Source organism: Cheilinus undulatus, linkage group 7, assembly GCF_018320785.1.
Source record: "Cheilinus undulatus linkage group 7, ASM1832078v1, whole genome shotgun sequence".
Taxonomy (NCBI): Eukaryota; Metazoa; Chordata; class Actinopteri; order Labriformes; family Labridae; genus Cheilinus; species Cheilinus undulatus.
Window position 1 is genome coordinate 32,384,098 of NC_054871.1, and position 144,179 is coordinate 32,528,276.

The following is a 144,179-nucleotide window of genomic DNA, read 5'->3' on the forward strand; positions in this document are numbered from 1 at the left end:
TAAAGCTTCTTTGAGCAGTTTAGTGCATGTTACAAAATGGACTTAAACTCAAACGGATGCCTTTAAATGACCTAAAATAGCAACAAGACTACCAACAATGGGACTGACTTCTCTTATATGTAAATGTATAATGCTTGTAACCACTGCTGCAGGTTAGGTTCATGAAAAGTGAGTGATGATACACTTCCACAGCACATGTTCACTATGAATGATACATTTGATGGCTGAAAAAGCAAAGGGTGAGATTTTGGATAGCTCAGTGGTTTACATCACTGACTTTGTGACGGAAGATTGGGGGTTCAAATCTTGTTCAGGGTACAACTAATATCCAGAGTGAGCGCTTGGGCAAGGTCCGTCCTCAATGCCATCAACACTTGTCCCAAATGAATGATTAAAGTCTCTGATAAATTAAACATCAACCAAGAGATATGCTGTAATGATTTGCCAACAGGAGGCGCAAAAGGAACACAAGCTAAAAGTTCCACACAGGAGCTTTAAGGTCTGGAAAGTCACTTCTATCCAATATTGGGGAATTTTTTTTGCCCCTTTTCACCCATTTTTGACAGATTATTACCAGTCAAAGCCCATTTTTGGATGATTTTGCAGAGTTTTTGCCACTCAACCCATTTTTGCTTCTTTTCATCCATTTTTGTCACTGTTTACAAGTATTTTGTTCCTTTCCATCAAAGTTGCCTCAGTTTCTTTCACTTTATTTATTGGCATCCTGACATTTGTTTACACCATGGCCTAGCTATAAAGCAGGGTGGAAAGTAACTACATTTACTGAAGTTACTGTAATTGAGCAGCTTTTTTGTGTACTTGTACTTTTTTGAGCACTTTTCAAAATCACCACTTTTACTTTTACCTAAGTACATTTTGAGGAAAGTATTGTACTTTACCACATTTTAAAAAGCATCAAGTAATGAGTGACAAAATCAACAACAAAAGTCAAAGCAAAGAGGTTTTAGATTTCTGCAAACAAGGAAATGGCCAGAAGTTTGACTTTCTCAGCACATGACTGTCAATAGCAGGATAATGATGCCACATTTGATCCTAAAAGAAGTGATGCATCTGACTTGAGTTAAGTCACACCTTATAAAAAACAACCTGGTTATAGATTCATGTTCTCTTGTAGTTATTTTAACATAAAAAAGATCATACTTTACTGTATAACCCCCTCCGGTATCAAAAGTAACTTCTCAGTACTTTGAGTAAATTTTTAATGACCTACTTTTTACTTTTACTTGAGTAGATTTATTGATTAGTACTTTTACTTCTATTTCAGTAAATTTCATCCAAAGTAACTTTACTTTCACTCAAGTACAATAGTTGTGTACTTTTTCCTGCTATAAAGTCTTTCATTACTTTCCTAATTTGTTTAGTATACCAAACCACACTGTGAACAAAACAAAAAGAAAAAAAAATCCTGTTTTAAGATAAGTATACTATGTTATACAACAGCATAAATAAATACAATTCATTTTTTAAAGAGTTTTTTTTTTTTTGAGTAATAAGCCTGATTATTCAGGTTGAAGAAAAATATGGTTATCACAGCTTTATTTTATGATAGACCATTAGTTAGCAGTCTGGTTTGGGCCCAGAAAGTTCTCCCCTTTATCCCCCCTTTTGAGAGGCCCTGCTGATGTTGAGGAATTTAATGAAAGATTACGCTGGTCTGTAAATTAATTAGCCTATTAAGCTTTACAGCTGTCGTGTTGTTATCTTAAGAATAACACTGGTATCTAATTTGAATTTATTTGATGTTTAAAATAAACTTATTAATTGACAGTATTCAACTCTAAATGCTTCCCCAATATTTCCGTCCTGAGACGTAAAAACCCTGTCATGTTCTCCACGCTCTCTGTCCATGGAACGGGGTTCACGCGTGATTGCTGGCCCACGCGCTGAGCTCACGGTCCCGTCGGTGACGTCTGTGTCCCTCTGCTACCAGTGGCCCCCTGCCATATATATTCATGCCGGGCAAGATGGCGGCGTTACGGACGAGGTGTTATTGCCAGTGGACATGAACAGGCTTTTATTCAAAAAAGAAAACCGAGACATATACATTACCACACCTGACTGTTTTGTGGGTGTATTCACCACGCAACGAGCGTCGACGTCTTTTTTATTTTGAGCGTTTTTTCCTTCAAAATGTTCACGTTGTAGCTCGATCGCTAACCGACCAGCTGGCTAACAGAGAGCAGTTACTAGCTAGCTAGCTATCTATCACAGCCAAGCCGCCGTGAAGAGTAGAATGGGAGAAAAGCTGGAGCTCAAGCTCAAATCGCCGGTTGGAGCAGAACCTGCTGGCTATCCGTGGCCTTTACCAGTATATGTAAGTGTTAAACTTTTAAACTTCGCGCTTTCATGTTTATATCCTGTGTCTGTCTTTGTTAGCTAGTTCTCTGCTAACACTGGCTAATATAGGGAGCCATGGCACGCTCGTCCGGTGAATCAGGTCATACTGGTCGTAATGGTGACAGACACTGGGTATCAGCCAGCTACGATGACTGAACAGCTTGTAGTTTGTATTATCAGCTGTTAAACATTAATGTGTCGTCAGAAAGTGACAACTGAAACATTAAGGTGATGTTGAGTAGAGTTACGTTAGTGAACAGCAAAGGCAGATGTTGACAGGGATACCTAACAGTTCAATTTTGAAAGTGTAGCTACTCAAACAGACCGTCCCTCCTATTCACCATCATGTCATTGTCAACATTATTTCGACTTGTGACCATTTATTTTCTCACTGAAACACATCAGCAGACCAAGGACAGGGGGTTCTCCGTTTCTCGAATAGCTGATGTCTGTAAACACTCATAGCGTTATGAGGATCAGCTACACTCTGCTGTGTGCATGTTTAGGTACTGAGTTTCTCAGTGCAACATGCACGTTAAAAATGAATTGCATTCCTTGAATACTTTCTGTGTTTTGTTATCTTATAACATCTGGATGTGAAAAAACAGCTGTCTTTGTTTGGTATATTGCACTGTGTGAAAGCATCAGATTCTGGGTTCATAAACATAGACTAGATAGATCTCTGCTCTGTCAGTCCTCTCATCGATTGCCATGCTTGCTTTTAGTTGTATTTCCATGTCGTATGCTGTCAGTGCGTCACCGGCTCATTTCAGGTTAACTCTAAGAAAAGGAACGGAAAAGGAAGCGGTGACAGGTTTTGTGGTCTTTTTTAAGGTCTATAGACTTGTCTGAAACTTTATTTCGCTTTTATAGTAATTTCGGTGAGACAGTGCTGACTGTAAAAAGTTTCAGTTTCTCAGAATGACTGAAAGGGTATTCCTCTAAAAATTAACCCCCACCCACACTGTATGTAAACAACCAGTATTATCATTTCATCTATTGGTTCCTTTATGTCATCCTTGCAATATGAACCGAAAATGGGTCTTAGTCATAGTTATTTCTTGATGTAATGAGCCACTCCTCTCAGCTTTGGCAGATATGATTGACCCTCCCTTTACACTAGGCCACACTCTGATAACACTCACAGTTCCCCCTGGTCCTGCCTTCATTGCTTCACCCACTTCCTTATGCTATGGTCCGTGAAGATAAACACAAGAGCAGGCATGTCAGGAATTTATACTGCTGAATATACTGTTGACCTGCCTGATAGCTATTTATACTGCTTTTAGCTGTCACATACTGAATTAGAAACAGCTGATGGTCCTGCATGCGGAGTTCTGCAATATGGAGTCTATTCATGCAGCGATGTCCTCCTGTTTTCAAAGGGAAAACACTTCCTCTCTTTTCTCCCCTCCTCTCATGTCCATATGGTCAACTCTACAGGGAGGAGGGCAGAAGAGACTGCTTCTTTTCAGCAATGCTATATTAATAGATTTCAAAAGCACATGCCGGTATCTGTGCTCAAGCTTTTTTTCCCAGTCACATTTTATTGTCAGAGGGTTTTTTTTACCCTTGTTGAAGTGCGTTCAGCTTGCAATGTGTCCCGCCCAGTGAAGATTTATTCTTGACTCCCACAGAGCAATAAGATTGCTTATCTCACCCACAAAGCATGAACACAGTGCTGTTTGTGTGCCGATGCACACAGCATAGCTGTTGTACTGGCTGTTAAATACGAGGGGTGCTGTTTCTGTAATGTGGCACCCAGAATGAAACCCATAAAATGCTCTTTCTCTTTGCTCCGTTTCTCCCTTTCTCTCCCTCCGTCTCTCACCAAATCCACACATCTGTGCATCTCTAAATGCTTCCATATGAATAGCACCTCTGGTGTGGTCCAGCTTTTGGTCCATCTGGTTCTGGGTGTGGACACTAAGCAGGCCCACACAGCATTTGAAAGACGCCGCAGATGAATGTCTCTAGGTTGGTGCTCACCTTTGTGCTTAATCTGCCACTAAGACCACTGCAGATACGCTGTAAAGCTACCTGTCTCTTGGGTTCTTTGAATTCAATATTAGTTGCAGCAAGAGAAGAAAGAAGGCAACTATAATACCTAGTGTCCTGGTACAGTGATATGGAGTACTCAGTGTCTCAGTGTTGTAATCAGTCAGCCAAACTCACATGTAGTCATATGATGACGTCATACATATGTGCTGTAGGTTTGCAAATTATTGGAATCATTTCACTGACGGCAATAATCAGTGAAAACCAGGAGGGAAAACAGACCATATTTCACTTAAATCAACCTTGCAAGCATTCAAGGAGCTCTTTGCATATAGTACGAATTTGTTACGTTACAGGATACCATAGGAAAGCACTAAACCCTGAAGTTTTGGTTAGAGATTCAGGCACCGTTAAGGCACCGGCACCATAAAAAAATCTATAATCATTGCAGCGGTATCAGAAAAACTTAAGCGATACCCAACTCTAGTTTTGTCTTTATGGTGTTTTGGTATTAGGGCTTGGATATATGGGCTGAAAAATCAAATTTCAGATTATTATTATTATTTTATTTTTTTGCTGAATGGTGTCACAAAATATAGATTTTTTTTTTCTGTAAAGTAATAGCAAAAAAGTCAGCTTTATGTCAATTCCACATGGGCAAAATCATTCACAGGCATTTTAACAGCCAGCCACACACTGTCAACATGAAAAATAAAATTTAAATGAACAACCCATCAGTGGACAAAAAGCTCATTAAATAAACAAAATTATTTTTATTTAAACTAATATTTCAAGTACATGATATTGTGGTCAACTCAGCATGTTGATACCCATTGTTCTTACTGTAAACAGTCTTTTACTGTCCATTAGGTCTTGCTTCTTATTTATTTTTTTCAAATCAACATAAACTACACTGACATAGGTGTCTTACCATATGTCTTGTCTGAATGAGTATCATGTTATGTTAAAAAGTGATTGCCCAGCCCTTACTATTTAATAGTGTAATTATGGACAGTAATTTTATCCCAGGAGTTAGTTTAGTGCTTATATTAGCTTTTTTGCTCCAGGTGTCTTTATCCTACGTTTTATCAAATACATTGTTTGACCATTATATGTGGCTCAGTTTTTTTTAAGAATTTCTCTATCTTGTCTTTCAGTTGCACATTTTTTGCGATTTTGTAAAATGATGAAGATTAGTCAGAGTCCTTTACTTGATACTTTTTGCAGACCTTGAAAACAGGAGTACATCACAACAACATTCAAGCTTCCCTTTTGTGAGTTGATGAGTACAAGTTGATTTAATTTCAGATTGTCTGTGTCATCAGCACCTGATCTTCTTACCTAATCTGTAGAGATAAAATAAATGACTCCATCAAGGCATTTGTCTTCGTCATTACCTATGATCATTTCCCTAAATAACAAATACAGCCCTGTCGTCATATTTGATAAACTCATGTCCTTTTGGGGACTGCACAGTCTTGTAGTGGTTAGCTCTGATACCCCACAGAAGCTCCCTGTGTTCATTCCTTCCTGTGCTTTTTTTGGTTTTCATGTTCTCTGCGTGAATTTTCCCCGGGCACTCTGGTTTCCTCCCACACATCCAACAGCACACGATTTGTCATGATTTTCGAAGAAGTAAGAGAAGTTAAAGTGTGTTACTAACATCTCTGTCTTAGTCATTTGTTCTTGTAGGCTGCTTAGGTAAATGTAGCGGAGCCCAATGATGTGTAAAACCCCTGCACCCACTATGTGTAGCACTGATGTTTGGGGAGATTGACTGAAGAGGTGGTGTAAAGAGGAGGAGTCGTAAATGCGTCAGTATACCCACAGTGGGGAGAGAGGAGGGTCTCCAGTTCTTTTTGTCTGACTCTAGCTAGCAGACGGTGTTTATTTTTAGCACCAGCGCTGTGCTGGTGTTGCTGTGTGCAGTCTTTGTGTGAGCAGGTGACCTCCCCCCACAGCATCTCATTCCCTCGCTCACAGGCTCTTTCATACACTTGCATGTCTCACTTAGCTTTCCTTTTTGATGTGTGAAGTGTTTTGTGTTCATGTATGTTGAAAATGACTTTTAAGTTCGTTCTGATAACAGAAACACAGCTAGCAGTTAGCTTGATAAAACATTTGTAACCGAAACTGTCTTCAGCTAAAAAAGAGGACCTTCCTGTATTACTGTGCATATTTGAGTTTGTGCGCATGCATGCCTTAGCGTTGGCGGAAGTTTGCGTAGTAGTGGCGGGCAGTATTGAGCGGGAAAGCGGGGAGCTCCAAGCAGTAAGCTGTTAGCTACTTCTGCTGTGCCAGGCCTCAAACAGCTGACGAGTACCAGGCTACCCCTCCCCTCTCTGGCTCCCTCACTCTCCCCACTCTCTGCCCCTTCTCGCTTTCACTTTCTTTCCTTTCACACTCTGCTTTCCCCTCCTCTCTTATTTTCCGTCTTTTCTTTTCTTCCACCAGAGGCTCTCTTTGACAGTGCGCTGGAGCAGGAGACAGAAAGTGGGTCAGTGGGTCAGCTCAGGCAACAGGCTTGGGCTGGCTGCGCTCTGGGTGTAACTTGACTCCTATTACTCCCAGAGCTGCTCAGCACACTCCAGTAAGGATTTCTAACTTTAGATTGCCTACATGGGATCTTACAATTTTAATTATGTTTTTGAAGCATTTTTTTAATTCTTAGGCAGTTTACCTAGATTTACTTAAACTTCTAAAACATAGAGTGGACTGATTGAGCAACATTATAAGCTAATAGCTAGAGTTCATCTTGTGAAAACAATCTTTAAACCTAGAAGGAAGCATGTAGGACAAAACATCAATGGCTTAAGCTCTGATTTTTGACAGATGCCCTGTGGAGCGCTGGTTTAGCTCAGAGCAAAGGCTACAGTTCTTGTCAAATTTCAAGGCTCTGTTTTTGTTTCCCCTAAAATTCTCATGTTATAGACTTTTGTTTATTTGTATACTCTTGCACAGTAGTTAGTCAGAGTCATTGATATAGGGAAATTCTTCTTTATTTACTTACTATTAAAAATAAGTGAAATATTACTGTTTGAAAGCACCGTGAAACACAATATTCCTAGTCCCTCCTAGAGCTGGGCAATTAATCGCAAATTAGATTAAACCACAATATGGCCTGCTGCAATATACAAATCGCAAAAGTTGCAAGATTTCTTTAACTTGAAATGTGTCAAAATACCAGTGTAATACTTTTTTGCAGGAGATATTTTATACACATCATGCCAACATTCAATTTTTTTTGAATAAAAATCACGGTTGTCCCGATCACGATTGTATGTATTGGATCAAAACCGATATAAGCCTTTTTAATATATCGGAAATCAGCAATTTGATCCAATCAGCCCAGCCGATCATTTACATCAGCTGTTGTAGACAGAGCACAATTCACAACAGGCCGTAAACGCACCTGTGTTTAAAATGTCAGCAGTGTGGAAAACTTCAAATGTGAGAGTGAAAACAGTCCAGTGGCCTCTTGCAGCATTTGTAACAAGACCGTTTCACGAGGTGGTAGCAGCAGTGCTGCATTTGACTACAAATGTGATCTGCCGTCTCCAAACTAAACATACAGCGGAATACGGGGATTTCACTATAGCAACAGGCAGCTTCACCAAAGCAACAAACTCTGGACTTTAAGAGGAAAGATAAGTACCCTCGAGGGCGTGATAAGGCAAAAAAAATGATGACAGAAAAAGTGGTTGAATTCATCGCTCCATGGTGGAGACTTTGAGTTTTTGTCGTCTTCTTGAGCTTTTGGACCCACACTATGCCCTGCTGTCTCTACATTACATTACTGACACCGCCTTACCGGAGCTGTACAACAAAGTATGTGACAGCATAATAGAGAATCTTAAAAGCACCTTCACTGCCATTAGCTTCACTACAGACATTTGGAGCTGTGGTGTTTGCTCCATGTCACTGGACTTCAAGAAACATGGATTCTGTGCCTCTCCACTCATCCACTAGACTCTGAGACCTTGAAGAGTGGAGAGGCACAGAATCCACATGGCTTGAAGTCCAGTGTGAAGTTTCCACAGTCAGTGATGATTTGGGCTGCCATGGCATCTGCTGGTGTTGGTCCACTGTGTTTTCTGAAGTCCACAGTCAACGCAGCTTCTACCAGGACATTTTATAGCACTTCATGATTCCTTCTGCTGACAAGCTTTATGGAGACTCTGATTTCATTTTCCAGCAGGACTTGGCACCTGCCCACACTGCCAAAGGTACCAAAATCTGGTTCAGTGACCATGGTGTTACTGTGCTTGATTGGCCAGCAAACTGGCCTGACCTGAACCCCATAGAGAATCTATGAGGTTTTGTCAAGAGGAAGATGAGAGACACCAGACCCAACAATGCAGACGACCTGAAGTCCGCTATCAAAGCAAACAGGGCTTCCATTACACCTGAGCAGTGCCACAGGCTGATTGCCTCCATGCCACGCTGCATTGATGCAGTAATTCATGCAAAAGGAGGCCCAACTGAGTATTGAAGGCATAGAAATGAACACACTTTTCAGAAGCCTGACATTTCTGTTTAAAATATCCCTTTTTAATTGATCTTATGTAATATTCTGATTTTTTGAGACACCGAATTTTGGGTTTTCTTATCTGTAAGTCATAATCATCAACATTTCAAGAAATAAAGGCTTGAAATATTTCACTCTATGTGTAATGAGTCTGTATAATATATGGGTTTCACTTTCAGAAAAGACTGACCAAAAAAAAAAAACTTTTTCATGATATTCTAATTTTTTAAGATGTACCTGTAGTTGTTATTCAGTTTACTTCAGTTATTTTTGCAAACAAAAACAACTGAAACTCTAATCCAGGTAATTATGAGTACTGGATTGGGACTCTGTATCGGCAAATATTCAATATTAAATAATTGGGATCGGGGGCCAAAAATGCTGGTCGGAACGACCCTAATTCAAATTCCTGTTTAACTTATTTTAAAATGAGATGACATTAAAAGTATCATCCCTTCAATATGGCAATTGATATCAAATTTGCAAAAGAAGCCAAAAAATCCTAATTATCTATTTGTCTGAAATAGTCTTACCCTAGTATATTCTATATAATAATGTGAAGGTTATAATATAGAAATTTATTGCTTGCAGTTATTGAAAAATATCTAAAATGAGGAACTTAAAAATAATTGCATATTAAATCCCAATCTCAATATTGGGGAAAAAATATCAAGTAGATTATTTTCACAAATTGTTGAGCTCTAGTCCCTCCATGTCCTTCCTCTTTCTCTCTCTCGAGACTGTTTTAACCAGTGAAAAGTGCATTTTTCTCCCTAAAGCTCTGCATCCTCGTTGTGTTGTGTTATTGTTTACTGAAGAAATTTTCATTAAAAATCACATCTCTTTCCTTTGGCAGGGCATCCTCTTGTATTCTTTCAGAACGGTACCCATTCGCAATATATTGAAAAATTATGTTCTTCTTTCTTTTCAGACCAATAAGTGACTGATTTGGTTTTTTTTTCTGGGCTTATAGCTCCCTTCATATGCCTTTACAAACAATAGCTAATGACACCCCCCCCACACACACACACACACTTCACATTGCTGCCATCAGGCCACAGATACAGCACTCTGAAATGGAGAAGAGGCCAGCTTCAGTAAGAGCTTTGTCCTTTAGCAGCAGTTAACCTCCAATTCTAACCGTTTACTATAGATCTGGCCCTTATTTATTCATGTTTTGAAAATTTAGGTGCTAATGTGTTCATGTGGTGTGACGTAAAATGGTGTCTGGACACACTGTAAAACACATTTTCCCTTTGGACTAGGATTGGGCAGTGATACAGTAATATCATGTCCCAGGATATTTAAAAATAGCAACAGAACTGCTTTAGTTAGTTTCATGACAAAAAGTTTCAAGCAGCAGCACCTCTGCCTGTGTTAACACACCGCGTTCCAAATTATTATGCAAATTAGATTTTAGTGTCATAAGCATTCAATTTTTTGTTTTTCAATTAAACTCATGGATGTTTTTATGTCTCAGGGCTCTTTGGATCACTTGAATCAATCTCAGACAACTGTGAAAATCAGTTCGCCAGCTGAGCCCAATTGAAGGAAAACTATTTGAGAAGGACATTCCATATTATTAAGCAGGCCACAGGTTTCAAGAAGTATGGGAAAGAAACAGGATCTCTAAGGATGCACTATATTATCGGCCTGTTATTGGTATTGACAGATATTAGCTGAAAAAAGCAAATATCAGTATGGGCAGATATTAAAATTTCTGCTAGTATTCACATTCGATATTTTGGGCATAGATATCAGCATATATTGACTTAGAATTTGGCCACAAAAAAACTAATAAATTAGTGGAGTTTTAGGCTGGACCAACTGACCTGTGTGAGTTGAGATCTTTTCCTTTATTCATCCTCATTCTTTAAACTTCAAAGTGTGTTTTAAGAAAAAAGTTTGTTTCTTTTTTCATCCTCAAACCTTAAATTGTATTCAAAGGACTGAATTTTTAGTGATATTAAACATATTTAAATATTGATATGGGTATCGGCTGAAATTAATCTGTAAATATTGGCATGTCAGATATCGCCAAAAATCCAATATCATGCATCCCTAAAAATCTATCTGCTGCTGAAAAAGCGTGAAATAGTGTAATGCGTTTGACAAGGTATGAAAACATTCGATATTTCAAGGAAATTAAGCGTGATCATCGTACTGTGAAGAAATTTGTGGCTGATTCAAAGCACAAACCAGTTTGTGCAGATAAAGGAATAATGAGGAAGGTTTCTGTCAGACAAATTCATCAGATTCAGAGAGCAGCTGCTCCGTGGGCCCAGAAATACATGAAGACTCATTTTCAAACAGTCTTGTTTACTGATGAGTGCCGTGCAACCCTGGATGGTCCAGATGGATGGAGTAGTGGATGGTTGGTGGATGACCACCATGTCCCGACAAGGCTGCGACATCTGCAAGTAGATGGCGGAGTCATGTTTTGGGCTGGAATCATGGGGAGAGAGCTGGTAGACCCCTTTAGGGTCCCTGAAGGTGTGAAAATGACCTCAGAAAAGTGAAGAGTCTCTGACTGACCACTTTCTTCCATGGTACAAAAAGAGGAGCCGTGCCTTCCGTAGTAAAATTATCTTCATGCATGACAATGCACCATCTCATGCTGCAAAGGATACCTCTGTGTCATTGGCTGCTATGGGCATAAAAAGAGAGAAACTCATGGTGTAGCCTCCACCCTCCCCTAACCTCAACCCTACTGATAACCGTTGGTGCATCCTCAAGCACAAGACCTATGAGGATGAAAGACGGTTCACATCAAAATGGCAGCTTTGGGAGGCTATTCTGACATCTTGCAAAGAAATTCAAGCAGAAACGCTCCAAAAACTCACAAGTTCAATGGATGCAAGAATTGTGAAGGTGATATCAAAGAAGGTCACCTATGTTAACATTTAACTTGGCCTGTTGAGATGTTTTTGATTGAAATAGCTTTTGATTTCAGTAAATATGAACTCTCCAATGCTGCAAATCCAACAAATTATCATTTTCAGTTCTTTACAACCAAAAATGTTTTGAAACTGTGTTGTGCATAAAAATTTGGAACCGTGCACTTTGAGTTTTTTATTTTTGAAAAAAAGTTATCATTGGGAGGTTTGTTCGATAAAATATGAATTATGCTCTAATTGTTGATGACTTGAAAATTATACTGACTGTCGTTTGCATCGACTATTCAGGAAAATCAGAAAATTTCATTGCACAATAATTTGGAACACGGTGTAGAAGCTGTGACTCTACCTGCTGTGGCTCAGTAGGTAGAGGTGGTAAGCTTAGGTCTTGAGTTCGACCTTCAACTCCTGCAGTCACTTGTTGATATGGGCATATGAATGGGATTAGCAATTCTCCATAACAACATCTGCAATCAGTGTATGAACTTGAAGTGAACAAGTGTGAATGGATAGGTGTGACCTGTGCCTTCTCTCTCCTCTGCTCTCTTTCAGTCTGTAACAGACACTAACACTAACACTAACGTGCATTTAAACCTTATGATATAGGGACTTAAAACAAAGTATTTGCCAGCCAGTGAATACATAGACAGCAAGAGTTGATCAAAACAGTGAGACTTGTAGTGCCACATCAATACAAACACCCTGGATCTTTGTGTCGAGTTTAAGATGAGTTTTTTCAAAGTTTTTATAACTGCTGTAAAACAATCAGAGAATTACTGTTTGTCTCTTTCTCTCCCTGGATTGCCAAGCACTGCTTGCTCCTCTCCCTCTGCTCCCTGTATTCCCCCTCAACCAGCATGATTTTGGTCAGATGAGAGCTCATCGACCAACCATGTGACTGGAGGGTGTCAGCCTGACATTTGTCTAATAAAGAGCCTGTCAACAAAAGATGACTCCTTCTCTCTCGTCACTGATGCAATGATCAGCATCACACTATGGATTTGCCTGAAGTCTTAACAGTTCTGCTGATTTTAATATGGTCTACAGTATTGTGCAACTTGAAAATTCTTCTTTTAGGGGTTAATCAGTGATGCCAACTGAAAAGCTTGAAGTTCATCCAACAGCAGGATGGAGGTGCCATCATTGCACACTTATATATTAGATCTTTTTCAAAATACAGGAAGACAACTAATGCCAATTATGAACCATTATCTTCAAAAATCAGAGCAGACATTCATAGATGGAATCTCATCCCCTTCCTCAACCTAAGCTCAAGAATAAACACAATTAAAATGAATATTCTCCCCCACTTAGTATATATCTTCAGAACAGTTTTAAAGAATGGGACAAATGGATTTCCTGATTTGTTTGGCATGGGGAAAGGCCGTGAATTAGATATAATATTTTGCAACTGGGGAAAGAAAGAGGAGGTATGGCACTCCCATGCTTAAGGAAATGCTTTTTAGCCCCACAACTAATACCTCTACTATACTGGTGTAATTCAAATTACAAGGCCGAATGGAAAGAATACAAATTTAATCAAAATGTCAATTTTCCTCTGCAGGCTGCAATAGTTGACAGGTCCTTCAGAACAATCAGAAGAGTTAAAAAAAATCCATGGATAAATCTAAAATTAAATATATGGCAGAAAGTAGTTAAATATAGTGAAATTCATAATATGCTAAAACTTTACAGATGGTGCGCATATGACTCAGACTTCCCCCCAAATAGAAAAGACAAAAAATTTGAATCTAGGACAAGAAAAGGACTCACAATATATCTATTACTCACTGAGAAAAACACACTACACAGTTTTCAACACCTACAAAAAAAAAAAAACATGGCTTGGAGGAAAATGATTTTTTCAGATATCTACAAATGAGGAATTATTTTAGCTAGAAGTGTAAACTCACAGATTTAACAGCAGCAGAATCTGAGTTCCACAAAATTCTGAAGGCAGCTGGTGAGTCAATACTACGTAAACCCATATCTAAATTATACAATGCTCTCTTTTATGCAAAGAATGAAAATACTCTATCAAGGAAAAATGGGAAAAGGAGGCAGATTTAAATTTAGCAGAGGACATGTGGGGAGAAATTCAGAGCGTCCAATGGTCCTCAACCAATTCAATGATATGGAGGGAACACCGCTGGAAACACATTGTTAGATATTTTAAGACTCCGCTCCAAGAAAAGTATAAAAATATTAGCGTGTCCTGCTGGAGACAAAGTGGTTCGAGGGAGGCAAATCACTTTCATGTATTTTGGGGATGCCCCACATTGACATCATACTGGAGGGAAATACATAAAACATTGAATACTGTGTTTAAAACCATCTACCTATGAACTTTGAGACTCTGCTTTTTAGTCGAACTCAACTAATGAATCGTAGGAAGGATGTAAAGCTATTACAGGCTCTTCTAGCAGCTAGTAAAAAGTCAATCAGCAGAAAGTGGTTGAATCCATCACCTCCTACATGGGAGGAGTGGTTTGGAATAATTCTTGAGATATATAAAATGGAAAAACTAACCTACTGCCTGAACTTTGGCAAATTTAAAGCACTTTGAAAATTAGTTTCTATCGTCAGATCCTGTCTGATAATGGCTACTGGTTTTGTTTTTATAACATGAGCGAGAGAGGATATGAGAGTGCATGTGTGCCATTGTGCTCCCTGGGTGTGCACCCTGCCAGCAACACGTGCTTGGCTTGGGCTGCCTCTTGTATAATTGGATTTTTAATCATGTGTCGGTAATGCCTTATGTCATGGGAACAATTCGGAAAGGTTTAATAGTATTAAAATTTGGATACCGCCCAGTCCTACTTGGGACAAGAGAGTCCTGTCTGTCTGTCCATCTATCTGTCTGTCTAATCCATCAAATAGGGAAACACAATATTGGATTTTGCCGATATCAGAAAAGCCAATATTTCCAAACTCGTGCCTGATACCGATACCAATATACAAACCCTTTTTTTAATTGTAAAGAACACTGAGTGTCTCCAGTGCAAAGCCAGACTGAGGCAGGGGGAGTTGCAAGAGAAGCGGGGAAGTAGACATTTTGGTTGTTTTTTAATATTTGGGGCTTCATTCAAAATATTCAGGGCTCACAGTGGTCCCCCTTGAATGTATTGCACCCTTGAGCCAATATGATGTATACTAATGACATGTATGGTCAGTATATTGGTTGTAAACATCAGCAGACATTTTAATGTCTGCTGATATGATATCATGCCAATGATATTGTGCATCCATACTATCTTATCCGTCCAATCCAATGCATGCACTAAGTTTTCTCATGGAATTAAAAAAAACAAAAAACACTAAACCCTAAATTTAACGAGACACATGTAGTAGTGTCTCAGAAGCACTGTGGTCTGTAAACTCATGTCACTGTTTCGCTGGTGGTTCTCTCTGGAGACATTTCATACTCACACTGCTAAAAGAATACGTCCACATCAGCTCCCCTCTGAATGTGGTGGGAGTGGTCTATATGTCCTCAGTACTTGTTCTGACGCCTTTATAGCTCTACTTAATGCAGCCTACTTGGCATCGGCCACTCAGGATGTTTTTAAATCTAGGTGTATACAAGTTGTTCCAGTTTTTAAGGTTCACTGATAGACTCGTGAATGTGTAATCTCTATAGTAATCCCCTCCTCTGTGTCTCCTTTCGGTGGCTGTTAGATCTGCGATGTTGCTCAAGCAAAAGTAATTTCACTTTAACTTAAGAAACCACTAGAAATATTTTTTGCTTCTTTTATGTTATCCTGTGTTATATATTTTATTTTTGATTGTCTCTTTGCTATCATTGGTGATAAGGATTTTAAAATGCTGCCACTAACGTTTCTTTTATAGTACTAAGTCAGAGGTAATTTCAGTGGTTTAAGTTCTGTATTTTGCTCCCCGGCTGGTTCTGATTTAATTTTGTTTTGCTCTTTTCTCCCTCAGTTAACAACTTATGAGTTGCTTTAAGTGTAGTGTGATTTAATAAAACACCTCTGCAATAAAGCCAGACGTCATAAAGCTGAAAGGTTCAGTTCATGTAGAGGTGATGATTTAACTCTAGTCATTTCAGATGCTGGATTTTCAGAGTTATTGGAGAGATGATGATTTAACTTTGTAGTAATTTCAGGCACTGTTTATCAGATATGCTTCTGACGTTAATGAGTCATACTGAGAGGTGTTTAATATGTGTATCTGTTCACAGGATAAACACCATGATGCAGCTCATGAAATTATTGAGACTATTCGGTAAGTGACCTTTCCCACATGCACACTCCTTAGTGACACAGACTGTAAGTGACTTTGTCGGGTGTATGATGTGGTGGGGGTTTTATGTGTGTTTCTCTAGGTGGGTGTGTGAGGAGATTCCAGACCTCAAACTGGCAATGGAAAACTATGTACTCATTGACTACGACACCAAGAGGTGAGCTCACACTTACAGTTAAATCAGTTTGTGTTTATGGTAGTAAATCAAACAACCAGGAAAACATCCTATGAGTATGGTTAAGATATTAGCTATTAAAAAAAATGAAAACTTCCTACAGTGTGATTTCCTGTTATTTATTTTATCTATACTGCATTCCTTATCACCCTGTTTGATATAACATCTTAGAATAAATTAGGCATGTCTTTTTTAGCCAAAAACAAAATTGAAACCTTAAGTACCAGTTATGATGATATTTTTCAAGTCCAAACTACTGTTTGCTTCAATCAACAAAGGATTGTATTTGACTTACATTGAGCTGCAAGACTCCCAAAAAATGTATCTTTGTAGAAATACTAATTAATAAAAACCTTGAAAACTGTCATTGTTGCACAGTAATAAACAGATGCAAAACTGGTTGACTGGATTTCTTTTTATACAGAGGAATTATATTAACTTTGTGTCTGTAATTCTCACAGCTTTGAGAGTATGCAGAGGCTTTGTGACAAGTACAACAGGGCCATTGACAGCATTCACCAGCTGGTAAGTTTGCATGTGGGAGTTTTTTTTTTTTTTCTGCTGTATAAGTAAAACGAATGTGGAAAAAAAATCACTCAAGCCTGCCACACAAAGAGATTTTAAAATCTTAACTGTTTTTTTTCCAGTGTAAGAGATCCACATTTGGTGGCAAATAATCTTTAATAATTTTAATAATGGTGATGATAATGTTACTGTTCTGTAAAACGAGATGATCAACATGGCACACCACACACTAACAGATTCTGTTCATGGACTACCAGAGTCTGCCTGTTCTCGACTCTTAAAACTCCTCATATTGCGCGGTCAAATGTAACTTCAGAGTAGTCAAGCTAATGTTGCCAGCTGTTAAATGCTACACCCATTGTGGTAGCAAATTTGGTCCCTCCTTTGTCAGTTTGTTTGTGGTATATTCTACAGTACACATGGCCAAACACACTCCATGTCTGGTGTTCATCTCATCTTTACGCTTCATGTTTACCATCTTTGCCATGGCTGTGTTTCATTTTGCTTCATCCTTTGGTCAGCTTACTTTCTGATCGGCTATTGCTCCATTCCACATAACAATTCTGCTTTTTGGTCGTCCTCGGTGCTTGCCACCCATATTGAAATTTCAGATTTCAAATACTAAAAAGTGAAGTAATGCACATGCACATCAATAAATCGGTGTTGGATCCAAAAAGACTGAAAAAAGGAAGGTCTGCATAATGAGAAGCTCCCATTCCAAGTATTTACTACAAGAAACGTTTTAAGCCAACATGCTCTTCCTCACACTTATGAATATGTCTGTAAGTCGCCATCTTAAATAATCATGGGTATGCACATGACAAAACACAGCTGAAGTCCGTCATTGTCTAATCAGGTACCAAGATATATAACAAACTTAAACATCGAAAGTATCTAAGCATATAAAAACATTGTTACCTGTACCTGCCACAATTTGAATCAATATCACTGTTGCAAATTTCTGAAAGAAAGAACATATACACATAAACAGACAAATATATGCGAATATACATTAATGTTTTTTATATGAAATCTGCAGTTTAATTCCAACAGCAGTGGTTTTTTTTGCCCCTCTCTTAAAAAGGCAAGTACCACTTGTTAAATCTGTCTTTGTTTTCTGGTGACTAAATGTTTTAATATTGCAGTGGAAAGGGACGACTCAGCCGATGAAGCTGAACAAGCGTCCCTCCAACGGGCTGCTGAGACACATCCTGCAGCAGGTGTACAACCACTCAGTGACTGACCCAGAGAAGCTGAACAACTATGAGCCCTTCTCCCCTGAGGTGTATGGAGAGACCTCTTTCGACCTAGTGTCTCAGATCATTGATGAGATAGAAATGATGGAAGACGACACATTTGTCGACCTTGGCAGTGGTAAGTCTGCTGTTATTTTGGGATGTCCTGGCTGTAGAAAGAATCGATCCAGAATAGATTTTTCTATCTCACCACTAAAGCTACTGAGTGGAGAAAATAGGAAAGAAAAAACAAGGAAGTTTGACAGCCAATATTTCAAGTTTATTTGGTGTAAGAAATAAACCCCGGAGCACCAGTTCAGCTCAGTGGGTGGAGAAGGCGCCCACTAACAGAGGCTGTAGTCCTCAACGCACTGCATGTCTTTCCCCCACTCACTCTCCCCATATCTCCTGTCTCTCTTCAGCTATCCTATCTAAATAAATGCTAAAAATGTCAAAAGAAATCTTAGAAAAAGAGAGAAAAAAAATTAATCCATTGTGTCTTTTTGCAGGAGTGGGACAGGTAGTGCTGCAGGTTGCTGCAGCGACCAATTGTAAACACTACTACGGTGTAGAGAAAGCAGACATTCCATCTACCTATGCAGAGGTAACTAAGGAAAAATATCAGTTGACTCTTACTCAATATAATACAACTAGATCGCACACACAACAGTAAACAGAGAACTAAAGAAGGTTTCCAAATGGAGTTGTAGATATCTCTTTGTATGCTTTATGGTTATTTAGATATTTTACTGACATTTAAATGTTTAAATGTAGCTTCAGCATATCTGTACACCATAATGCACATCATGCATAAAGAGTTGAGAACATCTGCAAAAGTACTGCAGAACTCAGAATGGGTTTGCTAACTTTGTGTTATACTGGATTCAGAAAAGTGCCAGCCTATGAACCTAGAACATACTGTTCAGACTTTGGCTTACATGTGTGGGCTAGCTAACTCTCTGTTATGTGGCAGCCTCTGGAACAACAGAAAAACTTTTTGATTATATAACAATATTCATATTTTTTTTCTTGCAGACCATGGATAAAGAGTTTAAAAAGTGGATGAAATGGTATGGGAAGAAACATGGAGAGTACACAGTAAGTTTTCTCATAGTGTGGCATTCACTGGTAAAGCAAGCTTTGCACAGAACTTCATAGGCTTCGTAGATTTTGATAAGTAATTAATCTGCTCCGTTTCGTTCAGCTGGAGAAAGGTGACTTTCTGTCTGAGGAATGGAAGGAAAGGATTGCCAACACAAGGTGATTTCAATAAACATGTTTCAATGACTTTCTGAACAGTGCAGTTTTCAATTATTTTCAAAAGGAATTCAATTTACATTCGTTTGTAAGTTCAGGTGGTCATTGAGATAGGAAACTTGCAACATTCAGAGCATTTACTTTGCATATCATCACATCTTTGTTTAAACTCAAGTATTTCTCTCTGTCAAAATGCACACATGAATAATAATAGATGATTTTGTCACAAAAAACTGTGCGACTCAAATGTGTCTTTCTCTGTCTTCCAGTATTATTTTTGTGAATAACTTTGCCTTTGGTCCAGAGGTTGATCACCAGCTGAAGGAGCGCTTTGCTAATATGAAGGAAGGTTAGTATTGTTCATCGAGCATTTTTGATATCATTAAATGGGAAATATTACCGTCAAGTGTTTCAAAAATAAGCTGTTGAACTGTGTGCCACTTTGGCTCAGTGGGTAGTGTGGGTGCCCATATACTGTTGTGTGTAGTCTTCGACACACTGGTCGTGGAATTTTTTCCCAGTCTTAGTGCTGTTTTGTGCATGTCTTCCCTCTACTCTCTGCCCCCATGTTTCCTGTCTCTCTTCAGCTGTCTTATCTGAATGAAGGCAAATACAACCCAAAAACAATCTTAATAAAGAAAATTAAATAAAAGGAAGCCACCAGTGTAACTTTTTCCTAAAGCTCCTGTGAGTTTTCTAGCTGGTTATGAAAAAGACTAACCTCAATATTGGTGCCTCTTTAGATAAAAAGTAAACAAGACCATTAGCATTGAGATTGATGATTGTAGTGCCTTTAAATGCTGCAGGGTGGATGTCAGATGAGGACATTTACAGCACTCTGCCAAAGGAGCCTTTAATTAGATTTTCCACTGCAAAGATTGACTATGAATGATGCATTTGACTGTTGAAAGATAGCACTTTGATTATACTTATTTATTTCTTTGTTTAAAACACAATTTTTAAGGACTAAATCAGAAAAGTACAAAAGAGGTACTATTGTATTCACAGGGGGCATAAAAAGCAACGCTATCAAGAAATGCTCACTTATTAAAAAGAATCACGATCTGTATTATCAAATCAAATCGTGCATTTGTTTCAATGTCTTGGATGACTTTTCAGTGTTTTCATTTTTAACATTTATCAGCGATCTAGTTTTAAGTGATCTTCCACCTTCCATTATACATCAAAACTGCTAAACACTGTCCAAGTTATGTGTTCTGTAATGCAACATGAAATGTCTATATTTCTATTTCAGCTCCATCATAAAATCTTCAAACTAAAATGTTGATGTGTTTTTGACAATGCTGCTGTTAACCACAAAAGCAGCCAATACAAACTGGGTGGACTTAAATCTATTAATAACACAAAGTATTTATTTTTAGAGTTAACCTGAAAAGGTGCTGCTCACAGAGGCAACCGTGTCAAATACTTCAACAGCACTATCAGATATGATACTGATGTGAGTCTCATGTTCCAGGTCCTTCTGATCTCCCGAGGTTGTTGTTCCGCTGATTTGTAACTGCTAATGAGTTACAACAGACTGCGACATTAAATGCAGCTTTTAGATCGTTTCTGTTAACTCAGTGAGTGCCAGCCCTTTTATGAAATGGAAATTGGCTTGTGCCAGCGTTTTGGCCATTTTGAATCATCTTTCAAGACCCACAGAATATTTTGTACTATGACTCTGAAAACACCAAATAGCTCAAATGAAAGAAGAATCTCTCTATTTCATCATGGAAAAAATGTTTTGTTGGCACCTTGTTCCATTCATGATTTATCTTAAGTTGAATAGAGGCTAGTTTCACCATAAAGACCACTTTTTTCTAGAAAGCAGAGGAAAATGCATTTTTGTGAAAGAGAGGCTGTCAAGCAAAACAGTGATTTGAATGTTATAATTTTGCCTTCAATGACATAAAATGTTATTTTATTGTAAAATAAATAACAATGCTTCCAGTCACTGTCATGCCATTCACACTCTGGAACTGGATGGCCTCCATGTGACCCCCCTATATGCCCACATCCTCTCCTGCTTGCGAGTGCCCTGGCGCTGCCTGTAAATTATAGAAGTAATATAATATATATATATATATATATATATATAAATAATACATCATCTATAATATAGATTTTTTTTGTTCTTACCTATTTTTCTGCCAACAGACAGTGTTGTAGAACTGCATGGGGCTTGCTCTTTCTCTCAAGTCTGCTTCTGAAATCACAGAGCAGGAACGCATGAGTGATGGTTTCATTTGATAAATTTGGCTGAATAATCAGTGGGTTCCTAATGTTAACTTACCTCCATCGCTCTGGGACAGAGAACAAGGTGCGCTCTGCTCACTCGGTAGCCATTCCTCAGTCTGGGTCGGAAAGTCCGTCTCTGAAGTGTCGTAACTGTATGCATCCAGCCGGTGAGCAGCATTCTTTAGCCTCTTGGCCATCCGAGGCAGATCAATGACCGTGCTGATCCCTTGGTTTGCTGTCGCTCAGTTCAGTGTCGGTTTCAGTGAGTAAGCGATTTCTCAGGCAAAAGTTTTTAGTTTCTTCAAGCATCTATTTTAGAACTTTTAGCTTAGATTACCTCCGTAACGATCGCTCTGCTCTTTGACCCCAGGGTCTCCACCTCTGATCTCTGTGGCTTTGATCTACCGTCTCTGCCGTGTTCTGACTACATATCCCAGAAGCCCCAAAATTACTCACAGGGAGCATGAGAGCGCCCCCTTGGCCCTGAGGCCAAGGCGCCCCCGCCAAAAAAAAAACACTTTGACGTATATATACATCAGTGGAACTCAAGTGTTGGCTTTTAAATGATGTATATATACATCAATGGCACTCAATGAGTTAACAACCTTTGATTCAGCCAACAATGCTGTTAGCTTATGTAGAAAACACCTGCGCCTCCTGTTGGTGGCTTAAAGAATAACAGCCGGACTCATTGGGATAGATATTTACTCAGCTGTTTTTATCAGTGATTAAAACAACAGTGGGCAATAGTTTATTGTGTAACCACATCATCAAAACTTGTTTCTTTTCAGCTTTAGTTCTTTATTTGAGAAATTGAGAGTTTCTTAATGTATTTCTATAGAGATCCGTGAATGTTGCCACTATTTTGTGCATACCCCATCTTGAATTGTGATCAAATGTTATGTTTGTTTTATTCCAGGTGGGAAAATTGTGTCCTCCAAGCCTTTTGCACCTTTAAATTTTAGAATAAACAGTCGAAACTTGAGTGGTAAGTTCTACCATCAGTTTAACCAGGTTTTCATTTTGTAATGCTTGCACTGATTTGTGTCTGACATAGAGGGTAATGTTTTTTCTCTCTGTGCTGCAGATATTGGCACAATAATGCGTGTGGTGGAGCTCTCTCCACTCAGGGGCTCTGTGTCCTGGACTGGAAAGCCAGTTTCCTACTACCTGCATACCATAGACCGCACCATAGTAAGGACTATCACACTAGCCAGAACACTCTTGTAAATGAGATTTGTAATATCAGTGAGGCTTTCCTGTTTAAATAAATCTAAATAAATAAACTAGTGCAGAGACTAGAATTTGTTTTCTAAGGAGAGCTTTACAGACCAACAAAATACTAACTGCCAGAGTAGTGGAGGCAAATTATACTTAAGAGATAAAGAGTAACCAAAACCCAAGAGAGATGCTGCCAGTGTCACAGCTGGTATTGTTGTTGCATGTAGTCTATCACATGAGTAAACAAACTCAAGAGAGAGCACTGGGAATTGTGCCAGTTATACAGTTTAACATTGGATAATGTTGATATGTTTGTTTTTTTTAGTGTTTGGTTAAAGTTATAATTTGCTATAAGTTGTCATTGCAATCCAAGTAAAAGTTAGAGTTTTGCTAATTACAGCATTTTTTCTGTCACCACATCAAATAGATGTGGCCGGTGCACGTACAGTTAATGATACAAATGTCTGAGTGTTGATTTTGTTTGATTGATTTTCAAGATTAGGTAAAGGCAAGAAATAATACAAAAAATAGGGTAGTGGCAACATTGGGCAGTTGATCAAAGGTTGTGCCTTCTTTGGGACATTTTTATTACTTGTATGAACTAGTCTAGATGACCCCATACATCTGGGTTTTGTACCCACATAGCTACAAATGACTGGCCAGTAACTTAAAGACAAGTAAATTGAACCATGCCACATTTTAAATTGAGCCTTTTCATGCTACAGTGTTTTTATAGAGGTAGTTTCTTTTCATATCCCAACCTTTTATTAGCATCACTGATAAGCTTTCAATGATCTTGTGTGGTAGAAACAACCCGATGAATAAATATATTGATTGCATCCCAGAAAACAGATCAATGGGTGTTATTATTGACTCTAGTGTCTTGGTTTTTAAAGGAACTAGACTAACTACATTTCTAGCAGAGAAATAAAGAAAGTAGAAGTCAGATTTTAAACTTTCAAATAACATTATAATATTTAAACTTAATTGTATTGTAAACACTTAATGAAATTAAACATATTTCTCATTTCCATACTTTTCTCGTCTTGTCTTTCAGCTTGAAAACTATTTTGCTAGTCTCAAAAATCCTAAACTCAGGGTAAGTTGTGCCACTTTCATTCTTTATAACATATTTTATGTTGAAATATTTAATCTACTGTTAATATTTCTGAATCAGTCAATTAATCTGGTTCATCTTCTCACAGGAAGAGCAAGAGGCAGCTAGGCGTCGTCAACAGAAGGATACAAAGGACAGTAAAAGCAACAGCACCACGCCCACCAAACCTAAAGAACAAAATAAGGTAGGGTAAGCACACATTTAAAATATGATGTGGGAAGCCTTTTCCCAATATCTGCATGCCATTTTGTGACAGTTTCTTTCTTTGCTTGAATACAGTGCACCAGCTTTCTGTGTGTTTGTTGAATGTGTCGTGTGTTTGTCTCTTCACAGCAGGACTCCTGTGGTGAGGAGGAGCGTCCAAGCCTGGTGACAGTTGTCAAGCCCCCACCCAAACCCCGGCGAACCCGTCTCATGTCCAAAGGTCGCAAAATGAACAACAAGAAGCGCGGTCGACCCAAGAAAGCTGCCCCGGCCACTGAGAAGAAAAATAAGAAGAATCAGAGCGCTCTGGATTTGCTGCATGCCAAGACCCTTTCAGCAGCACCCCCTCAGGGTCAGACAACAAACGAAACATACACAAAAGTTTTCTGTGTGTTACCTGTATAGTTATAAATTTTGACTTTGTTTGAATGGGAACATCCAGTCATTCATGGAATATGTTTTTAAATGCTTTATCTGCCTAATGATACAGAAAATATATATTTTTTATACAATCTAAGGTTTATCCCATTTTAAATGTGCATCTTGTCTGTACAGATGCATACCGGCCACCTCAGAGTCCCTTCTACCAGCTACCTCCCAAGGTCCAGCACTATCCCTCAAGTCAACTGCTGCTGAGCCCGACTCCTCCTGGCCTGCAACAACTGCTAGGTGAGTGAATGATGCCTCAGTTTGTTGCTAATCTGTTTTAGAAAGTTGCGGATACTTCAACAGAGTTTGTACTAGTCTGTTCACAAAAATGACTTTAATTTGATTGAAACTTCCTTTTACTCCATAAATATACAGTTGGTACTTTGTAGGGCTGTAGTCAACCAAAGAAAAACTTGGTCGACCAAAATCGAACCCAGACACCAATTAATCGATTAATTGTTCAGGTGAAAAAAATTTAAATAAATAAATTTTTAATTCATTCATAAAAAAATAAATCACCTTGTTGGGGACTTATTCAATCCATCCAGGTTCCTCACTGCACCCGCTTGGTACTCTAAATGATCCTAAAATGAACATAACTAGCCTTTGGAAGCATTAATACGATTTTTAGGCTTGTCACGTCACACTAAAAAAATAATTAATTGAGAGATGATCAGCATTCACCTGCCTTTGTTCTCCGTGGTCCCAGCGCAGTAACTCTTTAAACTCATACAGTCTACAAAATATCCTCAAATCAACGTTTTTCATTCATTTATAACAGTAACTAATAACAGGATCACGTGATCTAGCCTGTGCCGTGTCATTTACGAGCATAAAGCAGACAGCATGCAGCGTTTATTCACGGAGGTGAGAGGGAAAAGGTTTACTCGTCAGGACTTAATGACCAGCAGACATCGCCTTTTATCACCTCTCCTTTCTGTGTGTCGGTAAGAGAAGCTAATGCTAACATGAACACTTTAAGGAGATTATAAAAGGAGATGATACCACGCAGCGTATTTGCCGACAGGTGAATTAAACTGATAGCGGGAGTTAAAGCAGTGAGTGAGGGCAGAGCAGAGACACTCAGGGGCGCCACTTCCATACAAACAGCCTGCAACTTTGTGATGAGTTGATGTGTTGTTTCTGAACGTTGGTGCTGTAAAATATCAGAAAATATCCCACTCTGCGTAGCTTCTACCTGTTATTCCTAGAGCTGCATTGCTCCTGTCCACAGCAGCACGTCTCTCTCTATCAGTCAGCTGCACACTTCGCTTCTTCCCCCGACCAGTGTCTTGAGGGAGTGAGGGATCTTGGTCGAACAAATGCTTTTCGATCAATTAATCGACCAATCGAATTGAAGCTGTCAGCCCTAGTCCTTTGTAAACTAACTGATTAGTTCAGTCAATGAAGAGGTGCCTCATGAAAGCGGGCAAAATCCTCATTGTATGAGCTGCAGGCTGAACTTGTGCCCTTGGCCTTGTGATACACATATTCCTTTTTGCTCTGCTCAATGCATTGCCGGTCTCTTAAGCCGTGTCTCCATCAGGAGGTCCAGTTTGATTCAGTACAGTCTGGTGTGGTTTGGTACACTAAACCCCCAAATAATTTGCATTTTACACCAAACTGGAACCAACATTTGCCGACCAAAATCTTTTCTCTGGTTAAGTTGTATATTTAACATCAGGTGTTACTTAAACAGTAAGAATGAAGTCTTCTGGAAATATTACAAAAGAATACATTTTTAATTAGGGGTGTAAAGGTATATGTATTCGTACCGAACCAATTCAGTACGGGCCTCTCGGTACGGTACAGACGCATACCGAACGAATACATGTGGAACCAAGCTCATACACAGGAGGAAAACCAGAAAACAGCTCAATGTCACACTGTCCTGACAACCACACAACCACAGCAAACGACAGCAACAGCCTGAATATTCCCAGATAAAAGTGTCCTGTTTAGGAACACTTTGTTTACCAGTAAAGTACAACGGTGGACAAAGACAACAACAGTAGCACTGACATTATTCTACAGCCGTGTCACTAAAAGCATGTCGTCCAACAGACCAATCAAAGCATTTGAAAAAGCTCCACTCAAACAAGAATGTCACTTTAAAGAGGCGGAACAGCAAAGTCTTACCAGCCGGTTATAAATTTCTTATTCTTTAAGATCGTTTTAATTATATCAATGGTGCTCTGGCTTTGTGAATCAAATTAATTTTACCTTCATATGTCAGCCTCGAAGGAGGGAGAGACGGACTCTGCAGCTGCGTCCTAGGTAGAGATATCCTCAGATTTCACACGGCTCTAACCTCTGGGCTGTGAAAAGTTCTCCCAAACTTTGTAGTAGGTCCCATTGATTAAAAAAAGTAATCCAGTGCCGAAGTCCGTCTTGAAATCGGGCAGGAAAGACGCTAATTAGCATACTTAACAAGCTAACGTGCGGTAGTATGATGATGCATTCAAGTTGGCTGGGAAATTTTGGTGTTTAAAGCATGGGCATAAATGTCAATATATCAATGAAAATAACCTGGCAACTCAAAAATGCATTTATTTAGTAATATTTTTAATCATTGAAGAGCTTTTGGAAGGAGGTTACAGCATTACTAATAATATTAATATAATTTATTCAGCCTATTTATTTTAATACAATTTAATTTAAAAATTCAAATTACATTTTATTTATTTGCTTCAATTACCATACCGAAAACATACCAAACCGTAACTTCAAAAACGATGTACATACCGAACTGAAATTTTTCTGTACCGTTACACCCCTGTTTTTAATACATTTGAGCTACCATATCTAATTCATCTGACAAATTGTGGATGCAGACAGTCCTAACCTACACCAATAATCTTGTTCAAGTATGGCAAAGTTGACAGATTTCAGTTTAGAAAGACAGACACAGTAACAATAGTAACAATAGGACTGCATAACAGCAAAGTCAATAGTCTGTCTTTTATGGTCACTTTTGTACCCTTTTTCACCGCAAACTTGCTTCTTTATTCAGATAACATCAAAGTCCAATACCTTCAGTTTATGGCCTACATGAAGACTCCTCAGTACCGCTCCAACCTGCAGCAGCTTTTAGATCAGGAGAAGGTAATTTGCATCATCAGCATACACATGACTAGGGTTCTGCTGAAGTAGTTTTCTTGAACATTTCTTGAACTACCTCATAATTTCAAGCATTTATGTTGCATGTAACTAAGTACTTATCTGCCTGAAGAATTAAACTTGAAAAAGCGTTATCATGAAAGGGAAAATGTTTTGGAATATTTTGCTTACATACTTGTTTTGCTTTCTGTCCCCAGCAAAAACACAGGGACCTGTCAGGACAGGTAGAACAGCTCCACTCAGCCTGTCAGTCTCACAAGGACAAGATCAAAGGTCTCTTTCAGACCAAACTAGACGAGGTAGGAACTTGTATTATTTTCTCCTTCTGTGATTATTAGACCTATAAGCATAAAAAAAAGGTTCAAAGTTTTTTGTAAGTATCATTTGTACACTTCTACAATGCTGCAACACACTGAGAACCACAATGATCAGAACTGTTTTTGCTGATTTTTATTAACTGTTTCAAGTATGACATTTTTAGCTAATCAATGATAGTAAGTGTATGTGTGTGCCTCTTCTGTCTCTGTGTTATGATCAGCTGGGAGTGAAAGCCTTGACTGTGGAGGACCTGCTGCAGGCTCAGAAGGAGATCTCAGCCCACAATCTTCAGCTGAAAGAGCAGACAAAGCAGCTCGAAAGAGACATGGCATTGTTGAGAGACCACAGCCTGCTGCTGGTAAGACCACTATTTTGTGCACTGATTCATTACATGTGATTCACAGCTGTAACCTTTCTATCTTTTTTACATTTATGTGATGATAGTTGAAGTTGTTATTGGAGCCAGTGTTTGATCATGTTTTGCTATGCCAGACCATTATCCAGGCAAGCAGACAATAACAACTGCACATGTTTGTTGTTTTGCAGCTGAAGTCCCGATGTGAGGAGCTAAAGCTGGATTGGGGCTCTTTGTGTCTGGAAAGTTTGTTAAAAGAGAAGCAGGCACTGCGCAGACAAATCTCTGAGAAACAGAGACACTGCTTAGAGCTGCAGGTAAGAACTGTCCACCTCTTTATTTGATTCACCTCTGAATGTTGCATATTTCCTCTCCTCCCCCTGTATATTAAAGGCATTTGACTTGTAGATTAAACTATGACCTGAGTGTAGCTTCTAGAAAGAGTTAAACTGCTCTCACAAACATTTCCCCTGATAGTGAAGCATTCTAGGAAATGCTGGTTTTCTGATGTAATGGCTCCCTCTGGTGTTTGTTTTAAGATAAGCATTGTGGAGCTGGAGAAGAGTCAAAGGCAGCAGGAGCTGATGCAGCTCAAATCATCCTACAGCCCCTGTGAGGGCTCCCCGTACAGAAAGAACCTGGAATCCCGCTCTTCCACGGACATGGACTCTGCGAAGCTCGGCCTGTCTTCAGCTCCAGCTCTCAACGGAGTCAGCCCTGAGCTGTCCATCAATGGCACCAGTTCACCCTGCTTCGACCGGGTCAGCACCAAAGGGGAGCTACTTTCTCGCTACTTACCCATCTCACCAGACCACGAGATTGTTCCGGCCTCCAATGATGCCCGCCAGAGGCAGCAAAGTTCCTCCCACGCTCTTCCTGATTACACACGATTCTCCCCCGCCAAGATTGCCTTGCGGAGGCACCTGAACCAGGACCCCACTGCCTCTGTTCACTTGAGAGCTCCAGGGCTCACCACACACAGGTCTTTTGGCAATCACAGTTTCCTGTTTCATTCTAAAACTATCAGGTCTTCAAGCTACTCTTTATGGTGACAAAAACCTAGAGTAGTTTTAAACTAAATTTTTCTCTTCTTCTTTAAGGGAAATGGGTGGTATTAATTCTCTGCATGGAATGAAACAGAATTGTTCCTCTCCCTGTGCGTCTGATACCCAGAATGCTTCTAAAGGTTCAGAGAGGGTAAATGTTCATCTTTGTTTCCTTTTGTGTCTTTTCTACATTCTTTGTGTAGTGTTTGTTTCATCGTTAACACATTCCTCTTTGTGTACAGGGTAAGGAGAGGAGCCCGTCTGCGCAGGGTGATAGCATCACAAGCCTTCCTATAAGCATCCCTCTAAGCACTGTCCACCCGAGTAAGCTCCCAGTCAGCATCCCACTGGCCAGCGTGGTGCTGCCCAGTCGTGCTGAAAGACTGGTTCGTATAAATGATGACAACAACACCAACATTAGTGCTACACTGATCTATTTCTACATTAGTGTCTTGTTCTGTTCACTGTTTAATTACAGTTTTTTTTGTCTAAATGTTGCTATTTTTTCATTGATATTTTCAGAGAAGTACCCCAAGTCCTGTGTCTCAGTCAGGCCAGACCAATGGTAAGGTTTACCCTTCAGCAAATTGCTTTTTTTTCATATTTGATATTAAGCGTTGTTGTTGTTGTTGTTGTTTTTAACCATAAACTGTTACTGTGAAATCTGGAATATAAGACGCCTTGGTATATAAGCCAGAGTCTGTTTTTGAAGTCTCCCAAGGAGAAAAAGGTTTAAACTATCCTCTTGTTGGCAAAGTCTACAACATGTAGTTTCTTTGCATCTTTGTCACTCTTTTAGCACCATCTGTTTTCAATGTATATAGTTTGTTTATCTACTAGCTAATATATGGTAGTTGATCACTTATCCTGCAGTGATTGATGTGAGACAGAATCAAAGCCTATCAAACCCACTCTGCCCTCCTCTGCTCATCATTTCTTTTCCTTATTGAGGAGCTTTCTCAGCCAAACCAGCTTCCATAAGGTTTATTTGCTTAGCTGTATTCTCCCAGTGTTGTTAAATACACAGATCTAGCCTTAAGAGAGGGAAAGCAGTTTTAAAAGTGGTTCCAATCCCTGCCGCTGTGGTCAGTGTCGTTACTTACTTCGGCACAATCCGAAGCAGCTGCTCATATTACACAGTGAATGCGGGTGAATTTTCAATCATATTAGGTCTTGTGTGGTGTGTAATGCTGGCTGCTACATGCACACGTGTTAAAGATGTCATATGTCTTAGCACTTTATACTGGTAAACAAGCCCCAGCCAACTTTTCAGATGAAACATAGGTTATCAGAGTGCCTTGTACACCAGATTTTACAACACTTTGTTATTGAGAATAAACATTTGTTGGGCAGTGTATTTGAGTCTACATGGATAAGAAATTATTTTATGACTGCCTTTGCAATCCGTTGCATCAGCACTATCATGACTTTTTCTTTATCAAAGTTCTGTGTTTTCATTTTTTATTGACATGGTCAGAAAGCCAAGAATTCAACATTTTTGTCTAAATGAAGTCATAGTTTTGGTGACGGTGTATCAGAATGTATCATATTGAAAGATGACGCTAATACTTCGCTAACTCCTGAGTGAAGCTAAATATTAAGAAACACTAAACTTATCCCAAAATGGTAAATATATTAGAATAAACAGAAACTTAAAATGTCGGAAATTTTTAAAAGAACAACCACAGTCCTAGAAAGTTCGTGTACTGTTTAAAATGTAAATGAAACAGAATGCAATGTTATGCAAATCTCATAAATCAATATTTTATTTAAAAACAACATAATAAACATTTATATCAGATGTTGAAATGGAGTCTTTTTACTGTTTCATATAAATGATATGCTCAAAAGAAGGAACAGGGCAACAAAAGACTGGAAAAATAAGTAGTACTCATGAATAAAGCTAAAAGAGTATTTTACCACTAATAATCTCAATTGGCAACTGGGTATTTTAAAAAAAGTATTTTAAAAGGGTATTTTAGTTTGGCTGAGCCTCTCAGATGTAAAGAGGTGCTGAGATCCACCAATCTGTGAAAAACAACATCTAAAATTGCAAAAAACACCATCTAAAATTGTGGATCAATTTCAGAAAATGTACAGCATAAAATTGCAGAGACTTTTAATATCCCATCATCTACAGTATCATCAAAAGATTCAGAGAATCTTGAGAAGTCTCTGTAGAAAGTAATTGGAAAATGGAAAACTGATCTGTGGTCAGATGAATCAAAACTTGTAATTCTTTTTGGAAACTCAGGAAACTCAGTCCTGCAGACTAAAGAGGAGAGAGGCTATCCAGCTTGTTATCAGTACACAGTTGAAAAGCCGGTATTTCTGATGGTATGGGGTTGCATTAGAGCCTAGGGTACGGGCAGCTATACATCTGGAAAGACACTATCAACGCTGAAAAGTATATAGAGGTTTTAGAGCAACATAAACTCCTATCCAGACATCTCTTTCAGGGAAGGCGTTGCATATTTCAGCAAGACAGTAATTATCTATCCCAACAGCATGGCTTCAGAGTGAAAGAGTCCAGGTACTGAGCTGGCCTGCCTCTAGTCCAGCCCTTTCACCAATAAAAAAACATTTGGAGCACGCTTCGATGTAGTTCAGTGGCTGAAGTAGGCGCTCATATACAGAGGCTAGAGTCCTCAATGCACTGGTTCTCGGTCTTGGCACTGTCTGGTGCATATCTTCCCCATATTTCCTGTCTCTCTTCAGCTCTCTTGTCTAAATAAGGCTAAAAAAGTTTGAGATTTGTCGATTCTTGCAGTCTGTTTTTATCTACGATTGACACAGCGCCACAACATTTTTTTGAATTGGGTTTGTAGATTTTATGGTAGATCTGTTGTATTAGGATGCTTGAGGTAGATCATATTGTAGTGGCTGATAAGTGTATTTTTGCAGTTCAAGATTATACATGTAAATCCTCAACACCCTTGTGTGTAAACTGTGAGACCATTTTGTCTCTGTGTAGGATATTCATCCAGCTCAGGGCTGATGAATGGAGGCTCCCATCCTGAGGACCACAACAGTGCTTCTTCATCACCTCCTCCACACGCTAATACTCTTCTGACAGGACCAGCGGGCCGAGGAGGTCACATCCAGAGCCCTCCTCTCAGTACTGGAGGGGTGCTCCAGTATGCTGATGGCCCCCCGAGGATCCTTCCAGAAGACGTTCAGGATCACCAGGGAGCCGAATCAGACATGGAGCCCCAGGACAGTGAAATGCGGAGGAGGATCTTCTTCTCTTCTTCCTCCTCTTCATCCTCGTCTTCCTCTTCGTCAGGCAGCGGAGGCAGCACTGGTGGAGGATCACGCCTCCACCATCACGCCGGCAACTCAGCCAAGCAGGGATACCATGGTAACCATGGAAACCACCACCACCACCAGTCTCCTGGCACGCAGCACACTCATCAACCCACACACATGTCGTCATCACATTCCTCTCACAGCCTCGGCCCTCAGGAAGGACGGAAGAGGGGACGGAGGAAGAGAAACTCAGCAGTGTCCGTCACAGCAAGTGGATCCCCAAAGAGGAGGTCATTCCCTGGGCTCGGCTCCAACAACCACTCCTCAGGATCGCCACTCAACATTAACTCTATGGTGAGTCACCTAAAAGCATAACAAGAAAAGTCCTGTATGATTAGCTAAAATCGTTAAAAATGTGACCATACCAAACCATATTATAGACAAGTGCACTTCTGCTTTTACCTCCTCAGCCCTTTATCTGTTTGTTAGAGAAATTAATGCAACATTACCATCTTTTGAGATGCCAAAACACTTGGAAAAATAGTCATTATTTGCCAGTCTGTGAATCTAAACTATCACTGCTCCCACAGTTGCTAACTTTGCAGCTTTGTATTGAAATATGACTAAAATATCAAGTTTTTAAAAACGTAAGCACTTTTTGATGCATGGTTAAACAAGTGGTTTAAAAAGTATTGTCATGGGGCGCAGATGGCCTGGCGATTAGGTCATTCCCCATATATACAGGCGGTGTGGGTTCAAGTGTGGCCTGTGGTTCTTTTCTTACATGTCTCACCCCCAGTCTCTCATCCCTGTTTCTGACTCTATCCACTGTTTCTCCTCTAAATAAAGGCATAAAACGCTCAAAAATATATCTTTCAAAAAAATCATTATTTGAACACCTTACATCAGTCCTCAAGGTATTTTACTTAGGTCTGATGAACTCAGTCTATAAAATAGTAAAGTTGGTGTTTCAGTGGCTTAAATTGATCGCTCTTTTTGCAGTGACATCACAGTCATGTTAATTAAAACTTGTTATTATGTCCAGGTGTCCCCCTCATGGTCTTTTTCCCAACAGGTGAATAACATCAATCAGCCTCTGGAGATCTCTGCCATCTCCTCCCCTGAGCAGTCGAGCCGCAGCCCCAGTGGGCCTGACCTGGACCAGCCTCCCATCTTAAAGAGAGAGCGCCCCCTGGAGCTCAATGGCACTTGTCGTTACTCCTCAGCCCCAAGCTCTGATGATGAGGACTCAGGATACCCTGCAGACAGCTCTAGTTCACGGTACTATTTATTTATATTGTTATTTTATTATATCAAAAAGAATGACAATGTTGTGTGAACTCAAGTGTCCTTTGATAAAAGATTTTGATAAAAGATTGCCTCTATTACAATTTCCCTGTTTTTTATCCTGAGGGCTTTGGTCATCTATTACATCTCCTTGCTGTCTATAAAGTATAAACGTGTTTTGATTGCCTCTTATCTATACAGGGTTAAATCGAGCTGACACATCCGGTTAAAACTTGGTTTGTTTTGATGTTGATCTTTCTTTTCATAGGATTGAAAGAAAAATTGCCACTATTTCCTTGGAGAGCAGAGATGGACCTGGTAGACTTGGAGAGAGTGAAAGAGGTATGAAAAAAGAAGTGCTTCATTAATATCAAACCTAATTTTTTCACTTTAACTCATGAGTTTGAGCTCTCTCTATTTTTCCTCCACCAGGCAGGAAATCTGGTAGCAGCAGTGGTAACAGCACAGGCAGTGAGGCGTCCTCCTCCTCCATGTCCTCGACCAGCAAGTGGAAATCCACCTTTTCACCCATTTCTGACCCTAAGCAGCCAAACTCAGACCTGAGACAAGGGGGCTCTCCGTTCGGCATAGGGGGGTCTAGCCGGGGCACAGACTCAGATACTGACCACAAACAGCATCAGCAGGCGAGGAGGGGAAGCGATGGAGAGTCGTCCAGCTACATGACCCCTAACCCCTTCCTCAGTCAAGAAATAGGGACCCGGGGTTGTGGCAGCAGTGGTGGTGCACAGGGAGGTAGTGCTTCAGACCAGCGCCAGGCCCTTCAGAAACAGAAAGCCCCTCGAGACTGGGATCCAAAGACGAGCGTTAGTCAGAACCTCTTCATCTCTGCGGCCGCCAGCAGTGGAGGAGGAATTCTGAGTGGGAAGGTGGGGGGAAGTCCAGTAGCAGTTTCCTCCACCACAGGGTCGTCTGTGGGACAGTACCTGGCATCTCAGTTTCCCCTTGGAGGGACCTCAGTCTTACAGTCCCTGTTCGGGGCCCAGACAGGCGGATCAACGGTGAGTGGGAGCACACGACACGTCAACGGACACGCGGCCCTGGGAAGCTTCTCCAGTGCAGGTCTGGCAGGGGGAGCAGCTGGAGGTGAGTTTCACTAACAGAAAACTGATCATGTAGAGTTTTACTCTGAGTCATTTGAGATCATAGTCTTAGCCTGGGGATTCAGGCCTCAGGATACTCAACAGTGAGAGTCTGAGGGGAAGGAGCTGCCAAGAGAGAGAGGTAAGTGGAGGTCCAATGCTGCTTTCTTTGTGTCTGCCTTGCTGACGGTTGCCTGACTCTCCCAATCCCAGTCTTCACCCTAAGACCTAAAAACTAAACCCTCACAGACTAAAATGATATCCAGAGCTCAGTGCCCTTCTTCCTTAGATGGTATAAAAATCAAGAATGGGACATGCAAGACCCACAAGATGCGCCTTTCAAATATTCAGAAATAAAGCCTTTCCTCAGTATGCCTGTTTTATATTACTGTAAATGAACAATTTAGCAAACTTTTAATGTCAGAAAATAAAATAATGTTAACCCTTTGTGAACTTCTGACTGAAAATAATAACAATAATAATAATAATAATACATTATTTATAAAGCACTTTCAATCAAAGTGCTGTACATAGAGATAAAAATATTAAAGAATCAACAGACATATAGAAACATACTGAAATAATGAAAAGGAAATCAGTAAAACTGACAATCAAAATTACAAAAAAATTCTACAAACGTGCATTAAATTACCAACAAAGGTATCAACTACCTGCTCGAGTTCTCACAGTCGCAGAACTATAAATTTCAATGGGATGTCTTCTGGACACTCATTTTATTTTACAAGATTTTCCCAACATGGCATTGAAATGTTGTTATCCCAAGAAATTAAGAGAAATACATTTCAATCTGGTCAAGATTAATTACATTTATTTATTATCACTGGAAATATAAGTAGGGGAAAAAGTATGGATGCCTGCTGCTCAGGGCTTCTGCTCATCATGGCTTTCCCCTCCTTTTTTCAGGCACACATTAGAGACCCACTGAAAATAGCTCTGTTTTGGGTCCCTGCCCACCATTTGAGAACCACTGCTCTAAATCACTGCTCTGTTTTACCAACAGTCTCATTTGATCACTCATCACTGTGTAGTGTCTCTGCTTAAGGCTTCTTTTGGCTGGAATACAAATGTGTATTTATGTTTAAACTTCAATTCTTACAGTACTATAGAATGCAAAAATAGCAGACCTTTTATGATTTAAAGTTCATGGTGCTGAAAAAGTATCAAAGAATCAAAAATTTTGCCAACCCCCCTGCCCATATAAGCAGGTTTTCCATCACATCCATGGTTGTTTTGTGCACATTATGATTTTTTTCAAACTTTGTAGAATACTACTTAAAAGACACGTTTGCAAATGTATAGTTTGTGGCTGGGTAATCTCAACTTTCACAATATCAAGCTTGCTTCGAACTCTTGGAAAGTGTGTAATTTTGCCTCGGAAAGTTCTCAATAGAGCACTTGTTGGTTTTAAAAGAGGGACACTTTGCAGGACCATGCCTCAAAGTCCCTGAGTCTGCAGGTGTGGAGACTGGGACTGGGCTACTGGCTCTGTACTGCCTCGCTTGGACATGTACTGGCTGCTTCAGTGCTGCTTTTGGAAACACCCCCAGAAAATGTTGCATTTTAGCAGAAGTAATACAACAAACAGTTTGGGAAAAAAAAGCTTGAATTCTGTTGTTAACCTTGATGAATTAATATTTATGTAATAACCTCATTACCAGTTCATTATTTTCTGTGGGTGTTTCTGTTTAAAGTGTATGTCAGAGTCATTTCACCAGTGTGAAAAAAAGAGTTAAATCAGTTGACTTGATTAAGAATTGTCCAAACTGGTTTGGTTTTGTTTAACCCACAGTGGACTGACTCTGCTTGCTTTCTGTGTGCTTGTCAAAGACTTGCTTGGCGCTCTGCACAACCTGGCTCAGTCCTTGCTTCTCTCTTTGTCCCCCTCCCCTCTCTGTCGCTCTCTTTGCCACTTCTATCTGCTCTCTCCTCCCTCTGTCTCCACTCTCTGGTTCCTCCCTCCATTTCTGCTATATGATTTGCAGGTATATTTCACCACGTGGTCCCCACAGTGTCCTCCCATCAGTTTGGGGCCACCCTGCCCACCTCTGGAGGCCTCAGCTCTCTGCTCAGTCTCTCCTCCTCCTCCTCCTCCTCCACCTCCTCCCAAACCCAGCAGCATACAACCTCCCAAGCTGCCTCCACGCGCTCAGCCCCCGCCTCCTCACCTCTCCCTCTCTCACAACACAGCCGCATCCAGTCTGTCCTGCACAGCCCTTCTCCTCCCACGCTCTCCCTGCCCCCTCCTCCACCCCTGCACAGTGCCCCCACCTCTTCCTCCACCTCCTCGACAACCACTCACTCTGATGCCCCCCCATCCTCTCGTTCAGACTCCCATCACTCCTCCCGTGTGTCCTCCCTCCACCACCAGAGAGCACAGTCATCCCTCTCCTTCTCCAGCTCCTCTTCTTTGTCCTCTTCCTCTGCTTCTGTCTCTGTTGCTGCTGCCGCTACTTCTTCCCACTCTTCCTCTCTCTCCACCTCCTCCTCTTCGTCTCATCCATTCGCAGTGCATTACTCCCCTCGACTGCCCCAACCACCACCGGCCAGCAGCTCAGGTGGTGGCGGGAGCATGTGGAGGACTCAGAACATGCATGGTACCCACACCCCCTCCCAGCTCCCAAGCTCCCGGCCTAGATAAGGTTTGGGAGTGAGCGGAAGGTGGATGTAGGATGGAGAAGGGGAAGGGTGAAGGGCAATCAGAGAGAGGGAGAGGGAGAGAATGAGAGAGACTGGTAGAATGAGAGACAGGATACCTGTTTTATTTTCCTGTGCTCCCACGAGCTGTTGTTCTGATTGAACAAGGTGAGTCTCCTCCTAAGTCTAAAGTCTGTGCTGTGTATGACAAGTGTTTAAATTCTGTCTTAGCCCCTTTTTAGTCTTAGATACACTAATAAGGCTGAGCAATTAATCAGAATTTAGATTAAATTACAATATATCCTGCCATTTTTAAATCCCAGAAGGTGCAGTATTTGTTTAACCTGAATTGTGTGTCAAAATACCAGTTTAATACTTTTGTGCAGCAGGGATGTAATGCTCTACACATCATGTAATCATTCAAGTTATTTTTTAGAATACTGTAAATAACCCACCTTGATTTTGTGCAGTGCCTATAAAATGTGACCCCCCCCCCCCCCCCCCCCCCGGATGTTTTACCCTTTGATTTATTTGATACATAAATTTTGGTCAAAATAATTTGGCCTTTCTCGCAAAAAAAATGCTCTTTAATGTCAAAGTGAAAACATATCTACAATGTAATATCAATTAAATTAGAATATGTAACCTAAAACAAGTGACTGCATAAATATTCACCCCCTTTAAAGACACTGACTTTATTCAACAGAGGTCTAGCCAACTGGTGTTTGTACTCTCTCAGTTAGTGAAATGGGGATCACCTAAGTGAAGGGAATGTGTCTCAAGTGACTGTGGTGTAAAGACACCTGTGTGTGGAAGGTCCAGTCAGTGGTTAATCAGTATCCCTGGCTGCCATTACACCATGAAGACAAAAGAACACTCAAAGCAACTCAGAGAAAAGGTTAGCAAAAAGTGTAAGTCAGGGGTTAGATACAAAAAAATTCCAAAGCAATGAAGTCCCCTGGGGTTCAGTTAAATCCATCATTAAGAAATGGAAGGAATATTGCACATATGTAAATCTGCCTAGATCAGGCTGTCCTCACAAACCGAGTGACCGTGCAAGAGGGAGACTAGTGAGGCAGGACACCACAACACCTATGACACTTATGAAGTAGCTTTAGCAGCTGAGATGGGAGAAAACTGTATATGAGTTTGTACATTTGTTGCCCAGGTTCTGGAAGAGTGGCAACGAGAAAGCCACTTGTTAAATCTCAACTAAAATTCCCCAAAAGTCATGTGGGAGACTCCATGGTCAAGTGGAATAAAGTTCTTTGGTCCGATGAGATCTAAATGATGCTTTTTGGCCATCAGACAAGACGCTTTGTGTGGCAGAACCAAACAGTGCATATCACCACAAACACACCAGCCGCACTGTCAAGATCAGTGGTGGCAGCATCATGCTGTGGGGATGCTTCTCAGCAACCGGCCCTGGAAGGCTTGTAAAGGGTAGAGGGTAAAATGTATGCAGCCACATAGGAAAGTCCTGGAGGACAATTTTATTCAGTCTGCAAGAGAATTGCTGCCTGGGAGAAGATTTATTTTCCAGCATGACAAAGACCTGAGGCATACAGCAAAAGCGAGACAGAAATGGTTCAAAGACAACAAGGAGAATATTCTGGGGTGTCTGAGCCAAAGCCCAGACCTCAATGCAATAGAGAATTTGTGGCTGGACTTGAAAAAGGTGCATCTAATAAATACTGACTTGAAGGGGGAGAATATTTATGCAGTCACTTGTTTTACATTACATATTTTTATTCAGTTGTCATGACTTTGTAGCAATCTGTTTTCCCTGTGACATTAAATGGGCTTTTGTATTTTTTTTTTTTTTTGTCAAAAAGGGGAAATTAAATTGCCCATCATTGATTTATAAAACATTAAAAAAAGAATAAAACATCTCTTTGCAGAGTCGCTGTGTGTTGTTTTCAATCAAACTGAGAAGGACATTGAAATGGTTGTACTCTTAAGTACAATAATTCATATAAAATTTACAACATCAGTCAAAATAATAGCCATTACATATTTTCTCATAATGGTTCAGCCCTTGTTTAATCTAATATTGTGTTGGTTTTAATATAGAATGTGTTATTCCCTGTGTTTGTTGAAAAATACACAAGATGAAGAACATTTTAAAAAATGCAAAATTGAATAAAGTTTCATTCAGCCCTAATGAATTGTTTTCTCTCTTTGATGTTTCAGGTAATTGATGAAAACTACCTCAACATTAAATAAACTATGCAAATGTCCAGGTGTGGACCAGGGCACTCTCCTCGCTCACTGGTGCTTCAAAATGTCTCTGCTGCCCAACTGCCTCCAAGACCGGCCTCTGTACTGGGAACTCTGACACACACACATTAACACACACAAAAATGCCACCACTATCCTCACGTTGAGCAGAGTTCACTTTGTTTTGGTCATGCTTCTGTGTGACGTGGTGAAAAATCAGACCCCACTGCACTTAATAATCAAGATGTCTTGTTTAACATAAAGGTGCTCGACGCTGCAATAGCTGACTAGTTTTAACATAGTCTCTATCATAGCAGCAGATGTTTAACACAACAAATGTTAACATTTCACATTAGATTGAAGCACAAGTCCCATGTTTTGAGCTTCATCTCATCATGTCAGCCTCAAACTCACACAGACAACCATTTCACTGAACTCTGCTCAGATGTCATGCAGTTTGATGCCTCTGCATGTGCGCCCTCTCTCTCTTCCTTCTGTTATATCCAATATGTGATTTGTTGTGATGATGAAATATGAATCAAGATGAGGATAGTTTGGTTTCTTGTCACACTGGAAAGTAGGTCACAGTTAATCATGAAGCAGAAGATGTACAAGTCCCAGCTGGTTAATTGACACCCCTTTGAAAGCTTTACTTTTTTTAGGATTTTAATCCATGACTCCCTTTTCAATCCTGTTACTTCAAAACAAAGTAATAATAATAATTATTATTAATAATTTAAAATTTAGCTGTTGCAGCTTCCCTGTTCGGCAAAAACAAAGTCCAGTTTCCTTTCTTTGCAACTGATGTGAAACCAGTTAAGCCTGCGTTTTGAGTGATAGTGTGAACAATTATGATTTCCTGGTGTGCTTCAGTGTTTCTTATCTAATATCACATATTTAAAATATTAGTGAAAGTTTCCATTTCTGCTTCAAAAAGGAGCAACCACTCATACTTTTCTGAATGAATCATAGATTAAATAATTACTGTCTTTAAATCAGCACACAATATTTTTTACATTTTGAACAAGCAACATTCAGAGGGCGCTAACAAAACAAAGCAAAGACGAGTACATCTTCTTGTATTAAAACCCATGAAATCCATGAAATGAAACGGTGCTTTGTGTAGACATCATCAGCCGCTCTTTAGTGGAGACAAAGTGTTTCTTCTAACACTTTTGGTATCTTTGTTTCGTGCTTTAGTGAAGCTGAATCCAGGTAAAAACAATTTCAGTAAAACGACAGAAAAATCCTTCTCCTTTTTCTATTTATTAATCAACACTACCATGTGGGAGACTCTTACAGCAGGAATTTTTAACCCTTCTTAAGCTAAACTTGTCTTTGTATTTATCTCTGCTGTGGGAAGTGCAGGTTTAATAAGACTCGAATATTGACACACGTGTGAAATGATACTGCATTCAGCTCAGACACACTCATGCATTCAGCTCCTCACACTGAGAAACAACCACCCATGACCACATGAAACTACTGGACTCTTCACACCTTTTTTTGTTTGCTTTTTTAATGTCTTATTTGTTTTTGTAAACAATGTTTGTACTGTGAATGTGATCCATTCTCTGTATAGTTGTGTATATTTTTAGATTATTATATTTATGCTGTCAGTCTCTTCATTTGCCTTGTCGTTTGTTTTTCTCTTTATTTTTGTTATAAATCCTGAAATGTGTCGACATTGTAGAATGCAATAGTGTGTGTACTTGACTCACAGTCTGAAAACAATGGTGCTACATTTGGACTGTTCCTGATCTTATTTATTCTGCCGTGAAAACATCCGATACAAATTGAATACTTGGTGCTGTACACAGGGACGTTTTTAAAGCTGTTTTTTGGCATTTCTGTTCCTCATATTTAAACTGTCTGGTTCTCTGAATGCCTACTGTACACCTGTAGACTCCACCTTTAGCTGAAACTACTCTGCAACAGCTGGCGCCGTGTGAGCGAACAGCTTGGGCATGTTTCTCACATGGTGTAAACTTCTGTTAGTGAACAAGACACACTGTTTCTGTACATAATGTTTTGTTTTCCCCTTTTATGTCTCTCCATCATAAACAGAAAGGTATATTAATGTATCTATATACAGTCTATATATATGAGTATATCTATTAGTGAAATGAGATGTTTGGTGCTGGCATTGTGACCTTAAACTCAGCCTGTTAAACAGGAGGCTCGAAGCCAAGGAGCAACAGATGGTGCCTGCAACAACACGGTGACACAGCTTCACCTGAGCCCTTGTGGCACCCACAGGAGGCTCGACTAAAACCATCATCGCTTATATTGGATGTTTCTTTTGTTTTTTATATCAACCCAGATTCTTCAGGAAAAATGGTGCTTCTGTTTCCAAACAATCGCAATTCCAATTTCTCAAACTGGTGCATACACAACTAAGTGTGAGCCTCTCACACACAGTTTGTCTTTAAATGTCTTAATGACTAGCCCCTCTACCTTTTAATGTGTGGATTTGTTTATTTGCAAAAAGTTAAAACACTCTTAATAGAGTGTATGCGAGCAGCCAAGCTTCCTTTTTTTCCCCTCCCTCATAGTGGGAACACACTTCAGCTCAAAGTGTACACACTTTGTTTCTCCACTAGTGGGGTTATATCTGAGAGAAGGGAAGATTAGACTATTAATGAAAGCTTTATTGTCCTGTCCTGTGCACTCACTCTGCAGACAGACAGGTGGTTTTCACCTGCGAGTGTCAAGGTGAAAGCGGTCCTTTTAGATCAGAATTAGAGACTGTTTGTTACCAGCACTGAGAGCTCTTTTTTTGTAATTATTGTTAATGCTGTTATGATTTTCTTACTCTTGGTGTTTGATATGACTGCAGTTCCATGTTGAGCTTTTAAATGTCTTCGGATTCCTGTCAGTTTTTAATACTACTCGTCAGACAGACAGCACGGTGCTCTCCTACACTTAAAACAAGGAAATTGCAGCTATTGATGAATACTACTCTTCTACTGTTGTGCTGCAGGGTTTCATGGGTTAATAACCTTCAACACAAGCTCACCTGGCAGCTTTCTTACGATCTGGTCAAATCTGCATAAGTTTCTCTAATTTGGATTGGCGGCGTTGTGTATGTGCATGTGGGAATAGTTTTTGGGAGGTTTCGTTCATCACAGATTTCAACCAGTTTTTTTTAGCTTCTCGTACAATCAGTCCGGGGGGTGAGGTGCTGTTATTAACGTCCTTGGCGTACAAACATGATTTGAATGAAAGCTTCAATGCAGATCTCCAGTGCGTTCAGTTCTGAGGCATTGTTGTAAATCTGTGAGAGCTGTTTACTCGAATTCCTGCCAAAGGTCTTAACTCAGGAACTTCCCTTGAAATGATGTAAACAACTTTATTTAAACTACTGCTTGTCACAAATGTTTTCACCATTTTGTGGCATTATGAAGTCCCTTTTTTAACCCAACTCAGGACCCCTACATCCCCTCAGAGAGCGAGCGAGTGAGTGAAGGCAAAAAAAAACTTGGCAGCCTTTCATATCTCCCAAGACTATTTCTCACTATCACATACACGCAGCCTGACCAGTGAAATCCAGATTTCTAAAGCTTTATGAGTCAGATTGATCTCGAGAAGCTGTGAAATGGCTCAGACTTTCAGCATCTTCCTCATCTCACAAATGCCTCTGTCTTTATCTGTGTCTAAGAAGGCGGTTCACTGTCCTTTGTGATGATTGCTCCCGCTATCTAAGGAGTAAACTGACACTGGACACGTGTGACCTACCGTTGGTGTATAGCGATCTCTAATGGATGAAGCCAGGGCAGGTTTGAGGTGCAATAACAGCAAACCTACTTTCCAAAAGGCCCTGGGATTTCATGATAAAATTGTTACTGTTTGGTGTTGGTGCTTTTATCCTAAGATGTTATAATGAAACAAATGGAGTTAATGTTTTTTTTTTCTGCGTTTTATGATTATTAATAAAATGTTTCTTATAATATTTGAACTATGCTTGTCTGTACTTTTATTTCTCTTATGATAAAGTTATGGTTATTGTCACTGACATGGATGCCACATTATGTTTACAACTTATTTTTTAGGAATTTAATCGAAGCTCCTGTGAGGAACTTTTTTGGCCCCCATGTGGATAAAGCAGCATTATGAATCTCCACCGACAATTTCCTATAGTGTAACTTGTGTTTTCTGACCGAAAAATAGTTATTTTAAATCGCATTCAACTTTTAAGAGTGGCTTTTTATAGGAGTCTATTTAGCAGTGCTCTTAATAAACCCTGACAGCTACACCACTGCAAAGGGTGCATGCATAGAAAATGGCCATACAAAAAATCATTCCTCTTTCTAATGGTCTTGTTTACTACTTGTGCCAAACAGATGTATCAGTATTAACTCCAGTTTGTTTGTTTGTTATTATTAGCTAAAAAACTAACAAAACAGTGCATTCAGAAAGTATTCAGACCCCTTCCCCTCATTCAGTATTATTTTTTTGTGGCCTTTATGCTATAGTTGAAAAATCATTTATATTTTCATAGATCAACACTTAGTACCCCATCATGAAAAAAGTGAAAACAGAATTTTAGAAATGCTATCCAAATTTATAAGAAATATAAAACATCCCACCTAGACCATTCTCCTAGTTCCTGCTGCTGAAAAAACTCCCCTACTGCATGTTGTTGCCACCATGCTTCACTGTTAGGATGGTCATGGGTAGCTGATGAGTTGTACTTGGTTGGGTGTTTCAGCAGCAGGGACTGGGAGACTGGTCAGGGTAGATGGAAAACTAAACGGAGCAAAACGGTTATCCTCACTGAAAACAGATTCCGCAACTCCCAGAACTTCAGCCTGGGCCATTCACCTTCCAACATAACAATGCCCCTAAACACACAGCCAAGACAACGCAGGATTGGCTTAGAGACAACTCAGTGTCCTAGAGTGACCCAGCCAGAACCCTGATTGAACCCTTTAACCAATTTTAATATCTCACAAAGACAACCCAAGTAAGTACAAAAGACAGTTTCTAAACGATTTTATTTATTAAGGGGGAAAAAATCCAAAACTATCTGGCCCTATGTGAAAAAGTTGCCCCCTGAACCTAATAACTGGTTGTGTCACCCTTGGCAGCAATAACCGAAATCAAGCGTTTGTGATAACTGGTGATGAGTCTTTCACATCACTGTGGAGGAATTTTGGCCCACTCTTCTTCACAGAATTGTTTTAACTCAGCCATATTGGAGGGTCTTGGAGCATGAACTGCCCATTTAAGGACTTACTTGGCCAATTCAAAACCATTTAGTGCCTTTTAAGCCATTCAGAGGTGGAGTTGCTGGTATGTTTCGCGTCTGATGGCTGACAGCTGGATAACTGATGGCCGGACGTTCGCCTTCAGGACTTTCTGGTAGACAGTAGAATTCATTGGTCCGTCAATCACAGCAAGTTGTCGAGGTCCTGAAGCAGCAAAGCAGCCCTGGACCATCACACTGCCACCACCATGTTTATCTGTTGGCATGGTGTCCTTTTAATCAAATGCTTTTATTTTTACACTGGATGTAACGGGCAGCACACCTTCCAAAAAGTTCAGCTCTTGTCTCATCAGTCCACAGAATACTTCTCCAAAAGTCTTTAGGATCATCAGGATGTCTCTTGGCAAATGTGAGACGAGCCTTTGTGTTCTTTTTTTTGTCAGCAGTGGTTTTGGCCTTGGAACTCTCTCATGGATGCCATTTTTGCCCAGTGTCTTTCTTATGGTTGAGTCATGAACTCATGAACTCTGACCTTAACTGAGGCCAGTGAGGCCTGCATGTCTTTGGATGTTGTTCTGGGTTCTTTTGTGACCTCCTGGATGAGTCGTCGTTGCACTCTTGGAGTAATTTTGTTTTGCCACTTTCCTAGTTTTCTCCATTTGTGGATAATGGCTCTGACTGGGTCACTGGAGTCCCAAAGCTTTGGAAATGGCTTTTTAACCTTTTCCAAATGGATAGATTTCAATCACTTTGTTTCTCATTTGTTCTTGAATTTCTTTGGATCCTGGCATGATGTGTTTCTTCTTGAGATCTCATAGCCTACTTCACTTTGACAGTTTCTATTTAAGGGATTTCTTGTTCATCAAATCTGGTGGTAATCAGGCCTGGGTTTGGCCAGTGAAATTGAACTCAGCTTTCCAAGAACTGTGATCAGTTAACTCGTGATTTAACAAGGGGGGTCAATTACTTTTTCACATAGGGCCAGATAGTTTGGGAATTTTTTCCCTTAATAAATAAAATCATTGTTTAGAAACAGCATTTTGTATTTACTTGGGCTGTCTTTGTGAGATATTAAAATTGGTTTGATGATCTGAAAAATGTAAGTGTGATAAATATGCAAAAAAATCATGAATCAGAAAGGGGGCAAATACTTTTTCATGGCACTGTATATATATTCTGAATACTTCTGTCAATGTGACATTTCAGTTTTAATTTTTCATGAATTTGCAAAAGAAATTAAATTCTGTTTCACTGAGAGAAAAAAATAATTAACGCTTGTAGTATCAGGCTGTAACATAAAAAAAGTTGAAAAATGTGGTGTTTGAATACTTCTTAATGCACTGTATATGCAAACATCCGGATAAACTTCAGAGTTACACTAATTTTAAAGGTTTTAGTTTTAATTTGAAGTGGAAGCCCTGATTCCCACGGTAGACAGAAATGACCTCAGCTCATTGTCAGCAAGGAATGGGATGATGTGGTACCTGCCAAAAAAATGTCCTAGAAAACACTTTGTTGAAAACATGTAGCAGAAGTTGGACAATAATGAATAGTGCTTGTCATTCTTTGCTTTATCTCTTGGGATTCATGGCTACCAAACAGCTCGGAGACCTTGACTGTCTGAAAAAACAAGGCAGCAGCTGTGAGAGTAGTAGAGAGAGAGACAGAGTTACATCTTGTGGTTTTCTTTTTCTCTATTTTTTTTTTAGACTGTTTACACTGTTTAGTATGAATGAGAGCAGATACATTGAAAACATTCATTAGTATAACAGCTCTCAGTAGTACTTCACATCATCCAGTGTTCTCATATTTTTCTTTTGAAGGTCATCACATTAAGCCCAGTTTTTGACCTTGTCTGAGAGTCAGTATGAATGATTTCATCATTTTAGAAGGATGCACAGTTTGATAGTAAAATAAAACAGTGAGCTTGCACAAATGAACCCACCTGAAGTGTCACCCTCAGAGAGAACAAAGTCTTATTAGTCACTGTATCTGGACAGGAAATTCTAGTCTGTATCTCTAATGGTGTGTTTCCACCAGTCCAGTTTAGTTTTTTGCCGTCGAGTACACATTTACATTTCCACCATCAAAAGTTAGGAAAGTACCGTCCCACTTTTAGGTACCTTTCTGCCAGCATGCCTAGTGTACCTCTGCAACCCCAGTCCACAGATTGGTCAAAAGACTTATCACTTCCCACTGTGGCAATCCCACACAAAAATAATGGACACACAACATACACCATTTACAGTTTAGAGTTATAGTTACAGTTTGTTTTTTTTTTCCAAATAAAGTCAGTGATTTGCATTTCCCCATGAAAGATTTAGCATTCTTCAATGGATTTCAGGCAGGCTACACAGTCACATTGCTATAATGCCTCATTATTACAGAGCTGATGCTGCTTTCACCAACAGGCTAACGCCCCTACCTCCCAGGTTAATTGTCGATATGTATTGAAACTACACTTTTGAAAATGTTAAATATTTTACAATATGACAGAGCTGCAGTAACTCTAGAAAATCCCTGGTAAGTCTCCTCTGACAAGAACACAGCAGAGAGTCAACCTCATAGCAATGCAGTGATGAAGAATATGTTCTGTGTATCCTTTAGAAACACCTGAAGTCACAAGTGGTAACTCTAAGTCAGTGGATAATTTCACACATGGTGCAAATGCGTTTCAAATTTAAAACAACAAAAAGTCTTGCAGATGAGCTAAGGAATCCCAGCAGGGATCACTGTAAGACAGACAACACATCTATAACACATCTAAACACTATGTCCAAAGGCATTATTAGTCCAAATATCCAAATGTGGCAGTGGTCAGAGCTTAGAGAAGTTGACTCTTTACAAAGTTGAACCAACACTGGTGGATCTACACTGTCAGCTCCAACACTGAACAACATTTCACTCAGAAAAGAGTTAAATTACACTTTGGGAGTTTAACTCAACTCTGAAATGTTTAACTCTGAGATATCAGCACTCCAGTTTTTACTGTTTATGGATGTGGTGTGGAATCATTCTTTCTCTATGTGCTACTGTGTATCTAACCAAAGTGGAAAAGTACAAGAGAATTGTACTCATGTAAAACGTGCTTAGGTTGAAGTAAAAATACTGATTTTAAAAAGAGAATGCTGAGTGTGTTTTCAACCCGGCAAACCACCTTTTCACCCCACTGAGGAATGCACCTTTCTGTACCGGAAACACCTCAAACAGAGTCCACTGTCTGAACCATCAAGGACACATGATCTTCCTTTTCTGGCCCCTTTTACTGAGGAGGGAAGGCGGGAGGATAAAACTCCCATCTTCGTGAGTTTGACCACATAGAAACAATCAGACAGAGAAATATGTTGGTTGTGGATTTGTTCTTCTGTGGAGCCGTGATGCTTTGCTGGACCAGGCTCTGCGTGTCCCTGATCCCACCCTACAACCCCACAACAACAGGTTAGAGAGCACAAAACACCCAAATTCCCATATGCATCATTATTCATATGATTTTAAGCATATGTTTTATAGCTGTGTTTTGTGCATGAGTTGGATTGTTTGCATGCTGCTCCAGCCTCTGGCTCTGTTTCTCAGCTTGCAGAGTAATTTGTTCATTTTCTGATTCATTGACAGGAGATCATCCCACAACAACTGCAGAGTCAGGAGACAATCTGAAAATAAAGCATGCAGCTCACACCTCAATGGCCTCCACAGTTTCTTATCACTCCCCTCACCTTCCACCCTGCTTTGTGGATGATATATTTGCAGCGTTGCGTGAAGGTGTCGGGGAAAGCGAGCTCACAAACCGCACCCTGACCCTGTTTGGAATCTGCCGAGAATCTGACAACACGTCAGCTTTAGTGTTGTTGGAGCTCATGAAAAGAAACCAGGGAAATGGACTGGAAGTTTTGCAACTGTCTGAAGGTAACATAGCTCCTTGTTACATTAATTTCGGTTTGATTCTTTTTAATTTTACAGCATGTTTTGTTTTCTCTATCAGGACTTTTGTCAGAGGGAGATGAGAGTCAAGCATTCGAGTTGACATTTGACCTCCCACACTCTCAGATGCTGAAGCGGAACCCTGTATTGCTCTTAGCTTTCAAAAGACCCTTCACAGAAGAAAACCTGGACATTACTTTCACAAGCCGTGCACTGCATCCTCACACACAGGTAAATAAAGACTAATTTTGAGTATTTTATCATTTATAACTGCCCTGAAGTTCCTTAACTGAGCTATTTTTGTTCTGTTGCTTTTTCTAGCCTGTGTGCATTTCAGGAGAAACACAATACATAATGCTGGCAGGAAAAGAATCCAAGGGCAAAGTCCACCACAAATGGAGGGTTTCTGCCGTGCCAAATGCCCCTGATATGAGTAAGATTTAATATGAGTAACATGGAGAGTTATTTCTTGTAAATGTGCCCTACTTACATGTTTCCTCTTTTTGCAGAGCAACAAATGAAAGATTTTCTCAACGGACTAAAATCAGGAAGTAACATCAGCATGACTCCGCTTCTGCTTTTCTCAGGAGAAAGAGGAACTGATACAAGGTTGGCTTTTTTGTTCTTTATAGTTGACACTTTACGATGATTAACATCAGAGTAGTGGTTAGTAAGACATTTCTTTTCTTTTTTAGATATTCACACTTTTCAGGTACATCCACAACATCCCTCTTCCTCTGTGAGATGCGGCGGTTTCTGAGTGACATCCTACCCCAGAGCCATCCCTCCCATCCACTCCAGCTGGACTCCCTACAGTCCCTGCCCCCCCTGACACTCGGCCTGTCCTCCAGTGAGACCCTGCTGGCAGCGCTGATTAACTCCTCTGCCCTTACTGTTTTCTCTTACTCCAGCTGGAGCTCCAGGTTTCAGGTGCGTCCCAAAGAGCTGTCCATGTCTCCTGCCCTTCTGGAGGAGGTCAGGCAGAGGTTGGAGCAGACGGTGGAGCAGATATCAGCAGTGATAAGGGAGGAGGATGTGGGTCAGAGAGCTGCAGAGAGGCTGGAAAGACTCAAAGAACTCAGTGTGTTTCCAAAGAAGGAACCAGCAGCAGGTGATGAGTGGCCAAAAAAACATTGTCTCATAAAGCAGTTTCCTTTTTTTTGTTTTTTCTCTGACTCACACCAAAAGCACTGTTAACTCTTATCCCCTTAAATGACAGTCCTAATGTTTCAGAGGTGAATGTTATTTCACTATTACCTTTATAAAGTCAATAATACTACAAATTTAAGACAATCAGTCTTACCAACTGAAGTGGAAGAAGGTGTATGCTCTTGGCTACCACTTACTTAAGGCTAATATGGCCCTGCGCAGACTGTTACTGTTGAACGCCATCTCTGTCAGAACAGAAGTGCAGCAGTTTGCCTGTAGATTGTGTTTCTAGTTATAGATTTTTTTAAAAATTCAGCTTTATTCATAAATATGGTCCAATAGTTACATGAATGAAATAACTGCATTGAAAACATACTGGACTGGGAAGCATTTCATTAATAAACTATGTACCAACCAGTTTTAGTAGTGGATATGAGGGGTGACTTGCTTTAGCTAGAGCTGACATAGCTATGCTAGTTAGTTAATGTTCCTACATTGTAGTACACTACGATGTAGCTACAAAAGCTCAGGTAATGCAAGCTTTAGCAAATGCAGCAAAAGCTATGAAAGCTGATGACAACTACCTAGCTTATGTAATGAACGTTAGCTTTGTGTGCTTTGGCTTTAGCTATGTAGCTTTGTCATCTACATAGCTAATGCAGCTAAAGGATGTTGTTTTAATGAGGTTTAATAGGTCCGTTTTATAACTTTTGACTTTTGGTGTCCTAACTCTTACCTCAACCCTTAACAGAACCTAACTGAAAATTTAATCTGATTTTATTTTGAAAGTTTTAATGCGTATTTCCATTCTGACAGACGAAGTAACTCACAGTAACAGTCTGTGAGAAGGGGCGTATGAGATCTACGGTTTCTTTGAGCTAATGGTTTTATTATTTTATCAAATAGGAGGCTTTTACTATGTTTACTACTTTTCCACAAGCTACCGTTACAATTTCATTTGTCAACTTCTAGCTATTATAGCCAAAGTCCTACCTATCATAACCATTTGCTATTAAGGCACTCTATCCCTTAGCTAACCACATAGTTTTTCCTAGTATTTCAACTGTTTACTGTTTGATTTAAGCAAACCTTTTCATTTTCAATAAATTTAGCTCATTTAACCATTTGTTATATCTGTAAATTGCACTTGTTTAGCCTATCAGTTAGCTTAGTGTATTATTTCAGTTGGCCTGCCTGTTTATTTTTGGGGGTAATGGTTTCAACATTTTATCAAACAAAGGGCAAAATGTCTCTGGTTAATGACCCCAATGATATATTTAACTGTTTATTTTTCCTCTCTGCTCAGGAGAAAGCCAGTACTGTGCATTTCTTTTGCTGAAGGCCTTACAGACGGTGGCTCGTGCACTTGAAGTGGAGAAAAGGCTGCGAGCTGCCAGGGCTGGTAACTCGATGGGTGGCTCCGTCTGTGCGCTGAGGAGCCTCACTGTGTCCCTTGAAAGGACTCTTGTTGGTCCAAACACTGCAAACATCAACAACTGCCATGGCTCCTGTGCTTTTCCCCTCGTCAACACCAACAACCACGCCGTCCTGCTAAACTTTCACATTGAGAGTGGGAATGTGGAGGAGCGGGCACCATGCTGTGTGCCTGTGGCTTATGAACATCTGGAGGTGGTAGACCTGAACCAACATGGGACTTACCTGTCCATCAAGCCAGATGTGGTAGCAAAAGAGTGTGGCTGTCGCTAAAGCAGCTTCCATTTCTGTCTTAAAAAGTCAATGATCAGTGTCTGTTTGGTGGAGGAAACTTTCATTTCATTCTTGCTCTGATATCATTTATTTATTCACACAGTTCGCATGCTATTAAATGCACATGTTTATTCACAGAGGTTGCTTTAAGCTCCATATTTTACACAGAAAGACAATGTATTATTTGCAGTATACACACAAGGCGCAGTGTTCTACACACTAAGAAATTATCATTTAATAAAACCAAGATAATTCTACCATTAGATATGTTGACAATTTGTTTTATCATTTTATTCTGTTTACAAAAAAAAATGTCTTTTCTTTATCCAATAATTATTGTGATTTTAAAAACTGATTATAAGTAATATTCTGCACCCATATATTATTAAATACAAAGTGTATTGGAGACTGTATTCCTTATTCACAAACCAGTTGCTGTTGTCATCTGTTATTGTCCTTCATACAGCTGCATCACTCTTTAATTTTGGGTTTCAGGACAACTTTACTGCTCATTGGCTTTTTTCTTCTCCGTATCGCTCCAACTTCTTCAGATCCCCACCACCACATGAAACTGTCCCATAAGGAAATCTAGAGGTGGAAAGCAAGATTCATGCCAGTTCAGCAGATATATTGCTCAGGTAAATTTACTATACTATTACTCTGAATAAGAAAAGATATGAATAATGTCATAACTTTGCATGTTTATTGGACATTTGTACACTTTTATATGGAAACTTGTGGACTAGAATTTACAGCATGGTCTTTTTATAAATATAAGCAATATTGAGGAACTAATTTGATCATTTTCATTAGTACTACAGTAAATCTGTAAGTCTGACATTGTAGTGACTATGTCTTTTTAAAGTAAAACACATCTGCAGCTAAACTATCACCAAAAATACATGCATGGCTTAAGGATTTTATAAGCTTTTATAAAAACTGGTTGAATGCTCAATGATAATTGTGACCCTGGTCTTGTAAAATATGACAGACTACATTAGCATGACAGCACAATGAAGGAGTATTGCTATATTTGTCTATAGCACAATACATGCAATAAGCAGGCCTATGCTCAACTGATTAACACTGATTAAGGCTTTGAGAACTGCTCATCAACAGCTGTGATCCCTGATATATTCAACCCTTCATCCAGCTCACCATCTCCACCCAAGTTTGTGTGTTAAATGACAAGATTTGTGCATGAGTGAGACATTTTCCTGGCTGAAGTTTTGCACTAAAAGCCTAACAATCTTAATGGTAAAAATAAAAGATAATTAAAATTGATGTTGTAAAAAAAAAGTATCCCTGTGGTGCCAGTAACACTGAGATAAAGCCCAGTAATAAAGGTAGATGGTATTACCAGGAATCCTCTTTATAGAGAAGATTTATAATCTCACAAATCAACCTATATTCCATTAAACTCTGATAGTTTGATGGACTTTATTAAGCAAAAGGGCTCCTAACTAGTAAAAGTAATTAAACTGCAAAAAAAACTGAGGTTAGAGTTAAGGAACTACCAGCCAAATAGATGGATACTTCAAGGTCTTTTTGTCCAGACTTTCTCCTAATCTCCTTGAGCCTGATGATGAAGGCAGCGTTCCTACACTCTTTGAAGATCTAATTTAAAACTTTTAAAGACCTTTTTAAGACCTGGACTGAGTAAAAATAATACCACCTTTTGCATGGAAAAAAATTAAAGGGATTTCTTCTGAATTTTCAGAATTAATGCAGTGTTTATGAAAAGTCAAATGGTAGAGGAAAAAGATGCTTTCTGGTCATAAATCCCCAAATTTGATGATTTATGGCACATTCAATGCCTCTATTGTATCAATATATCATATAGCGATATTTCTAACAGATTTTAAAAGGTATGCTGAGCTGAATCCAAACAGTTTAACTGTTGAAAAGAAGAATAACATCTTTGTCAGGGAGGACCTATCAAAATAAGGCGTAGCTGCACAAAGATTTAGGTGAGCAGCTAGGTAACACAGAGGTTAGAGAACTGGACTAGTTGTTTCACGGGAGTACAGGGCAGATATAATCAAAGTGAGTAATATAAAATCAGAGAGGGGTATGTGGCCTCCACAGGAAATTTTGAGCATCCAATACTTTATTCCCTGCATTTGTATGAATATTTATGAAACTGTCTGTGCTGGACATCCAGTTAAAAAAATCTGAGAACACAAAAAATGATAATTAAATTCAGGTTAATTTAGCAAAAAAAGTTTAAAAAAAATTGGATAAAGACAGGTATTTAAGACTTTTTAAAGATTTCCAGGAATCTTGGAATAGGTTTGGCACCTTGATGCACATCGATTTATTGCCAGGCACATGAAAAATGCGTCCCTTGTTTTGAGTCACCAGATAAGTTTGAATACAAGAGAGCTTCACAAAATTAAAGGCAAATTTTACTGACTCAATATAGAAACTTAAAAAGAGTCCTGCAAGTATTACTGAGACAGATGGTACCTGAGTTATTGATCCATCCTGCACACTTCCAATGAAAGACCTTATACCCGTCTCTTCAACAAAAGCATCCATAGCATCTAGTAAACAGAAGAAATAATGACCATGAACATCTTTTGACTTGTGAGGTATTGAAAATGAGAAAATGTTAAAGGCAGAAGTACGGCACTGTATCTGTGTTCTTCATGTCCTTAACATAAACATTTTATTAATTATTTTCACAAAAGAGATTCATGTCAGTACTCACCATGCAGCTCATTAACCCCCGAGCTCACAAGCAGTACCACCAGTGCCAGAACTATACAGCGGTTCATAGTGAATCCCTTCCATGGATTTGGGACGTCACTCAGATTTTCAATGGACAGAATTCGTTCATAAGACACTGTAAGTGGAAACAGACGAGTCAGATGCATGCCTTTAAACTCACTTACATGTTTCTTTATGATAATGTCTTACTTTTCTTCTTCTTTAAGACATTTATTCTTTGGCTTCAAAAGTGCTGTAGGTAATGGTTGGATCTGAAATAAAGCCGTAAATTAGGATTAATATCTTTATTCTATGCATGAAAAACAACTGAAAATCATTTCAAAGCAAATGCCCTGCCATGTAGCCTTTCAGACTGTAGGCTTCTGTAAGTCAGAATAGACTTGCTAAATGCTGCAGCTTAAAATAGTCACCTGCAGCTGGTTGAAAAAGGCAGCTATGGTTTAACGTATTTAAAGGAACAATGCACAGACAAACTTACCTGATCTGTCTTGTCACTTGTATCCCTCCACTATCATAAAGGTTAATGTGGTGAGTCGACTGAGGTTTCTGCTCTGCAGTGGTCACAGTCGGTGTTATAAACACCATGCACCATGCTCCTTCTCTTTGACTGACAGGCACAGATGGACGATGTAAAAAAAAGTGTCATAATGTATCTGCTTCCCAGTAAGCAATCAGATAAGCTAAAGATGCAAGTATTTATGAGTTTCTTTTGAATAGAATAATAAAACCTTGACAATTAATTAAGCTACACTGCTTGGAAGAAAAAAATAAATAATATTGAGTACAAGTGTGTATAAAGTAACATTCTGAAATCTAATAGAAAGTAAAAAAGGAAATATAATTTAGTTTACTGTATACAGAGACAAAAGTTAATCATAACGTACAATTGGTGAATGCCATAGTCTGTGTTTATGCCACATTTATTTATTATTTAGCCCATGTTATCAGTAAAGACATGAGAATTCAGATGAAAATGTCTTTTTAATTCTCAAAGGATTTTTCACATTCAGCTATTTTTTTCTTTTACTTTGGGTTCATTTCATTAACAAATGACATTTTCATTTTCATTTTGGTTAATTTATCTGTACATTTTACATTAAGGTTATGTAGCCAATGTTCATAATTTAGCTGATGGCTGATACTATAACTCAGACATCAATTTACACCCCAAAACTTTCAAAATTCAAAACTTGTCAAACAAACAAAATAAAAAAACAGAATATATGAGAGTGTTTAAGAAATGTAAGATAAAACATTGACATAAAAGATAGAGTCATAGAAAAAATGTAAAATAAATGATAATATCAAAATGAGTATGACGATTCTTTTATCAAGGTAGCCTAAGAAAATCTTTGATGCACCTCCTAGAGGTGCCTGGACCCCAGATTGGGAACAACTGGTCCAGGTTATATGAATACATTGCACTTTATTTATCTATTACAAATGTAGCACAGAAAGTAGGGAAATGTGTGTTTGGTAGATTAATTTGTTGTTGTAACAATGCTTCTTGGCAATAAATCTTACACTACATTTTTAAGGAACATTCATTTGTGGGATGAGCAGCAGAGCTAAGTATGTGGGTTGAAAAAAAGATGAAAAATTAGTCAAATCTTCTCTGCCAAAGCCGAATTGCTTATGCTGCTGTGACTTTTGATTTGAGCTTCTGGCACACACAGGTGCCTGATTGCACCTGCATGGGCCCTGCTACAGAGGTCAGTAGGAGTCTGCTCCAAGAATCAGCATGCCTTGTTGGACTGATCTGGATAGGGCCTGTGTGAAAGGGCAACTTCAACCTGGTGTTCTACAGAACCAAGCTGTGGTATTATTTGGAGGGAGCCCTAGTACCATCTCCAGACTGAAGGCCAACTTCCCCATAACAGGAGATGTCAGAGACAAGCAGCAAAGTGGGTGTCTCAAGAAGACGACACATCAAGAAGATCATTTCCTCACCCTGTCAGCACTTAGGAACTGTAGACTGTCTTCTACAGACTTGCAGTCAAGGTTTGTAGGACAATATAGCAGATGGCTCTCTACCCAGACAATTAGGGACAGACTGCAAACAGCCAATCTCCAGTCTCATAAGGCTGCCAGGAGGCCTGCCATGACTGCCCTTTTCCATCAAGCCAGTTTGCACTGGTGTTGGCAACACATGCACTGGAACCTGAACATGTGGAGGAATGTTATGTTGAGCAATGACTTCAGATTCTGCCAATGGCCGGTCAATCATAGGGTCAAAGTGTGGAGAAGACGTGGAGAACACTATGCAGATTGCTGCACTAACAGAATATTACCTTCAATTGAGGCAGTGTGATGGTGTGGGGTGGCATTTCCTTTACCAGAAAAACAAGGCTTGTCATCATTGGAAGCAATCTCAATGAAGAGAGACATCAAGCTGAGATATGCAATCCCATAACTCCACAGACTGGGACAGAACTCTGTCCTTCAAGATAGAAACGCTCACCCCCACAGTGCCATGTTTATCAGAGACTACATCCAGAATTTGGGAGTGGAGAGGATGGAGTGGCCTGCCAGAAGTCCCGAGCACAAGCAGGAGTCCTAAGCACAAGGCTTATTAATGACAAAATGTCCTAAAAAATAAATTCATTCATTTAAAAAATGTTTTAAAAGGAACTCTGTAATTGAAACACTAGTTGTCATAATAACAGGTTACATTTTTAGGGGCGGAAGTGTGAAATACCATCAGAAGTACAAAAGCAGGAATTCTAAATCAGACTCACTCATTACTATGTCACTTGTTATGTTTTAATGTTAAATGTTTACTAAAATAAGTGCGTCATGTTTTCCCACTAACACGTCATGAGGGATAAGACACGCCCCTGACAGACTCTGCATCCTGCCAGCTCTCAGCCTGAGCTCAACATTGAGGAGAAGGAGGACAGAGCGAGCAGCTGGTGTGGACGCTGGCCGGATGGTTAAATCTAACCTACAGACGATTTTGAATAGTCATTGTTTTGTTAGAGAAAAAGAGAGAAACTTAACCGAGATGCCTGTTATTGAGCAATCCAGTAATAAACCTGAAAGTGAAAGGTATGTCGCTAAAGTCTCCGTGAATTGTCCTAAGCTAACTACCACTAGCAGCTAAGCTACGTTGTAACACTGCGGCCTAGCTAACAGATAACAGCGTATTTACAGGAGTGGCTAACACTGTCCCCTACGGTTCCTGTTTACATAACAGCTTTATTTATTTCAGTTGACATTTCCGAAATATATTCAATCGCTCAATTAATCAAATATGTCTCATGTTTTATCTTTTGATAAATACAGTTATTAAAAATTACAAAATTCTAAATTCACACCGTAAATAAGTAATCATCATTAACTTCAGTTTACAGCTCATAAAGAAATCACTGAGACGATGCTGTTAATATTGAAGCTTGCCAAGCTAAGCTAACACAAGCTAATACGTAAAACGCCACAGACGTTTGTTAGCTTAAGGCTAGTCAGCTATCGGTAAAAGGATTGGCTTGGCTATTGAATTAATTTCACTAAGGTGGTTTCGTGTAGCTCCGAGAATATCTAGACTAACTCGACTGTGTAGATGTATATTTCCTGACCAATTTAACATTTTTCTTAGTTGAATCAACAATGTCAGTTTATACAAATTATTAGGTGCGTTAGCTTGCAGGCTAACGTAATCACCCTGATTTCGCAACACCTTAGATAATTCTTCAAAAACAAAAGCTAATTTCTTTGATCATGTTTCAATTTTAAGGGTACTTGGGCTCCAAGAACACTTACATAAGTTACCTTTACGCTAACCCACGTAGTTAAAATGATGGCCGAGTTGATCGTTTGTAGCTTCATGTGTTTAACGTCGGACTCTGTTTACATGCTGTATATTGAAGGATTTAAGGCTCTTTAGATGCCAACAGTTTTGAATAAATGTGGTGCAACATTTATTCTCACCTATTTTCTGTGCATTAATCTAAAGAAAGATTATACTATTCATTGTCTTTTATCCTATCTAGAAGGCTTGTTTGCTGTTGCTCTTGTGATTAAATGGGAGGATTGACTGGAAATGAGAGCAGAGGGGTTTGATCCCTAGCCAAATGGGACATATTTTCAAACAGGTTTTGAGTGGTTTTTGTGGGGTGTTTTGTAACGTCAGTCTTGTGCTGACAAGATTTGGTCGAGGCTGTTTGCCACACTGTTGTGAAGGACTCGTAGGAAATTTCCACTGCATGGCGAAGGGGGGTGGTATGAGGAACAGCGAGTCCAATAATGACATATTGTACACGGAACATGTCTGTTGTTTAATAAAGCTACACCAATGCAGCAGCAATGAGCAATGAGGATTTTAAAATGTGCACCTAAAGCAGATATTTTGTGAAGCTCAAACAATAGGCACTAATCAGCCAGGTTTGTAGACATACGCCTTTCAAATTTATTCACTCCCAGTTTTAAATCTGATCTTCCACCTGAGGTGTAACATGGAAAAACAGCAGCAGGTTGTCAATTTGAAATACCCCCACTTCCTGAATAACATTAACTATATGACATTCACCTAAAGATGAGTGTTTGTTCAAGGTTTCCATACATGGAAGATTTGCTTACACAAGCAGAAGCTGAAGACTCATGTGACCACGGTGGGTTTTGTGTTGCTCCCTGGTGTGGGAGTCTGATTTTTTTTTTTAAATGACGCAGATGGAATGCAGAAGTGGATTCAGCTGTGTTAATTTGAAGGAAAAATTGGCATTGAAGTTCTGATGGGACGATGCTAATTGGCTGTTTTACATAATCTGATAATGAGATTTAGGTGACCTGTGTTGGTTGGAAATCTCCTTTGCCTTGCACAATCAGGCAGTAGATGTTGTTTCATATTAACTCAGTCAGTCTGAGTTATTATGGGGGTGACAATAGTCTTCATTTGGTTTTCACAAATCTGCTCCACATATAGCAGAGCTGTGACATTTGCGTAAGAGAGCATCTGCGGGAGTGTTTGTGTGAGTCTGTGGAAGTGCTGCTGCTGCTAATAGCTTGTGCTCCAGATACGAGCTCTGAGAATAGGCTTACTCTCAACAACACTGTAAATATATGCAGCCACACACACAGACCTCCGCGCAAGCAAGCCTCAGCTAATTCTACAGAGCACTTTGGCTGGCCTCTGAATTAAAATGGCTGATCTGGCTCACTTAAATGGTGTTTGTTCCTGTTGTAAACTGGAGCAACACAGGAGGGCTAAAGTAGGCTAATGGTTAAACAAACTGAGGCTGTTCCTCTGGCAGACCTCAACTGTGAATCATGTGACAAGTCTGAATTTGTCTGACAGAAACCAAGGCACACAGAGACCTGTTTGAGGAAGTTAGACACCAGTCAACATCAACAATTTTTAACAAGAGCTAGTGTTTGTGAGATGAAGAAGCTGGTTGAAGCAGTTGTAAATATATGATTGACAGCTGACTCAGTAAACTAGGACATATTTTCTGTGTCAAGTCATCAATGATGTGATATGGTGATGCATAAACTCCTCTCTATCTGTAAATGAAAAACAAGCATGTCAAACACTATGCAAGAACATGTTCTCTTTATCATATTACCTAGCAACTGTTTAACTGTTTCAGTGATAATTCACTAAACTGTGTAATGTTTGTTTAACCTGCTGTTCATATTCATAGCGTTGGTGTTTGTTTCTTTCAGAATCTCAGTGAATACGCAACCTATAATGCCTCCTTCTATATGTGTGTTTGTTTCGTCTTCCAGTATCTCCAGTCCCAGGAGATGCTCCTGCTGTTGCAGTAACCCGTGTCCGGGGCCTCTGTGGTGCTCCTGATGCCCCTCTCCCACCCCTGAAGATCCCAGGTGGGCGAGGGAATGACCAGCGGGATCGCAATCTTTCAGCTAAGCTATTCTACTCTGTAAGTCAAACTAAAGTTAGTAAAATTTTTGGTATTTTAAGATGCTTTTCAATACAGATTTTTGAAACAACATTGTGCTATTTTAATGACAAATGTGACAATTTGCATAGCATGCATTTTTGATAACTTAAAACTCAATATTGGTTGCTAAGGAATTGTGCTGCTGTGGTATCAAACAGTTGGCAGTTTTGTTTAATTTTTACTTGAATGGTATTAGAGTTAAAAAACAAAAAACTAGTATTGTGACAACACCAAGTTACACCAACATTTTTGCTGTTTTAATCCGTTTGACAGCTTCTCTCCTGTCAGAAGGTTTGGGGTTTGGCTGCCCTCGGCTTAACAGCACAGAAAGAAAATTATATTTATTGATTGACTGAAAGATAAACATGGCTTTTTGCCTTTCAGCAGTTTGAATCCTGTCACAGCTTTACTCACTTAAGCTTGTGATATTACTGTTTTGCTCAGCTGCTTTTCTACTTCAGTCATTGCTTTTTGTAAGTAATCAAACATGTTTGATAAAGATCAGAAGGCCCTGGAGTCACATGCTCTTTTCTAAAGCCTGTGCTCTTTGTTTAATACACAAGAATGTATCTGTTTTCAGAAAGTAATTTACTTTGCTTTTAATTCCCTGAATCACATGATCAGGCATTTGACTTAAGAGGAGTTGTTGGTTGCTTTGGGATCTGTATTAAAACTGAATCAATTTAACACGCAACTTTGACATTTCTACTTTCCTTTCTTATAATCATACAGGGCTGTATGTTAACATTTTTTGCCCATAGCACTGGTGCAACAGAGGTTGACAATCTTGTAGCACAGAACAAAAACCTGTAGCACAGTATATAAAATGTTTGTTACATCTCTAAAACCAACATGTAACCAAAATATATGCTTAGTAAGTGAATGTACTTGGAAAAAAAACCCCAAAACAACCTAAATTACAGCTCTCATTAATGTCTACCAAAGCAAACAGCCAATCACAGAGAAGAGAGTCGCCGATGGTTCATCCCCACATTCAGACACAAAACAAGAGCAAACTGCTGGAAGCTGACTAACTTTACAGAAGCTTTGGTGCTTGAAGATGATTAGAGCAATATGATATGGAAATCAGACTTGGAGATCAGTCAGAGGAGCAAACGAGCTTAGTTTGTGCTGCTATTTGCTGCTGTAATCCTTTTGTTTGTATTCATCAGTTTTTTACTTTTGGCAGGACTGACAGACAGCTGAGATCTTTTTCTGTGTTCATCCTTATAACTTAAACTTTAGTGTGTTCTAGAGACTGAAGTACATTTCTTTGTTCATCATTAAACTGTGTTTCAAGGACTGAAGTGTTAGGTCGAAACTACATTTATATATTGGTATTGATATCAGCTAAATTTAATTTGTAAATATCCCCATATTGTATAAACCCCAAATATTGTGCATTCCTAGTCAAAATAAGAAATATAGTAAAGTTTTATGCCATTATGTGGGTCTTTTTAATGGATTTCTTGCAGGCCAATTCAAAAGGACCAAGGGCCACAGTTGGCCCACAGCCCATAGTTTGGACACCCCTCATATATTTACTGATAGTCAGAGTAATAGGAAAATATTCCTAACATTAGTAGAAATTAATTTAACACTGTACTATCACACTGGGGTCTGATGTTTATAGAGCTAATGTAAATGAACAGACGCTCTTTTCTCCCTAACAGTGTAATCATAACATCAGAACTATTGGAGTTCTCCTCCATGCTTCTCTCTCTCTCTCTCTCTCTCGCTCTCTCTCACTCACTCACTCACTCACCCTCGTACACTGCTGTCTGTCTGTGTCATATCGGACCTGTATGCTATATTTACACGCGTATTGTCTTGTTAACCAAACAGCAGCAGCTACGATATCAGTGGAGAAAAAATGCATCGTTTTATACATTAATCTTTTATCAGAAGTTAGCGCAGACTCAGAGCTCTGTCCTCTCACTGACAGCCAACTCCCTGCAACCATCAGTGCGTAATTGGAGAGGACGAGGCTAACAGAGAAGTAAGCTAGTAGATAAACGTTTTTAACATTGTCTAGCCTACGTGCCTTAAAATAAAACTTGGGATTATAGCAGCGCTTCTCTTCAGCATAATGACACCTGTACTGCGTTTGCCCTGAGCCTGCCCCATCTGTATGAGCTGCAGCAGGTCAGTCTCTTGCCATCTGCTCGTGCTCCAGATGCACAGGATTGCGCACAACGAGAGCAAAAAACATTCCGCTTGATTCTAAAATGTACCAGAAATAAATAAATGGACTGGGTATGAAATTCAAATCTCAAATCAAAGTGGAGTGAAGTTTCTGGAGCAACAAGTAAAATCTAAAGTGTTCTGCACGTCTGGCGTGCACACACCTCTCTCACTTTGTCATAGCACCTGTGCGATGAGGAGTGAAAACCTCTTAGCACAGACCAATTTTCTTGTAGCATTTGCGACATATATGTCGCACTGTGCAGCCCTGTCATATTATTTTTTCACTACACTTCCTGCATTCTGCAGTTGTAACTTGTTTGATTTTACTAATTAATTGCTCTTTAAATTCTTCCATGTCCTGCAGGATACTCAGTTGCTGGTTCTTGAGGAGCCTCCCCCTGCAAACAGCAGAGTGCGCTTCTTGCTTTTTGAGCCCCGTCGCTCTGAAGGCAAGCACTGTGTCTGGAGGGCAGCGCTGAAAGGAGGGAACCTTTATGTTGAGATCCCTCCTGGAGCTTTGCCCGAGGGCAGCAAAGACAGGTCTGTGGCCATACTTTTTCTTTTTTTTAGCTGAGTTTAAAAGAAATGTGTTTTGTTCTAACATTTAAAGTGTTATTATTATTTTATGTTTGAAATGAAAGCAGAAATAATTTGATTTGCAACAAAGGAAACTAGAAAACATAAAAAGATCTTGTTATGTACTAAAGCTAATACAGATGTTTAAAGTAGATGAGGTGTTGGATCAAAATTGAAGTATGGTATCGAACCATTGTTAAAGCATAAATGTTAATACATGAGCCTGAATACCCTAGCAATGATGACAACCAGGCTGTAAGGCCCAGACTGTTGTGTAAATCTCGTTATTTCAATTTCTGTTATTTATTAATGTCCTTCCAGTGGAACATTAACACATATTGTTTTCTTTGTTTTTTTACAGTTTCGCCCTTCTACTGGAGTTTGCAGAAGAGCAACTGCAGGTTGATCACGTGTTTATCTGTTTCCACAAGAACCGTGACGATAGAGGTGAGACATTTACGTGCTTGTTTGTTAAACAGTTACTTCTTAAAACCACTTGTGGCAAAAAATGTTGCCATTTTTCATTATGAAGATATTTTAACACATTTCAAACCAGTGGCTTTAGACTAATTGCGCATTAGGACCCACCTCCTTCATGAGAAATCCACTCTTAAATTTGTTAAATGATAAAGTTTCATTTTGGACCTTAGATGAAATAAAACACATGATTGAACAAAGAGATTTAAAAAGCGAGGACATGCATACATACAGTTTATTTTACTCCTAGTTTTCTAGAATAATGTGTTAACTTTGGTTGTTTTCTCAAGATTTGGATAAGTCTAGGGAATATCTGCTCTGTCGTCCCAAGATAAGTTAAGATCTTGAGTAAAAAATACTGGGGCACAGATGGCCTAGTGGTTAGGTTGAGCACCATGTGCATGGGTGGCCCAGGGTTAGGGTTAGGGTGTCTGCCTTGGGCTTCTGTACATCATAGCTTTTTTTTGCTGAAACTTTTTCTTCCAGGCACACATTTGCAACCCACCATTGGCTCCTGATTCAGCAGTTGAGAAATGTTGGTTTTAAGTGTTATTCTTTGGGTTTGTACAGTTACAGGCTTTGACAAGGTGGGGTTAAAGAAGATCATGCCTGAATCTTGACATAACTTTGGTGGCTAATGTGGACAGATTGATAAAGACACGATAATACTAAAACACACTGATAAAGCAGACAGAAAACATATTAGATCATGATAAAGGAAAAAAACTGAAGAATAATTCATTGAAACTTCTGATTTACACAGAATACAATTACCTCTTTTAATGTAAAAGCGATAGAACTGACTCAAAAATCACATTCCCTCTGCCCATGTCAGTGCTTATCTAGCAGATGGAATAATTACTGCTGTGGTATGTTTAAATACTGGAGTGGAAAAACAGGCAGACACTGGAGGTCACAACATGTTTTGGAAATTAAAAAGTAAAAAAGATGAATAAATAACCATGTTTAAGAAATGGGAACATTATTTAAAGAAAAAAAAAACCCCAGATAATTAAAAGTCCCCAGAGTCCCTCAGATTGTATGTTTAAACGGGATAAATCTTATTTTTAAAGCTTACCTGATCCTCTGACAGTTAAAGCAGACTTAGGACAGAATTCTGTATTTTCTTTTAGCATGCAAGGTCCAAACGTAAGAGCTTACCATTGACAAATTTGACTTGTCTGCTTTTGATGAGCTGTTGAGTCAGTCATTCAAAACAAAATATTTTTGTGATCTACGGCTGGTGTCCAGTAACCACCTTCAGTTTTTGTTGCCAGTGCCCATGACCAAAGTTTCCGAGCTATTCTTACTGGTGCTAACTGCTACTGGGTTAGAAAGACTGTCTAACTGCACTTCTGAATCCCTTTTTAGTGACTTTAAAGTTTGTTTTAATTACTCTTTATGCCTCATATTTTTTCTTACTAAAGGAAATGTCACATAGAAAACATAAAACAATGGAAAAGAGGCACATGTTGGAGGAAGCAGCAGCTTAAGTGTCCCTTAATAAAATGAATCAGATAATTTTCACCTCCACTGTTGTTGGGAAAGTCACTGAGTCCTGCCACTTCTTGATTTTGTTTGGTTGGAGAATGAAGAATGACATTTTTCATGCACAGTAGTGTTCCAAAAATTGAACTAGTGAGTGCAGTGGCCAAAAAAAAAAAAGAAAAAAAAAATACAGAAATGCATGGATTAAAAAAAATTGCTGCCAGTGCAAAACAAAGATACAAACTCGAGTGGTCACAGATGCTTCCTTTTTTCTAGCAGGCTGTAGTTTCACTATCAAGTCCTTTAGATTTAAACCTAACTCGTCTCTTTCCTCTTCAGCTCCCCTGCTCCGTACGTTCAGTTTCCTGGGCTTTGAGATTGTGAGACCGGGTCATCCCCTCATCCCCTCCCGCCCTGACGCTTTCTTCATGGCTTACAGTATCGAGCGAGACTCCTGCGACGATGATTAAAAGACGCTGAGCAGTTACAAATGTTTCTTCTTATTTCAGTCCATACCCACACATCTTCATCGTTTGTTTGATAAAGGAATATATTATCCACGGTTGAGGTTTTCTCGTCAGAGATTTCTTTGTGTTGTTTTACCTTTACCTATCATGTGCTGTGTTTCAATGATATTTGCACTAGGGTAAGATGTTAACATACCAGGAATGTAGAGCAAACGCCCATGTAATATCTGGGCAGTGTGTCCTCACCACTGTGTTACTCCCCCTGATGTGTAGTGATGTCCTCTGATACAACCACCCTCATGATCATCTCCACAGTGTGATATTTATGATAAATCAAAATTCATCTTACTCATGTAAGTAGGTATGTTTTTTTCATAGTAATTATCATTTGATTCTCCTGTTTTTTTGTTAATTTTTTAATGTGTGCATGATTTTCATTTGTTGCTTTGATTGATTGATAGAAATCTGCATGTTGTAACTGTACTAAATAAAAGAGCTCACCTCACAAAATGTTATCTGGTTTTTGAAGAGACAAGCTGCAATTTATGGAGAAGACTAAAAAGGAAGGTGCTGGTTTTCCACATCAAGATAAAGTCAGCTTTTGGTTAAAAAAAAAAAAAAAAAAAAAAGAAGTGTACAGAAGCTTCAGTCCTTGGCCCTTTGATACATGTCTAACCTGCTCTCCCCTCACATTTCCTGTCTCTCTTCAGCAGCCTATCAGTGCAGCTAAAAAGGCCAACAAAATATGTTATAAAAGAAAAGGTGAAGTCAGGGCTTGTAGTTTGGCTATTACGTAACCTCCCTTTGGCTGCAGTTCACTGTTTTTTTCTTTATGCTGTAAATTTGCACTCTTCTTAAAAACTGGCCATTTGATGAACAGGATGCACACTTTTTTCTAGGTTTTGTGTGGTTTTACAACCAATTGTTAAAAACACGGATGTGAAAGGGCATGCCTTTATATTCACCTCTGCAAACTTATAAGAAGAATAAATTTAGCTGTTTTTTGTCACTAGACCAACAAGAACTTCAGTGGTTTATTATTGCAGTCATGCTTGAATTGAACTAAGAGTAACAGGCTAGGTTATGATGGCACAGTTGTATAGGCTGATATCTAAAAGGGCATGAAAACCTCATCTGAAGGGGTTCTTTAAACTCTGAAATTGTTAAAAACCATCAAATTGTTAAAATCTTCAGTACCTTCAAGAGATAGTGTTTTGAATGATTCTTGCCATTAAACTTTATTATTTATTTATTTATTTATAACCATATCTAACAGGTACTTTTCCAGGAAAAAATGAACACAGCAAAAGTGATCCCAATTAAAAAAAAAAAAAAAAAAAAAGCAAATTGTGTGAGATTATAGACAAATTTCTGTACTGCCTCAATTTTCTATAACTCTTAAAAAGTTTATAAATAGATTTGATGCTTTTTGTCTCTTTAAATAAGTGTAATATATGAAAAATAATTATACTGATTTGCATCTGAAGAGAGTAACCTGTGGAGTTCCTCAAAGTTCAGTATTAGGACCTAAGTTATTTGTAATTCCTTTGAATGTTATTTGTACAGTAACTGATACATTCATATTTACAGTGTTTGCAGATGACACAATTTTATATTGTTCTGAGGGGAACAAACAAGCATACTCTCAGGCCAGCCACTAACATGGTCGGCAATCAATCTCATGTTTAACATCCAGAGTATGAAGTACTGGCCTCTGGTATAAGGTTCAGGGTTCCCCACTTAGACTTAACAGGTTTAAAAATTAGTGTATTCCTGTGTCTGAAAAGCTCTTAAATGGCAGCAATAAGGCAGGAATGGCATTGGACTAGGCTATGATTTATCTTTCACTTTTGCTATGAGAATTTGATGGTATTTATTTTTCAGATTTTTGGGGAAATTATTCACTGATACTCCGTGTCTTGTGTTAAAGTGTGTTTCATGTGTGATGTGTATGTTGTTGAATGTTGTCTCTGGCTGCAGCATGGGTGAAGAGCCCAGGACAAATTTCACACCCTGTGGGACAATAAAGTCTGATCTAGCTTACATCAAGGAATTGTTGAAAAACAGCAGAAATAGAATTAACTAAGTTAAATAAATAGTTTGCTTTAAATAAACTATCTCTAAATGAAAGTGAAACAAAATGATTGTTGTTTGGTGGTTTAAGTGCTGTCTTTGACATAAACAGAATTTTAATAATGTTGAAATTGAAAGGGTTTCTGAAACTAAGGTATTGGGAGTCATTATAGATGATAAGCTTTGTTGGAAACCTCACAGAAATGTGAAACTGAAATTAACCAAGTCTATTCTTTTTAAAACAAGGGCTTTACCGAATAAGAACTGCCTTCATACTTGTACTGTTCACTTGTGATGCCTTTTTGGCATACTGTGCTGAAATTTGGGGAAATACAAATAAAAGTAATTTGGATCCAATAATAAAACTGCAGAATAATAAAGTTGGATACTGTGAATCTACCTATTAGTTTCTTATAGGATCAATTATGCTAAAATTTCTGGTCATTGTATATTCTAAAACACTAAATTATGTTTCGTGTAGTGGATAAAAAACTGCAGATGGTACTCAAAACTTATTTAAGCTAAAAGGAGTCAATTATAGTTTAAAGGGACTGTTAATGTTTGAAACCTGCAAAGTGAGAAGAAATATTAAATACAGATGTGAAAATGTGAAACCCTTTAAAGTGTAAAATAATCAAAGCTTAAAATGTGAAATGAAACTGAATAACAGTTGATGATTCCTAATTTAAAGCATGAATTTTTTTTATTGCTGATCTTCCTGGTTAATCCTTGGATGGTACAGGTCAGGCAAAAATAAACTACTGGTTTCAGCCTGTTCTTTCTAGGTGACTGGCAAAACCTGGCTTGTGAGAAGTGATAAAAACAAGAAGAGTAGGGATGGGCAATAGTTAAAGTGAAGTTTTTTTTGTTGTTTTTTTGTTTGTTTGTTTTTACAAAATTAAGTAAATGAACGAATGTACAACAGAATGAATGAGATGTGAGATGAAGCAGAAGCCAGCTATTATAGACTGGGTGGAGAGATTGGGCCCACTTGTTCCACATCACGTAGCTTCACAGAACCCCAGAAAGAAAGACACTCATACATCCCAGAGACATACTATAGGAGCCGTCACATGATCGACAAATTTGATGGTCAATGATCTTGTTTGATGCTTGTTTTGTTAACATGTATGTAACAAAAATAAAAACAATCATTAACTCAGTTATTCTAATGATTAATGCAACTGAAAGAACCCAGTTATTAAAAAATACAGATGATAAGTCATATTTTTAACCCCTCATCTACTGGAAGTTAAAGAGAGCAGAAGTGGTGGTCCATCCTGAACTATGAACAAACTGGATTAGGAGTGGTAAATAGGATGGAGTATTTAAAATTGATCTGTATCCTATTTTGGGAGGAAATGAAGATACCACCATAGAAGGAGGAGTTTGCCTGCAATTTCTGGTAACAAAAACAAACAAAAGGTGTCAAAGACTTACTTATGATGTGGTTTATTCAATATCGATTTTCTTCCCATCAAAGCGTAACACTTATATTGTGGCAACCTGGACACATGTTTATGAAACAGAGGGTAAAAATGAATCAGTTTGGTATTATTAATTAAGAGTTCAACAATTTAAAAAACTACTCACTAACTTCACCTCAGACCAGTGACGCTGGTAAACCAAAACCTGTCAACAGGTTCTGATTCATACACTTCCTAATTGTGATTGGTTCATGGCAATGTGATACAGACAAATACAAAAATGCATTAAATTACTAAAGGGTCACTTGGAATAAAAAGATGTGTAATAATGATGAATTTCAAATGAAGGTGAAGGCATAAACATTCTTAGAGTATTTTAGAGCTGTATGGTAAAATACTGAAAGTTTTAATCATGTAACTATCCTGAATTATCCAAGGATGTTTTCCCTCCTCAAATGTTTGGAGAATAACAGTCCCACTTGGCCTGGTTCTGTTTGGTGCATATACAATAAAAACAAACTCTGTTTCAGAAAAAAAAAACAACAAGTGAGCTGAGATTGCCTTAAATACATACAAATCACAAAGCTCATTTGAAAAACAGGAAGAATAACAGTCATGTGGAGCATCCTGGTACCAGTGTCATTCCAAGTTTACAGTAAGCCACAGCTGACCGGCCATGCTCACAAGTATTTCAGGATCTGTAAATGACAGATACTGCAGACACATACAGTCCTCCCAGTCCAGATCTGACCCCCCCGGCATCAGACCTCCCTCTGCAAACTTCATCACCAGCAGGGCTCGTTTGATGGTTAGCCAATTGTGTAAGGTCATAGTCATGGATCCTCTGGGACTAAAGAGAGGAACACGAGGCCCCCAAAGGAGCACCTGGAGCATGATCACCATATCTGCCACCTGTAGAGTGCTGTGCTCGCTCTGCAGCAGAGAGGACAGATGAAGGAGCCCTGTTCGGTATGAGGACAAGGCTGACTCTTGGGAGCCGAGGCAGTATTGAATGAGCGCTATGATTTGGGATTTGGTGTAGTTGAGGGGATGGGATACAGACTGAGATGAAGATAAAGGGGTTAAAACTACCCGTGGGGAACCACATGTCCTCCATGACATCTGGATTTCCTCCTTTCTCCCGGTCTTTTCCCACTGTCTGTCTTCTTTCTCTCTGTTTGGCCACACTAAAAAGATGCCCTGTGGTCTGAGCTCAGCTGCAGTGGCACTGATGTTAAACAGATGTAGCGCTCCCATTAACACCTGCAGCAGCACGACACAAACCTGTCTGTCTCGATCCAAACAACCCTCCCTTCGGAGCGAGCGGCTCTCCTGCACATAGTCCTCTAGTGTGGCATGTGGCAGGTCTCTTTCTATGCTCACAGAGTGCCCTTTCTGTAAAAAAGACTGAACTGAGCAGAGATCTAGGTTCATACAATCTTCAGAAAACTCTGTGCTGTTTCTGCCTTTAGATATTGCTGCACTGCTGTCCAACTTTAGATGAGTTTCTTGAGTTTGTGGCTTACTGGAGTCATTCACCAGGGCGTTTCTCGGCTGGAAATGAGTAATAACATCTCGCACGTTGACATGTGTAAGCTGGTGTCTGGTGTGAGAGGAGGTTTCATCAGTCTGTGTGTGAAGCTGCACAGAAAGAGAGAACATACACAGTCATAAGACTTAAAAAAGTCATAAAATTATTCCTTGCATTGCAGTTTTAGGTGTAAAAAATGAAAAAAAGATCTGGTGTGGTCTTCCTGTTGAGGCTATGACACCTGATGATAGTTTAAAGGAAGTGTTTCCAGTGCCGCAAGGCAGTGTCACAGTTACCGAAGTTGATAAAGATCATGATTGTATTACTGGTTGCTGTGTGCAAAATGCATATCACTTCTTTTGTAAACAGTTTCAAGTCTAATAACTGCAACTGAACAAAGCACAAAACAAAAGTCATCATGCTTACAGAATGTAATATAAAACCGTGTTGAGTTCTTAAAGGAGTTGTTACATTACCCTTACACCAAACACCCTTCCTCTGTGTTTGGGGCTGTGCACGCTGTAATAAAGCATGCCTCCGATCTGCTTTGGCTTGCTGCCATCACACAGCAGGAAATCCTGAGGCTGGTAAGAGTTGATGTCCCCCTCTGTGGCCTCCCTCTGCAGCAGGATCCCAGCCTCCAGGCGCTGTGCCATGCTTCTCAAAGAGAGAAGGTGCCGATGCTGAATCTCCTGTAAAACCACCTTCTGGTTGTCAAAGCTGCTGAAGATGTAAGGCAGATGTTCATCTGGGGTGTCGAAGGACAGCTGGGCAAGGGACAGAGAGGAGACAGGACTTCCTCTAACTGGTTCAAACTCTTCTGTCTCCCCGTGGAAATGGGTGTAAGACATGGGTGCCAACATGTACAGAGGGTTGTCAAAGTTCTGTGGTTGTCTTTGGAGAGGAGATGGAGGAGGAAGAGGAGAAAGAGGTGGTGCCTCAGTAGCTGGAAGAGAGAAGGTGCGAACTAGCCGCTTCTTGGGAACAGGCGGTGGGGTGCCATCTGAGAAAAACCTGGCCTGGTGTGGGGAGGGATCTGAGAAACAGAGTGAGGAGAACTGAGCTCAGAATTTAAGGGGGCATGATTGTAAAAACCTACAGTGCATCTAGTGAAAGGAAAAAAAATGTTCGATTTAGTGGAAGTGAATTTGTCTGACATGCATGTTCATGAAAGTAAAAGTTTCAGATGTTTACTTCCTCTCTTTCATTTCTCATGGGAAACAAGAACTGAAAAACTTATCACTTTGTAGTAAACAGCCTTGGCAAGTGAGATGTATACATGAGATGTAGGATCATTTAGTATGTAAATGATAGCCCTTACTTGAACTTATGCAATCACTCTTTAAACATACCGTAGCGCTGGTGTATGGGGCACCGAGCAGCGTGACAGTGGGTGAGTTCAGAGAAGACCTCGTTGTGAGCGTAGTTTGGTCCAATAGGGCTGAGCAGAACACTGTCAGACTCCACACTAGAGCATCTGGATGACCGACTCCTTTGTAAGAAGATGCACAGTATGAACATTTACCTTTATACCACAGTGTCTGGAGATTGAAAGATGGGTTCCTTCATGCTGCCTGCAGTTAATTTTAACATGTTAACATTTGCTTCTTTTATTGATTAATTCTGATGTTTTCTGTGAAGACTCAGTCAATAACCTGACTGTATGAAAAACCACTAAAACAGACACTAATAGAATTTTCATTTGTAGGTCTTACCTGTGCTGTTTAACTGGCAGTGCAGGTGGCAGATCTCCAGAACCAGACGCCATCAGGTGTCCACAAAGTTACACTAGCTAACCCGCTTCTCCACCTCTCTCTCAGCTCACTGCTGTCACTGACTGCCGCGTATGTGAAGCTAACAGGTGGCTATGTCAGCGTCTCTCTCAACGACTTCCCATCTAAATCAGTTACTCCCCCTGACACTTTTTCTCAGCCTTCCTCTGTCTCGCATTGTGTGATTCAAAGTTATCTTTTGCACTAATCACTCTTTGAGTCGTAGCTTGAGGTGGGTACCGGAAAAGAAGTGTCTTATCTGAGGGCAAACTGTTTGCTGAGCTAACCTCAACAAGTCAGAAGGGGGAAGAGCACAGCTGAACATGTTCAGTTTTCTCTCCTTTCGCTACGTTGCATTTGATCTACATTCACCATGTGGAGCCTCAGCATGAACTTCTCTCTTTTGGATGATGCAGTTTGAGTGTTACTCATGCAATGCACTCTTAAGGGTTTAGTGGCTGCAACGAGGAGCTTTTACTGACTTTAAAGTACATGTACAAGCAGATAAAAACACATGGTTCACCATGTCAGCATCATGGGTACAGTATCTAATTAGAAATCTTATTTTAACCAGTTAGTTTTGGTATGTCTTTTTAAATAGTGACATGGAGGAAACACTGGAAGAAATTTCTTTTTTGGGGAAATATGTGCAGGGCACATTACTGAGTGTTTCTTGTTTTGCAGCAGTTGAAGATTTTAATGATCCCTGCACAGTAAGGGACCTCTAGTTGTTTTAGCTTCTGAAATTGCACCCGTATCAAGGTTTTGTATTAAAAATCACATCTTCTACCGAATTCAAACATTGTTTCTTTCACTTTTCAAAACACAAACACCAAAAAGGGAATAGCAGTGCCACCACAACTCTACATAATTATATGAAGTACAGGCTTATGCAACATATTGAGCTTTTTAAGATATATCTATAGATTTTAAAATGAGATGGAATAAAACAACATCAGTTTGTTGATGTGGAAATAAATATAAATGAACAGATGCCAAGTATAATGCTAAGTAAAAGATTGTTAACAGTAAAAAGCACTAAACGTCATAATTGACCACAAGATAATCAATTGGAAATGTTTAATTTAAATGGGGAATTTTAATGTGTTCTTCTGGCATTTGCCTTGATTTTGACAAAACAGCTAATGAAAGACAGAAAAGGGGAAGTAAGTGGGGGAAGACATGCCCCAAACAGCACCAAGATCAGAATTTGATCATGCCACCAGTTAAACAAGGACTGTAACCTATATAAAGTGCTGTGCAGAACTTAAAGCATGTTTGGGGCAATAACTGAGGCTGAATTAAGGTGTATAATGCGAGTAAGCCACCTGAGGGCACCAACCGACAGAAAGGAGGATCAACACAACCCTGGTCATGCTCTGGATGTCCTTGCATATCACCAGAGGCATGGTAAAAAAAAATCTGTTGAAAAAAATAACTACGTCTACAATTTAAGGGCGGAGTAAGGGGTTGAATATGGCAAGTTAGCACAGCTTAGGGTGCCGTCCAGGCGGTGTTGTTGATGTCCCAAGGGCCTGAAAACTGCATGTAGTCTCCAGGCATATTGCCAGGGGTAAAAAAGCCCGGACAAAAGAGAAGCTATCGAGCTTGACCTTGGCTGCTGACAGCACACATATATGTCGACATGTCGGAATTGACTCTGGTCACCCTACCCCCCTCTCTCCAGTCCTGGGTTGTGGAACATCGGGCTCCGTGATGAATTCTTTGTAACATCTAGTTAAATTGCACTTCTTTTCCGATTTTATTTTGAAATCTAACATCTCCTGTCATTTTAGTGCCTGCCTTCAGGTGAGTCTCAGCTCCTTCATTACCAGCAGCTGCTCTCAGCACTCACCTGCCTCTAATCAGCTTGTTAACCAGCCACTATATTTACTCCTTTGTTTTCCCTCCTCAGTTGCTAGATTGGCTCTGTTATCTTAGTGAATAAAAAAAAAAAAGATAAGATAGTTTTTGGATTTTCTTAGTTTAACCTTCGACTGTTTATTTGATTTGGATTATTAGCTCAGACTGCCATTTTGTGAAGGACCCAGTTTTGACAGTAAAGACCAAGAGAACTTTTGAACCACTACTGTGTCAGCTAATTTCTGCATTTGAGTCTTTTTGGTACCTGCAACCTTTCATCCTTAGCACCCTACAGGACTAAAACTTATGACTGTATGGGCCCCTGCTTTACCAATTGAAGTATGGAGTATGGAGAAATTTATTGATTTCGGTCAGCAAAAAATTCAGATTAACTCCTGCACACTGGCTGAAATGCTCTATTGTGCCGGCAACAAATAGAAAGTGGACTGAAATGCAAGGAGCAGGGGTCTTTCTCACTCCTTGCCAGATCAAAATTTCCAAAATGTTGCCAGCATTAAATTGCATTTTAGACATTCTTCAGGAGTAGGTCTGTAATTTTGGAAGCTCTTTCTTTTGGTTAAAAATATGACCGAAGGTCTCCATACTTTTTGATACAAGTGATCATTAAAATAATTTAGATGTTATCATTTTGAAATAAATGGTATTTAAGAGGGTAGAACATTTTGACAACCTCAATGTATAGAAATGTTGCATATTGTGTTTTTGGGCAATTCAAATAGTGTGTTGGACTTTTTCTACAGTTTTTGGAGATTAAAATGAAAAAAATCCTCATTATTGGGTCTTACTTTTGCTGTTGTGGTATCAAACAGGTTTCAACAGTTTTCTTTTTTACATATCCAATCCTATAATACTGGTGGAACAAAACCATTTGTTATTACTTTACAGAAAAATAATATCAAGATATACAGTAAATTGTGTATCCCCATTCACCTATGATTATGGATATGATTTTTGCCAGAATAACAGTAGGAATAGCTAAACAAAACTAAGACTATACATCCATGCTTTTATTTCTGTGATGCAGTTTTTATGACAGCAGTTCTTCAACATGAAGAAACCCCTGATGTTGAAAATAAACAGCGAGCAAGGCACAAAAACTGCAGATTTAAGTGTAACCACTTAAGAATGGCTTCAGTTCTTTAAGTCCAATTAGCACCCATATTAAAATACTTAGGTGGAGACCTGGTGGTTTAGCTCATCACATTAGATTTCATCAGGGCTACGAGTTTTGTTTAGATAGGGACAGGGCTAAGTTGATTAACAGTCAAGTGTGTTGTAGCCATTAGCCAGAAGACTGTAGGCCTGCCTCTTCACCTGCAGCCAGGTTAGACAGTTAGTGGGAGAAAACATGTCCAATACTTATAGGTCACTTATAGGTCCATACCTTATCTTCAAAAATTAATGGTGGTGTCACAGAGACTGTCAGTGCTAAATACAGTTTATTTTCTTCAAGCTGAATGCTAAAACCAGCAGGCTAACATTTAATGTGCAAACATTTCAACACGCTATCTGATTTTCTTTATGTAAGCTTCCAATATTTTGGTAATTAGAGCCCAACACAAAGTATGGCAGAGGCTGATTTGAATCGCAATAGTTTGTCAGCAATTAAATTTATGAATAGCTTTAAATTTGGATCCAGTGCTAATAGTCCATCTGTGTTGTAAGGGATAAGAGGATTATACATCAATGTTTGTTGATGCATATTTGATAGTCGCTGGGATATTTCAGTCTGTATCAAAGTGGTGATACAATCTGTTTCTTGAGCATGTGAGCAAGAAAAGACAAAGAACTTAGATTAATATAACTATAAGCAGAAATATTGTAAATTAACTAATAAAGCTTCAAATGGCAAAAACATATGCAAATAACAGTGTCAGAGCTGTATGTGGATAGACTGTTACAATCTACTTTAGTGACCAAATTTAGATATCCTGTAATGACCCAGGTGTTATGTCATATATATGGAGAGATCTCCCTCACAGATGAGTGTTTGATATTATCATATGATAGGGTGCAGTCATTATTATTGCTGTCATGCTAAAGCGTGTTCTTGAGTGTATGATGCTGAAGTACTTCTACTTTAGAATGACTCACACATCCAGACAGCTGCTATCTCTCAAACAGGTTTTCAGTATCAATTCTGCTACTGAAGAAGTTCTGCTATATTTAAACCACAGCATTCATCATCACACTAAAGAACATGACAATGATGTGTAAACATGTTTTGACTAAAAATGGAGAAAAGCATGCACTCAACAAACATTTCTGAATATTTTACTGCTTTATAAGGAACAGAAGAAGACAGTTCACACAGAAAATCTGCAAACAGTGTCAACACATGTGGTGATCAATTAAAACTTCACATTATCAATGCTGCCGCTTAGATAACTTGGCTGTCAAGCTATTAAAGATTTTATATGCAATACACAGCTTTCCACATTATTAAGCAAATGACATTTTTCTCTTATTTTCCAAAATATTAATGCAAATGACAGTCAGAGTATTTTTTAAGTCATCAGCTATTAGAGCATAATTCAAATGTTTTTGAACAAACTTCAGAATGATAACCATTATTTTTCTAAAAATAAAAACCTGAAAAAGCACTGTTCCACATTATTAAGCGGGTCACAGGTTTCAAGCAATATGGGAAAGAAAAAGGATCTCTCTGCTGCCGCAAAGTGTCAAATAGTGTAATGCCTTGGACAAGGAATGAAAACATTAGATATTTCACGAAAAACTCATAGTGATCAAAGTACTGTGAAGAAATTTGTGCCTGATCTAATCAGATTAAGAGAGCAGATGCTAAAAAGCCATTACAAAGCAGCAAACAGGTATTTGAAGCTGCTGGTACATCTGGAGTCCCAGGAACCTCAAGGTGTAGATCCTCCAGAGGCTTGCAGTCCTGTGTAAACCTACTATTCAGCCACCCCTAACCAATGCTCACAAGCAGAAATGGTTTTAGTGGGCCCAGAAATACATGAAGACTCATTTTCAAACAGTCTTGTTGACTGATGAGTGCCGTGCAACCCTGAATGGTACAGATGGAGGAGTAGTGGATGGTTGGTGGATGGCCACCATGTCCCAACAAGGATGTGAAGTCAGCAAGGAGGCGGGGGAGTCATGTTTGGGCCGGATTCATGCAGAGAGAGCTGGTAGGCCCTTTAGGGTCCCTGAAGGTGTGAAAATGACCTCAGCAAAGTATATAGAGTTTCTGACTGACCACTTTCTTCCATGGTACGAAAATGACTGACCACTTTCTGCCATAGTAAAAAAGAAGAGCAGTGCCTTCTGTAGCAAAGTTTTCTTGATGCATGACAATGCACCATCTCATGCTGCAAAGAATACCTCTGTGTCATTGGCTGCTATGGGCATAAAAGAAGACAAACTCATGGTGTGGCCCCCATCCTCCCCTGACCTCAACCCTATTGAGCTAAAGATCTATAAGGGTGGGAGGCAGTTCACATCAAAACTGCCGTTCTGGGAGGATATTCTGACATCTTGCAGAGAATTTCAAGCAGAAATTTCCAAAAACTCACAAGTTCAATGGATGCAAAAATAGTGAAGGTTATATCAAAGAAGTGGTCTTTATGTTATAATGTAACTTTGCCTGTTAAGATGTTTTTGATTGAAACAGCTTTTAATTTCAGTAAATATGACATCCTAATCCCAAATTTAAAAAAAATGACCATTTTCAGTTCTTTACAACCAAAAAAAAATTTAAAACACTGTTGTGCTTAATAATGTGGAAAAAGTGCATTTTGGGGTTTTTATTTTTAAAAAATAATGGTTATCATTATGAAGTTTGTTCAAAAAAATTTAAATTATGCTCTAACGGCTGATGACTTGAAAAATACTCTTGTCATTTGCATTAACATTTTGGAAAATAAGAGAAAAATGTCATTTGCTTCATAATGTGGAAAGCAGTTTAGATCTAAGAATTTCAATAGTTAACTGCAGCAATCTCCCTTCTGACACGTTTTTTTTAAATTCAGTATTTTTCATTTGCAAATTATTTATGGTTCATTTTGTTGCTTTGTCTGTCAAAGGATTAATGACTTTCTCTTTGGATAAAGTTTTTTTTTTTTTAAATGAAAGAAGATAAGGAACTTTGGGTTCAACTTAAGTTCATGACATGAACTTTACCACAGAAAGGGGAACTTGTTATTGACTGTAAAATTGTGAAATAAGGGAAGAGTGAAAAGGTAAATGTTTGATATCACATTGTGCAGATGCAGGTGCAATGAGCTGTTTCTGAGTTGTTGTTTTTTTTTAATAAAATGAGACTTTCAGTAGCACCTTCATACTACTAACTTGCTTTAATCACTGAGACTGCAGGGGGACGTTGCAATGGCTTAACCAAAGTGTGTTAAAAGGGGCAATAAAGCATGCGGTCAATACAATTTTAAAAACTGATGCACAAGTTTTAGGCATGTAGGTTGCTGAGGATTCATCTTGGACATGATGTGCCACAACCCTCACACGTGTTTCTGGACAGCCAAGGTCAAGCTCAACAGCATCTCTTTTGTCTGGGCCTTTTCACCCCTGGTGATATGCCCGGAGGCTGCTGGTGTTTTTTTGAGCCCACTGGACATCCATAGCACCACCTGGGGCTCGTGGCAACCTTACTAAAAGCCCAGACATAAGCCTAGGCCTTGACTCGGCACAGCACCGAGCTACCCATTTGAGGGCGCGTCTAGAGCTGATGACACAGTGTTTTGAGCCCTCCTTGATCTCTCTACACTGTCTGATCTGAATGACTTTACATAGTGTTAAAGCAAAAATCAAACTGTAGACAGACAGCGCTGCAAGCTGCTCTTTTTACATTGTCTTTCTCCCTCTCTCTCCGTGATCAGTAAACAAACAATTATTCACGCTTATCACCAAAAGTAGAGGATTTTCCTGCATATAAGCTAAAGAGCAGTCTCCTTATTATTGATTTGTGGGTCTCTAGAGAGCAGAAAATGAAGACAATCATATTTTTGGATTGGGCAGTGAAAATAGCATGCGTAAAGCACCAGAATAAATTAAAGACAGACTCCGTCTTTGGCGAAATGTTACGAACATTTCCAGCATTTTTTTTTAAGTCTAGAATTCATTTGTCTATAAGAAGGGGACAGGGTCAAACTTTCGTTATCAGTAGGTGCAGAAGTTAGTGTGAGAAGCCGTGCGCAACTATTGGACCGTAGTATGCAAAAAAATCTCATAAATATTTATGTCATACAGTGAATGCTGACAACTCTGTAACAGAGTTATGGACAGCTGGAGTAGAGGCAGGGGTAAATCCCCCTTCTCCCTGTGGGGTGAAAAAATATCATGGAGGGGTTATCTGTAGCAGAGGGGGTAAATCCCCCCAGCAAATCAGACCCCGCGAAGTGCTTTGACGTCAGCACTGCGCGCTTGAAGATGGAGCGCGGCTCGGCACGGCGCGGCGCGGCCAAACTGGTGATGGAGATGCAAATCAGCACGGCTTGGTTTGGTTCTGTGCATCCAAAAGCTGTCCGACCAGGGCTGTGTCAATCCTCCTTTCCACCAGGTGGTGCCCTCAGGCAGGTTACTCGGCAAATCTGCACCTCACTGCAGCCTCAATTTCTGGCACAAAACATGTCTAAAACTTATGCTGGGTACTGTATGTAGAACATATACAAAAAAGTAAGGAAATTTGTATTTGGTAGATTATGTTTTTGCCGTAACAATGAGTCATGGTAATAAATCACATTTGTAAGGAACATGCATTTGTGAGCTGAGTATTTGGGTTGCGCCCATAAAAAAAATAGACACTTGCATAAACTGGTAAAAACAATTAAAACAAATGCAGTCGTATTATTATTTATAGATTGTACATCTATACGTGTTAACACTGTTTAGTTACTGATGCTGCAGCTTTTGTGGTATTTTGTGATCACTTTTCAGGATGTGGTTTGAGGTGCTGTTCATTTGTGTTGTTATGTGTATAGAAATGTGCCTCATTTCTATTGATCTCTTATTTTCTTTAATGCACACTTATAACTGGGTTATGGTCACTTGAGGTATGTTGAATTTAGAGAAGATAAAAGTAACTCTGTTATTCAAAAGGATTTAAACTGACTGTGTACTGCAAGTTTTTTTGTATTTGGTTTTTTTTTTTATCTGAATCAAGGTTAGGGTGTAAAATCTCCTGTTATGCACTCAACAAACATGGTGGGTAATTATACATTTAAATTGCTACAATCTATTTTTGTGATCTGGGACCCACTTTTGTATTCTCCATCCACTCCATTTGGAGCCTGGCAATCTGCGTCACTGTAACAATAACTCACTAAAATTCAGTGTGTGGGAGAGTCGAGGATGCATGTTATAAGGATGCATTAGTGGAGCATCATAAAGGGACCCTCCACTGAAGCTCTTCATATGCAAAGGAGGGAAGACAAGTGCTGGGTTTTTATGCACGCATTCACTCCAGCACTGTAAGACATTATACAAAGGAATTATAAAGACAAGGATAGATAGGAGCAGAGGGCTTTAAAGGACATGACATGTAGGATCCTGAAAGCGGTGGAGGAATTCATTAACCTTAAACACCTGGCTAAAGAGAAGCCTTCTCTGTGATTGCTATAAGAATCTTTAAAAAGACCCTGTGTGATTCTTGAAACAAGAAACAGGTATTTTTCATTCAAAAAGGATTTAAAAAAATCAAAATATATAAAAAACACCAAAGAAACAAGAATTTTGTTTATGTTGCTTTATTCTCTGATATTAATACATTTTTTAATAGCTTAGTCATACTGATATTTGTCTAAAGCTCCAGGAGGAAAGCTTTGCAGCTCATATAGAGATGTGTCAATCAGCACTTTATACATGGGTTATACATATTGAAAAGTTGCCATTGATGCAAGCAAATCCCATAATTTCATTCTAAATGTCAGGATGCAAAATGTTTCTTTAAAACATTATAGAAGCTTCGTTTAAGCTTGCCGTCTTGCTGTCTTTGTGTTGCAGAGAATGAAACTGCAGCATTAGTGGTGTTGGCAGACGATGCTTTCATCTCTCCTTTTGCTACTCTGTCTTTATGATGAGATTCAGTGGAATCTTTGGAGAGTCTCTTCTTGTCTCCTGGAGGGTGTGAGGATCCGCCTTTGTTGTCTACTGCCCCTGTCCTTGGAGCTTTGCTCAGACAGCACACGGTCTCCTCCTCCTTGTTTAAGCGCCGCAGCCCAGCCTGACAGAGAAGGGCCTCTTCGCTCACCATCTGTGGGCTCTGACTCAGGGTGACAAAGCCGTACGGTGTGGTGACCTTGGTGAGATGTGGTAGGGAGAGAGCAGCTCTGCTGGCAGGGTCCAGGCAATGCTGGGCATCGGTGTGGGAGGAGGAATAGGAAACTTCCCTTTGAAGATGAGATTTCCTCTGGGCTAAGGGGTCAGAGACACTGCGCTCAGCCTTACGGTCTGAGAGAATCAAACTGGCACCTGGGAACGATACAGAGGATGAGAGCTTGGAGGAAGTAGAGGAATATAGAGATGACTCCAGCTCAATCCCAGAATCCCCCAAACCTTCTTCCAGCTCTGTATCCTCTTCCTCTCGGTCTAATGATATCAGACTGTTCTGCACAGACAGACTCGGGATGGTGAACTGTGGGATGCTGTCAGGTGTCAGGATGTTTGGAAATATGCTCTCCCGGCTTGTCTGAAAGTCTGATCCTAGAGAGCACCCAAGGGACTTTGCACTGCTGGTAGCCCATAAGAGAGCACGGATCCCAGCGCTGCTGTGCCTGCGTGATGTAAAGAAGTCTTCTTTCACTTTGGCTCCACTGCAGTTTCCTCCATTACTGAATGTTCTTGTAACTGTTGTCTTCTCCATCACTTGGTGTCGCTCCCTCTGCAGACAGGCTGGGTATCAGTTTAGAAACAGGAGAGATGATGTGCTTTTATACTTCTGTGCTTTGTCCTCCACATCATGCATCAACAGAGGTGACGAAAGCAACAGGCGGAAATATTTGCCATTAAAGGAGCTTGTCAAGTATGGAAGCATAATAAGGGGCCTCTTCATATGCTAAGGCACAAACCATAATGGAGCCTCTTCCTGGTCCTTACAGTGTCTTGGATTTACATTTTACTATTTTTTTGAAGAATAAGCTATTACATGGTCAGGGTGTAATGACTTCAACTGTTTTTTTGTGCAGCTATTAAAATTTAAATAAGAGAAAAACAACTTCTCCTGTGTCAAACAGTCCACAGATAAAATTTGTGCTTGACAGATATTTCAATAAAATGTATCAAATCACTTAATGTGAAAAGTTTGTTGAATTTTAAAACAAACAGTTTAAAGCATAAGCTAAAAAATTTAAATATGGCTAACATATCTATCCTGAACCATTCTGGGTTTAACTCATTTTAGTTGTTGATATTTTAATCAAAACGTATAAAATAAGAGCACACTGATAAAGCCTGAGCAAATAGACCAGTTCTGATGTCACAGTAGTTGAGCACACAAAGTAGTGCCAAAAAAATAGCTGGAATAAGTGAAGAAACAAAGGAGTAAACCAGAAACCCATTACAAGGAAAAGATGACTTATTGTACTTTAGGACTGTCAGAACAGAAATGTGGAAAAAACCACAGATGTTTTTGGTAGTATATATAGTGAAAGCAGCAGTTCTAACTGTTAACTCTAATAAACACGACGTTTATCCGGTGCAGCTCACATAGCTTTATTCGCCCTCGAGGTAAACAACAAAACAGACAGTATATCACCTCACCCACATACCATGCTCACCAGCGCCCCCTTGCGCCCATGTACAAAACAAATCAAACAATGTAGAGGAGAAATACATGATAACAATCTCCCAATGCTTTAAACAAAAAAACATTTTTTTTAGTCCAGCAAGAACTGTATATGGGGACAACAAAAAAAAAACATTAGAGTTAAATTTGTTGTACTAAACTCATCAACCAGAGTTTAAACAGTCTCTAGAACAGTGTCCAAAGTCCTTCACTGAGAGCTTTTAAAAGCACCAGAGCTGATGCTCCCTTTTTTGTTAAACAGTCAGCCAGTTGAATTTTTGTGTCTGACCAGAGCACCCTTTTGATTGTCTTGCTTTCGATGAGCTCTTCTATGCTGCTTGTGTCCAGCCTCAGTCTTTTCTCAGTGACCTGTTTTGTGGACTTGAGAGCATCAAACAAGGAGAGATTGTCTGTCACACAGACCAAAGGAGGAGCATTCAGTTCAGCATTTAGCAGTAGTGAGCTCAGAAAAGAGAGTGGCTAAAAAAATAGCATTGTCTATTCCATCTGACATGGCAAGGGTTTCACCTGCAAGTGTGCTCTGTACCACACGTCTTATCTTTTTGGACTGCCAATAGAGGGGTGAAAACTTCCCTCCCTCTCCCATCAGAGCAATCAGAGTTACCCCTTGTATGCCACCATCTGGAAGGTTTCCCAGGGAGGCATCACTGAAAACAATCAGGTTCAGAGCATCATTATTTCCCAAATATTGAAACTTGAGAGCGACTTTTTCAGACTTGAGTTTGCATATCACTTTGTTTGCTTCATGAATAGTTTGAACTGTAGCATTTTTTATGCTGGATGCCAAAATACAAGCATTAAACATAACATCAGGTCTGGTTTGTTTAGCAACCCATAGGATCTGTCCTATTTTTGATTTAAGCTGTTCTTTCTCAGTTTCATTAAGAGGAGCTTCTCTCTGTGTGGCAAGGGCAGCTTGCATGTAAAGGGGTTGTAGGTTGTCAATGTAGCTGTGCTGATGAACTTGTACTACACCATCAATAGTAGCAAAATCTATTCCCACATAGCAGAAGTTGTTGTGTTCCTCCCGCCCAATAAGGAAAGTAGACTTCAGATGAGGAACTACTTCTGTTGTGAAGTTTTGTGAGCCTGCCCAGAGAAAATCGTCAACATGACATGCAAGTACTCCTGAGACACCCTAGCACCTGTTTTCAACATAATTTCTTTCACTTTGTTGTACCAGTAAAGTGATGCATCAGCAAGACCATACACACATTTCTTTAGTTTCCACAGGATACCTTCACTTTTTGCCTCAGGAGGACGGATATAGATATCCCTGGACAGCTCCATGCCTTGCAGGAACGCAGATTTTATGTCCACAGAATGGACGTGCCACTGCTTTTGACAGATGACTGCCAACAACAGCCTAAGAGATTCTGTGGCACAGTTTGGAGAATCTTTCTGAAGCTCTTTCATGTGTAGCTCTTCAAAACCTCTGGCTACGAGGTGAGCTTTGGGCACAATACCCTTAGCAGTTTCTTTGAGGGTACAGACCCATCTGGCGGAGACATATTTTTGACCTACATCTTCAACTTCTTCAAATACATCATTTTTATGCCAGCTATTTATTTCCTCTTGTTTAGCTGAGTCAAAAGAGATGTCTTTGGTGATAAGTACATTGGCCTCTCTTTCTTCTGACTCAATATTAATGCTGTCAACAGTTGATATATCAACTGCCTGCTTTTGCCCTTCACTGCCATCAGGTTCAACATATTGCAGATTATACCAGTTTTTGTGTTTTCCTGTGGCTTTGCCTGCTCTGCCTAAAACTCTGGCTCTGTGCTGAGCTCCATCATCTCTGCTCATAAATGTTACAGTCTGCCCTGTTTTGAGCCGTTTTTCTGCTTGAGCCATGGGATGATGCAGTCCCTCTGCGTTAGTTTCCTCTTCCCTAGTGTTGTCATTAGTTTGTGTCATATTAGGCATTTGTGTTTCACCTGAGCTTGCTTCACTGTCACTGACATCACTTAGTTCATTGTCTGTTATCTGTTCAATATCTAATGCATTATTTACAATGCCATTCTTAACTTTTGTTTCTGTATTCTCATTTTGTGTTTTTTCTTTTTCCTTATCCTGTGTGTTCACCTTACACAGCCTAGACTGATGGACTCTTACAAGGATACCCCCATGTCTTACAAATACAACGGCTCCATCCTGACCAATAACTACTCCTGGCCCCTTCCATTCTGTACAATCTGCTCTTTTGTAATAAACTTTGTCTTCTGTCTCATATTCGTCATCTGTAGGTCTGAGCTGCTTACGAAGTGCTCTTCTTATCCTTTCTGAGCACTCAGCTTCTGTGAACGCTTTCCTAGAAGCATGCATGGTTGATATGTGCTCTCCCACCCTTTTACTTACAGTGGTACCTTCAAGAGCAGGTGGTTTATCAACTAGTACAGAGGGAAGGTTAGGATTCTGTCCAAATACCAGTTGATGCAGACTGTAACCATTTAGCATGCTGTTCTTAGCCATAAGGGCCCAGTCTAAAGCAGTGTCCCAGTCACACTCATTTTCTTGCTTCACCTTCTGGATGAGCTCTGTGAGTGTGTGGTTGTGTCTTTCCAACAGCCCGTTGCTCCAAGGACTGTATCCTGCTGTGGTTTTTACCTCGATGTTGAAATTTTCTGCCATGTCTCTCATCTCTTCATTATTAAACTCTCCACCATTGTCACTGTAGAGCCTCTGGGGTGGACCATGGATGCTTATCCATGAGTGGATGAAGGAGTTGACAATCTCTGAAGCCTTCAATAGGCCTTCAGCCTTTGTTCTCACAATATTTCCAGCGCTGAAACGTGTGAAGTGGTCGATAATATGGAGATACCATACACCTGGTTCCAGCTCATGCAGATCCACTGCTACTGTTTCATTATACTCTGAAGCTAAAGGTAAGCCCACTGCAGGTTTTGGCTTTGTCTTGCTGTGTCTCTGACATATGTCACAGCCAGTTACTATTCCTTGCAAAATAGTAATGCATTCTTTGACTTTGCTTCCTGAGTTATGAAGAAGTCTCTGTAGTCTGTCTGCAGATGCATGACCAAACTGTTTGTGGAGCTTCAGGAGAGCTTTTCTTTTTTCATTGGGGGAGAGGTTCTCCGTCAGTGCCAGGACCTCATCTTCTGCTTGACCGTCATTAGATATTTTTATTTCTAATGTCTCTTTATCTCTTATGTCCACACAGTAATGGCCGGAACTTGTGAATTCAAGGGGAACTGGTTGCTTGAACATGACAGCTCTGTCATTTTCCATGTCTAGAACAGTTCCTGCCTTTTTCAAAGACGCTTTACTCAGCAACAATGGGATGTCGGCTTGGACTACTTCGGTTTCAATGTGACATTTTGTCTGCCCTATTTTGGCAGGTAGTTTTACTTTTCTGTTAGAGTGTACAATGTTTCCATCTCTAAACCTAAAGGGCCTATTATTAGGAGTTTCTGTTTCCAGCAGCTGGTCAACTTGGTCTTGACTAAGATCATCAATGTAGCTTTCTAGCCATTTCTGTCCACAGACTGTACGAGTACAAGCAGTGTCAGTAATAGCTGATCCCAAAGATTCAGTCAGTAAAATCTCTGCATTTGACATCAAGTTCTTTGTAAACAGTGTAATATTACACTCCTCTACATTTTCAGTGAGTCTTAATTGTTCACTTCTGTGTGGACAGTCTTTGGCCCAGTGAAAGGTACTCTGACAAACAGCACACTTTGACCTCCTGCCAAATTTATCGAGTGGATTGGTACCAGGTAACAGCTGCTTTTGTTGTCCACTTGGTGATGTTATATTTCGTTTTCCTTTGGCTTGTTGTCTTTGCTCCATGAAAAAAGCCACGTCCTGGTTCACCTGAATTCCACCAGAGTAGCTCGCCGTTTTTCCCCAGAAGATCCACTTCAGTCCCGACTTCATAGATGAGAACGTTAACTCCGTGCACACCGTCAAAGCTAGTTGTCTGGTTTTTTTCATCTAAGCACGCTGTGTCCAGCAGTTTAAATACTAACACGGCGTCGGGAAGAGTCATGCTGTACTTTTTCATCCAGTTGTAACGCTGTTCAAAGTCGACAATATAATCCGCCATCGAGACAGAGTTGTCTTTTTTAATTCCATCAAAATGAGAGTAGGCTTCGTAAGCCCTGTCCTTTTCCTCCTTCAGGAACACACCGTCTAGTTTTGCTAGCAACGTAGCCATACCGTTATCACTGTCCAATTCCTCCGCCGGTATCTCCATGGCAGTTTCCCGGGCACGCCCTTCAAGCCCGAGAGCAACAGCAAGGGCTTGCTTCTTTTTGTCGAGCTCAGTAACTCGCGTCCAGACATTGACTTCATTCTTCCACGACTCGTAGGGCCGGTCTTCATCAACCTTTGGTGGTATCTTATAGTTTGAAATCATCCTCTGCTACCATTGTTAACTCTAATAAACACGACGTTTATCCGGTGCAGCTCACATAGCTTTATTCACCCTCGAGGTAAACAACAAAACAGACAGTATATCACCTCATCCACATACTATGCTCACCAGCGCCCCCTTGCGCCCATGTACAAAACAAATCAAACAATGTAGAGGAGAAATACATGTTAACACTAACAGTTTATTAACCCTTTACCTACTGAGTTTAAAAATGGCAATTTGGACATATTTTGTTAGTATAACTGTAAAATAGTCAGGAAATGCCCTAAGTCTGAGAGCTTTGGTCCCTTTCCCAGGAGTACTTGAACTTGACTTTTCAACATCTGGTTAATGATTATTGCACATAATATGGAATTGTCAGCAGTTTAACGAAAAACACAAAAACGGATTTGTTTTTCATGGCTTTTATGAGAAGAAATTTTGTTATTGCTCATGAAGTTTTGATTTGACATTTGAAATGTGAACCTATGCATGTTTAGAACAATCACCAGTCATTTTTTGAGTCTAGGACTCTGGGTGTGCAAAACACAGTGCAAAAGATAACTATACATAGGCGAAGTGTTTTTTCACATTGCACATGACAGACACTCACAAATGCCACTAACACTATTTTTTTAAAGCAAAATACCACTCTCACTCGCTCTCCTTTCACTCTCTTCCTTCACTCTCCTTTTCTCATTCATCTTCTGCCGAAGCTGCCGTTTTTGCGGTGCTGTTCGACATTACCGTAATATAAGTACCAACATCACATATTGCTGGAAAGCACAAATTCTCAGCTCTCTTGGAATTTTTTAGATTGAGCAAATTTTCAAGGAGTTACAGTGTTGAGAATCCGCGTAGCGGTCTCGCGATACTTCTGGTATTTTGCTATGGTGTTTTGCTATGAATGCCCACTTAATATGGTTGCGAGTACTGTAATGAACCTCATATGTGTGCATGCCCACAATTCTCAGCTTTCCAACAGCGCTGGAATTTTTCTCATCGGACAAACTTTGACAGAGTTACGGTAATAATACTCCGGACATATAAAACACAGTGGTAGGTAAAGGGTTAAAGTGAAATGTGACACTGAGCAGTGCTGTCTTTAGTTTGCATTGCTGTGGCCACAGGGAGGCATTGCAGTGTACTGAAAGGGTCAATGACACATGCAATTAATCATGCTAAAAAATGAATGCCCTTATTATTGACCTTAATTAATGCAATTATTGCTCTAACTTGGACAGCCCTGATCTAATGTATATTAATAGTCTTAAAGAAAACTTTTCAGCTCTTAACAGATTCATTAAAGGTTATATAGCGATCTCCTGAACTCTTCCTCACTTCCTTCTTCATACTGTTTTTGTTGTATACATACTGTAAAGTACTTTCTATGATATCACATGCAGGGTTTCCTTCAGGATATTTTGAAACTGTGGGGAAGGGCTTTGACTACCCCCCCCCCCCCTTAAAAAAAAGACTCTTAAAATGGGAGTCTGCTTTTTTTACGTCCTCTTGCAATTAATTCATTCCAGAGGAGCCACAGGTAAGCCTCAGCATATGATAGTTTTTGATATTATGACAACTCATAAACATTTATCACTCACTTATTTAACAAACTAATGTTAGTTTGTTCATGCTTGATGTCAGACTTGTACTCACGGACGGACATAAAAAATATCTTGGATTAGATGAACGTCTGACAGTCCATTGCTATTGTTTTTATCCACTCTCGTATTGTAACAGAAACAAAACTAAAGTTCCGCCTGAGTTTTTACGTCAACGAGCTATTTTTAGATCACTAGCGTCTCATCTCCATCATGACACATGGTTGATGATGAATATATCTACTTAAGTTTATGCTAATCATCAGATTATAATCAGGGAAGTACTAAACTAAGCGAAAGTAATGTTTATCAGCCGTCTGTGTGTGACTACAGACAGGAAGTTGAGACTCCAGTGTTCGTTTTTCAAAATAAAATTACTTAGAGCAGTGTCACATTTTATGATTACAATTTCAAACTCCTATGGTACGTAAATGTGTGCAAATATAGTCTATATGTTTATATGGATCCATTCATACAGTATAATTTACATTTTTAACATCTGATAAAAAAGATCATAATTCTGAAGGCATGGCGGCTTTTATTTTGGCGTGGTGTTGCACCACGATCAATTACATGTAGCGGAAACCTTGATGTGTGATAGTCTCCTCAAATTTACAACACTCGCATAAAGCAGCTTCCCAAATTTTAAGTGTACTGTTAATAAGTCGGGGCCTCGAGTAATTTCAGTGTTGCCCCTTCAAACGGATGTGCTTGGAAAGGCTAGGCCATATGGAGCAGTAGATGGGTATAGTTACTCTGTGTAATTTAGTGAGAATGGGTCAAAAGCAATACTGGCTTGATTGTAGGCTATATTGAAAATGTTTGAAGCGTTTAATTTTTCACCCAGAGATCCTCTGTGTTTGGCACTATTAGAGCTTCGGCTACTGGCTATGTGCTCTTCCACCCCAGTGCATTTCAACAGCTGTTTGTGTCTGCAGGCTTCATGAAAGGACACAACAAGTAACTAATCCAAGACAACACTAAAATTGGTGATTTCGACTTGACGTGCCTTTTCCTGTGGATGTGAGGGGATACTTTTATGAACCCGACTACACAGAGGAACTTGAGGATGGAGACTCCGCAGAAAGAAAGAGAGGGGAGAGAAACTTTTGTGGAGAATGGTTAGCAGGAGATTCTGACTTACCTGGTAGCGTAGGTGTGAAAACTGTGAGTCCATGTCCTTGAGAGCTACTGTTGTCACGAGTGGGACTTTATTACAACACTTCTTAATGCCATTTTTGACCAAGGACAGTGGCTCAGAGATGTCTGAAGCCTGCATCACTCCCAGTCCAGAGTTCCCCGTCTTACTGAATGCTGGTGTGTTATGAAGCTTATTCCACTTTCTGAAGATAAACAGACCCCAATCAGAAGAGCTGAATGAATTTTGTTGTCCAAGTAAGTTTATGGCTGTCACTTTTTTTTTGTAATGGCTGATAAATAGACAAGCTACAACGAGTACAACATTTTTACTTTATGAAAACCATGTGCCAGCTGCTGAAGTGAAAAACTGGGTGAAAATGACAAGTTTTAGATTAATTACTTTTTGTTTCCGCTGACAAAACAAACAGCTGTTTAGATATGCTGAGGCATAAGAGCACATAGCTGGTAGCTGAAGCTCACATTGCAAAATAGTGCCAAACACAGATGCTTTTTGGTTCAAACATTTTTGATATAGCCTACAGCTGAGCAAGCATTGTTTCATGGCCTATTTTCACTTCAATCACACTAAATTACGTAAAGAAACGACACCTGTCTACTACACTGCATAGCCCAAAAAAAAAACATAAAACACAAAACATTACATTGCACAAGACAGACCATAAACACCCCCCCCCCCTTTAGTATTAGTATTGGTAATGGCTTGGCTAAATTTTTATACTAAACGTTTGTGTCCGCATCAGCCTTAATTTTTGAAATCCGTACACCTCTAATCATCTCTTCTCTCCTTGACCTTATTTGTAACTCCTGATTTAACTTTTGTTAATCTGTATATCTTCCCCTTGAGTTTGTGGCCCATTTCCTTTCTCATTCTTCTATGGCTTTATTCCAAATGATTCCTCTCACTTCTTATTTGCTAAATAGGATTTGTAAATCCATGGTGTAATGCTTGTTTTGCCAACTTCCTTATTTCCCCTCAGACCTTCATGTGCTGGAGCCCACATAAACAGAACAGACATACCTCTATGAAGGAGCCTGGAATCCTCTTGAAATACTTTGAACAGGATATCTTATCAACTGGAGCTGAAGGACCGCAGGCTGAAACACAATCAGTGCAAAATAAGATATTACTAGATTTATCTTTGTCCGCCCACTGTAGAGCCAAAAATATTGCCACCATCTCTACTGAGTAAACTGTTATAATTTCATGTTGGTTTTACAGTGATACGCATCCTTTGTGCCACAGAATAAGGCAATGCCCGCTGTGTGACATTCTGGATCTTCTGATCCAGATGTATATGTCTGTGTATACTGGTGGTAGTTTACTTTAACATGGGTGGAAAATGTTGTTAAAAGATCCACTTTCCTTCTCTGTCTTTTTTCGGCTCCAGCAAGTACACTACATACAGAATTATTAGGCAAGTGAGTATTTTGATATTGTCTTCATTTTTATGCTTATTTTCCAACTCCAAGCTCTATAAACTGGAATGCTTATTGGAACGAAGAATTATCACGCCATGTTTTGTGTAATGAAGCAGGGAGTGGCCTAAAGTGATCACCACCCTATATCAAAGTGTGCAGAAGTCTTAGGTAGTCTCGCTACCTCAGACAAAATGAGCCAAAAAAGAGATTTAGCAGACACCGAAAAAGTAAAAAATCATAAAATCCCTTTCAGAAGGATGCAGCACACTTTAAATAGCAAAACTATTGAAGCGTGATCACCGAACTATCAAACGTTTTGTTGCAAATATTCATCAGGGTCACAAGAAACATGTGGAGGAAAAAAAAGATGGCAATTGACTGCTTAAGACCTAAGAGGAATTAAATGTGAGGCTACCAGAAACCTTTTATCATCCAGTGCTGCCAGAACTGCAACCTACCTGAAGTGTTCAGAAGTACGAGGTGTTCAGTGCTCAGACACTTGGCCAAGGTAAGGAAGGCTGAAATAAGACCACCACTGAACAATACCCATAAGTTGAAATGCCAAGACTGGGCCAAGAAATACCTGAAGAGGTTATCTATCATAAAGTATCCAATTTAAATAAAATATATCAGTCAGAAATCGTTTTATATACTATTTCATGCTAGCAGGCAAGCCTATTTCTGCCAATAATAAAATTTAAAAAATAAAAGTAACATAATTATAAAAAAAACAAAAAGGATTTATGAGAAAGTAAGTCATAATTATGCAATAGAAAGTTTTGACATTGTATTTCATAATTTTTGATTTGTTCTTTATAATTTTGACTTTTCATCCCATGACGTTGGCTTTGTATTGCAAAATTTTAACTTTTCATCCCATAATTTAGATTAAAGTTTTTTTTTAAGATTTGCCAAACTTTCATATTATACTGATAACGTATTTGCTATTACACATAATTCATTTTAAGAATAACATGAAATGTATTAGTCAGAAATCATTATACACAATATTTCCACTTAAAAAGCAAAAAACATAAAAGTTAGGTAATCATTATAACTTTTTAAAGGGTCCTTAATCAAATTTATGAGAATTTAAGTTATAAATAAACTAAGTCAAATTTCTGAAATAAAAATCAAAATTACAAGAAAATCATAATTATTAGATAAAAAGTCAAAAAATATCAGCTACTAAGTTAAATTATGTGATAAAAAAACAAAATTATAAGATTAAAAAGCTAAAATTATGAGATAGTCATACAAAGTAATAATTTCGATTTTGTATCTCATATGGACTTTTATCTCATAATTTTGACTTTTTATCACATAAATATGACCCAATTTCATGTAATTTTAATTCCTTATCTAATACTCTCGGCTTTATCTCATTATTTTGACTTTTATCTCATAATTTCGATTGAAGAATTTTTCCCCAAACTTTAACGTTTTTTCTTCAAGACAGAAATTGGCTTCCATGCCTTTGGTTTAATTGTTGAATTTTGGTCAAGAACTAACAACTACAGGCAGGTTGACTTACAAGCCTTTAGTAGAATGATAAACCACTTTCTAGATCTCTAAAAAGCTTACCACTTTGGTGAAACTGGAGAGAAACGTTTTAAGCAGAAGTCCAAGTCGTTCACCACACCGCCATCTCCTCCTGTTGTGTTGTTGGAGTTAATTGGCGGGAATCCTCCATTGGTCGGTCCTGATTGCGCCAGGTGCATTTCTCCCTGTTGATTGGCTACAAGGTGCAAATCTCCGGGTACATTTCACCCCCCAGAGAAGCAGTTAGTGTAGTCCTTCAGTTTCTCCTCATCGTTGCAGCGGCAGATACACCAAGCGTTGACCCGTAGCAGGATGACTAGTGAAATCAGCAACACCATGGAGCAGGAGCAGGCCCAAAATACAGAGGTAATATCAGACTGAGAAGAATCATGACTGTTAGGCAAAGGAGACATAATTAGCGGCGTTTGCATGGCTCACTTGTTTTCATTTACCTTTAACTGTAGGGGAAAGTCGTGAGGAGAAACGGCGTGTTTCGCTCCCTGGTGCACGGTCTCTTCTGGCCTTTCCGCATCGTGGTAGGAGCAGCAGCTAAAGATAATTAGCAACCTGTTAGCTTAACGTGCGGCCTAATATAGCTCTCATTTACAGGTACGAGCTTACCGCGGATTTTGGTGGGTGCTAGGTTTCCGGCAGTCCCAGGAGAAAGGCCTTGCTAGTCCCGAGGTTACCAGTCCTACTCGTCAGAGCCTAGCTGGCCGAAAACGCCTGCACAGGGCCACCCGCCTACTGCTGTCCATCCTGCCACGCTGGCTGCAGGGCGCCCTGGGATACCCGGTGTCCAGCAGTATCGGGCTCTCCCTCTCCCCAGGTATGACTGCAAAGTTTTTGTATTAAACCAACAATAAATACACCAAATGGTGCCTTTTGTCCGTTGCTTGTTCCCCACTGGCCAAATGAAGACCTAACGCCCAGGCTTAGCAAAGCTTTGTTATTGTAGTACACAACTTTAGCAAGGTAAAGGGCCAGTGTTTATTTTGGCAGCCTTTAAAAAATGGTTAGTCACGACTTTCACTGGAACATTGGAGTTTGTACTTTCACATTATGTTGCACTTTTGTGCATGATTCCATGAAATTTCTCATTTGAATGTAAAATTAAAGTGGCATATCCAGCATCAAAGTAATGATCTGTGGTTAAGCTTTATTTTTTGCTCAAATTGTGGATTGCAGTAGTTGTAGTCCAGCAACACCTTTTTACTTGGCTTATGTGTGGATGTCTGCAGATTTCACTCTTCTCAGGTAGGTTTTATGAGGGAAAAATTGTTTCCATAATTGCCCCGTCTGTTCTAATGTAATGGCTGTGCTCGTCAGTGATTCACCCTTTGACATTCTGTAGAAGATGGTAATGTGTTTGTAGAGAATTGTGTGACGAATTATAAAAGATGAGTTTGTCTCCCAACAGAAATCAGAGTCTCTCCTACTAAACCTTGTGGAAAGGGCAGCAAAAGAAAGCAGGATGAGTTGGATGAGGATGAGGAAGAAGATGAGGAGCATCCGACCTGGGTGGAGGCCCTCACTCAGGAGCTGGCTGACGACGAAGCCCCAGAAGAGGATCCTGACTATGAGGTTAGTGCTTGTGGGGGCAGCAAATACCCCAGATCCCTACTCTAATTTTGGTTTGGCGCTGCCTCTTATTTTAACATTTGGAAGGAGGTTTAGGCCATCTTTCCTTGTGGCCTGGCATGATCTGAAGGGAAAAGAGAGCTTATCAATGCTTCAGTAAAGATGTTTGTAAAAAAAAAATGCAAAGCTTGTACACGTTTTCCCTTCTATATGTAATTAAATATCCTAGCAATTGAACAGTTTCCTGCATATCTATTGGAAATGAAATGCCTTAATGTGCATTAAGATGTGTGGGAACATTTCTCAGCCCAGCACAGTCGAGACTGAGAGTGAAGAGTACCGCTCACACAACAACACAGAAAGCGACATTGAGGTTCAGGAAAAAGGTGTGGTGGTCATTGAAGACGTGAATACGGTAAGATCATAGAGGTGGCCTACTTCATGTTGAATGCATTTTGGTTATGATGCAGTCATTCACTATATATATATTTATTTTACAGGTTGTTGAGCCATCCTCCCCATCTGAAGTCACTTTAGCTGATAATTAATGTGTACATTGACAGTATGTTGAATGTTTTCAATGTTTTTGTATGTTTATATATTAATAAAACCTTTGCCTTGACATTTCTCTGGCCTCTCACTAGATGGCAGTAATGGCATTTCAGCTGCTGAAACAGAAGCTATTAGGGTGGTCCTGTAAAAAGAAAAGTCATACTGAAGTCTAATATCACCTTTGAGGGAAAAGATTGCATCCTACCGGTTTCATTTTTCCTTCATAGATAAGTAGCTGACTCTACCACAGTAGAAGGAGGGCATGTAATTTCACTGAACCTAAAGTTACATTTTCAGGACTTTTCATACAAATTAAATGAATACCCCTGGCTTCCTTCACATATAGACGCATTGCTGTAAAGTGAGTAAAGCAAGGTCAGAGCTGCTTATTTAGTTATTTGAATGTCAAAGACTGATCACATTAAAAGTTGCATGCTATGGAGTGGTTTAGACCTGCCCTCTAAAGTGTTGAATACTGGTAATGTGCAGTGTACAAAAAATTTACCTGTCCACAAAACTTAAGTTTTGTGGTGGTTTGGCACCAGAAATCATATTGAAGTGTGCATGTGTGACAGAACCATAATGTAAGCAGGATCAGGTGCTCTTCAGGTTGTGGGTTAAAGATTAAAACTGCAAAAAAAGGACTAGTGACTTGCAAGATATTAGCAAATGGTCCATGGTAGAGATGGCAATAAAAAAACTGAAGATCTGATAATGTACAGAAAGTGGATGTTTAGGTACAAGTGAGGTGTTGTATGACAAAGGGCACATCGATGTTTTTAAATGTAGTGTACAACAGATGTGAAAGCACAAACACATACAATGAATTGTTCATACTAATGTAAACTTTAAAAAGCTTTTGAGTAGTCGTCAAAAAACTTGGAAAAAGTGACTTCTGACTGCAAGATCAAGTAGGTGTGGAATTAAAGGTACTAAAATCTGTAATCCAGGTGGCAAAGGCAGCCTCATTATAATGAGCTTGAATATAAGGCAGCCACTTCCCCCAATAAAAGACGAGCACTGAAACCCATCTTATGAGGAGCTAGAATGACTGTAAACCTATGACTGGAAATGTTGGATAATAAAATGACTGTTAGGCACTAGCGTCAAGCATAACAGCTCAACAGACAGTAAGGGCTCACATCATAAAGGCACACTTCAAAAATGGCAAGGTCTCACCTCAAACAATGAAGTCTGATGTCATAATACAGGGTATCTGCTGGGTCTTAAATGCAAGACTATAGTATCTTGATTTTAGACTTATTTTTATAGAAATCTGAAGGCTTTAACATGCTTAAAAATGACAGAATATTACATTATTTTCTTCAAACCTGAATGTATGTTGTTCTGCTTTACTGTTTAACTGCAGTGAAAAACTTGTCAATAGGTGTTTTAGATTGTACCATAACTACTTCCAGGCTGCATAAGTGAAAAATAAGACTTTCAGTTCAGCTACGTTATGGAACCAAGTTTTTTTTTTTCTCACTGTCTAATCAAAGCCAAATTCTCCAAGATCAAGCCTATTTTACACACTACGATAGAATTTACTACTAGCATTTTCTTTGTCATATTTTATTCATACTATCAGCATAAAACAAATAGCCATGTTAATATAATGGGTAAGAAATTGAAAAGAAAAATGTATGAAGAGGGGCTTAAAAAGGGTCTTAAGAATAGTCAGATTTTCTGTGTATACCAAGTAATAAGAGACATGTGAAATGACAATAAATTGACAAATTTTAGAAATTTATGGAACACATACAGTTATGGATATCAAAATAGACTTGGAGAGAAGGGGAGAAATCAGTCTCTTCATTAAGGCCAGGAAAGGAGGTTGCCCCAAATGTGTAAATTCAGAAGGTCTGTCACTTGAGTTTATCACTGCCCCTGAGGTTTGGGGGATTACTAAAAATAACCATTACTTTTAAAGATTTTTTTTTCATGCCTTTATTAATAGAGGAGGACAGTGGACAGAATCGGAAACAGGGATGAGAGAGCTGGGGAGAGACATGCCGTGAAGTGCTACAGGCCGAATTTAAACCCCAGCCCACCAAGTACACTGGGCACACCTTAAACCACTAGGCCACCTGCACCCCACCATTACTTTTACAGTGTCTGGGTTGGTGTGGCCAGCTGTTTTGTAGTGCTGTGTCATGGGATAGTTGGGGATTTTTAGTCCTAATGGCAGATTTGTTTTCAGCCAGTCTTTTCCACAGTTTGTGTGGCCAACATAAAAATGAAAACATTTTCTGATTAAAAATTTCCACTAACGCGATTTCTTTCTATAATATTGCAGCAGTTGCAAGCTCCACATCTGTATGTGAAATGTGTTTTTTCTCAGTGTTGTGACCTTTGTCACCTGACTTGTCACATGACATCGTACTTGTCTTTTAACACCTTTTCTCCTGTTGGAGTCTAAATGCGTAGATAGCCCTGTTTGATAAATGATTTTTAAACACATCAGTGTGCTTCGGGTTTTATGGGTCATATGTTGGAATTCCTGAGAATAATTCAACATTTTTTTCTTGTATGAGAGTATTTACAACATTTTGATATATATAAAAGATATTTATAGATGTTAAACAGATTCTTCAGTAGCTATAATGTGTGGCTGGCCACTTTCTAAATGTTTCCTTAACAACACACACAATACTTGCCATCTTAATAGTATAAACTCTTTGAAGAAGACAGTGTTTTTTGTTTTAGTTTTGAGTTGCTGGTTAATTTCTCGATGCTACATATTTCACATCAATGAATGACAATGTGTGGTATCCAAATTTGTGCTTGGGTGGTTGATATGGACCTCTATCACCCAGACTGTAGATGAACTAGAGCTATTTTTGACTGTGACTATGCAACTCTCAGCTGTTTGATGTGAGGTCATCCAGGCAGTAAATGAGTTATCAAATCGCTCACCATCTCACCGTTGAGGGTGAAGCTGCTGATGTAAGGCCTTCTAATGGCTGGCATCTGGAGAGGATGTGGAGTGTAACTTTTCTGCCCACACATTCGTTCCTCCTCTGTCCACCTGCGCACTTAAAGCCACACTTGCTGCCTTTCTGTCTCGCTGAGGATGAGCTGAATGTAAAGAAGCAGACGGCAGTGAAGAGCCTCATGAAACTGTCTGAACTGCTGCTTGTCCTTGTCAGCCAGCACCCACTTTGTTCACTTTGTATATGAGAAGATTTTGCTGCTGGTTTATGGTATAAGATGAGCTAATGTTGGTTTTCAATTTCCTTTTGTGTTTGTCGTTCTTTGCTGAAGTTTAATGCTTTTTTTATGCTGGCCTTAAGGAAACCCAGAGGAGCTATTTATCAAAGTAGCTGAGCTGTTATTCTCTGGGAAGTTTGAAAGGGATCTCCAGTGACGCATCTCTTGAAGGTCAGTTTTCTAATAATGAGAAGTACATGGCACCAAAAAGAAATTTAAACTTAAAACCCAACTAACAAAATGTATTTTTAAGAGTTGAAAGATTTAACATAATGCTGCAGGATTATAAACTGGCGAGTATAACCTGTTCAATGTTATTTTTTAAAAACATTTATTGAATTGTCTTGTTTTCCATAAGAATAAAACAAATTTATAAGCCACAATTGAAGCTGCTGAAAAAGTAGAAACACAATCCCAGGTTACAATTCATTAATTCAGGTGCACCAGTTTGTAAACGGGTTTTTGCATGCAAAGTACATCTGAGTTGGGGGTGCAGTTAGGTCAGGTTCATATACTGGTGCTGCAGTCCTTCAAGGTGATGGCCCAGTTCAAATTGACCTGTGGCTCCTTTTCTGTATATATCATCCCTGATTTCCTCCTCAATTTACTGTCCTATTTAACAAACCCTTAAACCCCAAAAATGTTATTATTTTTTAAAGTACTAATGAAATAATACATGGGCAGAGGTTCAAGTAGGACTTCCAACCGTCAGAAGGGCTTTCATCGCTATAGTGGCTTATTTTGTTTGGCAGCAAAGGTGAGAATGATTTTGACCCTCACCAGCTGCAGTGGTTGCCCAAGAATGAAAGACATCAAATCCATTTCTAGATTATTGTGAAATGCCTTTTCATTTCATGAAGTATGATAGACCTATATTTTTGCAGATTACAACCTTACAACAGTGGGTTAAGGTAGTCTACCTAGTTATTTTTGTTGTAAAGATTAGACATGGACTGAAGACTTGGGGATTAAAATAAAGCCTGCAGAAGGACATGCATGCATTCTTTGTGGATTTATATTATAACACAGAGTTTTCTTTCTGCAGTGTTGACTTTAACTAAAAAACAGGCCTCCTGTGGATCCTTCAAGAGTGTTGAGAAGTCTTGAATTGGGCATTTGGAATTCAAGGCCATAAAAAGTCTTATTTTTACCAGTTAGAGGTTTTTAATTGTAGAAGACACTTTGACTTAAACATATCTTTAGCCAATCATTGATTTCTGGCTAACTTTAATTGATTTTTAAATCCTTTTCTGCATTGTTTAAAATAAGTTTAGTAAACCTGTTAAATTGTTTCATGATAAAAGTCATTATACTGTATACTGATTAAATATGTAGAGGTATTAAATGTGCCAAAAATCATCAAATGTTGGTGTTTATAACAAAAAAATATATTTGTCCAATACCATTTTGCATTTTATAAAAAGTGTATTACATCGGACTATCAGCCCCGGTTAGGTTGATCAAAAAATCTTGCATGTCTTTCATTTTTGATCTTTTTTTTCTTTTACAAAAAGCAGTATTATTTTTTCCTATTCAGCTCTTCAAAAGGTATTATAAAGTCTTAAGTTAATTTTTTTTGTTACTTTAACAACACTATCTCAAAAACGTCAAACAACTGTCAAAGCCACAGAAATTCTTCATTTTAATATTTGAAACTTGGGGGTGCATGTTTATGGCAAAATGATAATGACAGTTGTTTTATTGAAATTGAGATCATGATTATTTAACATAAATAGTCTCTGATTTACACATGCATTTATTGAAATCGAACACTCTTAATAGTTTTACACCCTGAACACTTCAACAAGTGTTCTTACTCAACAGCACACCAGTGTTTTTGTGTCATGGATGAATTTCACAAAATAGGGGAGAAAAGCTGTTAAAAGTGGCCTTGTAACCATTCTGATTTAGTCACTTAGATTTTTCCTATATTGTTTAGTAAATCTTTTCTAACAGTAAATATAAGTCCAGTTCCAATTGATTTTATTAAATACCATTTAACTGCATGTCACAGAAATAGCATATTTACCAAAGGAGGCAAGCGTTTGCTTCCTACTTCCTGTCATGGCTAATGCAACCGTAGATAATTATACAGTGTGTGAACAAGAGAGAAGCTAACCTCTATGACAGCTAAAGCATACATTAATCATTATGACCTTTCTGAAAGTGGTATCCTGTTGTGCAGTTTGGAGCCTGTGTTTGTCATTCTGTGTATTGGCATGATGAGACTTCATAGACTACGGTTTAAAAGAGACTAGATCCATCTGGTATGGAAAGTAATGCATTTGTTGACACCAAGATCTCAGCTGCTTTTAATGAGTTCCTGAAAAACACTTGGAGTTGTTTTGACGGTGAACTTTGTGCCTTTCTCTTTTCCTTTCCCTCTGAGATGTTTTTCTCCTCCTGATGCTTGTGTGCAAAGAAACCCCCCACCTCAGTGAAGCTGCACAGCTTCGGTGCTTGAATGTGTTTGTGAGCAGGGCAAAAGCAGCAGCAGGGAGAGCGTGGATAAAGAAGACGAACTGGTGGTCTCTGGGGGTTCTCATGGCTGTCTGAATGTTTGAAGGATAGGCCGAGCTCGGCAGAGGCAGCGGTGGAGAGCGTCGACCTCTATCTGTGGTGTTTGTAGCCAGCTGGAGACCGCTTTTAAACCGGGAGCTCTGCCTTTGCCTTTCAACTGCAAGGTGAAAACACAGTGTCTTGAAGGGGGCTATAAATTTCATGCACAGTCTCAGGTGTGCTGTAGCATAAAGGCTGCCTGCTTCATGTGGTGTTACTCTTCTTCTGTAACATATGCCTGCATACAGAGTGATGCGTTTAAGGGTTAAGTTTACACCCTGGGCTGTTTGATCTTAAATCATAGCTTATTTATTACATTATACCCAGTTTTTGTGAGAAATTCTAGTTGTAACATAGGACAGATTGTTTTAAACACTCTGACACAGAGACTCCAAACGATGCAGAGCAACAACTAGGACTGGGTGACATCAGCTTATTGCCACCTTCAATAAATGGCAGCAGGTGCCGGCTGCTCCCCAGGCCTCCCCCTCCCCTGATCTGACCTGCAGGCTAATATCCTCTGCATTACAATGCGCCTGTAATGTCAGCCAACAAAAGCCCTCAAACTGGCCCCCCTGCCTCTTACTTTACCGCTCTAACCTTCTTTCCCTCCCTTCTTCCCAACACAGTCATGCAGCGTGTTTCGCTTTACCTCCAGCCTAATGACCAGCTGTCCCTGGAGATTTCAAGTGCATCCATCATCTTCAGAGAAGTGGAGCAGGAAAAGAGGCATGAAAAATGGAGCAGACAGGTGGAGCCCTCAGTTAGTCATACACTTTGATGCTGAGGACAGTGAAGGCTCCAGAAAAAGTTTTGGGGTAAAAGAAAGCTGAATAGAAATCAGATTTTGTGTAATCGATGTTGACCAAAGCGCTGAGAGTGACCGAAGCGCTGAGAGTGACTGGAGGACCGATGGTTGGTGGATGAGCAAGTTCTACCTCAGGGCACTGTCTCTGAAAATCAAGTCAACTTTCAAAACAAGGCAGAATGGAAAAAAATAGTCCTAGAGATATTTAAAAAAAAAAAACATTTTTGTCTGTTGTCTCCCCTCCTATAGTTTACCATTATAATCTGATTATGCTCAGTTCTCAGCATCAACTTGTCTCATCTGGATTAGTCCATGTTACCTAACACTTCTTGGTCAATCTAGAAAGATTTGAAGGCTTTGCTGCTACCCGACATTGTTAATGTCTTTGTCTGCCCAAAGGTCGCTCACACCTCTGACTCACCACAAAATGAGCACAGGACTGTTGGTGTCAGAGAGCAAATGACTTCACACGTTTATGATGCTATTTTAAAAGAGTACAACCAAGGGACCAGCGAGATGCTGTAAAACACAGAAAGCTGAAGCATGCATGCAAAAAAGAAAGGGGGGAGGCTTACACATCTTTATTTATAAACTGGAGCTGCAGTGCGGATAGATTCCTCATCTCTTTTCTCTGACCTTTGACTCTCTTTTATTAATTTTTTTCACACCAGCTGCAGAAATCTGTCACTTTCTGCTCCCAGAGCTGTCTGAATGTGACAGACTCTGAGGTGTCAATTTTAAAACATGTAGCGCTGTGTGGCTTTAACTTTTCTCCAGGAGTTTTGAAGTCTCTAAAATATGTCCAAGACTAAACAGTGGTGCAGTGGATAGCACTGTTGCCTCACAGCATGAGGGTTCTGGGTTTAATTCCATGTGGACTGTGTGGAGTTTGAATTTTCTCCTTCTGCGCGTGTGGGCTCTCTTGAGGTTCTCCTCCCACAGTCCAAAGCTGTGCTTGTTACCCTGCATGGGACACTTTTCTTGATCCAGCTTCTGCTGGAATTCTGACCATGACTGCACACTCCCACAGTGTGTGCCATCCACTCCCGCCTGCACCCCTTCACAGATTCTGACAATCCATGTTAAATATTAAGAAACAATTGTTTGATTAGAGTAATATTATTGCAATGTGCAATATTACTGTATTCACTAAAGCACCACCGTGACAAAGTTTCCTCCCTGAATGAAGGCAAGCACTAAGAAACTGTGCCACACATGGATAAAAGAGCGGCTGGGTGCTTAAGACCAATTTAACTCCTGGTTATGGCTTAGTAGCAATGTCACAGTAATATTTACAATATTTGATAATTTACTGACCTTATTTACAAATCATTTATCATTTATTTGAAGGTCATACAGAGGTGAAATTGTTTCCTGTTCTCTGTAAAGTTTGTGTGTCTTCAAAAGTGCAGCACACTTCCATCAGCTCTCACAGACAGTAGGCTAATCTTTATTCTTGCCATGCTTAATGCAATAATGCCAATTTGCATGGTAAGGGGTGTTTTTCCCCCAAATAACTACATAATGTCTCAGCGTCTCTGCGTGACGGTGTGTATTTGTGGTGAGAGGCCTACAACATAATAAGGGGAACATTAAAGCTGTGCCTTTTGACTTCTTTCAAAAGTTTTAGATTGTGAACTTTATTGTGGAGCTTTAACAAAGCATCACACCGTTTTGCAGTGCAAGTCACATTAAATCTGACATATTCAAACATGTTCACGCAGCACCACCAACTACAACAAACAACTGCACATAAACTGGGATTTCTTACACCAGAGTATGACACATCTCCTGTTTAACATGAGCATGGAAAAGTGCTTGAAGAAAGCTTACTTTGATCTGGGATCCTTGAGCAGGTGTGTTATGACATCCAGTCTTGCCAAAAACGTTTCCTTGTGGGCTTGTTTCAACAAAGTGCAGTTGTTTACATGCTCTGTCGCTTTCTCTCACAGTTATAAAGAAAAACCAGAGTTAAGCCTGGTGAAGCTTCTGCCGTGCCCCAGATTATAGTAGTAAGACGTGAGTGTAAGCGTGGCTGGTTGCTAATGATGGTCTTACAGACAGACAGAAATCAGAGGAGAGAGACAGCAATGTCACATGGTCTTGTTTTCAGACCACTTCAGTAAACAAACCTACATTGCCTGCTGTCCGGACAGAATTTTTGTTTGGAAATTGTACAGTGGACTGGAACAAGTGGGTGCTGTTATTGTTGTAAAATAATTGCTCTAAAAACGATTCCTATTGGCTGTGTAATTCAAAAGTTAATATACTTTGATCAAAGATAATTTATGGATGTAGGCAGGTCTGAGTCAGTTGTTAATTCAGTACATTCTGAAGTTAAAATGATTTATAATTCTGAAAAAGTATATGTTTATTTTTAATTTCATTATCCCTACCATTAAGATCAAATTAACTACTTTTTAATTGATAAGGTTGATCTAGGGTTAGTGGGTGATGTCTTAGTTGACCAAGTTTCCTTTGGTTGACTACATCTCTACTTATAGCACAAAAAGTTGTAAGTTTTACATACTTATAATATATTTAGCACATTTGTGTTGTTTCCCTGTAGCTTTAGTTTTGTGAGCTTCTGTATTAAAGTTTGTTTCTAAGTTTTTAAAACTAGTACATATTGTGTTTTGCCTGAAACCGTTCACAGCCTGTGCATCCAGACTGCCTTCAGGCCGTCAGTCTTCTACTATTCAATAGAAGTTATGCTCACATTGCTCCAATGACAGTAAAAGCAGCTTAGGCAAAAGCAGTATGAACCACTCTGTTCCATGTGTTTTCTTTCTAAAAAACCTAAATTGGAAATTGTGCCTCGCTGGCTGCTGTGCTTTTCAAACTGGGTAAAATTAAAACTTTATTAAGTCTGGCGAAATTGGAACACATTTTTGGAGAAAATGTTTTCTGGTTTCTTTTGATGTCCCCCCTGCTGCTCTGCTTCAACTCTCTGTGATTAGTGCTGTGTCCTGATGAGTGGACAATTTTTAGATGTTGCTATGGAGACCTCTGAAGGTTATCTGTCATTAATGGTTTAGTTCAGGCCACCATTCAGCTAGTGGTCATGAATTTAGTCATCAATCCCTAAATCTTGAAGGTACAAGTTACAAACTTAACATTATACATATAAAGCCCCAGTTTCAAGTTCTATTTTTCAATAAGGGAATATTAAATAATCTTCAAATTGGGACCTGAAACTGACTACTTTCTTCTCTTATCTAGCTTGATACATTAAAACATTATCTGTTCATGTAGATACACGCACATGTACCATAGCATCCTTTGCTGGTTTAAGATATCTGAATAACCAAATTTTTGATAAACCTGGAGTACTCTACCAGAAACCTGGATATTGCATCATGTAAACAACCTACCCGGGCTCTGACAGTTATAGACTGTGCAGGATAAAGTGGCTGAGATGGTGCGATATTAAGAGAAAACTGCACATGGATGATCAGAGCATGGGTACTGTCACAATCTTGAATCCAGGGAAATCAGGTTTTCATGATCCATTTGAACATTACACCCTAAGAAAATCAAAGGCAGAATAGAGATTAAAACCAAACCAGTGAACTTTCACTGGAGTCAAATTGTGGCAGTTTAGTCTGATTTGACAGGACAACCTGTGATTACAGCTCTCTCTATTTGTAAATGCATACACAGTCTGAAATATCCTCTTCCAAATATATCATTTGTTTGATTTTTTGGTCAAGAGATTTGCAGCTACACAATTTTTTGACAGTAGAGTGGTGTGGTAAGTACAAAAAAAAAAAAAAGGAAAAATAGTAAGAAAATCAATGAAACAACTGTCTTGTCTAGTGTTACCAAAATGTTAACTTCGATACGGATATGGAAATATGCCGTTTTAGTTATCTAATATTAACCCCTTCTTTATCTACAATAAATTATTTTGCACTCTATATTTATTTGATTGTATAAATTGTGCTTATGCAAAACTAGGAGGCTTGTTAAGTTTATAAAGTTAATTTTAAAGATATCTTTAATATGGGATTTCATATACATCAAGGTTAGTTGCTAATCTGCTGTTAGATTTGTTTTAATTAAATGTGATCCTATAAAAATTTGATTTGATAACATTTAATTCAGAGGATATTATATATTTAAGGCCTGCCCTGCAATATATCATGAATTATATTTCTTTATAATGTAGTAAAAATATAGCCTTTTCAAAATATAAGCCCTCTTTCTTAGAACAAAATTCATTTTTATTGTTAAAGTTAACAATTGGGTCATTACACTGAACTAAGTAGTGTTAGACTTCAAAGCTAGGCCATGATGTTCACAAACGTCAGGATGCCAGAAAAATAAAACAGAAAAACTGAGACAATTTTAGTGGGTTATAGTTACATAATTGGGCAAAGAGGCAAAAAAGGTCGCAAACATGCCCAAAAAGCAGCATAAATTAGTTATAAATTGCAAAAAAGTGGCAAAATGAGTAAAAAACAACTCAAATTGGCAAAAAAAAAACCCAAAACAGAAAAAACAGGATATAAATGCCAAAAAGAAGTGGCAAAAAATGCTGTCAAGTGGCAAAACAGTGGAAAAATTAGTGAAAAGTGTCAAAAATGGGCACAAAGGGACAAGAAAGTGGCAATTAAAGGCAAAAAAATGCAAAAAATAGGTAGCAAAATAGAGGCAAAAATTGATGTGAAGTGGCATAATGGGTTAAATGGGCCAGACAGCAGCCAAAATGGGTGAGAAATGGCAGACAAAAGTAGCAAAAATGGATGGGAAAAAGTGTTGAAAATGGGTTAAAAGTATCAGGAATAAATCATTCCAGTATCAGTCAATTGTTTCACACACTTTTCAGGTCCAAAAGGAGGTAACTGTTCCACAGTATGCTAGCACCAATACTACACACCTAACACATGTGCATTTGTTAGCATCAATATATTGGAGGGCCCATTCTCTTGTTTTTCAGGAGCCAGGCCAACTCTGTGGACAAACCTGATCACACCAGAGCCATATTTGTCCAATAAGCGATACCAAATGCTGGAAAATTCTACCATACCATTTGAGTAAGAAGTACAGAAAAATACCAAAATGTTCAGGATATCTTGGTGTCTTGTCTTTCTTTGTTTTTTTCTGGAGAATGCAAACACCTTTACCCAGAGGGGTCAATCCAACGTAGAGTTAAATCAGTGTAAGGTAGAAAAGCAAAGAAGACAAGAAGAGATCTCTAGACCCAACTGTCTCGTGTGACCTTCTAACCTGAACACGCTATCAGCACAGGATGTAGCCAAGATTTAGAGCTAAGTAGATAGAAAAACAAGAGCAGAAATTTACACATCAAGCAAAAGTAGCATTAAAAAAAGTCATTCTTATAATGTCAAAGCTGTCTTTTTCCATTACACAGAGCATGGGAAATATTGAAAGAAAAGATAAACGGATGATTACCCACCAGACCGTCAGTGCAGTATCATTTTGCACTTGAGAATTTGAAAAATGAACGTGATCTGAGTTAAATTTAGTGTGTTAACTGTACTAGAGAATGCCTGGAAGCTTAGTTTCCCTGCACTGAAGTTTAACTCTTGAATTAGTGTGTCTTAATCATGAATACTGAGCAGCACTGTAAGCTGCTTTGGATGAGAATCTCTGCTGAAATACTTAAAATATGAAATATCTGAATATGTATTAAACACTTTCAGACAGCATAAAGTTTTAAAGTTTCCTACTCTATTTAAACTAGACAATCAAATTTACTAGTCTCTTCATCTGTAGTAGTGTTAAAATAGTAAAATATGTTTAATTGTACTGATGTGACAGATATGATCAGTTAATCTCTCCATAAACTCTCCTGTGAAGTCTGCCTTTAAAGCCCAAAGTTCCACCAGAGGAGTGAAAGAGCATCTCAAAGTTAAAGTTGTTTAAAATCTTCAAACCTGACCATAAAAATCTAAGTGTCAGCACCTCAAAAGTGTTCTGACAGAAAGAAACTGCTCTTGAATAAAGACACTTGGCACATTCAACCCTGTGCTATCCTCAGCAGAAGCCATGCCTGCAAAACTGCTCCCAGCATCTAAATTCATCTCTTTTCTCGCTCTGTGTAGAAAATGGTTGGTTTGAGGCACTGAGAGTGGACCCTTTTGGCCTGTGTCACATACTTACATGCACAGTCTCTTGTGAGACTGCTATCCTCTCAGTCAACCGTATCGTTAGCTTTTTCTGGGTTTGGGAGACAGACATAGAGGTCATGTTTCTAAAGCGATGATAGGAAGGCAGCTGCTCTCTCTGACCATGTCAACAGGGCACCCACCTGTTTTCATGCTGTGGAGACAGATTATTTTTGCTCTCTCTCTTTGGGCTTAATAAATGAAACTGCTGTCATCTGTCTAACAAAGATCAATCAACAACAAATGTGGGCCCCAAATATTAGCAGTATAAGCTTTAAGTTTTCATGTTATATCCTAAAGTGTTTTCTCTGAGTGTTAGATAATTATATCTCTCCAGGGCATTAGGGGATATAAAAACACAGCTTAGTACATATTTCTTTAAAAGCAGATGTTTAGATTTGTCATAGCAGGAAAGGCCCAGGTTGAATTAGTACCATTAAAACTGCTGTGCTCCGTTCAGACGTTAGGGCTCTGTATTCCATATTTCTCTGTCATGGCTAAGGGAACTTAACAGTTGCTATTAAAATTAGTTTCTCTTGTGCTTTTCATGTCATGACGAATCAAAATGCCTGCTGTGAAAAGGGTCTATTGTGGAGCAGGAACAGACTTTTACTTTTATTGATGTTGCACAGTTTAATTAAATAACTCCAGCAGGTAACCCATGACTGGAGCTCTAATAAGTCTGATTAATTTAAAGCACCTGTGTTGGTGTGCAAAGCATTTTAATTGCTAGATAACGACTAAATCAGTGTTTTGCTCTAATTACTTTTTCCAGACTGAAGTGGTGTACCTAAATACTCCCAGTTTCTACAGGGTCTGAGTCCGTAGCGTTCTGTCTGTGCCACAGTCTTACTTCGACTGAAGGCGTGTGCCTTCATCCACTGGGTCTGCTTGAAGCTGAGTACAGCACAGTGCAGCTAGACCACAAGTTCACGGCAGAGGAATAAAGAAAGCATAACAAACAGCAAGTTTCTTTGCCTCTTCAGGGTTGATCTGATGTTCATTTGCTTCTTGTTTTGATGTAATGTTGATGTAATGAGAGGATGAAAAAATCAGCAGTCTGTACCTCATGTTTTATTTTTAAATTCACTAGATGCTCAGTGCGCGCACGTGTGTGACTTTTTAGCTATGTTCACACTGCATGCTCAGTTCTGATCTTTGCTTATATCTGTTTTGTTTTGCTCTTCACACTGCAGTCAAATTACAAGATGTCAGATATGCATTTGATTTAGTATCATATATGAAAGTGGCCTGATTCTGACATCAAAATGTCAGATTTAATGTGACTTGCACTGTTCACACTGTCAGAGAAAAATCAACTACAGGTCACATATGAGCAAAAATGTCAAATCTTGGTCACTTTTAGCCGCAATATGACTGTGACCTCTGTTAAGGTTAATCTGCTTTGTGCAGACTAAAATGTGCTGGCAGTGGGTTACACTGGAAATAGACTTGGTGCCGGCATTGAGCAGAGCGGAGTGAAGCTTCTGGCACATGCTGAAGACTAATGGCGCTAGGTGTGGAAACCTAACGATTGACATCAGGGTGTGATTTGCTCTGGAGTGTACGGCTCAGATAGACTCTTTGGAAATTGGGGGTTATAATTTAAAATGAATCCATTTGATCAAATGTTTGGGCTGTTTTTTCACCTGTTTTAAGGCTCATTTACACTCTACGTTAGAAAAAAACACAGATACAGACGGACCTTTTTCTACGCGCTCTGTGTTCATTGCGCTGTTTTTTTGTCCATTCTCTCAAAGTGTACGGACGTGGACCAAAAGTAGCAATACCTCCTCCAATTGATGGGAAAGTGTAGACTAATGTAGCCAACAGTTCAATCCAGAGTAGCAAAACACAACAACAAACAATCATTTGTAAAAACTGGAACTTCATTGTGTTTTCTGAGGAAATATTAAATATTGGGTGAGTTGTTAGAAATGCAAACACATCCATGATATTAACCCGCCTGGGCCCAAAGACTATAAAAACACAGCGGAGCACAGGACAGATCAGGAGACTTTCTTCAGTCTATGAGATGGACTTTCATGCAGTCCAATGACAGTTGGAAAGTTTGAAATGCACAGATCTGTTTTCACATGAGCATAATTGAGCCTTTACTGGGAGTTTGATGATTGACAGTTCACGAGCTGAAAAGAGTGTTAGATTGAAACACAGTGAGTGAGGCAGCGAGCTGCTGTCGGAGTAATTGCAGGTACAGGTAACTCTATTGTTTCTGAGCTCAGCAAGCTTGCTAATATTAGCCACAATTACTGCATTGCAGCAGTGGTTCCTAAAGTGGGCATTAGGACTCCCGGGGGGTCACAAGACTCTGAATGGAGGTTGTGGGATGCTTTCCAAAGCAAAAAAGAGAAATTATAAATAATTGAAAGTGGTATTTGCAACTAAATGTAAGTAATGTATTCAAAATATGTACATTTGTATCTGATCATCGTATGCTTTAACCACCTCCCGGGAAGGTTGGGGTCACCACTCTCTGATGCTGTTATTTTGAAGGTCACAGGCAGAAACGTTTGGGAACCTTTGTTGTACAGGACCAGATAGACTATAAATCTCATGGTTAATGTTAAGCTTTATGATCAGTAACACTCCCTTAAAATTAAGACTGCTTTCTGAAACACAGTGCCGTTTGTCATACTTGATAATTTCTGTGGTAAGAACTTCCAGCAATACAGTGATATAAAACTGGAGTGGAGCAGAGAGAACAGTATTGCCTATGTAAAGTCATAATGGCTACCCAAGAGGCCCACTTCAGAGGCCTTTTACATTTTCATGAGTCTAGTTCTACTTGAAAAATTTTGGCATCCAAATCACCAATAATCACTGAATTGTTTCAAATATTAATCTGCAAGTGGTTAGTCACTTGCAGTCATTATTCATTTTAAATGCAATTTTTAAGACCTTTGTGAAATGTCTCAGTTTGATTCTTTTGAAAATGGACTGTCATGAATACAGACATTAAGATAGAAATGGTAACTGTGTGTGTGTTTTTATTTACCAACCACATTAACAAAGTCAGACAGTCACTGGGCAAATCCATCTTGAAAAGCTCCACTCACAACTTTTGTGAGAAACTGAAAACAGTTCTGACCAATCATTGAGGAGAACGAGGCGGTCGCTACAGTTGGGGTTAAGTTTTGAGCTGTTAGCAATGGCTCTCTAGTAGCAGCTAGCTCGGCTGTAGCTTTAGTATAGTGGCAGTTTTATCAGAATTGGATCACATATTTTATTAAACAAAGAACAGCAAGAAGCTTTTCCCTCTCTGCTGACCAGCTTCAGCATGAGTTTGCGTTTATTGAACCCATTCCTTTTCTCTAAACTGAGACCATAAAACCCAGTTTTCAAAATTCTGTTACCTCTGACAAAATCAAGACACTTTTTATGTGTGCTCAGAATTAATTACAGTGTTCATATCATACACACAACAGTCAAAACTAATACACTAATAGGCAGCCATTACTCACTACATGAGAGAATAAATGCAGTGGTCAGGCACTGCTGTAGAAAGAAGTTTATTTTTTGAGACATTAGAAAGCACGTAAGCGGTAGGAGAGAAGTTGTCAATGAAAACAGAAAACACTCCTCCAACTTCTCCAACACAATTCAAAGTTTTATTGTTTTAGCTCACAACATAAAGTTACTCAGATCTTCATCAGGTTGGTTTATTGACCTAAACATGATGTGAGTCAGAGAAATGTGAAATGAAGAGATCAGAGTTGCAGGTGCACATGACAGTGAAAGAGACACTTTTTCTTTTTTCTACTTTTCCCCTTCCAGAATATTCACAACAGCCATATTTTTCATACTGCAAAGCTTAAGTGTGTGTTTTTTAAACCCAGTTTTCCTCATTGTCATTCCAAGAGTAAGAGCTTGGTCTATCACTGTTAATCAGATTTCATCTGAAATTTTTCTCCTTGGTCTTCCTCCTCCTTGTAGTCTGCCACCTTTCCTACACACTTCCTCCCAAGACTCTCAGATTGTCTCTTTGATTTCAACTTTTAATACACTTTTGCTCTCTAAACTGGCTAACATTGCTTTCATATCTCCTTTTGAGCAACACGTTTTCAGTTTTGAGTCGTCGTGAGTAATCAGTGACACACACTGCTGTAACTGTGTTTAACTTGTGCCATGTATGCTTCCATTACACATCATAGGTGTGTTACTGTGTGACATGTGTCTCAGAGAATGAGAACCTCTTTAAAATTTTGCAAAAAGAGCAAATGAGACCTGTAAAATGTGCCTTGCTGGTTAACATTTTTTAAGGTTTTGCCAAAATGGTGACTGATTCATTAAGTTGGTTTAAGCCACTAAGCATTTGGTTCAGTAATGTGGATGTAGTGTTTTAGTAAATGTAACATGCTTCTCCCTCTCAGATATAGTCTCTCTGCCATACCTGGAATCAGACTCCTGGTTAAAGTTTACTGTATATCTCTTTGGTACTGTTGCATTTACCTTTCCTGCTGATTTAAGATTCTGCCAGCAGTCCCTGCTGTGTCCCAGAAGTGGATAACTTCAACTTCAGAGCACTGCTGTGCTAGTTAAAGGTGAAAACTCTGACCCTCCATTGAGAAGAGCTGCCATGAAGCGCTGATAGCTGCAACTGGGTTAACCAGCTACCACTGGTGGTCGTTTTCACAAAGACTTTGTTTCATCCAATATTATTTTTCATAAAAAGTCAACTTTAGGCTATGTTCATAAACCAGGATATTTGAAGTCATTTTTTTCTCAGCTTCCTGCAGAAAAGGTTTTTTTCTGCTGCATGTTTCTGATCTATTGATCCTTGATCTTTTTATATGATTTCTTCCAGCCTATCTGAGGTTACATCCTGTTTATGGTGCTGGAAGTCTTCCTGCAAGTTTGCCATTTTTCTTCAGTCTTTCCATCAGTAGTTATCTTTTAAAGAGATGCAGGATATTCTCAGCACTATATCAGTGTCAGCAGATAACAGCTCAAAAAGTTGATTATCTGTATCAGCAGATCAACAGAATGTACATATGTACAATCTTTTCTCACCTTATGAGGTGAGGTTTGGCATGTTTTAAATGCACACTATGTAAATACTGCTGCCTGGGGGGGCTATCAGCACTTTGTCTAATCCATATCTCGTCTGATGACTATAAAATCATCAATAGCTAATATATCTGTTCCATCGCTGCAGCCGGCAGTTATTCAGATAGTGGATAATGCACAGTACTGTGCAGAACTCTAAGGCATGTTCAGGCCAAAAGTTGAGGCAAGCAAGCTGGTAACACAGGGCAGGAAGGAGGACTGGCACAACCTTGGTTGTGCTCTGGATGTCCTTGAGTATTACCAGTGGCATGGGAAGGGCCCAAGAGCATAAAAAACTGCTAGCAATCTCCAGGCATATTACCAGGTGTGAAAAGGTGTGGACAAAAGAGCTACAGTCCAGCTTGACCTTGGCTGCTGAGGGACTCATGTAGACATATGCACCCACCTCCTCTCCAGCCCCTAGTTGTGGCACTGTAAATCCTTAGGACCCTACATGCCTTAAACATATGCACATGACTGTATATGTGGACTAAAAAAGGCTCTTCTGTGTTGTGGTCATTATTGTGACTCATTACATATGGCCAGATGAAGTCCCTTTATACAGATGAATTAAAGGTTAATTTAGTACCATCATTTGTCACTTCTTATGGCCTTCTTTGCTCACCATATGGGTAGTTTTTTCTGCATGCACCCAAAGCTGCACATTAATGGTTTCTACAGTATGAACTGCAATCAGGCAACAGATGAAAACAAGTGCATGTGAATACTGATATAGTGTTAGAAAACTTACTTTACAACCCACATTTTTTAAGCGGCCCATCCAGCAAAAGATAATCAACCTGTGTGTTAAACAGAGACATGTAAGATAACGTTGCACCTAAAAATGGCCCTAGCTATTTGTCACTCTTCTCCTTTAGGGAGTAAGGTTCATTAAAGAAGAGTGGATTTAACGATCCACTGGCCCACCAATGGGCTGAGATAACTGCATATGCATTTTGAATGAACTCTTCCATAAATCTTAGTGTACTTGATTTCTCTTTTGATGCCTTTGCCATCCTATTAGAGGGAATTTAGATGTGGGTATACTCCATAATGACTGAAATAAGCTATTATACTCCATACACCTACGTATCCCCTACTGCTGACACTGTCTCCTTTCCCTCATCCTCAGAGGATTGTGCTCTCCTGTTCTGTTTGTAGAGATTAAAATAACCTCATATTAATCAGTCACAGGGTCCTGTGAACTCTGAGAACCCATACATGAATTCATAATCGTGAAATTAATGTTTGCCTTTGTTGTCTCTGATGTTGAAATCAGTTTGACATTGACCTTCCTTTTTTGTGATAAAATCTAGCGCGGCAACAAGCTGCGTCTTTGATGTGATTTGGGGATTATGTTAATTTGGCCCCGTTTTTAAAGGGCCTAGCTTCTCACATATTTTACTCTTCATCACAGCAGAGGGATTTTAGACTATGAACAGATTCTCCCTAAGTCAGCCTCTTTTCTGTTCCCGCTGCAAACTGTCCATGGCAGCAAAGAGGCTAGTACGCTCCAATTACCAGCTGTCCAATTAACCCACATTTATTTCAGCTGCATCTCTTCCTCACTGAAAGCCTCTGTGCAACATTAGAGTTTATTTGCGATGTTTGTTGTGGGATATATAACAGATTAAAGAAAGGAGGGGGCTGTGTTGGTATAAAGGCCTTGTTGAAAGGGAGGCAGAGTGTCTACAGGAGAGATTTTCCTGCGGCTTCAGATTTTGGCTCATGAACACAGCTTTTTTTGTGGATAGATAAGTTGATGTATCTAGTAGAAATTACACTTTTTGTTGTTGCGCTGCATCTCCCTGAGACAGAGGGTTGTTTCACAGTGTTGTTCTTTGTGGTTCGGTGTCTGCTGTCGTTTTGTTTGTCATTTTGTTTTTCCCCGCAGCTCTGTCTCTGTAGTCCTGCGCTGCTTTTTGAGAATGTGCCAGGCACAGCTGAGTGACAGCAGTGATAACATGCAGAGTGAATGTTAAGCTTCCTCTTAGTCACAGGGAAACCACTCACACACAGAAACGCACACTAACACAAAAACAGAGCATGAGAGAGTCAGATCGTAAACCTGCGTCTTTGATGTGCCCACTGGTGCTAATGAGATTTGTCATCTTTTCTGACACATTAACTACAGCTCTTGTTCTCTGTGTGCGTTCATCTTCACAGACATGCTCGCAGACAAGGTTAAGGTGCGTGTACTGTATTTTTTTTGGGATGAATTCAGCTTATTACAAACATGAATTTCCCTTGCGGATGCACAGGAAACAATGACACAAGCCCATTTCTGTGCCGGAGCAGTTTTGATTTTGAGTTGAATAAATAGAAAGTGACATGTGGACAGCAGTGTGTGCACACGTGTGTTTGCGTGTTATTGATTTTAGCGGTATATTAATGTTCCCTTCAGACCTCCTCAGGCTCCTGTCGGTGTTGATGATATCTGTGATTGGTGAGCCAACAGGAAATTAAACTAGAATGTAACCCTTCATAGCCACTGCTGCACTTCAAGGTTGAGACAACTCGCCAGGGCCCGGGGCCACGGAAAATAACATTTCCACATCGACGGGCTGTTTTTGTGACATATTTCTTTGGGAACACTGCCGTCTGGAGACCTCAGTATTGAAGTTTTCATTTCTCTTCACCCCGGCTGTCTGGCTGCTGTGAGTTTGAGTCCCTCAGAAGGTTTTTCAGCAGTGCGATTGATTCGACTGTGAGAGGCCATGAAGGGCAAAAGCACATTTGGCCTCTTAATTGCCTGCGCTCCCACACTGCTGGAGCTTTCTAAAAGAGCGTGTCAGTGTTTATCATTTGAATTTGAAATCAGGAGAGGAGTGAGGTATGACACACAAAAGCATCTCGAGCGAGAAGAGACTTGTTAGTGTGTGCTTTTTAAAATGTGACTCAGTGCGAGGGGAGATGTGGCGATGGAGAGTGGCGTCAGAGTGGCTTTGTAAGCATTAGTAGCAGTGACAGAACCTGGCAACTGTAGATGTGCTGCTTGGATCCAGCCTCCTTGCATAACACAAAAAGCAGGAAGAGAGTAGCCAGCGGCATGCAAGCGGGATGATGAACTGCTGGGCAGCAAGCGCTCCTCTGATACCAGGAGGCACCACAGCACAGACATTTGACAGCTCTAAAAATAAGCACAGCGTTACCTTTTGTGTTTGAAATAATCTGAGCCCAAACCAGCCCCAGTTGACTCATCAGGCTGGGTTTAGTTTATCGCGGCACCCTGCTGTGTCTCCTCTTTTCTACCTTTAGTGATTGCATAACTTTTGATTTATAGGGGTGGACTTTCCATCTTTTTTCTGTTCTGTAATCCCCATACTCCCCCTCTCTATCTCTCCCTCTCTCTTCCTGACATTTGCACCGATGCTCGTATGAACCGTGTGCATTGCAGCACTCAGCTTAACTCAACTGGCCACCCATCCTAATCTGCTCTCTTGGCCTGAGCTTTAACAAGCTTAAAGCAAAACAGAGCAATGGTCAGCAAGAAAAATCAACCAGTCACGGAGATATTTTCACCCTGTGGTTCATCTTTGAGCTCTTACATGTGCGGTATGCAAATGAGAAGGTGAATGCTCTTGATTGCATCGTTCTGAGCTCTTATCTGCCATGCTATGATATATAAATATAACTATAAATCAGCTCCAGCTGTATGTTTTGAAAGTTATAAGTACAAGATCAGCGACCAAAAGGAAGAGCATGATCTCTACAGCTCTTTAAAGTTGTTTTAAAAAAATCCAATTTCTGAAATCTACACTTACTGATAGCATGTTTTTTTCACTGCGGCTTAGCCCCAGCATGAAGAACGTCTCCCTTTGTGTCCATCTAATTGCTTTTTATTGTATCTTGCCTGCTTCATTCGCTGTATCATCTGCAGTGATTTCGTTTTCTCTTGTCTGAGCAGCTGAAATCGGACGGAAACCACAGCGATAGAAAAAAACATAACTCCAGAGCTTTTTAATCCACCCACCATCCACCGCTCTGCCTCCATCTGCATACGACGTGGGAGGCTATTGTGTGAACTCACTGATCTGATGCCTCATTAAGTATGAGCATCACACACACACACACACTACACACATAAAACCACTTATCTCTTCATAAAAGTACCAAAACTTTAATAAAGGCCAAAATGAAGTGCAAAATAGGAGATTTTGACTGGATTTAATGTTTTTAGTAAAACTTGTAATACGCTCTTCTAGCCTGCAGATGTGAATTAAAATCTTCCCTTACAATCAGACTAAAAACTTAAGATGTGATGTACACAGAGTATGAACTAACTATGGCCAGAGGCTAAAGATATATGCAGAGAGTTTTGGTTAACACTTACAAAAGTTTTGAAAATGTTACTTATAAAAAGTTTAATTTTAACACTGCATGAAGTGCTCCTCATCAGTACTTCAGAACCAAATAACACTAGATGATAGTGCTACTTTGGGTTATTAGTGCTGTATAAATATGAAGAAAACATTAATAAGGAGCGATGTAGTATGAGGGAGACTGTCCAAACTTTATTTGGTCATCAACTCCTTTGCAGGCCAAAACAGGCTACTCTGAGACACAATAGCTAAATACTGATTACACACATTTAGCCAGCTTTTGGCCAGTTGCATTGCAGCAGTAACCTTGCAACGCAGATGGATATGCCTGTTTCTGTGTTTCTCACTGGTTAATCCATCTTGCAAAGCTCCCGTCTGAACAGTTTGGGCCTGGTTAGAAAGTCACAGGACCAATCAGCAATGAGGGGCAGTACTTTTGGGTGAGGCGGAGTCGTGACGTATGCAAGCAGCAACAAGAGGCCAATGCAGATATGGCAGAAGACATTAGCGTGGATGCTGCTAAAGCGTCATTTTTTTCAGAACTTGACGACATTTCTTCGTTAGAAGAACAAAGAACAGCATTGAATTGTTTTCTTTTCAAAAACCACAAAAGTCATATACTGACATGTCTACAGTCGCCATGGTTCCTGTTATGCAGTTTTCTATGGAGTTTACTCCCCAGTAGCGGTTACGTCACATGTTGTGTTGCTCTGATTGGCCCGTAAAGATGTGACAGACAGAATGTTCATCCAATCACCCTCCAATTTTTTTTTCAAAGGCTCTACTCCTTGCCAAACGCTGTGTATGAGAGGTTTTCCGAATGGATGTGTGAAACAAATCCACCTGGCGTGTCAGGTTATAGCAGCAGCCCATTATTGAACATTGGGAATGACATACAGTGCTTAACAAATTTATTGGACCACCACCCAAAGTAAGGTTTATCCAACAGCTGCCCTAAATTAACAGCATTGGTAATTACCAAAATCATTTTTTATGTTTCTGCAATGGTTAATACACCAATATGTAGAAGCTCTTTAACCAAAATGATATTTTTAATGCTAAAATGTAATTGTTATTGTTATCCTTGAATTTTCAAATGTACTGATTTACAAAAAAACTGAAAAAATAGTAAAGCACATTATTATTTCTTGATTAATATGTCAAATTATAGTTATTTACTTGCATTCCTGAACAGAAAAATTAGTTTCAGTGGTTGAATGTTATGCTTGATTAATTTCTGACTTCTCAGAGAAGCCCAGTGGGCCGGCTCAAATTTGGGTATAAAAAGGTGAATTCGGTTTGAAATTCCTCATTCCTGTTCAAAATGGTAAAATGTGGAGAGCTGACTGAAAATGAAATAGTCCACATTAAAACATGTCATGATGCTGGATGGTCTCTGAGACAAATATGACAGGTGGTCTGATAAATTTGTTAAGCACTGTACGTAGCTCTTGTGGTATGACAATCAGTGATGCTTCACATACTCCCCACAACTCCAATTTGACAAGACTGGTATTTCAGAATTTTTCTTGTATCTTCTGTCTAGTTTGACTCCCTGGGTCGCTGAAGTAGTTGTATATCTGGCACAACTTCATCAACTTCCAAGGTGCATAGAGGATGACTACAGCCTTGAAGAAACCAGAAATCTCCAGCAACACTTATAGGTTAAAGCAGTGTTTTCCCAGCCATTTTTTGTCTTGACAATAGGACAAGATGATTGGTAAGGATCACACTTGTGTTACCAGTCTCAGCCAAGACAGGACAAGATTTCTGAGGCATCAGTTGACATACTGCCTTTGTAAAAAAGTGTACTGTGATATACAGGTGCATATCAAAAATGTATATCATGTAAGAGTTCATTTTTTTCCTGCAGAAAGTTTAAGATTAATCTCATACAAAGGGAAACATTTCAAGTCTTTTTTTTCTTCTGATCTTGATTGTTACACTGTTCACAGAGGCTATATCAAAGCTTATTTATGGAGTTGACTGAAGAGAAAAGTTGGAACAAAAAGGTGCACAAGCAACAGGGATGAGCTCAGCATTCAGAGGATTGTCAAACAAAGCAGATTCAAGAACTTAGAGGAGCTTCACAAGGAGTGGACTGGAACTGGAGTTAGTGGATCAAGAGCCACCACACAGAGGGGTCCAGGCAATGGGCTACAAATGTTGTGTTCTTAGTGTCAAGCCGCTCCTGAACCACAGACGTCATAAGGGTCTCACAAGAGCTTAGGAGAAAAAGAACAGGACCATTACTCAGTAGTCCAAAGTCCTGTTTCCAGATTAACTTAATTTTGAATTTCATTTGGAGATCAAGGTCCCAGAGTCTGGAGGAAGATCAGAGAAGCTCAGAGTCCAAGGTGATTGAAGTCATGAAGTGATGGTTTAGGGTGCCATGTCATCCACTGCTGTTGATCCACTGTGCTTTATTAAGTCCAGAGTCAACGCTGTCATCCATCTACCAGGAGTTTTTCATGCTTCCATCTGCTGAGAAGCTTTACAGCGATACTGATTTCCTTTTCTAGCAGGACATGGCAAGTGACCACAGTGAAGCCAAAACTACCAGAGAGCCACAGACTAATTTGCTCCATGCTACGTTGCATAGATGCAGTTATTTGAAAAAAAAAGAAGCTCCAACCAAGTTCTGAATGCATAAATGAGCATAATATTCCAGAGAGTCAATCATTCTGTATTATAAATCATGTTTTGGACTGTTGTTATTTGATATTCTAATATTTTGAAATAACAGATTTTTTTTTGTGAGCTGTAAGCCATAATCATCAAGATTAAAACAAAAAAAGTCATGGGATATTTCACTTTGTAATGATGAATCTAGATTGTATGCTTTTAGTCCTTATTTCAGCTTGTTTTTCTCATACATCTGCTCCACTCTTGTAGCTGTTACCTGTGATTATGGCTATTACTCTGTGTCAACAAACATCAGCTTGAAGAAGCCTTCTCCTTAAACATAATGTAAGCATATTTCAAGTCCTCACTCTGGTTTTTAGCATGTTAATCTTCTTCACTCTGCATTATCTCAACAACATGTGCTAACTGCTGTTTGTTTACCATTTGAGTAATGTTGCCTTTGGGAATAATAGCTGTTGTAAAGCAGTTGTTCTTGTAGAAGTCAGGCCCAGTGTGCTATTAACATCAGAGTCATGCCAGAAGAAGTTCTGCTTCAGTGTACCATGTATTTTCCTTTTCTGTTTAGTCATATAAAAGTTAAAATAAAAGTTATTACTCATGTAATGAGCACTGTAATGCACTGCAACACATTTATAAAGTGAACTGGAATAATGAAATTTAAATGATAGCTATCCCTTTAGCCTTACTCTATGGTATTTCTGGGCAGGCTGTCTCAGGAGGCAAGAGATGACATAAAGAATCACACAGATATGGTGGATAAAGTATCAGAGTCTGCTTTACAACGCTGTGAACTGTGGCTAATACTTTGTGTTGCACACATTCACGCCATCAACAAATGAGGGGAGAAAAACAGGCTGGCAGTTTCTCATGTTAAGTGCACAAAATCACGCAGGTCATTTACAATATAGGATATCCTCCAGTCACAGGATATAACCTGAACTTATGCAGGAAATGTACCAAGAGACTGGCAGGAAGAAATCTATGTAAAGTTGAAATTGAATATTCAGCCGTTTTCTTACACATGTGCAGCTCACCCTGAAGAAGTTTTCTGGAGTTTTGTGCATATGTGGCTAGGTCTCAAGATATCCTGCCAACCTTAAAAAGGGCACTTTAAAGGAAGAGTACACAAAGTCAAATAGTAACTCTGTCAGGACTAAGAACACAATGAAAACGTTGATTTGCCAAAGTGCAAAAGCACACGATAATTGCTCATAAGCACAGTTACAAACAAATTGATCTACACAAAGATATAAAAAATTACTCACAGGCGACAATGTGAGAAACTGTTGCCTCCAGCATGCAAGTGCTATGCTAATGTCCGATTTCATATGTGCATTTATTTTCAACGCTTGACCTCATTGATTCTAATATAAGCCAAAGAAATGCTGAGGAGGAGGCTTTGACAGCATTTCTGTTGAACCTTCTCGATTTTTACCCCTCACTAAGCACTGTGATGGTTTATAAATTACTGCTCAATATCACTACAACCGTGCTCCCATAATCCCCTGTGACACATTCCACTGAATGCGTTTCTTACAGAAGTTATTTTTGTCTATTCGAAGAGGTTGCAGAGGGTGACATCACATCCCATCTGCAGCCAGTTGTCTGGATGAAGAAACGCAGATGCACAGGCCTGAAAAGATGAACGTTTCTCCTCACAATAAGCAGCGTTTAGCGCTTAAGTTTTTATCATCATGCATATAGGATTGAAATACATTTTTGTTGGCTTATCCTTCCCTTCGCTGGCATTAAGCAGTTTAAAGTCCCTCACTCTTTGGGGGGGGAGATTGTAGTAAAGGTGGAAATGAGCTGCGGCAGAGCGGGGCTCAGTAATCCTGCCCCCTACGCCTTCCAGCCACACACTTCTTATTTACTCCTGACAGCTTCAAATTGAAACTGTGATCACATTTTCCACACTGTTTCTCAGCCATGCTTTCTTTTAGAGTCGACCAACTCAAGCTTTTTTTTTTCCTCTAGTTGTTTCTCTCCCTCCTGATATCTCTCTTTCCTCCTCTGCAGCTCAGGCTCCCTCGCTTCCTTTGGGGATTCATCAATAGCTGACCCTGACATCGTTTGTGTTTTCTCTATAGTCTCCCTCTCCTTTCTTTGGATCCGACAGTCCATTTGTTAAGATTGAAGGAGAAAAAAAGACAGAGTGGATTTGAGATTGGATTAGGAGAACAGAGAAGAGGTAGAGGTAGATTAATCAAGGCGAGTGTGTTCACAGGGTGACAGCTACAGACAGTTCTGTCATTACCGTCTGATAAGATGGGAGCAAAGGCTCCTGCCTGGCGAGTAAATATGGGCTGTTTGTCTGAACTCTCTCTCAGAAATGGACCATGTTTGTACTTAACGCGATGAAGATTTATTGGAGTATTTGTCCCTGAAGAAGCTGGGCAAATTTTTGAGTCACTGTTAAAAAGAGGAGTCTAAAAATCTATGAATACACACTCAGTTCAGCCTTAAAAACTGAATTCCATTTCCAGCATGGCTGCACATAATTTAACTCTTTGACATCAGGAGACTACAATGTTGAAAATAAGGGAGGATTACAAATTATAGGCTGGAAAAGATGGCTCTGTCTGAAAATGCAGACGCACATACAGGGCACCGACATCGATATTCAAAACTACCATTGATCCCTCCATCCCTACCTGTTTACTTAAAACACATCAGATTGTTTCCAAACACAGACATTCAAGCTCCAACAGGTCATGTGTCTATTCACATCGTCACTCTTAAAGGGATGATGGAGAGCCCACCTAAAGCCTGCATGCACAGCACACATACACACGGGGTGGCCGTGACAGCCAGGCACTTTGTTCGAGTCCTGGCTCTGTGCCCAGACTCGCTCTAGCATGATGTTGCGGGCAGTCGATAGAGCGCTTGGCTGGACTTCACATCACTCATTAGCTGCCCCAGTGGCACCCAGGCCAGCAAAGGGAGGAACATGGGAACCAAAGCGGGGGCACAAATCAACAGCACAGCTTCTTTAATGTACATGTGCTCAAAATCTATCAAAGTCCAGATAATTGGGATACAACAAATGCAAATGGGATATTTGCCTGTCCGATGTTCAAGTGTTTCATTTGGACCAACAGGCTGCAAACTTCAAAAAATGAAGGCAAAAGTCCAAAAAAAGCAGAAACAGAAACATACTGTATGAAAGAGTGATATCAAAACAGTCAGGATGCTACCAATTTCAGGTGTAGCGTACTTAAAAGAACCAAGGTTACACAGGATCCAGAATCCATCTGCACAGTCTAAAACATTCCCAATTGACAAAGGACCCAGCCTTCATTTTAGCGTCCTCAAAGGACCCAGGTTATGAAAGACCCAGACTCCTTTTGAGTGTCCTTAAAAGAACCAAGGTTATGATGAACCCAGCCTTCATTTTAGCATCCTTAAAAGAACCCAGGTTATAATGGACCCAGCTTACATTTTAGCATCCTTTAAAAAAGCCAAGTTTGTGAAGATGCCAGCCATAATTTAAGCATCCTAAAAGATCGCACTTATGAAGGACCTTGCCTCTATTTAAGCATCCTTAAAGAACAAAGGTTACAAAGGACCCTGCCTTCAGTTTATCTTCCTTAAAGAACCTAGGTTACAAAGGAGCCAGCCTTCATTTTATCTTCCTAAAAAAACAAGGTTACAAAGGACCTAGACTTCATTTTAAAATCTTGAAAAGAACCCAGGTTATGAAGGACCCAGCCTCCATTTAATCTTCCTTAAACAACCAAGGTTACAAAGAATCCAGCTTACATTTAAGTATCCTTTAAAAAAGCCAGGTTACAAAGGACTCAGCCTCTTTGTAAGCATTCTTAAAATAACCAGGATTATGAAGCACCCAGCCCTCATTTTTGCATCCTTAAAGAACCAAGGTTACAAAGGACCCAGGCTCAGTTTAAGCATCCTTAAAGAATCCAACTTAGGAGAACTCATCCTCTATCCAATCATCCTTAAAAGATCCCAGGCTATTAACGACCCAGCCTTTATCTAAATATTCGTAAAGTACCCAGGTCATGAAGTTTCCAACCTTCATCTAAATAACTTTAAAAGAAGCTAGGTTACAAAGGACCCTGCCTCAATTTAAACGTCATCTTAAGAAGCCAGGTTATCCAGTCACTTGATGGAAAAAGAACTACAGCCACAGTCATGGATGCTTGGCTTATGAAACAGAATCACATTGTTCCAGACCAGACAGTCACTTAAGGCCAAAGGGCCGAGCATGCTAAGAAAGCCTATAAGACAGAGGTAAAGTGGCCCCTTTGGGCCTCTTAAAATGGAACGAGCCAGGTCAGGAGACAATGATAACTTTATAACATCATCCAGGCTAGCAATGGCAATCAGCTCAACCAACCAGCTGAGGATGGCACATAGGCAGGCCTGATCAGCAAGAATGTTGCTGGGTAACAATGACTTACCTTCTGAAACGTGGGGAACAATGGGGAAAATGTTTGGAAGCACTGGTCTCGTGTGGGTTCAGAGCATTATAATGTTAAAAATAGATAGAAACCATCCTTATGTTTGTGTTCTCCAACATTTTTAAACCACTTAAGATTTAAAAGCCATCTATTATGTGGTCTGCCTCATGTATCTGCAGGAGCAGATGATACACACAGCAAAGTAGAGACTATTTATTTGAATTTGTCTCAGTTTGACATAATTCAATAGCAGGTGAGGTGCATAGGAGCAATATATGCAATGAAGCAGAAAATGTTTTTAATAATACTTAATTTGCATTAAGTAGAAAAGGCTGTTTTCTCATGCAAACGTTAACAATCATCCAGCGAGGAGCAGAGGCTGCCCATTTAGCAGAATGTCAGGTTTGTTGCTCTAATAATGATAGAGGCTTGTGTTGCCACAGACAGAATAACCATTGTGTCATCCATACACATGCAAAATGTGCATGTCAAATGGAGAAAGAAGCAATTACAGGCAGCTCCCAGTACCTCATTTAAAACTAATAAGGGGTTTGTTGTCATTTCCCCTGTGTATAAATAACATGCCATCCTGTCTCTATGCAGCAATGCATTATGGACCTGAGGGCTCCAAATCAGAGCGAGATTAAAATAAGCGCTCCATCTTTTTTTAATATACATATATAACATGGAAAACATGTTGCCACATGTGTTGTCGGAGCTGTAGTCTCAGTCATTTTTAGTATGCTGACATGCTCTAGCTCTGCTTAGAGGTGTTTTTGTGTGCGTGAGTAAGAGAGTGAGAAAGAGCAAGAAGGATGTTGATGACCTGGAGCTGCAGGTCTCTTAAAGCCCTGCACAAATAGTTTTTGACATGACATTGACATTGCATGATTAATATATAATCTAATCTGAGGCTGTTTATTCTGTCACCACCGTGATCTTAACACTCCTGCAGCTGCCCGCGTGTCACTTCCTCTCCCTCCATTGCAGCGGCTCGCCTCCCCCTCTTCATTTCTGCTGACCTCAGCTGTATTGAGGCACAAATCTGTGACTGATTTCCACCTGCGCCTTTGTTTGCTGCCTCAGCTCGTTCGCGGCTAAAAGCTTCACATGATGGATCATCTCAGCTGTTGTGTATTATCCTTGAGCGGCAGCCATGTTTTATAAACCATTTTATTTCATTTATGTTGGTGTCACACGTTAACTTACAACCGTTTTTTCTATCCTCAGTATGAAAACAAATGTTCATCTTAGCCTCTCTCTACTATATCCCACACCCACTCTCTCTGCTTACACACAGCCCTCCCTATATTGAAAATTAAACATTAATTTAACTTTATGACTGCGTTATAAATAATTGCTGTGATTTAATTAGCTAACCTAGCAGGGGAATTTACTCCCATCTACAGGGTCTGGTTTTGTCCTGAAGCCTTGACTTAATTAATGAATTCATACACAGCCTAAGCCAGAGCCATATACTATGAATTGCATTCACACACACACACACCTGCTACTTTCATATTGCCAGGCAACGATCAATTATTTACACATTTCATTGAAGCTGCCTGCGTGACTCTGGATGTGTCACAACTCAGCTCACGGTCCTGCTGTCAGCTGTACAGAGTTATGAGACAGAGAGAATTAAATTCTATATTTGTACCTCTGTGTTTAATCAGAGATCTGTTACAAATGTGTCTCTTTTTGCTTTCCCTGCTGCTGTTGCTCTGTGTGTTTTTTATGCCCCTGTGTGTCTCTGACATTGGCAGGAGGCTGCTGGGTTTTTTCCTTCTTTCTAACGCAGTGATGTGTGCAGGCAGCGTTAGAGGAGATATTCAACATCCCTTTTGGGGGGCGTTGACCCTCAATACTAAAGGCTGTGACCAACTCTCAGGAGCAGCGCCAACATCTCACTCTAACAAGGCTGACATTGACCTAGAAACACGTCGTGTGCCGTCATTTTTCTATCACTTTGTGCATGTGTGCACATGCGTGTGCTTGTGTGTAGTTGTGAAATAGAGGCAGGGCTGTATCCTTGGAGCCTCGGACTTTTTCCACTCCTGCTGGCTTGACTGTTTCTCTGACAAGGGAAGTGATGGGGAGAATCTCTGAAGAAGAGAAAGTAGGTTAGACACCCACGCTCCATCATTTTATTTATGAGGCTAAAATACATTTATTACTGAATCAGAAGTTCAGTTTTCATATTTACTGCCCCAATCAAATACAGCACCAAAAATTGGATTAAATTGCATCTATAAACTTTGTTATGGCAGTTTAAGTCAGTTATTTTTTCATTTAAGTAGATCACTGATGAATGTATTGAACTGCTTTTGAAAAACAATAATTATAAATCAGCCCTGTGGTTGAATTCCACTGATATGTCTCAGTTATTAAGATTTTCTACTCAAGTTTACATTGATCTTTATTTTCCCTCATATCAAAACTTTAAAAAAGTTTTTAAATATTGATTACACACACTTCTGTGCAGTCCTGGACAACAAAGATCCCCTATCTCTTTTTTCAGTAAATACTTTATTTGTGTGGGATAAACAATGAAATATGATAGGTATTGAAAAAAACCTTCCATTTTCCTTTCTATCTTTGCTTACACACAAAAGAATGAGTGTAATGTCTAAGTAAAAAAATATTTCTAGAAAGTGATGTCAATCAAATAAAAACACGTAATTTTAAAATAGTAACAGCATAAATAATCACCCCTTTAAAGTGACTGACCTAATTCAACAGAGGTCAAGTTAATTAGTGCTAGTAGTCTCTCTATAAATGAAATGGATATCACCTGAATGCAGTGAATGTGCCTTAGACGATTGTAGTATAAAAACAGCTGTGTCTGGAAGGTCCATTCACTGGTCAATCAGGATTCATGGCTACCATTACACCATGAAGACAAAAGACGACTTCAAGCAACTCAGAGAAAAGGTTATCTAAAAGTACCGGTCTGGGGATGAATACAAAAAAAAAAATCCAAGGCAAGTGTGGATGGACCATAGAGTGGGAAAATTGTTGGACATGGCCTGAGCGGTTACTGAAGGTGACTTTTGAGTTCAATCTGCGGCATGTCTCCGCCATCTCCACCATGTTGAAAGCCTTCCCAAACTAATTTGGCTTGAGTTAACATGACAAAAAAGATATATTGCTCTAATTTTCAGATTTTGTAGAAGTTTGAAATATGTTTCTGTATTTTTTCTATAAGGTTAATGAAGAAGTTGATAAAGTTTGTTTGAGGCCTCCTCATAAAAATGTTCCTCACTGTTGTTTAGAGGGATCATAACCAAAATCACCGTAGCCAGGTGGCCAATTCACATGACGTCACGCACCCATGGAGCCGCCTCCCTTGTGGGCAAGAATCACCCCCTACTGATGTAAACAATAGAGGAGTTGATGGTCTCAGTTGCCACTGACATGTTTTAGCCAGTTTTATTTTATTTTACAATACAGTGGTTACATATATTTTTGGGACTTTAATGCCTTTATTTTTATAGAGGAGAACAGTGGATAAAGACAAAAACAGGATCAAGTGAGTGGGGTAGAGACAGAGACATGCAAGGTAAGGAGCCACAGGCTGGACTTAAACCTGCAGAACAGCCACATACATGGCACGTGACTTAACCATTTGGTCATCTACACCCTTTTTCTTTTATTCATTTATTTTTTTAAAGAAATTTGTTGTTCAATTAGATGCACTAAACAATGATAAGACAAGCCAGACTTATACTTCTACAGAACCCCATCTGAGAGAGAGAACCCAGAGATGAATAGCAGATTAATACTGGTAAATGCTCTGCTCTTTCTGTAGATTTTAATAGACATTAGCACTGAACACACTTCTCCTACCCTGACATCAAATATTGTGTTAACTTGATCAAAATACGGCTGCCTTTATCTTATATTACAGCACCAGAAAACTCACAACTGACAGTGACCATGATACCATTAATGGGGTATTTTGGTATTTTTGAAGTTAGGCTGTTTGATGAACTAGTAGTAGTAGATAGTAGTTATTCCAAACAGGACTTAACTGCAAAACTAGGCTTTATAAGGCCAAAGATGGGTATAGCTGCTCCGCATAATCTAGCAAGTTTAAGGTAAAAAATACTCCAAAAAACAATGGGCTATGTCAGAGAAAAAATAACACTATTTCCATTTCCATCCAGCTTTTCTGGTTGGGGTCGGTTTCTCCCAATTTATCTTCAAAAGTTGAAGGTAAGGAATGGTACTCTGGATGGGGAGTGATGCAGGCTGCAGTCTTCTGGGAGCCACTATTCTTGATCATTCTTGTGAAGTCCCACTTATGACAACAGTAGCTCTCATGGGCATGGGCTCACTCTGTATCTAGTCAGAATCTCTCCATTTAGTATTGTTTTAGCTTAGTCACTTCTTGTTTCCTCTGACAAAGCCTGCAAATGCAAGCAGCTCTTCAGATACACTGAGGTAGAAGAACATGTAGCCTGTAGTCGAAGCTCACATTGCAAAATAGAACCAAACACAGAGGCTTTCTGTGTGGAAAATGAAACGCTTCCAAAATGTTTGAAATTACTTATGAATTGAGAAAGCATTGTTTGTTTATTTTGGCCCATTTTTACCTAAAACTCAATAAATTATACAGAGGGACTATACCTGTCTGTAGCACTATGTAGCCTGGCTTCCTCAAGCATGTCCTGTTTAAGGGGCAATACTCACTGAAATCTCTAAAGGCTAATTGTGCTACTATCATCAAGTACTTCATACAACCCAACTTCAAATATACCCAAATATCCCTTTTAGAAATATAAACTAGCTTTTTAGCTAACCACTACCATGTTTTTGACCTACATACACTGTAGAACTGAACAAGTTGAAAATGCTCAATCTTTTCATCCAAACTGATTATGCCAAAGAGTTTAAGTAGGAGAAAAACATTTTTTGAGTCATCTCTGATGAGCTAATAGAGCTCAAAACATTAGAAGCAACAGATTACGTAAAAAATTCAAGTAACTGAGAAAACAGTGCTTCTTTAGTAGCAGGTATTTAGGGTATGGTCACTCCCTACAAGCGGGACTTCCCTAACTGAGGGGGTAACTTCCCTCATGGTACAAAAGTGTTTATTTATTTATTTAAAAAAAGTTCTCTTTTCCAAGGCAGACCTGGCAAAGAATGGCAGCAATGCAGTTAAATATATCAAACACACTCAAACTCACACAGTTCACAATAAACAACAGGTACAGTAATAATAAATACATCATAAAAAAAATGGCATGCAGACAGTTTGGTTTCAAGAGTTTTCACTAAAGATTTGAAAATATTCAGAGACAGCAGTCTCTGCAGTTTAAATTCAGTCTGCAGATTGTTCCAAGCAAAAGGAGCAGAAAACCTAAAAGCCTTCTTTTTCAAGTCAGTTTGGATTTTGGGAACAAAAAAGTGCACAAAGTCAAACAATCCATCCTTCAAGATCATAAGAGAGGAAAGATACTCCGGAATTTTGCCTAAAACAGCTTTATAATGAAGGCGTACCAATGCCCAAGACGACGTACACTTAAAGAAGTCCAGTTGACTTTAGAATATAAACTACGATGGTGAATAAGAAATCCTCAGTTAGTGATAAATCTCAGATCTCGATACACACTGTCCAAAATATGAAGACCCTGAGCAGAAGCATTTATGTACAAATATCATCATAGTCAAGAACAGGTAACGAGCTAGACTCAACCAGTCTCTTTTTGAAAATAAAGGAGAAACGGGACTTGTTTCTGTAGTAAAAAACAAGTAAAACCTTCAGCTTTTTTGCAACAAACTGAACGTGCTCCTTAAAAGACAAGTTTTCATCCAGCAAAACCCCTAGATATTTAAAGGAAGATACCAGCTCAATTTCTTGATTGTTCTTTGCAGTGACAGTGTTCTTTTAGCTGCTCTTTAGGATGTAAAGAACATGAGTTAAGTTTTATCTAGAACAAGCTGCAGCTGACAAAGCTAATCTTGAACTAGATCAAAAGCATGCTGAAGATTTGCAAAGGCTTGTGCAGGCGTAGCTGCACGGCTGTAGAAAACAGTATCATCAGCATAAAAATGAAACGAGGAATTGGGAACATTCTGTCCAAGCTGATTTATATGTGTAGTAAACAACAGGAGGCCCAGTACAGACCCCTGAGGCACCCCCCTTCTCAATTCTTAGTACCTTGGAGTTAACGCCCTCAAATTGAACAGCCTGGGTTCTGTCAGTCAGATAGTTAGCGAACCAACCAACAGCATGATCCAAAAACCCAGTAGCTTTAAGAAGGTCCAATAAAACACTGTGTCTAATGTCCAGAGGTATTCTGGGAAAACTCAGCAGATTAAGGGATAATTGTCTAATAATTTGAGTACAATGACAAAAAATACTTGATTAAGTACTGTTTACTTAAAACTAAAGATGTGTTCTATCAACTCAGAAAAATAGAGCTAAAATAGGTGTTTTGGATTTTTAAGTTAACACAACAAATTTTTTTACAATCCTCAACTCTTCAGTCTTACAGTGCGCTGAAAATGCTTTGAACTGTCCCTACTTTTGTGGACTTAAATCATGGTGGTTGTGTAGGAGTAAGGACTCTCCACTACTGTAGTTATACTGGTACATAAATATCACCAGCTTCCAAGTATTGTATAAGTTTCTAAAGTGACATAAGCTTACAGTTTAAATAATCTCTGTTTTTCTGTGGTTGTCAGGTGATGTAAACTTGAATCATGTTGAAAAGATGGAGAATAAAAGTTGGGTGCCACAGTGCCACGTAGTGTTCAATGGTAGCTGCTACTGTCCTAATCTTTCTTTGCCCCTCAGGCCTCATGTGACTGAAATCTATGAGACCATGGAGGCACCACTTCACAAATCATCATGACATTAGTTTTATTCTTTTCCTCATTTTTCTACACTCACCTCTGATCTCTCTTCTCATTATTTTCCTAAATTACAAATGCTGACATGTTGATATGCACCATTTCCCTCAGAGATCCACTTATCAAACTCCGCTTTACAGTACAGCTCCACTTCAGGTCAAAACTCTACAAGGTGCCTTTAGGAAGATGTTCAGCAAAGAAAGTTAGACAATTTTTTCGTTCCAAGCCGGTCTGTTTAATCACTTGGTTGTTCCCAGTGGAGGCTTAGTGCTTTCTCAGGTCTTGCTGCAGTGAATTTCAGAGCAGTTTGACATAATGTAAGAAGTCAGAAGCTGCTCCAAGCCCACAGTCGCTGCTGCCTCAGCTTCTGTTTATGTAAACACTGCTGTAAGAAAAAAGAAAGTGTGTAATTGTGCACACACACACACACACACACACACACACAGTTGTCTCTCTATTTACTCGAGCAAATATGGTCTTCTACCCACATCCCAAAGAAATAGTGTGTATGTGTGAGTGTGTTTTGGGTCTCAAGAGATCCTGCAAGCTGTATCCTCTCTTCCTTCTTGCTCCTTCCTTCAGAGTCCCTGTGGGTGCTGCTGAGCTTCCCCTTTTGGTCTCTCCCTTCTTTATTTACCCCGTCCTTCTCTCTCTCTCCCCACAGGGATGCAGACGTCTTCTTTCTGCTTCTTCGTCCTCCTCGTTCTCCTCTCCCTTTGGGTCTTCCTTTGGTGTCCCCCAAGTCCATCCCTCTCCATTTCCTCCTCCTCTTCTTAGAGTCACCACTAATCCAGTCCCATGCTTTCTCTATATCACTTTGTCTTTCCTCTCCCTTCAGCTGAGCTCTGGTGAGTCATCAACCTTTGTCCAAGCCTGCGGGTGTGGGACTGTCCAGCCTACACACACAAATATATAAAGGCACATTAATACACAATCACATGTCACGCAAATGCAGAAGCAACCAGCCTATTACTCATCCTGCCTCTGCCTGGCTGCAGAATGGAAATCCTCACTTCAAGTCAACACATCCTGTTAAGATAAAGTCTAAAAAAGCATCTTCACGTGGATCATACAGGCTTGTAACTGAGAAGAGGTTGCTGCTATTATGATGAGGAACAACACATCTACAAGGCAAAGATGAGAGTTCAATTTAGCAGAGCCTTTTGTGAAACGTGTTCAAAGCCAGTGCACTTGATTGCATCATATTCATGAAATGTCCCTTATGGTTCATGTGGTTATAGTCTGTTTTTAGATGGATCCTGCAGACTGTGTTATAAAAGCAGCTTTGCAACTTGATTTCTGTCTTCACAGTCTACAGTTTGTCCTTCTAATTGCACCACAGAAAGCACAGAGGAGACATCAGCAGCACACAACACCAGCAGAGACGCATGCCGCCTGTGCCTCTTTGTGCTTAGACGTTTTTGTAGTCTTACACTTGCAGCGTGATGAATGCACTCGCTGTCTGAATATGTCTGCACGGTTAGTGATGTACATGTGCCACCCCTGAGCTCGCCTCAGCCGCGGGGAATCCTACACAGGGAGATGATTTGAGTGGCAACAATTACTCACACGTCACTTTTTCCATGGCAGAAGATGTAACACTCCGCTTGCATGTCTGCACTGTAATACACATGCACCCACCACACGTACACACTCTCTCTTGGTTGCTCTTCCGGCTGCAGCGGGGGCTTGCCTGCCCGTTTGGCTGGTTTCAACAGCAGCCAAAGGCCAGATGGGCTCAGCACGGAACTCGCTGTTTGGCTGCAGGACAAGCTCCCGAACACTCACTGGTGTGCATGCAAAGCAGGTGTAACACACGTGGATGCACAAAAATGTGATGCCTCATGCACACCTTCTTGTTGTTTCATCAACTATGATATGATATGATTTCATTTCTGTGTTTATTTTCGGTGTGCAAACAACTCTGACATTGATTTATGTTTCAAGTGTTCTGCAATTAACCTTTTTTTTCTGTTAAACTCACTATAGTAGAATAAAATGCACATAAATTAAAAAGTAGGCAGAAACAGTATAGGGCAGTAATAATATCCCATGTTTTCTGTACTAAGCTGTTGAAAATATCTGGATATTATCCAGTGGAGCTGCTTGTCAGAATACAAATGTCCAAATTCTTTGGCCTTAAAATATTTATAGCTAAGTCACTCCTGCAGGGCCTCTGAAGTCTATCTACAATTAAGTCAGCAATTGTGTAAATGCAGCGTTATTGTCTGTGGTCCTTATAGAAACCAAGTAGGTTGGTATTTTATCCTTTAATTGATTTTATAAATCAATCATGGGCAATAGGATATGGCTTTATTGACCAAAAAATAAAAAAATACAAATAACTCTATATCATCAAAGTGAAAACATTTATTTTCTAAACAATGACCTGTAGGATTCAGAGAAAACTACACAGAAAGAGCTTAAAGACAACAGGGTGGAGGTTCTGGATTGGTCAAGTCCAGGTCTAGACCTGGAGTCCCCCCACACATGAAACTGGTGCCCACTTTTGCATTTGTATTGCAGAAACAATTCTATATTTCAATTCTCATTGTGTCTTTGTACATACACACCTTCTGAGTCTGATGCTTGAACCATGTTTAAAAAAGTTGGGACAGGACCATGTTGACTACCTTTTTCTCTAAAATAGAATATCAAATATCGAATTATCGAAAGTGGATTTACAAATCAATGCATTCTGTTTACATTCAGTGTTAATTTTGGCATCTATTTTTAATTTTAGTCTTAGTCTTTAGATGAAATGTCTTAGTTTTAGTCACATTTTAGTCATTTCTACCCTTTTTAGTTTTAGTCAACGCAAACTCAAAAAGATTTTGGTCTAGTTTTAGTCCATAAAAAGTCTTCACAATTTAGTCTTCATTTTTAGTCCAAGCATTTATTCTCTTGCCTAAATCTGATACCAAATCATGGTACTGTATTCTATGCATTCTGCCAAACCTGGGATCTCTGCTTTCTACAGCTGAAAGGCAGAATAGCTGCAGATGCATTGTTTTTTGACAGATTTACCCACAGCAGAGAAATATCACGGATTTTGAATGCCCAACGCAAAAGACATAACATTTTAGTCTAGTTTTAGTCATCTTGACAAAAACTAAACTTTACTTTTTGTCAGTTTTAGTCATCACTTTGTTAGTCTTAGTCTGGTTTTTGTCATGGAAGAAATGGCTGTCAACGAACATTTTTAATCATGGTTTTAGACCATGAAATTAACACTGTTTTCATTCACATTTTACACCCTGTCCCAATGTTTTTGGAATTGTGGTTTGTACTTTGAAGATGCCAGCAACAACCCTCTTCCTACCCCCTCATCCACCATGCAGCTCAGAGGATGAAATTGGTCTGCACCAGGGCTTGACATTAACTTTTTGCTCACTGGCCACCGTAGCTTTTGAAAAGTTACTAGCCACTGAGCATTTCCACAGGCCCAAATCATGTTGATGGGAAACTATGTGTGACATGCCAAATTGGGTATGTCTGGTATGAGATGAAACACATGCTCAATTTCCTTCTTTAAGGGATACTAAGTTTACACTAATATTAAAACACTGACTTTTAATTAACTGTAGTCAAAAAATCAGAAATGCAGCTGGTTTCATCTAATTCTCACTCAGACAAATATCCGTCAGAGAATGCTGAGGCTGTGACACTGATAAATTCCACCGGCCAAAGTGGCTAGTTGAAGTCAATTTGGTATCTGCCACAGCTGGAATCCACCCACAGTTGGCCAGTTGGCCAGTGTAAATGTCAAGCCCTGGTCTGCACTCTAGGGATACCATGTTGACAGGAGACATTAAGAAATCCATTACAGCTGTACTTGTTGACTACTAAAACTAAGGCGCGGTTGTTTCACATCTCCTGCATATAATACCCAAGTCCATATGAATCATGCCAGAGTCCACCTATACCAGCATTTTTCCTTCTTTCCATTAGATTTTTATCTAAATTTAGCTAATCACTAACAGGTTTCTGTTTGCGTTGCTATTTTTTATTGCTTCAGTCAGGAAAGATGTCATTACTAATGAGCATGAATTTATTTTTTATGATTAGAAAATAATTTGAAATGTGCAATGTCTTTGACTCCATCTTTGTGTCATGAATTCAGGGAGGTGAGGTGGAAAGAAGAATAGGAAACCCCCTGATGAAGGCAAGACTCTGGTGGTGGTGATGATGAAAGGATGTGGGATGAAGCTGAGGAGCTGGACTTGGACACTGATGAGATGGATTTGACATGACTGGGGTGGAGGAGGGTCACAACGATTGAACTGAAACGACAAACTGACAGCAGCAGAGAGGTGAACAGATTTGAAGTTTGACAGCAGCCGAGGGATTGGTCGATAGGGGTTGAGGTGAAATCTTGTTTGCTTATTATGTAATTGAAGAAACTTGGTCATCAGTTTGCACTCACTTAATGGTCAACATTAGGTCTTGTGTTAAGTTTGTGAAATACTTTGTCATTAAGACTCCAAACATGCAGAATCACAAGCATCACAAGCCCAGGGAGTTTTTAGCTTTACTTGGTATTTGGTGCTAATAGCCAGCCTCTATTTGCATTCTAACAAGCTAAATTTAATCAGTGAACATTTTTGTCAGTGTATCTGCTTAATGTAATTATATCAGCTTTGCAACACGTATTGAAGTTAGCATTCAGATCAAGGTTGGGGTATTTTAAGCCTCAAAGCGCTGCCACAGAATATCTGGATGACCTTGAGTCTTATTTTTGTTTACAAATCAACAGAACCACTCCTGTCATGTAGGATCTACTTAAATTAAAACACTTTGAGAGAAGAGTGTCCATCTCATTCTGAACTCTACATGACCTTTAAAGCGTGTCTTGTCAAAAGATCCAGGGGTCTCTTGAGCCAAAGCCAAAGTTTCAAAGTGGCTCTGCTGAACAAATATTTTGATCTTTGCCACAGTTTATGTAATAAAAAGTCCTCTGAAGCAGAAGCCCAGTGAAAAGAGTCATTTCAAACCATATGACATTCATACATTCAAATGGTGTTTTTCTTGTGATCTAAATCCTGGCATAATTACTTTTCAAGAAAAGTAAAGTGGGCATGTGTCTGATACCCCTGCTGTGCTTCTCTTTGTCCTCCATTCACTGAAGCTGCACCTTTTGTCTTTGTTGTTGTGTGTTGTTTGGAGAGAGTGGGTGTGCATTAATGGGCAGAACTGCTTTAAGTAGCCCAAGGCCTTTAGCATTTTGTTTTTCTTTTTGAGTGGGTGAGAGTTGGAGATGTAACACTGTCAGAAGGGCTTGGTGAGTCTTTGCTGACGGCCTTCAGTGAAGGTGAGCTGAGCTCGTATGGATGTTTAAAACCACACTGCAGTAGTAAATAACTGCTTCATGCAGCTCTAATCTGTTTCTCTTTCCACTGTATTGACAGTGATGAAGTGTTAATACAGCTTGATGTTAATTTGTGATGTTGTTAATGGAATATCCTGTTAAATGTCTCTCAGCGCTGATATGAGTGCTATCTTTGTTCTCATGCTGCAGTTTTCCTCCTTTTAGACTATTTTTGAGGTGCAGTGCCAGTTCTTTATGAAAGCAAGCACAAACTGGGCTGCTAATTGGTATTCATCTTTTTACCACTCGCTTTTAAAGCAGATCTGGTATTTGTGCTTGTTGCTGCGTGAAGAGCACCAGCTGCAAACATGCAAAATTGACGCTTTAAAGAGGCAGAGATTTCTCAAACAATGCAGGCTTCATTCTACCGAGACAGGAGAGCTTTTCTGCAAAACTGACAGCCAATTTTATCTCTACATATCCTGTATACCTCCCTGACACACCAGATAGACTGTTTCACATATCCAGTGCATGGGCTATATTTCCACCTAGGCAACAGCCCAACAACAGCCCAGATGGATGTGAAATAAAGCCCAAATGGTGTTTGGAAAGAGCAGAATCTTTCAAAAACATCTCTGAGGGTGTTTGGACAGATGTAACATCCGTCACATTCATTACGGGCCAATCAGAGCATTTAGTTCAGTAAAACTAAACACCACCTGCTACCGCCTTGCTACCACCGATTGGTCCATTCATTCTCAGATCGCCACAAATGCTTCACCTTGGAGCTCTGTAAGATGGATCTACCTGATGAGAGATTTGCAAGCTGGCCAATCCATCAGCTTTGCAAGGTTAGTGTTTACCCTTACCCTTAGCCCTTAGAATTCTGGTCAAAACGAGACAAAAACGCCTATCCAGGAATACCCAAATTAAATTGAATGAAACCATTTGGAGTACAAGCACAAACAAGGTGTCTTTAAAAATGTAACACTCTGAAGTTTCTTTCCAAACTGCCAGACTCACTGAAGCTGCTACTGTTATTAAGTAATACAACAAAAAACGTTTTTTTGTTTGTTTAAATTTGTATTGTGAAACAGAGGCCTGTAGATGATTGTAGGTGTTAGCTGGAAAACTCAACTGGACCAAGCATGAAGCCTTACTTTGTTCAGGTTCTAAGGTGATGAAAAAAAAAAGAATAGAAAATGGGAATTTCACAGCTATTTTTCTGAGGGACAATAGTCTAGGAGTTTTCAAACTGGAGACTGGATTGAGGTTGGTAAACATTTTTCTAGTATTGCTAATAACTGCCTGGAAAAAAGACATGATCACAGTGAGTACAGTGGACTACTGAGAACAATGACAAATTTGAAATAATACAAAACCAGTCCATCTTTATGGATGTAATCATGTTTTTGGACTAAATATTTGACTGGGTTCAGATTGTGGGGACTCTTTCTGATGCAGCAGGGCTGTTTTTGATGTAATATTATGATCAGGAGAGTACAGTTGAGCTTCTAATGGTGAGCTGTGTCACTAGTATTATTGTTTCTTTGTAGCCTGCCAAAGGCGGTAATTATGGCTGCTGTGGTGGTTTCATCCTGGAATAGTTAACATGGTCAGAATCCTGAGAATCAGAGCTTTCTAGTGGTGTATAATATATTTACAATTTGTAAATAAATGTTTAAAAAAATCGCCGCCAGTGGGCCCTCGGGTATTTAAGGAGATCAAATGTGGATTTCACAACCTTGCTGATAATAATGTTTACAAGCAGTAATTGGATATTTAGGAATCAACACAAAATCTCAGCAGATTGTGCCTAGAGATCTGCTTTACCTTTTTCCTTATATAAAAAGACATCAATTAGATGAAAAATTGCCAAAAGAAAAATGGGCTGGTACCAACTTGCTGAGGAGATTACATGTAACAAAGCAAGCTTAACAGACTGATGATGATGACTTTGACAGATGTAAAACAAAATTTAAGACGAGAAACAATCAGATCATTTATCATCCCAAGGTCTTATTTGGTAGAACCCAGATTCCACAACTGGTGGAGAAAGGGGCATTCACGTGCACTTGTTCATGAGAGAACCATCCTCAAACAGTAAATTACCCCTGGAGAATATTATTCTTGATAATAGAGCATAGAGAACCAAACAATGGGTTGCATGGGTTCCCTGGGCAGCAAGCTTATGGGTTTTTTCAATGGGGTTTTTGGATCATTACTGAAAATAAGATGTCTCCAATAAAAGTTCATGAAACATACACATTTTGTTCATAAAGACAATCTTAATAGGTTAATTATGTGAGCATATTTGGTTTGTAAATGTAACTGACAAAAGTAAAAAGATAATGTCATAGGGCGCGCCAGTGGTTGAGTGGTTGGGAGGCACCCCATGTGCACGGGCAGCCCGGGTTCGGGTCCGGCCTGGGGCCCTTTGCTGTGTGTCTCTCCCCCGCTCTCGTCCCTGTTTCTGAGTCTGTCCACTGTCCTCCCCTGTCTAGTAAAGGCACAAAAAGGCCCCCCCAAAAAAAGATAATGTCATGCTATATTGAACTACAACACGGTTGACTGAATTCAGCATCATCACCTGAGGATACAAGTGAGCGGCAGGCTCAGTTGCCGTGCTTGGGGTGATGACCTTTACGGTTCTGACAAACACTGTAGTCCTAGTTAGCTGTCCTTTAGCAACTGTCTTTATTAAGATGTGGAAAAATAAACAATTCAAAGGTGGGGCTCTTATCAGATGTATTTTATGTTGTGGGATAAAACATTAAAATCTCTTGAGCTTGTGTGCACCACAGACTTTATTTCAGGCTGAAAACTCAGTCAAAAATCCCTTAGACTTTCAGACGAGGGAACTGGAGCTGCTAAAATGCTAACTCTCTTACGCATTTTAGGACTCATTCCTGCACCACTCTATTAAGTAATAAAGTTACCCTTATGGATAAAGTTCATAATACCTTATCTAATACTGCTTTACTATTTAACCAGATGTTGGTCGAAGGACTACATATTATTTATGAAAGAGCGGACAGCCGGATTTGTTAGACTCCCTTTAAACTACTGTGAGGAAAAGAATTAAATCTTATAAATTAAGTACCAATACTTTAAAACTGTACTTAAATGTTTTGATCCAAGGACCATGACCATAATTTTTTGTAACTCAGCTCTTACACCCACACAGAGAGAGTGAGAGTAAGCAGTGCTTTCAGTTTGACAAATGACTCGAGAGTCCTAGAGTTGATGTAGAGCCTTTTCAACCTGCACAGTAGGCAGGTACACTGCCTTCATGTTTTATTTATAAAGTATTTATCAACACCCACGCCCTCAATACTTGTGCAGAAAACCTTAAAAATATTCAGCCAGAGAAAGCCCCTGGAACCCAAAGCGGACGTGATTTCAGTACTGCCCCCAGGTATGAGGCACTGAGAGGAAGGCGTGCTTATTATTACTGTGCTGTGTGGGGTATTATGGTAAAGCTGCTGCAGAGACCTCAGCCAAGTGACACTGTATCCTCCACCTCACATCAAAGCTTTTCTCTTAGAGCCAAACAAGGAGATGGTTACGGGGGGGAATGACATTCATGAAGGTCATTGTCCTACAGGCGATTCCAGAGCAGCAGCTTGGGCTTAAAAATGCAGGAACTAGTGGAAATGTTCAGAATGGGTTGTACAAATCCACCCTTGTACTTCCTCTGTTTTAATGTTTTATACTCAACAGTGTGGAGAGTGACACTGTAGCATTCAGAAACCAGCATGCACAGAGACTGCAGCAGCACAGGAGAGCTCCTTTTCAGGGCTTACTGCAGATGGGTGGATACACGACACAGTCTCCATTTTCACCTGGATATGACACTCCTGCACCGCCTCGGGCTCCGATTTATGCTTCTGTTAAGAAGAGGCAAGTGAAATGTAAAAGATGTGTAAGGACGCCTGGAGGAAGACTGAGAGTCTTCCCCTCCGTGTCAGTATAAAAGAATAAAATGGGCCTCTTGCACTTGAGTTAAGAATGAATGGAGTGGGAGAAGTGCCCAGTCTGCTAAAACTTTAACTATATCTACATCTTTTAAGCACAGTCAGACCTACTTTCTGTGGTGATATGATAATATTGACTCTTGTAGGCTGAAATAAAATTGTAGTGCATAGGCACTGGTTTGGCTCAGGAAGAGCAGGTACTCATACTGAAACTACATTCCTCAATGCAATGGCCAAAGGGTTAAATCCTGATCCTGCCCCTGCTCTCTCTCCCTGTATTTCCTGTCTCCTCAGCTGTCCTGTTCATTGAAGGAAACCCCCTATAAAATAATGAAAAATGTCTGTTTTAAGTACTTTAATTTTAAATATTTTTCCTTGGAATAAACACAAAACACTTCAGCATTAGGTTTGAAAAAGGTTACTGCTAAAATATGAGATACAACTCTTCTTTTTATTACTTCCACAGGTAACAACTAAAGACTACAGTATTCTACTGTCCTGGACAATTTTAAGGTACCAGTCACATTTGCACTCTTTGGTATATCAGTCTTCTTACACTCGGTACCTTCTTCATGCACCCCCAAATTGCTGTATTTTTATTAGCTTCTTCGTATTAACAAAGTATGGACTTTAGTGATTGCTGGTGCAAGTTCCTGAACTGCTGTCACAGATTAAGCATGCAAGCAGAGGGGCAGTAATAACATCTACATTCATACTTCTATACTGTAAAGACCAGAGGAAAAAGTCAGTAACTTCATATTTGGTGTAAATCATCCATCCATCCATCCATCCATCTTCTTCCACTTGTCCGGCGTCGGGTCACGGTGGCAGCAGGCGAAGCAAGCCAACCCAAATGCCCTGCTCCCCTGCAACACTTTCTAGTTCCTCCTGAGGGATTTCAGGGCACTCCCAGGCCAGATGGGACATATAATCCTTCCAGCAAGTTCTGGGTCTGTCTTGGGGTCTCCTTCCAGTAGGATGCGGCCAGAAGACCTTCACAGGAAGGCGCCCAGGAGGCATCCTGATGAAATGCCTGAACCATCTCAACTGGATCCTTTCACCGTGAAGCTCCTCACCCTGTCTCTAAGGCTGAGCGTGGCTACCCTCCTAAGGAATCTCATTTTGACTGCTTGTACCCACAATCTCATTCTTTGGGTCATTACCCAGAGTTCATGACTATAGGTGAGGATTCGGACATAGATCGACTGGTAAATCATAAGTTTTGCCTTTTGGCTCTGCTCCCTCTTCACCACAGCGGTATGGTACAGCGTCTCCAAAACTGCTGATGCTGCACCAATCCGCCTATCAATCTCATGGTCCATTCTGGGTGGGGAGTGAGTCTTTGCCCCAAGTGAAGGAGTTTAAGTATCTCGGGGTCTTGTTCACGAGTGAGGGTAGAATGGTGTAAAATCAATTATAATCATTCCTATGTAACTACAAGGGTTTATTTTGTGCGGGCAAACATAATCTCTTCAATGGGTTTTATTTAGGAGAAAATTGGGATCAGCTTTAGGGTATCTGCAAAAGGCCTTAGGAAACCAAGACAAACAACTAGTTAGCTAACATTAGCAGTCAGCTAGCATTGAACAAAGTAAAACAGTCATTAGATGCACCTGGGGTGTGTAATAGACAGGTGTGTTCCAAATCATATAGTAGCCTACTTCTAAATGCTTTAATGTACAGTGCTTAAAAAATTTATTAGACCACCTGTCATATTTGTCTCAAAGACCATCCAGCATCATGAAGTGCTTTAATGCGGACTCTTTCATTTTCAGTCAGCTCTCCACGTTTTACCATTTTGAACAGGAATGAGGAATTTCAAACTGAATTCACCCAAATTTGAGCCAGCTCACTGGGCTTCTCTGAGAAGTCAGAAATTAATTAAGCATAAAATTCAACCACTAAAACTAATTTTTCTGTTCAGGAATGCGAGTAAATAACTATAATTTGACATATTAATCAAGAAATTTTAATGTGCTTTAATATTTTTTCAGTTTTTTTGTAAACCAGTAAATTTGAAAATTCATGGATCACAATAGTAATTATATTTTAGCATTAAAAATATCATTTTGGTTAAAGAGCTTCTACATATTGGTGTATTAACCATTGCAGAAACATAACAAATGATTTTGGTAATTACCAATGCTGTTAATTTTGGGCAGCTGTGGCATACACCTTATTTTGGTTAGGGTTAGGGTGGTCTTATAAATTTGTTAAGCACTGTATAAGTGGGCAAAGTGCATTCACACTGAGAAGAATGCAAACATGCAGTGTTATACTGGTGCACTCAAAGCTTTCAAAGAATTGAGTGTAACAGGATGGACACTTCCCATCCTCAATAGGCGCCATATTGGTGACTTATAGCTAATAATCACCTGATGTGTGTTTGTGGTTTAACAATGAAATAGAAGTAGAAGAGAAAACATTGGAGTGGTTTACAATTATCACTTCTGGGAAATGCAAAACCGCAGTGCACAATATGGGACAACACCACCCTGTCAAGATTAAGGCTGCGTAAACCGCTACAAAGTATGCTAATCAACTATGTGATTTGGAATGCACTTATGTTAGCTACCTGTTTAGGAAATTAAGCAAGTCTGATAACACACCAGGACACATCTCAGTGTCTGCCCTCCAGTGGTTCAAGTCCACCTCACAGGGAGATCTTTTAGAGTATCATGGAGGGTAGGAGTGTTCAAGGTGTGCCTCAGGGGTCAGTGCTTGGTTTCCTCCTCTTCTCAATATACACCACCTCTTTGGTGCAATCATCTGCTCACATGGCTTTTCTTATCACTATTATGCAGATGTTACACATGTTTTCCCATCCTTTCTACCAGATGACACAGTTACTTTCATCCTGCCTTGCTCATATTTCTAAAAGGATGAAGAAACATCAACTTTACCTCAACCTGTCCAAGACTGAGCTTATTACCATTCCAGCCAGTCTCAAGATTCAAACACAGATTAATATCCAGCTTGCTTCATATAAACTCATACCCACTAAGTCTGCCTGAAATCTGGGTGTCATCATGACTGATGTCCAGCTAACCTTCAAGGGTCATATGGCCTCGATTGCTCCTGCCGATTTGCCCTCTATAACATCAAGAGGGTCAGACCCTACCTGAGCATGCAACACAGCTCCGGGTACAGGCTCTTTTAAAGGGGCCATGTTATGCAAACATCACCTTGCCAGGCTTTTCTAACACAAATATGTGTCCCTGGCCTGTCCACAATCCCCTCAAGTACCAGAAAAATCCATTCCCTCTCCCCCTCTCTTTATCCACCTTTCAGAAAATGTGTACTGAAGCAAGCCATTCTCAGATTTTACATCGAGTGACCTCAACAGGAGCCTAAGCACCCGGCCCCAGGTTTGGTTGGCCCTCCCCCATTTGGAGGAAAGCACCGCCATGCTCTACTGATCCTCTCAGCTCCCAGCTAGAATGCTGGATAGCTCAGTGGGTTACCCTGTTGACTACAGTCTGGGAGATTGATGGTTCAGATCCCAGTCTAAACTTTGGAAAAAAGTGTAAGTAATATCACAAGTGCTGCATCCATTTCTTTAG

The 144,179-nt window shown here is 39.5% G+C and overlaps 6 protein-coding genes and 1 long non-coding RNA gene across 11 annotated transcripts; 4 read left to right on the forward strand and 3 right to left on the reverse strand.

The window, feature by feature from the left end:
- Positions 1 to 1,987: 1,987 nt before the first annotated feature.
- Positions 1,988 to 43,700, forward strand: dot1l (DOT1-like histone H3K79 methyltransferase). Of its 3 annotated transcripts, XM_041791237.1 has the most exons (29): positions 1,988 to 2,335; positions 15,983 to 16,026; positions 16,127 to 16,201; positions 16,681 to 16,744; positions 17,890 to 18,118; positions 18,489 to 18,583; positions 19,015 to 19,077; positions 19,184 to 19,239; positions 19,506 to 19,585; positions 22,397 to 22,465; positions 22,565 to 22,671; positions 23,756 to 23,797; positions 23,904 to 23,999; positions 24,149 to 24,371; positions 24,575 to 24,688; positions 27,462 to 27,553; positions 27,766 to 27,867; positions 28,107 to 28,244; positions 28,433 to 28,558; positions 28,781 to 29,223; positions 29,342 to 29,438; positions 29,530 to 29,673; positions 29,810 to 29,852; positions 32,262 to 32,890; positions 33,612 to 33,817; positions 34,092 to 34,165; positions 34,256 to 34,927; positions 36,927 to 37,746; positions 39,772 to 43,700. In XM_041791237.1, the coding sequence occupies exons 1-28, from the start codon at positions 2,255 to 2,257 to the stop codon at positions 37,580 to 37,582; spliced, it is 4,860 nt and encodes a 1,619-aa protein (XP_041647171.1). In that variant the 5' UTR covers positions 1,988 to 2,254; the 3' UTR covers positions 37,583 to 37,746; positions 39,772 to 43,700. The 3 variants fall into 3 exon arrangements, with proteins under 3 accessions (XP_041647171.1, XP_041647172.1, XP_041647173.1); XM_041791238.1 differs by lacking the exon at positions 36,927 to 37,746; XM_041791239.1 differs by lacking the exons at positions 1,988 to 2,335; positions 15,983 to 16,026; positions 16,127 to 16,201; positions 16,681 to 16,744; positions 17,890 to 18,118 and having other exon boundaries at positions 18,506 to 18,583; positions 19,543 to 19,585.
- Positions 43,701 to 48,261: 4,561 nt separating this feature from the next.
- amh (anti-Mullerian hormone) lies at positions 48,262 to 51,789 on the forward strand. The gene is made up of 7 exons (XM_041791031.1): positions 48,262 to 48,445; positions 48,620 to 48,910; positions 48,987 to 49,156; positions 49,247 to 49,358; positions 49,435 to 49,534; positions 49,621 to 50,036; positions 51,381 to 51,789. The coding sequence occupies exons 1-7, from the start codon at positions 48,349 to 48,351 to the stop codon at positions 51,779 to 51,781; spliced, it is 1,587 nt and encodes a 528-aa protein (XP_041646965.1). The 5' UTR covers positions 48,262 to 48,348; the 3' UTR covers positions 51,782 to 51,789.
- Positions 51,790 to 51,890: 101 nt separating this feature from the next.
- Positions 51,891 to 55,126, reverse strand: LOC121512051. Its single transcript, XR_005992087.1, has 5 exons — positions 54,993 to 55,126; positions 54,704 to 54,765; positions 54,495 to 54,629; positions 54,251 to 54,327; positions 51,891 to 52,369 (listed from the first exon to the last, which is right to left on the reverse strand). It is a non-coding gene; the product is annotated as an uncharacterized LOC121512051 (long non-coding RNA).
- A 2,257-nt stretch (positions 55,127 to 57,383) lies between these two features.
- Positions 57,384 to 66,111, forward strand: oaz1a (ornithine decarboxylase antizyme 1a). Its single transcript, XM_041791032.1, is given in 6 exon segments — positions 57,384 to 57,562; positions 60,236 to 60,302; positions 60,304 to 60,390; positions 62,963 to 63,138; positions 63,536 to 63,621; positions 65,479 to 66,111. Coding segments are annotated over 6 exon segments (666 nt in total). The 5' UTR covers positions 57,384 to 57,443; the 3' UTR covers positions 65,610 to 66,111.
- Positions 66,112 to 69,135: 3,024 nt separating this feature from the next.
- peak3 (PEAK family member 3) lies at positions 69,136 to 72,563 on the reverse strand. Its single transcript, XM_041792143.1, has 4 exons — positions 72,353 to 72,563; positions 71,990 to 72,129; positions 71,114 to 71,673; positions 69,136 to 70,747 (listed from the first exon to the last, which is right to left on the reverse strand). Exons 1-4 carry the CDS (start codon positions 72,403 to 72,405, stop codon positions 69,746 to 69,748), a joined length of 1,755 nt encoding a protein of 584 aa, XP_041648077.1. The 5' UTR covers positions 72,406 to 72,563; the 3' UTR covers positions 69,136 to 69,745.
- An 8,509-nt stretch (positions 72,564 to 81,072) lies between these two features.
- LOC121512730 lies at positions 81,073 to 93,293 on the reverse strand. Of its 3 annotated transcripts, none has more exons than XM_041792144.1 (4): positions 93,210 to 93,293; positions 91,225 to 91,301; positions 90,190 to 90,388; positions 81,073 to 82,156 (listed from the first exon to the last, which is right to left on the reverse strand). In XM_041792144.1, exon 4 carries the CDS (start codon positions 82,125 to 82,127, stop codon positions 81,192 to 81,194), a length of 936 nt encoding a protein of 311 aa, XP_041648078.1. In that variant the 5' UTR covers positions 82,128 to 82,156; positions 90,190 to 90,388; positions 91,225 to 91,301; positions 93,210 to 93,293; the 3' UTR covers positions 81,073 to 81,191. The 3 variants fall into 3 exon arrangements, with proteins under 3 accessions (XP_041648078.1, XP_041648079.1, XP_041648080.1); XM_041792145.1 differs by lacking the exon at positions 93,210 to 93,293 and adding an exon at positions 92,084 to 92,134; XM_041792146.1 differs by lacking the exon at positions 90,190 to 90,388.
- Positions 93,294 to 93,374: 81 nt separating this feature from the next.
- org (oogenesis-related gene) lies at positions 93,375 to 95,370 on the forward strand. Its single transcript, XM_041792149.1, has 6 exons — positions 93,375 to 93,533; positions 93,632 to 93,703; positions 93,777 to 93,996; positions 94,588 to 94,751; positions 95,056 to 95,163; positions 95,249 to 95,370. The coding sequence occupies exons 1-6, from the start codon at positions 93,480 to 93,482 to the stop codon at positions 95,294 to 95,296; spliced, it is 666 nt and encodes a 221-aa protein (XP_041648083.1). The 5' UTR covers positions 93,375 to 93,479; the 3' UTR covers positions 95,297 to 95,370.
- The last annotated feature ends 48,809 nt before the right edge of the window (positions 95,371 to 144,179 follow it).

Coding starts and splice junctions, on each gene's coding strand:
- org (XM_041792149.1), top strand. CDS start 93,480: ATGACTAGTGAAATCAGCAACACCATGGAGCAGGAGCAGGCCCAAAAT. Junction 93,704..93,776: donor TCTGGCCTTTCCGCATCGTG/GTAGGAGCAGCA, acceptor TCTCATTTACAG/GTACGAGCTTACCGCGGATT. Junction 94,752..95,055: donor AAGAGGATCCTGACTATGAG/GTTAGTGCTTGT, acceptor AACATTTCTCAG/CCCAGCACAGTCGAGACTGA.
- peak3 (XM_041792143.1), bottom strand. CDS start 72,405: ATGGCGTCTGGTTCTGGAGATCTGCCACCTGCACTGCCAGTTAAACAG. Junction 71,674..71,989: donor CCCCATACACCAGCGCTACG/GTATGTTTAAAG, acceptor TCTGTTTCTCAG/ATCCCTCCCCACACCAGGCC. Junction 70,748..71,113: donor GAAGGGTGTTTGGTGTAAGG/GTAATGTAACAA, acceptor CTTTCTGTGCAG/CTTCACACACAGACTGATGA.
- dot1l (XM_041791237.1), top strand. CDS start 2,255: ATGGGAGAAAAGCTGGAGCTCAAGCTCAAATCGCCGGTTGGAGCAGAA. Junction 29,853..32,261: donor TCAGTCAGGCCAGACCAATG/GTAAGGTTTACC, acceptor GTCTCTGTGTAG/GATATTCATCCAGCTCAGGG. Junction 34,928..36,926: donor GGCAGGGGGAGCAGCTGGAG/GTGAGTTTCACT, acceptor TATGATTTGCAG/GTATATTTCACCACGTGGTC.
- LOC121512730 (XM_041792146.1), bottom strand. CDS start 82,127: ATGGAGAAGACAACAGTTACAAGAACATTCAGTAATGGAGGAAACTGC.
- amh (XM_041791031.1), top strand. CDS start 48,349: ATGTTGGTTGTGGATTTGTTCTTCTGTGGAGCCGTGATGCTTTGCTGG. Junction 48,446..48,619: donor CTACAACCCCACAACAACAG/GTTAGAGAGCAC, acceptor ATTCATTGACAG/GAGATCATCCCACAACAACT. Junction 50,037..51,380: donor AAAGAAGGAACCAGCAGCAG/GTGATGAGTGGC, acceptor CTCTCTGCTCAG/GAGAAAGCCAGTACTGTGCA.